General features: G+C 43.9%; 2 protein-coding genes across 5 annotated transcripts; both read left to right on the top strand.

The window, feature by feature from the left end:
* The first annotated feature begins 24913 nt into the window (after positions 1 to 24913).
* Positions 24914 to 73076, top strand: FRS2 (fibroblast growth factor receptor substrate 2). Of its 4 annotated transcripts, XM_056574161.1 has the most exons (8): positions 24925 to 25066; positions 44995 to 45114; positions 56601 to 56701; positions 60387 to 60478; positions 61247 to 61433; positions 63698 to 63853; positions 69013 to 69176; positions 70359 to 73076. In XM_056574161.1, the coding sequence occupies exons 4-8, from the start codon at positions 60413 to 60415 to the stop codon at positions 71313 to 71315; spliced, it is 1530 nt and encodes a 509-aa protein (XP_056430136.1). In that variant the 5' UTR covers positions 24925 to 25066; positions 44995 to 45114; positions 56601 to 56701; positions 60387 to 60412; the 3' UTR covers positions 71316 to 73076. The 4 variants fall into 4 exon arrangements, with proteins under 4 accessions (XP_056430135.1, XP_056430136.1, XP_056430137.1 ...); XM_056574160.1 differs by lacking the exon at positions 44995 to 45114 and having other exon boundaries at positions 24914 to 25066; XM_056574162.1 differs by lacking the exons at positions 24925 to 25066; positions 44995 to 45114 and adding an exon at positions 25263 to 25281.
* A 10165-nt stretch (positions 73077 to 83241) lies between these two features.
* On the top strand, positions 83242 to 108756 carry CCT2 (chaperonin containing TCP1 subunit 2). Its single transcript, XM_056574159.1, has 16 exons — positions 83242 to 83368; positions 85893 to 85967; positions 88715 to 88780; positions 89990 to 90101; positions 90956 to 91032; positions 91126 to 91238; positions 91453 to 91655; positions 96227 to 96327; positions 96407 to 96534; positions 97188 to 97291; positions 97384 to 97503; positions 98392 to 98520; positions 98602 to 98705; positions 100080 to 100179; positions 102347 to 102488; positions 108373 to 108756. Exons 1-16 carry the CDS (start codon positions 83366 to 83368, stop codon positions 108401 to 108403), a joined length of 1608 nt encoding a protein of 535 aa, XP_056430134.1. The 5' UTR covers positions 83242 to 83365; the 3' UTR covers positions 108404 to 108756.
* Positions 108757 to 109208: the final 452 nt, after the last annotated feature.

Genomic DNA, 109208 nt, shown 5'->3' with positions numbered 1-109208 from the left:
CCCTTCTGAGCATTGTAGTGCGCCGGCAGAGTACTTGACATACACATGAGGTATTTCCTTACTCGAGAGAAATTGGGTTACAAATTTTGGTGGGATTTCTCTACTTTTACCCCTTGTAAAAATTCAAAAAAATGGCTCTTCAAGAACATGCGAATGTAAAAAATAAAGATTTTGAATTTTCTCCTTCACTTTGCTGCTATTCCTGGGAAACACCTAAAGGGTTAAAAATCTTTCTGAATGTCATTTTGAATACTTTGAGGATGCAGTTTCTATAATGGGGTATTTCTCACAGAAAGGCCCCTCAAATCCACTTCAAACTTAACTGGTCCATGAAAAATTCTGATTTATCATTTTTTGTGAAAATTTAAAAAATTGCTTCTAGAATTTGAAGCCCTCTAATGTCTTCAAAAAGTAAAAACATGTTAACTTTATGATGCCAACATAAAGTAGACATATTGTATTTGTGAATCAATATATAATGTATATGAAATGTCCATTTTCCTTTACAAGCAGAAAGTTTCAAAGTTAGAAAAATGCAAAATTTTCTAAATTTTCATGATATTTTAGATTTTTCACCAAGTAAGGATGCAAGTAACAACAAAACTTTACAACAATGTTAAAGTAGAATATGTCACATAAAAACAATCTCGGAATCAGAATAAAAGATAAAAGCATCTCTGAGTAATCAATGCATAAAATGACAGTGGTCAGAATTGCAAAAAAGGGCTGAGTCCTTAAAGGGTAGTTCTCATTAAAATGAATTTTTGCTACTGCACTCCTTATGGTAAATATAAAATATTTCTAATACACTTTGTATTAAAAAAAAATGAAGTTTTCTATGTTTTATTTGTGCTTAAAAAAAGCTCAAGAGCACATTTTCCCCAATCTTATTCATAGACTGACTTAGGACCGAGGTCCAAACACAGAAAGTGCAGCCTGGAGTGCTGAGGTACTGCAAACAAACAAACAACACTATATACAATCCACATCTTATTGAATAAATCCACTTCCAGAGGTGACATGTTCTCGATGTGATTTTTCTCATTTAAGTCAAAAGGACTTTGACAATCTTCAAAAAAAAAAAAACCTCCACATAAAAAATGCATAATTTATAATGATCCTCTTCTAAAATCCACAAGTTTCCACATGGAATTTATATGTAGATTTATTTATTTATTTTTTCAAAAGGGATCTTAATTTAACTCTTTAAATAACTCTTCAAAAAAACTTGGTGTGAACATAACCCTAAGGTATTTTTTTTAGGAAAACTGCCACTGCAGTTTTTGAGACAAAGTGAATTTGAGACAAAGTGAATTCAAATGGAATGAAAAATATAAAGGAAGGACTCGTGGATCCACTTCTGCAGTGGCAGTTTAAAAATAAAATAAATAAATAAAAACACAAAAAAATCTGTGTGGAAATCTAGCCTAAGTATGTCTTTGTAGCAGGAAAGGAGAATGAAGCCCCCCCCCCCCCCCCCCCCAAAAAAAAAAAAAAAAAATATATATATATATAAATAAAAGATAAGATGGGATAAGATGCCTGCTCGCGGGGGTCCTGCCGCTGGGGACCCCCGTGATCTTTCACGCAGCACCCCTTTACCATCAGACCCCGGAGCATGTTCGCTCCGGGTCTGATGACTGCTGATCATGGGTCCGGAGTATTGTGATGTCCCTGCTCCGCCCCCTCAATGCAAGCCTATGGGAGGGGGCGTGAAAGCTGAATGGAGCCTCCAGCTGTTGCAAAATAACAACTCCCAGTATTGCCAGACAGCCATTGACTGTCCAGGCATGTTGGGAGTTTTGCAACAGCTGGAGGCATCCTGTTTGGGGAAAACAGATGTACAGTATTTTTGGTGGAGGAGGCAAGTGTAATGCTTGTATCCGGGTCCGTCCCTATGAAAATCCCTAATTTAGGCCTCAAATGCACATGGTGCTCTCTCACTTCAGAGCCCGGTCGTATTTCAAGGCAACAGTTTAGGACCACACATGGGATATCGCCGTACTTGAGAGAAATTGCGCTACAAATTTTGGGAGGGCTTTTTCTCCTTTTACCCTTTATGAAAAGGTAAAGTTGAGGGCCTACACCAGCATGTAAGTGTAAAATAAAATGTTTTACTCTAACATGCTGCTGTTTCCCCATACGTTAAATTTTCTTAAGAGGTAAAAGGAAATAAAGACTTCCAAAATATGTAACACAATTTCTCCCAAGTACGGAAACACCCCATATGTGGACGTAAAATGCTCTGCGGGTGTACAACAAGGCTCAGGAGTGAGAGCGCACTATGTACATTTGAGGCCTAAACTGGTGATTTGCACAGGGGTGGCTGCTGGTTACAGCGGTTCTGACATAAACGCAAAATAAATAAATACCCACATGTGACCCCATTTTGGAAACTATACCCCTCACGGAACATAACAAGCGGTATAGTGAGCCTTAACACCCAACAGGTGACTGAGAGATTTTTGAAACAGTGGTCCGTGAAAATGAAGAATGTATTTTATCATTTGCACAGCCTACTGTTACAAAGATCTGTCAAACGCCAGTAGAGTGTAAATGCTCACTGCACCCCTTGTTACGCTCCTTGAGGGGTAGTTTCCCAAATAGTGTGCCATGTGGGGTGTTTTTTGCTGTTCTGGCACCATGGGGACTTCCTAAATGTGACATGCCCCCCAAAAACCATTTCACCCAAATTCGCTTTCCAAAAGCCCAATGGTGCTCCTTCCCTTTTGAGCCCTCTAGTGCACCCACAGAGCACTTTACGTTCACATATGCGGTATTTCCTTACTCGAGAGAAATGGGGACATTTTCACCAATTACTCCTTGTGAAAATGAAAAATTTGGGGTAACATCAGCATTTTAGTTTAAAAAAAAAATATACAATTCTTCATTTTCACATCCAACTTCAACGCAAAGTCGTCAAACACCTGTGGGGTGTTACGGCTCATTGTACCCCTTGTTATGTTCCCTGAGGGGTGTAGTTTCCCAAATAGCATACCATGTGGGGTGTTTTTCGCAGATCACTTTACATCCACATATGATATATTTCCTTACTCGAGAGAAATGGGGTTTCACATTTTGGGGGACATTTTCACCTATTATCCCTTGTGAAAATGAAAAATTTGGGGGTAACATCAGCATTTTAGTGAACAAAAATAAAAATTTTCATTTTCACGTCCAACTTTATTGAAAATTGGTCAAACACCTGTGGGGTGTTAAGGCTCATTGTACCACTTGTTACATTCCTTGAGGGGTGTAGTTTCCCAAATAGTGTACCATGTGGGGTGTTTTTCGCTGTTCTTGGACCATAGGGGCTTCCAAAATGCGACATACCCCCCAAAAACCATTTCAGCAAAATTCGCTCTCCAAAATCCCATTGTCGCTCCTTCTCTTCTGAGCCCTCTAATGCACCCACAAAGCAATTTACATCCACATATGAGATATTTCCTTACTTGAGAGAAATTGGGTTACATATTTTGGGGGGCTTTTTCTCCTTTTAACCCTTGTAAAAATAAAAAAATATGGGTCTACATGAATGATGAATGAATGTTAATGTAAAAAAATGAAGATTTTGAATTTTCGCCTCCACTTTGCTGCTATTCTTGTGAAACACCTAAAGGGTTAACAAACTTTCCGAATGTCATTTTGAATACATTGAGTGGTGCAGTTTTCATAATGGGGTCCATTATGGGGTATTTCTAACATAAAGACCCTCAAATTCACTTCAAAACTGAACTGGTCCATGAAAAATTCAGATTTTGAAATTTTATTTTCTCTGAGCCCTCTGATGTCTTCAAAAAGTAATAACATGTAAACTATATGATGTAAACATAAAGTAGACATATTGTATATGTGAATCAATATATAATGTATTTGGTATGTCTATTTTCCTTACAAGCAGAGAGCTTCAAAGTTATAAAAATGCAAAATTTTTCACCAAGAAAAGATCGACGAAAATTTACCACTAACATAAAGTAGAACATTTCACGAAAAAACAATCTCTGAATCAAAATCACAAGTACAAGCATCCCAGAGTTATTAATGCTTGAAGTGACAGTGGTAAGAATTGCAAAAAATGCTCTAGTCCTTAGGGTCAAAATGGGCTCGGTCCCCAAGGGGTTAAAAAGCTGTGTATCATATCTTTATTCTTGCTCACATAGTGCAATCTCTCAGCAGAAGTGAACATTTTCCAGCAAGCATGACATCACTGAAGCCTGCTGGGGGACCACTTCCTCCCTTACATCGTTGCAGTGCTGTGATGAATAGAAGACCCCAAGCTCTGTGCATCTTTCAGTCTGTGCTTTTTTCAGTGAGGCTTTGCTCAGCTTTTAGTCTGTGCAGCAGCTTTCAGTATGTGCAGCAGCTTTCAGTGAGGCTCTTTGCTGCTGTCAATCAATCTCAGTGAAGAGAAATACTTCCTCAGTTTGGTCTCCTGCCATTCCAAGCAGGAGACCAAAATCTAAGATTTTGACCAGACGGAATGTGTTCTGGCAAAGAAGGGAGACCCCTGGTGGCCAAAAGTATACAGCAGGAAAACTAACATAATTTACTAATTTACTGCCCATTTACTGTACAAAGAATCTCTATTTTATGTCCATTTAGAACACACAGCATATCCAGTTAATTATCACCACCAGTGCCAACACTGAACTTGTGTCTGGTGACAACTTGAACTTTTATGACACGCCTAGGAATCAAATTTAAATCTGTTCTAGTGTAACTTGGAGCAATAGGATTACAGAAACTTTGCTTACCAACCAGTATTCCCAGTTCTTTTGTGCTGCTGAAACGGACCGGTATTTTATCACAATGGTTTAGAAAAACTGCCATCCACATTATTTATTCAATACAACAATTATTTTGTATCCACAGACTATAATGCAATAAACATCAGATGTACTGTACAGAAAAATGATCAATCTTGCCGTGCATTTCATCATTTCATGCCTGTAGGCTACTTAGCAAAAACTATTTGCCAACAAGTGTAAACAGAACTCAGACGACAGAGTGGTAAAAACCTGCCAAGACATACATATTCCTGACAGGATCAGACCATAAAAGGTGCATCCTATTGCACCAGAATTGCTCCAGCAGTCCCAGACAGAGACAGCATCATTTTGCAAATTAATTATACCATAGACTGTCTGCAGCATATGAACACCCCCTCAATAACCATACAACAACGGTGAGAAGATTCTGCATGGTGATCAAGTATTATATTGTACCAATACTCGAAACTTGATATTCCTGAAATATCAAAACATTTTATAATATTCCAGATTTTCTGTAGGACAAGTTATATTGTTTAGACTGCATTCAATTAATTTATAGGTGATCTTGACAAGGCCAGCAACAGTACAGTACTTACTACTGCTTCTTTTTCACTGTTTATTGGAATCACTATCTCTTTAGCATCATTAGACATAGCATAACAGTTAATAGGAGTGAGCCACAAAATATTACTCTAATTAAAAACCTAAATAAATTAATTAATCAATTAAGAAATTAAATTGAATGAAACTTTCTATGTTTGAATATAATGATGTATATGTAAGTGATTGCAATTTTATATTGAAAAGAGTTTATAATCGAAGTAGACTGTAGAAACCTGTCGGGCTGCCTCTGGCCTGGAAATAAAATGAGATACAGTTGGGCATGGAGGCATACAGGTTCCGCATGGCCATACTTCCCAACTTTTGCTGAGACAAAAGAGGGATAAGCCATGCCTCTAACCACACCCTCAGCCATGCCCTGACCACACTCGCACATGTGGAATGGGAATACCTCTTTAACAGCAACAATGTTGTCAGTTTGTCACTTAAGTTTAGGTGGACCTCCTATATGCAGTTGATAGACTGACAACCACCATCATTACAGACAGACTATTTAAGTGATTACAGTGGTGACTCACGGATGACTTTCACTTTTCTTCTCCATACAGCTCAGACTGTCATGATGATTTCTTCCAGCTAAAATTCATCACTGCAGAATCTACCTTAGCAAAAGGTTTTAGGTTTCCCACTTTCCCAAGACCTATAGTACCCCAAACAATAATAATGCCCCCCTGGATGGGTAGATAAGTGGGTTGGGGAAAAGTAGGTAGGTCTCCCCAATAGGTAGTAAAGTTGCTCTAGTAGGTAGACAGGTACCTTAAGGTCAGGAGCGGACACAGACAGCAGAGGGCCCCTGTGCAAAGAATGTGTCTTATATCTGCTTATAGGCATACAGTCTGGACCGTAAATATTGGCACCCCTGAAATTTGTCAAGAAAATGAAGTATTTCTCACAGAAAAGGATTGAAGTAACACATGTTTTGCTATACACATGTTTATTCCCTTTGTGTGTATTTAAACTAAACCAAAAAAGGGAGTAAAAAAGGCTAATTAAAAAGTATAGTGGGGCAAAAAAGTATTTAGTCAGCCACCAATTGTGCATGTTCTCCCACTTAAAAAGATGAGAGAGGCCTGTAATTGTCAATCATAGGTATACCTCAACTATGAGAGACCTAATGAGAAAAAAAATCCATAAAATCACATTGTCTGATTTTTAAAAGAATTTATTTGCAAATTATGGTGGAAAAAAAATATTTGGTCACCTACAAACAAGCAAGATTTCTGGCTCTCAAAGACCTGTAACTTCTTCTTTAAGGGTACGTTCAGACGTGGGGTTTTTTACAGCGTATTTCGCTGCGGATCCGCCACTGAAGGACCTCCTATATGCTGCCTTTATAGGTGCCTGCTCGGAGCGGCAATACGCCACTATGAGCAGACACACTGCTATGTGCGAGTCACCGCACGCATGCGCAGTATACTCGCACATGGCGGCAGCTCTCGGCCTAGCTCATTGAGCAGGGGAAGCGGCTGCGATGTGTGCGAGTACACCGTGCATGCGCGGCGACTCGCACATCGCTGTGTGTCTGCTCGGAGCGGCGTATTGCCGCTCCGAGCAGGCACATTTAAGGGCACCATACAAAGGTCCTTCAGCGGCGGATCTGCAGCGTAAAATACGCTGTAAATCCGCACGTGTGAACGAACCCTCAGGGTCTCCTCTGTCCTCCACTCATTAGCTGTATTAATGCCACCTGTTTGGGGTTAAAGACAGGTGTCCTTTATACTGATAACAAGTTCAAACCATCACACTCCACTCTGACCAACCAAAGAGCTGTCGAAGGACACCAGAGACAAAATTGTAGACCTGCACCAGGCTGGGAAGACTGAATCTGCAACAGGTAAGCAGCTTGGTGTGAAAAAAAAAATCAACTGTGGGAGCAATTATTAGAAAATGTAAGACATACAAGACCACTTATAATCTCCCTCGATCTTGGGCTCCACACAAGATCTCACCCCATGGTGTTAAAATGATCACAAGAGCGGAGAGCAAAAATCCAAGTACCACACGGAGGACCAAGTGAATGACCTGCAGAGAGCGGGGACCAAAGTAACAAAAGGCTACCATCAGTAACACACTACGCCGCCAGGGACTCAAATCATGCATTGCCAGACGTGTCCCCCTGCTTAAGCCAGTACATGTCCGGGCCTGTCTGAAGTTTGCTAGAGAGCATTTGGATGATCCAGAAGAGTATTGGGGGGATATGTCATATGGTCAGATGAAACCAAAGTAGAACTTTTTGGTAAAAACTCAACTCGTCGTGTTTGGAGGAGAAAGAATGCTGAGTTGCATCCAAAGACACTATACCTACTGTGAAGCATGGGGGTGGAAACATCCTGCTTCGGGGCTGTTTTGACCAGGAAGACTGATCCATGTAAAGGAAAGAATGAATGGGGCCATGTATCGGGAGATTTAAAAATCAGGCAATGTGATTTTATGGATGTTTTTTTCTCAGTATGTCTCTCATAGTTCAGGTATACCTCTGATGAAAATTACAGTCTTCTCATCTTTTTAAGTTGGAGAACTTGCAAAATTGGTGGCTGACTAAATACTTTTTTGCCCCACTGTAGGTATGTTTTATATTTTAGAGCAGTCCCAGCAACATTTAAAAACTCTATACAGAATACCCCTTTAACCGCTTCCAGCTCCAGGATGTACCAGTATATCCTGACAGGAAGGTAATAACCATACTGGGATGTACAGAAGCTGAGCCCATGCAATCAGCAGTGCAAGCCACCTGTCAACTGCCAAGACCGTAGCCTGCGCCAGTTTCAGGAGTTAAACTTAATTGATGCCTTGGTTAATAGCAACTGCTGCTTCTCTAGGGTTGACAGGGTTTAGTGGGTTCCCCCTGTAGCCCACTGCCAACCCCAAGATACAATTGCAGGGTTACAATAGTTGCCATGGCAGTCAGAGGCCAAATCATAGCCTGTGGGCCTTCAGGCTAAGGAAGTCTGTGAGACCCAACCACAGTTATGGTGACAGGTATAACACCAAACAGTACAGATGTACTGCAGGGTGCTGTACAAGTGAACAGACAATGGGTAAAATTTACTTACTGAAATGTTTTCTTTCCACAATTCCCAAGGCGGCACACAAAGGGTTAACATGTTTTTTTTTTTTTTTTTCCTACTGGACAGAAGATATGATCACAATAGGATTAATTAAACAATTAATTAATCCAGAACATCTGGCCCGGAAACCAGGGAGGATATCTGTGCCGTCTCGGGAATCATGGAAAGAAAAAATTTAGGTAAGTAAATTTTAACCTTCCATTTTGTCCCTCGGAGACAAACAAAGATATTAAATAAAAGGGGCAAAGAAGATGCTACTTCCAGCACATGTTTGCCAAAGGACGCCTCCCTGCTAGCTGGGAGGTTCAACTTGTAATGGTTGATGAAGGTGTCCAGAGAGGCCCATGTAGTTGTCCGACATAGCTGATCAAGAGAGACTTTAGCTAGGTTCGCCCAGGAAGTAGACATGGCTCTGGTGGAATGAGCATGGACACCAATTGAACTTTAGATGGAATAGCAGAAACCAATGACATCCTTAATTCATCGGGCTAGAGAAGCCTTGGAGGCTGGCTTACCCTTGTTTGGACCAAAGAATTGAAAAAAAAGAGCTTCTGACAATCTGTAGTCTTTGGTTCTGCTGTTGATATACAGGGTGGGCCATTTATATGGATACACCTTAATAAAATGGGAATGGTTGGTGATATTAACTTCCTGTTTGTGGCACATTAGTACATGTGAGGGGGGAAACTTTTCGAGATGGGTGGTGACCACGGCGGCCATTTTGAATACAACTTTTGTTTTTTTCAATAGGAAGAGGGTCATGTGACACATCAAACTTATTGGGAATTTCACAAGAAAAACAATGATGTGCTTGGTTTTAACATAACTTTATTCTTTCATGAGTTATTGACAAGTTTCTGACCACTTATAAAATGTGTTCAATGTTCTGCCCATTGTGTTGGATTGTCAATTCTCCCACTCTTCACACACGGATAGAAATACCACAGGAGAAATGCTAGCACAGGCTTCCAGTATCTGTAGTTTCAGGTACTGCACATCTCGCATCTTCACAGCATAGACAATTGCCTTCAGATGACCCCAAAGATAAGTCTAAGGGGGTCAGATCGGGAGACCTTGGGGGACATTCAACTGGCCCACGACGACCAATCCACTTTCCAGGAAACTGTTCATCTAGGAATGATCGGACCTGACACCCATAATGTGGTGGTGCACCATCCTGCTGGAAAAAGTCACGGAACGTGCCAGCTTCAGTGCATAAAGAGGGAAACACATCATCATGTAGCATATCCAGTGGCCTTGAGGTTTCCAGTGATGAAGAATGGCCCCACTATCTTTTTACCCCATTTACCACACCATACCATCAATTTTTGTGTTCCAACAGTCTTGGAGGGATCTATCCAATGTGGGTTAGTGTCAGACCAATAGCGATGGTTTTGTTTGTTAACTTCAGCATTCACATAAAAGTTTGCCTCATCACTGAACAAAATCTTCCGTGTAAACTGAGGGTCCTGTTCCAATTTTTGTTTTGCCCATTCTGCAGCACCTGAAACTACGGATACTGGAAGCCTGTGCTAGCATTTCTCCTGCGGTGTTGCTATCAGTGTGTGAAGGGTGGGGGAAGAGCATTGCATTGACAGTCCAACACAATGGGCAGCACAATGAACACATTTTATAAGTGGTCAGGAACTTGTAAATAACTCATGAAAGAATAAAGTTAAGTTAAAACCAAGCACATCATTGTTTTTCTTGCGAAATTCCCAATAAGTTTGATGTGTCACATGACCCTCTTCCTATTGAAAAAACAAAAGTTGGATTTAAAATGGCCGACTTCAAAATGGCCACCATGGTCACCACCCATCTTGAAAAGTTTCCCCCCTCACATATACTAATGTGCCACAAACAGTTAATATCAACAATCATTCCCATTTTATTAAGGTGTATCCATATAAACGGCCCACCCTGTAGTACAGAACTGCTCTTTTAACATCCAGAATATGAAAGAAGAATGTAGGTCATCCTGAGGATCCGGGCAGAAATCAGGTAAGAAAATTTCTTGGTTAAGGTCGGAAACTGAACAAACTTTAGGTCTGAAGAAAGGATTGAAACGTAGAATTAAGCAATCCTGCTGAATCTTCAGATAGGGAGGCTGAATCTTCAGATAGGGAGGAGTGGTAATTCCCAAAGACAGCCTTTTGAAAGCTTAAATGCGAGCTGGAACCATGCCTTCCTGGGCCAGAACGGTAGAATTGCTAGAACTTTGGCATGATGCTCCTTGATTTTGGACAGCAGTAGTGGAATGGGAGGAAATGGAGGAGGAAAAGCATAAAGGAACCTGTTGCTCCATGAAAAAGAAAGGCCATCCAGATGATCGGGGTGGTCCCTGCCATAAAAGGAACAAAATGAAGGAGTCCTCTGTTTTGCTCTTGTTGCCATGACATCCATCTCTGGTTGTCCAAACTTCATGACTATCTGAAGTAAAATCTTGGTGTTTAGACTAGTGCTGGGCGGTATACCGGCATGAACCGGATATCGTTTTTTTTTCTCCCACGGTATGGATTTTTACCCATACCGCTATACCGGTCAGGCCCCTTCCCCACCCTCCGAGTCAATAAAAAAATTAAACTTACCCATAATGGGGGTGGTCCGGGCCATCCATCCTTCCTGTAGTGTCCGGCGGCATTCCGGGTGGAGGGTGAACCGGTCCAGGCTGTCCTTCTTCTCCGGGGGTCCTCTTCTCCACTCAGTGCAGGCTCCAGCCTAGTACGCTGCATAGACGCCGCTACGTCCGTGACGTCAGGTGTGTCGCTGCGCACGGACTTCACTGCTCAGCGGCATCTATGCAGCGTTATTAGGCCGGAGCCTGCCTGGAGTGGAGAAGAGGACCCCTGGAGAAGAAGGACCGGTTCACCCTCCACCCGGAATGCCGCCGGACAATACAGGAAGGATGGATGGCCCGGCTCACCCTCCCCGGACGGTCCCTGCAGCAACTGGGAAGGTGAGTCAGGGTTCTGGGATGGACAGGGGACTGGGATGGACAGGGGTCAGTATAATATACTATACCTACAGTAGGCCCTCCAGCTTTTGCAAAACTACAACTCCCAGCATGCCCGGACAGTCCAACATGCTGGGAGTTGTAGTTTTGCAACAGCTGGAGGCACCCTGGTTGGGAAACACTGACCTATACTATATACTACTATATAGTCCAACATGCTGGTAGTGGTAGTTTTGCGACAGCTGGAGGCACCCCTAGTTGGGAAACACTGACCTATACCATACACTACTATATAGTCCAACATGCTGGGAGTTGTAGTTTTGCAACAGCTGGAGGCTGTAGGGTTGTTTGTTACATCTATTTAAAAGGGTACTCCACTGCAACAGTGTTGAGATCATTTAGTTCAAAAAGCCCATTTAGTTCCGCTATGCCACCTCAATGCAAGTCTCAATGTAAAAAAAAAATACAGTGAAATACCGTGATACTTTAGAAAAATACCGTGATACTCATTTTTGGTCATATCACCCAGCACTAGTTTAGACTCCACTCTGCCGGATTGAGCTTCTTCCTGCTCAGAAATGGAGATCCACAAGATGATCTTCTGCCCAAGCCATGAGTGAATGACATTCCTCCATCATCTGAGATGACCTTGTCCCACCCTGCTTGTTCAGATAAAAACCAGATATGAGGTTGTCTGATTGAACAAGAACTCCGCAGCCCAGCGACAGAAAAGAAAAATTAGATAAGGCAAGACGTACCGCTCTAAGCTCTTTACGGTTGGAACACAGAGACGCCTCTGACTTGCTCCATGTACCTTGCACCCATTCGAACCCTAGATACGCTCCCCAACCGCTGGCAGAGGCATCTGTAGTAAGGAGAACCTGAGAGAAAACTCGCAATGATCTGCCTGCACCCACCTTGCCTGGACGCAACCACCAAGCTAGATCCTGTTTCATGGACCTCGATAGGGACATGAGTTTGTCCAAACCCCAGGGTCTCCTGTTCCACTGGTTCAGAATGTCGAGCTGTAGGGGTCTAATATGCGCTCTTCCCCACGGAACTACATCAAGAGCAGATGTCATTAAGCCTAAGACACTCATGGTGGACCGGATTGACAACTCTGTGCAATTCAACATACTGTTTACCTCCGTGTTAATCTTGATGAGCCTGTCTTCTGATAGGAACAATCTCATGGCAACGAGTCGATCCTGAAACTGGGAAACCTCCTTTGCGAGGTTGGGGACAGATGTGATTTCTGAAAGTTGAGAAGAAAGCCGTGATCTTGCAGAACTGAAATGGTGAGATAAAGACGATAGAGAGACTCCTCAGAGTGGGCTAGGATTAGCCAGTCATCCAAATAGGGAATTTGATTCACTCCTTGTAGACGCAGATGGGCGGCCAGCACTACCACTACTTTCATGAAAACTTGTGGCACTGAAGACAGACCGAAGGGAAGACATGTGAATTGAAGGTGTAATACCTTTTGGTCCATGACTACCGCCAACCAGAGAAATCTCCTGTGAGACTTCAGGATTGGGACATGAAGGTAGGCATCCTTCATGTCGATAGTCGCCATTAGATCGCCTTCCTTGAGTAGCGCTAGCACTGACCTGATGGTTTCCATCTTAAAATGCTTCTTGATGATGTATTTGTTCAAGAAGGTGAGGTCTATGACGAGTCTCAAAGATCCTCCTTTCTTGAGGACTGCGAAGACCCTGGAGTACACTCCAAAACCTGGAACAGGCTCCAAAGCTCCTTTTTGCAGGAACTCAGAGATCAATGGAAAACGTGAGTATCTTGCCTAGTGACAAACAATTTGTTTGGAGGAATTTTCGTCAATTCCGGTGCGTAGCCCCTAGAGATAACAGAATATACCCACGAATCTGAGGATGTTTGATACCATACTGAGGCAAAATGGGAAAGCCTGGCGCCGACTCGGGGAAACAGGGAGCTGGCGTCAAAAAGCCTTTAGACTTTTCCCCACCCTGGGGCGACTTCTTCTAATAAGAAGATTGTGGGCGAGACTGACGCCTCTGTCTGTTCTTCTGCGCCACAAATCTCCTATGTTGCAGGGAAAATCGGAACTGTTACCTTCCAGAACAGAATCTGTTTTTTAAATTTTTTTATGGAAGATGGAAAAAACACACCCTTCTTGTTGCTCATACCTTCCAGGATTGAATTTATCTGGGGAACCAAAGAGGTCACGACCCTCAAAGGGCAGAGAGCAAAAACGATTTTTTGCTGAAATATCTCCAGACCATTCCTTTAGCCAGAGTGCTCTTCTTGCCGCAGTGGAACTGGCGAGAATTTTAGAATTAAGCCGCAGAACATCCAGAGGAAAATTTGCAAGGAAATCAGCTGCCAGCTTCATCTCAGGAAGATCTCGTAGAATCTCTTCCCTCGGTACCCCATCGTGGAGATTTCTGGTTAGTTGAGAGAGCCAGACAAGGAAAGCATGCCCCACAGAGACCGAAGCAACAGAAGCCTTACAGGCTGAGGCAGCAGAGGCATAAATTCTATCCATCTGATCACAGAGTAGAGAGGAGTCATCAGATGGAAACATTCATTTCTAAGAAAGTCTCGCCACTGCTAAATCCACTATGGGAAGGGCATCCCAAGCCTCTGTGCTCCCCGGATCCATCTTATAAGCAATCTTAAATCTGGATACAAGGTCAGATTCCTTTTCAGACTTTTGCCACTCTGAGTTAATAAGAGGCTCCTACATGGGCTGGCCAGAGAAAGAGTAAAAACTGGATTGTTGAAAATAAAAATGAGCTTCTTTAAGGCTAAGTTTCCACTTTTTTTTTTTTCTGGCAGTTTTTGGTAATCTGCCACTGCAGTTTTTGAGCCAAAGCCAGAAATGTATTGAAATTACTTCTCCTCCTTTATGGATTCACTTCTGGCTTTGGCTCAAAAACTGCAGTGGCAGTTTTTCAAAAACTGGCTTTTTTTTTTGGTACCCAAAATTTGCTGGGTACCAAAAAACAGACAGTTTCATGCTGGGAGTAGTAGTACCTGTAGTAATAGACAGATCGCCCCGGGTCTCAGTCCTGACACCCGATGCGATCGTCCATTATATAGCACAGATGCCGCTGTATACATCGCTCACATCTCTGCTCTGTACTCCGGCCAGTGATGTAAATAGAGCATAATTCATTCATAATTTCTGCCCAGAGCTGTGATTGTCCGGATGGTTGCAGCCAATCACAGCTCTGAGGGAAACATCAATGAGTGAGTGGCCGGCCAGGAGTATAGTACAGAGCAGGGATGCGATCGATGTATACAGCCGCTCTACATCTCTGCTATAGACAGGACTATCACAGCGGGTGTCAATAGTGACATCCACTGTGATGTGTCCTTAACTCCAGGCACTACTACTCCCAACATGGAGCACACTCTGCTCCAAGCTGGGAGCTGTAGTACCTGCATTAATAGACAGATCGCAGCGAGTGTAACTTCTGATACCCACTGCGATCTGTCTATTAATGCAGGTACTACAGCTCCCAGCATGGAGCAGAGTGTGCTCCATGTTGGGAGTAGTAGTACCTGCAGTTATGGAAAGATCACAGCGGGTTTCACTCCTGAAACCCGCTGTGATCCTCCTGTATAATGTATGGATGCAGTGGCCGCTCTTCATGGAACAGTGTGTTCCATGCTGGGAGTAGTAGTACTAACTAAAAAATTTTTACTAAATTAAGAAAAAAAGTAAAAAACACACAAACACAATACATATTTATAATTGTTGGCTAAATTTTAATTCCCCCGCTCACATAAATTGATCCCTGTTTAAAAAGTAATCTAAATTTTGTTACCATATATACTCGAGTATAAGCCGAGTTTTTCAGCACGATTTTTTGTGCTGAAAACACCCCCCTCGGCTTATACTCGAGTGAACTCTCCACCCGCAGTGGTCTTCAACCTGCGGACCTCCAGAGGTTTCAAAACTACAACTCCCAGCAAGTCCGGGCAGCCATCGGCTGTCCGGGCTTGCTGGGAGTTGTAGTTTTGAAACCTCTGGAGGTCTGCAGGTTGAAGACCACTGCGGCCTTCGACATCATCCAGCCCCCTCTCACCCCCTTTAGTTCTGTACAGTACTCGCCTCCGCTCGGCGCTGGTCCGGTGCTGCAGGACTGTCCGGTGAGGAGGTCGTCCGGTGGGATAGTGGTTCCGGGCTGCTATCTTCACCGGGGAGGCCTCTTCTAAGCGCTTCGGGCTCGGCCCCAGAATAGTCACGTTGCCTTGACAATTACGCAGAGGTACGTTCATTACCAATGTCCTTCTGCGTCATTGTCAAGGCAACGCCTCTATTCTGGGCCCGAAGCGCGGAGAAGAGGCGCTCCCGGTGAAGATGGCAGCCCGGAACCACTATCCCACCGGACGACCTCCCCACCGGACAGTCCTGCAGCACCGGACCAGCGCCGAGCAGAGGCGAGTACTGTACAGAACTAAAGGGGGTGAGAGGGGGCTGGATGATGTCGAAGATCGCAGTGGTCTTCAACCTGCGGACCTCCAGAGGTTTCAAAACTACAACTCCCAGCAAGCCCGGACAGCCGATGGCTGCCCGGGCTTGCTGGGAGTTGTAGTTTTGAAACCTCTGGAGGTCCGCAGGTTGAAGACCACTGAGGGCGGATAGTTCACAAGAGGATGATGACAAGAGGATGATGAAGGGGGGGTGTGGGATGATGACAAGGGGATGATGAAGGGGGGTGGGGATGATGACAAGGGGATGATGACAAGGGCATGATGAAGGGGGTGGGGATGATGACAAGGGGATGATGAAGGGGGGGTATGGGATGATGACAAGGGGATGATGAAGGGGGTGGGGATGATTACAAGGGGATGATGACAAGGGGATGATGACAGGTGATGATGATCTGGATGATGACAGGGTGATAATGATGAGGATGTTAATGACGGGGGTCTGAATGATGACAGGGGGGGGGATGATGTATTTCCCACCCTAGGCTTATACTCGAGTCAATACCTTTTCCTGGGATTTTGGGGTGAAATTAGGGGCCTCGGCTTATACTCGGGTCGGCTTATACTCGAGTATATACGGTAGATACAATTTTTTCCTTCACTACTGTATCTTTTTTTTTAAATGTTAATGGTACCCTACCAAATTTTCTTCAAAACAGGTATCTCCATCACTTTTTTTTGGATCACTAAAGTCCAAAAAATATTAAAAACCGCCTGCAAAAACGCAGTTTTCTCACTCCCATAGACTTCTATTGGAGCAAAATGCCACGATTTTGACTAAAAATGCCGGTTTGAGCGACATAAGGCATTTTTTTCAAAACGCCAAGGAGCTGAAAAACCTGCAAAAAAAGTGAAAAAACACCAAAAGGATTAAAAAAACGCCAAAGTGAAAAAACGCCAAGTGGAATTAGAAATTTGCGATTTCCCATTGATTTACAGCTAACATCTGGCCGCAGCGTTTTTTGGCCGAAAAAACGCCATGCGGCAGAATTGGCGTTTTTCTTGGCATTTTGGCAAAAAAATTAAAATAAATAAAAACACGTGGAATCCTAGCCTAATAGGTACGTTTTCTTCACTGAGTTCTCCTTCCACGGTCTTTTTCACAGCTTTAATTAAGGCATTAGGGGGAGATTTATCAAAACCTGTGCAAAGGAAAAGTTGCCCAGTTGCCCATAGCAACCAATCAGATAGTTTATTTCATTTTGCAGAGGCCTTGTTAAAAATTAAAGAAGCGAGCTGATTGGTAGCTATGGGCAACTTTTCCTCTGGACAGGTTTTGATAAATCTCCCCGTTAATCTTTTCTTTCTTTACGAGGTAATAATCCTCTGGAGTAGGGATGTCCCGATACCATTTTTTTTTTTTTAAGACCGAGTACTGATACCGATACATTAATTCTAGCACTCGCCGATATGAAGTACGAGTACTTTTATTTTAAAGGGAATCTGACACCAAGGTGACCCGGTCTCTGGTGCTGCTTACCGTGCTGATATGTGGGTTCCTTGTTGTGCACAATGGAGGCCGCTGCTGTAATATGAGCCAAGATTTCTCTTCTCCACTGGGCAGAACAAAAAATTTGCATTATGGGCAAGACCGATTACCACATGGTGAGCAGCGGTAGAAACCGGGTTACCTGCACTATCTACCTATAAATTCAAGTTAGTGCAGGTGACTCTGCTGTAAGATTGCTTTTAATTTTAGGTAGTATCCCCTTGTAGACATTAGCAGCAGCCCCCTGTAGACATTAGTAGCAGTCCCCCTGTAGACCGCAGCACCCCTTGCAGACAGCCAGCCCCCCTGCAGATGTTAGTAGCAGCCCTCCTGTAGACCGCAGCCCCCCCTTGTAAACAGCAGGGCCCCCCTTTAGACATTAGTAGCAGGCCCTCTGTAGACCGCAGCCCCCACTCTTGAAAACAGCTTACCAGCGGCTATCCACATAATGGCATTCTATGGAGGAGCATGTGACATATACGTCACTCTGCTTCCTCCGTAGCGTTATGCTGGGCGCAGTGGAGGAGGTGGAGTGACGTGTGTCTCACATGCTCTTCCATGGAATGCCATGATGCAGACGGGAGGATAGGATAACAGGGCAACAGAGCGGCAGCAGGTATCGGATTTGGTATCAGGAACATTGAACGAGTCCCCGATACCAAGGAAATGGCTAGTACCGGTATCGGGACATCCCTACTCTGGAGCACCGATTTCTGCAAACTCCAGGGTAGAGGAAGATGAGACAACTTCTCCTTCAGATTCTGATGAAGAATCAGAGGATGAAACTGGAGGAATCAGAGGTTTAGAAGTTTTGGAGGATTTAGATGTCTTGTGATGGCTTGACACATCAGATAAAACTGAGTGAAGGCTGGATCTCAGCCATACGAAAAGCTGCTTCACCTTGGACACTAGATTCAGGAGCATAAGAAGCACAAACAGAGCATAAATCCTGATTAAACTCATCTAGTAAGGGTTGAGCGCACTGAAGGCATGATTTATGATGCTCCATTTCCTGGAAACATGGGCATCATCAGATCTATCCATTCTGGAAAATAAATAAAACAAAGAAGGGATAAATCCCATGCAGAGAAGCAAAGCATCACTAGGAATAGACTAGCTATTAAGTATAATAGCCTAATAGTAATGGTAAAAATAAAAAATACTGCAAGGAATGGGCTAACCCATTACAGAACAAGTGGAGTAATATAACACTACATTATTAAGGAATGGGCTGACCCATTACATAATAGCAAGACCAGAAGAAAATAACAGAAAGTACAAGATTTACTAATAGTAGAACATAGTACTGGCACCATGGGAATGGGCTATCCCATCACATAAAACTGGCAGGAGTATACCTGAAAACTAGCAGGGTAGCGTGCCTGGCAGAGGCTGGCCCAGCCACAAGGAACAGCCTGACTTAAATAGCTCAACGTAATGGATACCGGAAGTGGCGTCACCTTGAGCTCTAGAGCTCTACAGTCCCAAGGATAACACTATACAACTGACCTGGTGTAGCGCATATAGGGCTGGACTCCGGAAATACGTCACCGCCGACGGTCCCCGGTGTGCGCCGCGCCTGAACTCCAGAAGTTAGTCTGTATACTAAAAGTCTGTAAGCTGAAGCAGAGGCATGGGCAAAGTCCATAAGTGAGGGTGGACTAGCAGTCCTCTGTCTGACATAACAGGAGAGAGCACAGAGGAGGCGTCCTACCAGACAGGAGAGAGCACAGAGGAGTGCTATCAGACAGGAGAGAGCACAGAGGAGGCGTCCTACCAGACAGGAGAGAGCACAGAGGAGGCGTCCTACCAGACAGGAGAGAGCACAGAGGAGGCGTCCTACCAGACAGGAGAGAGCACAGAGGAGGCGTCCTACCAGACAGGAGAGAGCACAGAGGAGGCGTCCTACCAGACAGGAGAGAGCACAGAGGAGGCGTCCTACCAGACAGGAGAGAGCACAGAGGAGGCGTCCTACCAGACAGGAGAGAGCACAGAGGAGGCGTCCTACCAGACAGGAGAGAGCACAGAGGAGGCGTCCTACCAGACAGGAGAGAGCACAGAGGAGGCGTCCTACCAGACAGGAGAGAGCACAGAGGAGGCGTCCTACCAGACAGGAGAGAGCACAGAGGAGGCGTCCTACCAGACAGGAGAGAGCACAGAGGAGGCGTCCTACCAGACAGGAGAGAGCACAGAGGAGGCGTCCTACCAGACAGGAGAGAGCACAGAGGAGGCGTCCTACCAGACAGGAGAGAGCACAGAGGAGGCGTCCTACCAGACAGGAGAGAGCACAGAGGAGGCGTCCTACCAGACAGGAGAGAGCACAGAGGAGGCGTCCTACCAGACAGGAGAGAGCACAGAGGAGGCGTCCTACCAGACAGGAGAGAGCACAGAGGAGGCGTCCTACCAGACAGGAGAGAGCACAGAGGAGGCGTCCTACCAGACAGGAGAGAGCACAGAGGAGGCGTCCTACCAGACAGGAGAGAGCACAGAGGAGGCGTCCTACCAGACAGGAGAGAGCACAGAGGAGGCGTCCTACCAGACAGGAGAGAGCACAGAGGAGGCGTCCTACCAGACAGGAGAGAGCACAGAGGAGGCGTCCTACCAGACAGGAGAGAGCACAGAGGAGGCGTCCTACCAGACAGGAGAGAGCACAGAGGAGGCGTCCTACCAGACAGGAGAGAGCACAGAGGAGGCGTCCTACCAGACAGGAGAGAGCACAGAGGAGGCGTCCTACCAGACAGGAGAGAGCACAGAGGAGGCGTCCTACCAGACAGGAGAGAGCACAGAGGAGGCGTCCTACCAGACAGGAGAGAGCACAGAGGAGGCGTCCTACCAGACAGGAGAGAGCACAGAGGAGGCGTCCTACCAGACAGGAGAGAGCACAGAGGAGGCGTCCTACCAGACAGGAGAGAGCACAGAGGAGGCGTCCTACCAGACAGGAGAGAGCACAGAGGAGGCGTCCTACCAGACAGGAGAGAGCACAGAGGAGGCGTCCTACCAGACAGGAGAGAGCACAGAGGAGGCGTCCTACCAGACAGGAGAGAGCACAGAGGAGGCGTCCTACCAGACAGGAGAGAGCACAGAGGAGGCGTCCTACCAGACAGGAGAGAGCACAGAGGAGGCGTCCTACCAGACAGGAGAGAGCACAGAGGAGGCGTCCTACCAGACAGGAGAGAGCACAGAGGAGGCGTCCTACCAGACAGGAGAGAGCACAGAGGAGGCGTCCTACCAGACAGGAGAGAGCACAGAGGAGGCGTCCTACCAGACAGGAGAGAGCACAGAGGAGGCGTCCTACCAGACAGGAGAGAGCACAGAGGAGGCGTCCTACCAGACAGGAGAGAGCACAGAGGAGGCGTCCTACCAGACAGGAGAGAGCACAGAGGAGGCGTCCTACCAGACAGGAGAGAGCACAGAGGAGGCGTCCTACCAGACAGGAGAGAGCACAGAGGAGGCGTCCTACCAGACAGGAGAGAGCACAGAGGAGGCGTCCTACCAGACAGGAGAGAGCACAGAGGAGGCGTCCTACCAGACAGGAGAGAGCACAGAGGAGGCGTCCTACCAGACAGGAGAGAGCACAGAGGAGGCGTCCTACCAGACAGGAGAGAGCACAGAGGAGGCGTCCTACCAGACAGGAGAGAGCACAGAGGAGGCGTCCTACCAGACAGGAGAGAGCACAGAGGAGGCGTCCTACCAGACAGGAGAGAGCACAGAGGAGGCGTCCTACCAGACAGGAGAGAGCACAGAGGAGGCGTCCTACCAGACAGGAGAGAGCACAGAGGAGGCGTCCTACCAGACAGGAGAGAGCACAGAGGAGGCGTCCTACCAGACAGGAGAGAGCACAGAGGAGGCGTCCTACCAGACAGGAGAGAGCACAGAGGAGGCGTCCTACCAGACAGGAGAGAGCACAGAGGAGGCGTCCTACCAGACAGGAGAGAGCACAGAGGAGGCGTCCTACCAGACAGGAGAGAGCACAGAGGAGGCGTCCTACCAGACAGGAGAGAGCACAGAGGAGGCGTCCTACCAGACAGGAGAGAGCACAGAGGAGGCGTCCTACCAGACAGGAGAGAGCACAGAGGAGGCGTCCTACCAGACAGGAGAGAGCACAGAGGAGGCGTCCTACCAGACAGGAGAGAGCACAGAGGAGGCGTCCTACCAGACAGGAGAGAGCACAGAGGAGTCGTCCTACCAGACAGGAGAGAGCACAGAGGAGTCGTCCTACCAGACAGGAGAGAGCACAGAGAAGTCGTCCTACCAGACAGGAGAGAGCACAGAGGAGTCGTCCTACCAGACAGGAGAGAGCACAGAGGAGTCGTCCTACCAGACAGGAGAGAGCACAGAGGAGTCGTCCTACCAGACAGGAGAGAGCACAGAGGAGTCGTCCTACCAGACAGGAGAGAGCACAGAGGAGTGCTATCAGACAGGAGAGAGCACAGAGGAGTGCTATCAGACAGGAGAGTGCACAGAGGAGTGCTATCAGACAGGAGAGAGCACAGAGGAGTGCTATCAGACAGGAGAGAGCACAGAGGAGTGCTATCAGACAGGAGAGAGCACAGAGGAGTGCTATCAGACAGGAGAGAGCACAGAGGAGTCCTATCCGACAGGAGAGAGCACAGAGGAGTCCTATCCGACAGGAGAGAGCACAGAGGAGTACTATCCGACAGGAGAGAGCACAGAGGAGTACTATCCGACAGGTAGAAGCACAGAGGAGTACTACCAGACAGGAGAGAGCACAGAGGAGTACTACCAGACAGGAGAGAGCACAGAGGAGTACTACCAGACAGGAGAGAGCACAGAAGAGTACTACCAGACAGGAGAGAGCACAGAGGAGTACTACCAGACAGGAGAGAGCACAGAGGAGTACTATCAGACAGGAGAGAGCACAGAGGAGTACTATCAGACAGGAGAGAGCACAGAGGAGTACTATCCGACAGGAGAGAGCACAGAGGAGTACTATCCGACAGGAGAGAGCACAGAGGAGTACTACCAGACAGGAGAAAGCACAGAGGAGTACTATCCGACAGGAGAGAGCACAGAGGAGTACTATCCGACAGGAGAGAGCACAGAGGAGTACTATCCGACAGGAGAGAGCACAGAGGAGTACTACCAGACAGGAGAGAGCACAGAGGAGTACTATCCGACAGGAGAGAGCACAGAGGAGTACTATCCGACAGGAGAGAGCACAGAGGAGTACTATCCGACAGGAGAGAGCACAGAGGAGTACTATCCGACAGGAGAGAGCACAGAGGAGTACTATCCGACAGGAGAGAGCACAGAGGAGTACTATCCGACAGGAGAGAGCACAGAGGAGTACTATCCGACAGGAGAGAGCACAGAGGAGTACTACCAGACAGGAGAGAGCACAGAGGAGTACTATCAGACAGGAGAGAGCACAGAGGAGTACTATCAGACAGGAGAGAGCACAGAGGAGTACTATCAGACAGGAGAGAACACAGAGGAGTACCATCAGACAGGAGAGAGCACAGAGGAGTATTATCAGACAGGAGAGTAGAGAGGAGTACTATCAGACAGGAGAGAGCACAGAGGAGTACTACCAGACAGGAGAGAGCACAGAGGAGTACTACCAGACAGGAGAGAGCACAGAGGAGTACTACCAGACAGGAGAGAGCACAGAGGAGTACTACCAGACAGGAGAGAGCACAGAGGAGTACTATCAGACAGGAGAGAGCACAGAGGAGTACTATCAGACAGGAGAGAGCACAGAGGAGTACTATCCGACAGGAGAGAGCACAGAGGAGTACTATCCGACAGGAGAGAGCACAGAGGAGTACTACCAGACAGGAGAAAGCACAGAGGAGTACTATCCGACAGGAGAGAGCACAGAGGAGTACTATCCGACAGGAGAGAGCACAGAGGAGTACTATCCGACAGGAGAGAGCACAGAGGAGTACTACCAGACAGGAGAGAGCACAGAGGAGTACTATCCGACAGGAGAGAGCACAGAGGAGTACTATCCGACAGGAGAGAGCACAGAGGAGTACTATCCGACAGGAGAGAGCACAGAGGAGTACTATCCGACAGGAGAGAGCACAGAGGAGTACTATCCGACAGGAGAGAGCACAGAGGAGTACTATCCGACAGGAGAGAGCACAGAGGAGTACTACCAGACAGGAGAGAGCACAGAGGAGTACTATCAGACAGGAGAGAGCACAGAGGAGTACTATCAGACAGGAGAGAGCACAGAGGAGTACTATCAGACAGGAGAGAACACAGAGGAGTACCATCAGACAGGAGAGAGCACAGAGGAGTATTATCAGACAGGAGAGTAGAGAGGAGTACTATCAGACAGGAGAGAGCACAGAGGAGTACTATCAGACAGGAGAGAGCACAGAGGAGTACTATCAGACAGGAGAGAGCACAGAGGAGTACTATCAGACAGGAGAGAGCACAGAGGAATACTATCAGACAGGAGAGAGCACAGAGGAGTGCTATCAGACAGGAGAGAGCACAGAGGAATACTATCAGACAGGAGAGAGCACAGAGGAGTACTATCAGACAGGAGAGAGCACAGAGGAATACTATCAGACAGGAGAGAGCACAGAGGAGTACTCTCACTTACTGGACTTTGTCCATAGCTGTGCTTCAGCTTAGACAAGACATGATTTCTATAAATTTTCTTATAAAGTATATTAGAAAGGTTAATATTTTGCCAAGATGTACAACATATAAAAGTTTTTGAATCTGACAGTGCTCATTTAAGCGTTATGGCTCATGAAGTGCCCTGCTACGTGCTAAAAGAAAAATGTTAGGGTGAGATTTATCAAAGCCTGGAGCAGTTGCCCAAAGCAACCAATCTCATTTATTGCTATGGGCAATTGGTCCACTCCCCCCCCCCCATAAATCTTCCCCTTAGAGAAAGATCAGATGGCAGAATTCCAGATGGACATATGCACAACAAGTTCTGACTCCATTAATCGGCGCAAGGACAACTCAGCTTCTGCGGAAAGAATAAAGTTATTCCGTTATTTATACCACATAGGTGAACACTTTAAGGCAGTTGTAGATTTGCTGTGGATTTCAGGTAAAAAAAACAAACCCTTGTGAGATTAGTTTTTAATGTTTGAGCCCCTATGAAGTTATATATTGCATATATCCCCCTAAATAAGTCTGCTTAGATGGAAACATATTGAAGTAATGGCTCTTGGTAAACACGAAAAAAAGTTATAAAAAATAAAAAATGGACGGTTACTGAGGGGTTAATGGCTCTCTCCAGAAATAAACCCTAGTTCAGTGGTCTCCAACCTGCGGACTTCCAGATGTTGCAAAACTACAACTCCTAGCATGCCCGGACAGCCAACGGCTGTCCGGGCATGCTGGGAGTTGTAGTTTTGCAACATCTGGAGGTCCGCAGGTTGGAGACCACTGAACTAGTTCATACTCACACACACACTCCTAGTACTAGAGGGCGTGATACTGTCCCTTTAAGAATGTTGGGGCGGGCGGTCCCCGTGGCGGTTTCCCTCAGCCTTGTCCGGTGACGTCACAATGCAGGTGCGCGTTCCCAGCTGGCCTGTGCGCGTCCCCGCGGTCGCTGTTCGTGTGACCCGGAAGCAGTAGTGCTCGGAATCTGCGCACAGCGAGCAGCGTCGGTCCAGCTGGAGGCCTGGAGCCCGGGGAGAGAGTCCCGGCTGTGAACGGAGCCTCCCCCGGTTCCCGATGGAAAGCCGTGAGTAGCTGAGGGAGGAAGAAGGAGCGGGGCGGGATTGCTGCTAATGTTGTGCAGCCCAGGCTGTGTAGACCCCGCGGGGAGGGGAATATGGCTGCTGTGTGCTGTGCTGCCAGCCTGGAGAGCCCTGCCACTTGTGCATACGCTGTGCTGCCCTCCTTACTGCTGGTCACCGCCAGGCTTATATCTGCTGCTCTGCCATGACGTCATCTCTGGTACTCATACGTCACTGTTGATAGAAGTTTTCTGCTTTCTTCTTTCACTAGGAGTCTCTGCTGTGTTTCATCTATTTGTATGAGCTGGCATGATGTCATTGAAGCCAACTGTGCTGTATGGTAGCCCATCCCCTACACTTGCTTATGTGGGCTTTTTATTGGTCTTGTGTTATTATTGTGCAGTGTATAGGTGCCTCTTCATGACCACCCATAAGACCCAGTTCACATGGGGACAATAGTATGCCAGGAAGAGCTGCTGCAGGCTTTGGTGTACAGCATGTATTTGGGGCATAGTCTTCTGGCATTTAGTGCCACATGTAACTTCACTTTTGACTGTTCTGCTGGAAACTGGATAGAGCCATCAGCATGTTGTGGTTGAGTGCAAACTGCTGGAGGGGGTCTGCATCTTTATATAGCACCATGCCATTGGCAATTTCTGACTATCCAGTACAGTGGGCCCTCAAGTTACAATGGTCGTCCTGGAACCAATTAATATTGTATGTTGAAGCCATTATATGTTGAGACCAGAACTCTGGAAACCTGGTAATTGGTTCTGATGCCACCAAAATGTCATCCAAAAATAGGAAAAATAAGTAGATAACTAATATAGATAAAGCAAATCCTTACATATAAAAGTAAGAAAGATCTGCTGGGTGCTGTAAATCACTGTCTATGTCAGTGTTTCCCAACCGGGGTGCCTCCAGCTGTTGCAAAACTACAACTTCCAGCATGCCCGGACAGCCGTTGGCTGTCCGGGCATGCTGGAAGTTGTAGTTTTGCAACAGCTGGAGGCACCCTGGTTGGGAAACAATGGTTTAAGTAGAGGACAGGAGCTTCTTTAGGGTCCTCTACAGTACACAGTGTCCCAAATGAAGCCACCCTTACTTGGTGTCCAAAGGAGCAGCTAACCCTGGCACAGGTAAGTAGTAGTACAGAACTTGTAGTTCCTCCCTGTACTGTAGGGGGGGCGCTATCAGGCAGCCAGTCAGTGCATGCACTTCAGTAATACAGGTGATTTACCAGTAAAATGTCCATTCTGATTGGTCAGTTCCTCCAGTTGTGACCTGTCTCACAGATCTGGACTGTCTGTACATTGTATGTTGAGTCTGGTTTCAAGTTACAATGGTCCAGAAAAAAACATTGTATGTTGATGCCATTGTAAATTGAGGGATCACTGTAATCCCTTGCTAGTCTGATGTTTCATATGTAAAATACCAGGACCTTCGGCTGTAGGACGTGCAGGGAGTTGTAGTTTTGCAACAGCTGGAGGCACTATGGTTGGAAAACCCCAGACCTGTTTCAACTGCTATGAGCAAGAATTGGTACTGTATCCTAAATAAGCATTTTTAGGATTTGTTACCTATTCCATACAGCTGATGTTTAGTGTTGTGGTGTAGGATGGCACTATATAAGCCATTTTTACTCCAACAAACCTTTCTGTAGATGCAGAGCTCATCTAGATCAGTCATTTCCAATCAGTGTGCCTCCAGCTGTTGCAAAACTACAGCTCATAGCATGCCCAGACAGCCTTCAGCAACAGGGGTGTGGAAATTTAATTTAAAAAAACTTCTTGTCCTCGGGACTAAAATGGAGCAAAATCTACTTGTCCCTCATGACGTTCCACTTGTCCAGGCCAATTTTTGCTTTTACATATATATAATCGGTGAAATTGAAATGGTAAAAGATAATTTAGCAAATATGGTGGTTTTCTTTTCTACACTATTTACCTTGTAGTTGAGATAACATATTATTTTGATACATTAGGCCGGCCTGATTACAGCAATACCAGACTTGTAAAGTTTCCGTCATGTTCTACAAATGTAAAAAAAATTCTCAACTTTTCAAAAAAAAATAATTGCCATTTTTTGACCCCTGTAGCTTTTTATTTAAATTTATTTTTCGCATACCAGGCTGTACAACAGGGCTAATTTTTTGCATCATTATCAGTTTTTTGTATCTGCACCATTTTGGTATTGATCTGACTTTTTTAAGATCTCTTTATCTCTTCTTCCTTTTTTTTTATTTTTTTTTTAATTCTGGGATTTTATAAAGATTGCAATTCTGTGTTTTGGTATCTTTTTTACATTTACGTCATTTACCGTATGGGATACATAATGTTATTTTAATAGTACGTACAATTACGCACACATAAATACTAAATATGTTTATTTTTATTATGTTTACATGTTTTTATATAGGAAAAGGGGGTGATTTGAACTTTTAACATGGAAGGGGTTAATGTGTGTCTTTTTAAACTTTTAATAAAACTTAATTTTTTTTTTTTTTACACTTTATTAGACTTTAAGGAGGAATCATTAGGCCATGTTCACACTACGGAATTCCGTGAGCGGAATTCCGCGGTGTGAACTTAACATTAGTGTGAATGGGTCTCCGCGAGACCCGTTCACACTGCGGAATTTCCGCAGCAGACAATTCCGCCTCTGAAATAGTTCCGCGCAAAGAAAGAACATGTTCATTCCTTGCGCGGATTTCGCGAGCACTGGATAGCCATCAATGGTGACGGCTCAGTGCCCCGCGACCCTAGTGCCGAAGTATCGGCGGCGGCTGCCACCAGGCGGAATCTGCGCTTGCGGAATTCAGTGAGCGGAGATTCCGTAGTGTGAACGCGCCCTTAGATTCCTCCTACAGATCAATAGAGTTCTATTGAACTCCATTGATCTGTGTGCTCTGTGATCCATTGATAGAGCCTGGTCCAGCCAGGCTCTATCAATGACAGAGCCACAGACAGCAGGGAACAGAGGTAAGCCCTCCGGCTACCTCTAGTGTATCGCCCCCTCGCAATCACGCTGCGGGCGAGGCGATCCACCCCACTGGACCACCAGGGAGCATTCACGTGTCCCTTTAGACACCGCAGTCAGCTTTGACAGCGGCGATCTAAAGGGTTAATAGCCAGCCGCAGCGATTGCCGCATGCTGGCTATTAGCGACAGCCCTGGCTACTGAAAACAGCTGAGGGCTGCAGAGTATGGAGCGGGCAGGAGTCGGGAGCCCGCTCCATACAGACTGTTGAGCGCCGCTGTGCTTGTCAGGTCTGAACCTGCTTGCCTGAAGCCGGGCTAAGGGCCGGAAATATTCACCTGCCCGGAACTGCATGTCCCTGGTGTTGGGCGATAGGAATTCCACATCCTTGAGCAATACAGCCAATGTTTAGAATTGTGGAGTATGGTGGCACTATATAAGCTATTTTTACTCCAGCAAACCTTTCTGTAAGTGCAGAACTCAAGTAGATCAGTGTTTCCCAATCAGTGTGCCTCCAGCTGTTGCAAAACTACAACTCACAGCATGCTGTGAGTTGTAGTTTTGCAAACAGCTGGAGGCACACGGATTGGGGCACACTTAACTAAAGCATTGCTGCTGTAGTGATGCATTTATATTATGTTGCTGAAATGCGGAGTTAAAAACAGTACAGATTGCACATGTGAAGTAAACAGGAATATATAAGGTGCTCATTGGCTGAGATTTATTTGGAGACAAAAACTGGAGTGATTTGCCCATAGTAACTAATCACAGCTCTGCATTAACTTTACCAGAGCACAAGATAAGAGAGCTGAGCAGTGATTGGTTGTTATGGAGAAAACAGACAATTTTTGTCTCAGATCAATAAAACTGGGAGATTGATCAAAACCTGTACAGAGGAAAAGTTGCCCATAGCAACCAATCAGATTGCTTCTATTTTTTTTAAGAGGCCTTTTTGAAAATTAAAGCAGCACTCTGGTTGCTATGGACAACTGGTCAGCTTTTCTGGTTTTGATAAATATCCTCAATTGACAATGGCGATCACCCAGAAACTGCAGTAAAGTGCATTGGTTACAGAACAAAGACACGGGTGGGGGGAAGCTATCAAGGCTTGTATGCATATTTTCGGGTGCAAAAAAAAAAAAAAAACCTGCAAAACTTTTTACACCAGAAAACTGGCATGCAAGCTTTGATAAATTACCCCATTGTCATGAGTAGAAAATTATAAAAAAAAACAAAGGGTGCAACGGCTGTCTAGGCATGTTGGGAGTTGTAGTTTTGCAACATCTGGAGGTCCGCAGGTTGAAGACCACTGGTCTAGAGTATAGGAATTTATGATGGTGGTGGTATTATCGGAGTTGGCTCAGGAATGCCCTCATTGCTCAGAAAAGCAGATTAAAAAGGAATAGCGCAACAACTCAGGCAAAAATAAATGCAAAAGTTGCTGACGGTTCTCATAACTTGGCTGAAGTACAGTCCTAGGGACTGACATGTCTCTTCTGTCGGTGATGACATTAAAGCGCTGTCAGTGTCTCTCAAGCCTGAAATGGCAGCTTACAGGGAACAATAACAGGATTCTAGGGCACAGCAATTGAGATAGAAAATAGCCTTAGATTTGATGTTCCTTTAAGCCAACCTATAATCAGATCCACCATAGATGATTATAGGCTGCTTTACTATGAAGCCTGTAATCCGTGAGATAAGGGGCCGCTGTGGAAATCTGGAAACTTCTGCTCATAGTACTTTTAAAGGGAATCTAACATTATAGTTAATTAACTTTATTAGGAAAGTAATATTTTGGGTAAAGTGGTCTTATTAAAAGAGCCCCTGTCTATGAATATGATGGTGGGGTGTTCTTCTCTATGCCTCCCGCTAGAGTTGAGTGAACTTACAGTAAATTGGCCCGTAGCGAACCTCGCAGCTCGGCTGTTGGTTACTTTAGTCTGGATAAATTAGTTCAGCTTTCCAAGTGCTCTGGTTGCCTGGAAAAATCTGAGATGACAGTCTTAGGACTCCTAGGTCTGTATCCACCTTTTCCAGGAAACTGGAGCCCTTGGAAAGCTGAACTAATGAATGCAGACTAAACTTATCAACAGCCGAGCTGTGAGGTTCGCTACGGGCCAATTTACTGTAAGTTCACTCAACTCTACCTCCCGCCTTCACCAGCCAGAAGAAAGGGCCTCCTGTTATGGCTGGTTTGTACCACCCTTGTATGACATGGACAGGTACTCATAGCTGCCAATATGTCTGGCTGGCCACTGCTTCCCTCCTCCAAATCAGCAATTTGCTTAGGTTATGGGGAGCAGGACCTGTGGCGATCAGTTGCCCATAACACAAGAATGTTTTCTAGCCATATGGCAATAACCCCAGTACAACACCACATGATGCCAAAATCAAAGTCAGAAGTGACTCCAGCAGGAAGGTGTACAGTACGACAAAAACATTATTTGTGGGGTGGGGGAATTGAAAAGATAACCGCAATTCTGCAACTTTAGAGGGTTTCATTTTTAGAGCAATTTACAGTAAAAAAGTAAAAATAGCATATTTCTATTTTGTGGGTTAATACAATAAAAGGGGTATTCCCTATCTAAAGGATAGATGATAAGATGTCTTATATCCCGGGGGGAGGGTCATTCTGAGTGACCACAGCCGTGGACATAAATGGAGGGGGCATAACATGACGACCACAGCTGCCCGAACCCAGTGTTCTGTACAAAAATGTTCAGATTGCTGGGGTGCCGCCTGGATATTGTGGCCGGGCCCCTGCATTCAGTCATCTTATCCCTATCCTTTGGAGTACCCCTTTATTGCATTTCTTTAACTACAGCTGTGCTGGATTATAGCATGGGCAAAAAGAGCCTGTTCCCTCAGCTACCACCACTTTATTTCCATTAGTGTTTCCTTGCTCTAAATCAATGTTTCCCAACCAAGGTGCCTCCAGCTTTTGAAAAACTACAATTCTGGCTGACTGGGCATGCTGGGAGTTGTAGTAGCTGGAGGCACCCTGGTTGGGTAACACTTCTCTAAATGTGTCAAGCTTAGGTCATTGCCACAGTATTATTTGGGAACTGTTACATGTTTACTGTTTTGTCATTGTTATTTATGGTGATCTCTCTCTTTATTTTGAGGCCACACTTAATTTTGCACTATTTTGTAGTTTCTCTTATTAATATTTTATATTGTGGTGTAATTTGGTAAAACATAGCATTATACGTAGAACTGCTACATATTCTCATAGACCTTGATCTGACCCACAGTGGAAGTATAAAATAGAGCCACGTATGAAAGAATAGGTTTGTATAAGGAATGCTTATGCTGTATAAAGTGCAGGTTACTATTTATGGTAGTCTGTAGTCTGTCAATGGTCCACAAGTACCAGCTGTTGACTGAAGTTTATTTTTTGCTCAAGAATAGCATCTTATACAGTATTATAATATAAGGTAGAGGATTAGGCAACTCAAGGATAAACTAAAATGTTCAATAGCATGACCTGTTTACATATGAATAGTTAAAATACACAAAAATGACATAAGGATAAACTGGTAATTTAGTGCCCTTATAAAGTGTATATTTTAATAACTAGTGAAGTTTGGAGTGTATACCACTGACAATTATCCTCTAAGTAATCGCTGTGGGTCCAAGTGCTAGGATCCCCAGGATCCCCTAGATTCTCTGCCGAGATAATGTATACCTATAATAGTCCCTCCTGCTAACTCTTAGAATCTGGTCATGCCCACCCAATGAAGCCAGTGTGCAGTCTGTAATTGACAGCGGCCAGCTCATCTTAGTGGTGTATTCATTCTACAGAAGCAGCAGGAAGAAGATGTATTCGGCTCTTTCTGGTTGACAGAGAAAGTGGATCGTGCACAGAAGTAGGGCTGGGCGGTATGACCAAATGTGTGTATTATGGTATTTTTTTTTTTTTACTTTTGGCGGTTCCACAGTATATAACGGTATTTCCTAGAGCCCCCCCCCCCATATTAATAATCAGCCCACATCCCCATCGGGGTAAATACTCACATGTCACCCACATGCGCTGCCCTCCTCGTCCTGTATGTTGCGGCCGCCAGCGCTGACACTCTATACTGTATCCCTATGCCCGGGCTGCAAAAGGTAAACAAAATAAACTTTAACGCCCCTATGTCGGCCTTACGCTGGGGACTGGAACTGGGGAACATCGCTGCGGACGGTGATAGGCTGACGACTGTCCAACATTCCCGTCCCCAGGAAACAAGTGAGGCCGGTACCGGACTAACGGGAGGTGAGTTAAAGTTTATTTTGTTTATTTTTTTGCAGCCCGGGCATAGGGATTCCGCACAGTATAAAGCAGTGTTCTCCAAACAGGACGAGGAGGGCAGCGCATGCGGGTGACATGTGAGTAGTACCTTGATGGGGACAGCGCTGAGCTGATAATTAATTGGGGGGCAGAACATCGCTCGTGGGGGACATCTGATTAGTTTCCCGATGTGGGGACAGCGCAGTGCTGGGCTGATAATACATTCCCGAGGGGGAGGGGCCAAACCGGTATTGCGGTATGGGTTAAAATTGATATCGTGCAGTACAAAAATTTCGGTATTCAGTATGAACTGTTATACCGCCCAGCCCTACACAGAAGCTCACAATAATTGATATCTGAAGAGAAAGCTTGTATAGTGCAATTGATGTATCCTCTCCTCCTCTCAATGAGTGTCTTCAATATAGAAGTAATGGTTACCAGTGAAGATGTCATAGCAAGACTGGTTTTACACCAAATTTAGGCTGTTTGCCTGAGTTATGTCAGTATGCAGGAAAAAAAAGACATTTCATTGTTAACTACAAAGGCCCGTTCACATTGATGGATCGAATTTAGTTTACAAGTGACTGATTCATTTCCAGAATGTATAATTTCATTTTGTATGACTTAAGTGTGATCTATGCTTTTAAATCCTGCAAAATAAAAATGTTTAGGGTGCACGTAGTCACTAGTAGTCTGTACAGTCCATCAATGAGCCCACTATGAGGACTCTGTATATATCAGTGTTTACTTTTGCCATATCCTTTAGGCTGGTGTTCTCCAACCAGTGTGCCTCCAGTTGAAAAACTACAGCTTCCATCATGTGTGGACAGCCAAAGCTGTCTGGGAATGTTGGGAGTTGTCATTTTACAACAGCTGGAGGCACGCTTGTTAGGGACCACTGCTTTCAGGTGCACAGCCCAAATGTCAGGTGAACATAGCCTTACATTGTTGGGTTAGGTTCACATCATATTTGTCCTGTACGTTCTGGATATATATCAGCAGTCTGTCAAAAAAGATGTTGATGTAAAATGCGGTGTGCATTGAGGCGTGTTTTTGCAGGAGTGAAAAGTGCAGGAAGCCATGCATTTCAATCCCCCAAGATAAATGCACGTGTTCAGGAAATGGGCTAAATATGTCCCTAGTTTTCTTAGGCTGCATTCACACCATGTTTTGTACATACGGGTGCTGGATCCAGTGGGGGGAGGGGCACACCGGGCGCTCCCGTACCCCAGCCGGATCAGCCCGTGACTCCATTTACTTTAATGAGCCGACCGGAGTCAAACGGTGACTCCGGTCAGCTGTTTTGACCCATATGCGGTTTTGGACCGGACCTAAAACCGTAGTATACTAAGGTTTTAGGTCTGGTCCAAAACCGCATACGGGTGAAAACTGAGCCAACCGGAGTCACCGCTTGACTCCGGTCAGCTCTTTAAAGTAAATGGAGTCACGGGGCTGATTCGGTTGGAGTACGGGAGTACATGGTTTGCCCCTCCCCTGCTGTATCCGGCACCCGTATGTACAAAACGTGGTGTGAATGCAGCCTTATTTGGACAGTTAAAGCTAATGAACATACAGGGAAAATGTGATATAAACCCTGCCCAAGTAATAAGATTTTTCTACTTCCACCTATTAACCTGCAGTGTTGATCCAGAAGTAAAAACAAACTAGTACTAATGTGTTCAGACTTCTTTTGAGTTTGAAAACTTGTCTGAATCCCTATAAAATAAACTTTCTTCCTCATTCCCTTCTATTTTTCTGTATATTTCCAGCTATTATTACACCCAGGGAAGAAGACTGTCATTTATCAGCTGAGGCATCACTCCTATTGGGTTAGGCTCATACTGTACTACGGAATTTCCCTCCAGAATTTCAGAAGGAAATTCTGATGCACCAGAATTCCATTGCTGTCAATGGAATTCCGCGGCACTTTGGACACTCCGGAATTTCGGCAGTGCTCTTTCTTTAAGCAGAATCAGCACTGCAGACATTGCTGTTTATGGGGAGGGCAATGTTCATGTGGACCCAACACAGACTGATTGAGTAGTCTCCAGCTGGAAATTCCATAGTGTGAACATAGCCTTACAAGTTCAGGTGGCTCTTAAAGGGTTACTCCACTCCCCAGCGTCCGGAACATTGAGTTCTGAATGCTGTGTGCGGGCTTCCGTTTTCATGCCCGACCCCTCGTGATGTCACGGCCTGCCCCCTCAATCAAAGTCTATGTCCATGATGTCACATGACAGGGCGGGCGTTAACACGGAAGCTGGGTGTAGCGGAGTAACTCTTTAAGCGTTTTGAGACACCCCCTATAGTAATTTAACATATCTGCTATTTACTTGACAAATAGAAACGTTAGTTATCTTCAGTTACATGGTGACCTGGTTTATAGCCATTTGAAATTTTTAGCAATATGCTACAGCTATCCATTCAAGGTTCTAAAAGGGTGAACGTTACTCTGTGGACTACTCTGATCTTTCAGAAAAACTGTGCATACAGCCTCTGCCTTCATTTCTTCCGTAGCTATTCAAACACTGATGCCTAGCGCAGACCTTGAAGCACTGATATATAATGACTTTGTTCTCTGAATCACCTTCCCAGGCCCTGCACTAGGCATAACAGAGTATATCCGCTACCTGAACATTTCTTACCACCAGTTTAGAAACCACATGAGTGTTTAAACTAGCTTCTGTAAGATGTCTCATATATCTTGTGGCATTTACCTTTGGGTAAGAAGTAACTTGTGTAGGCTCAGTTCCCAATACATGTAAAAGGTGTATTCAGGCTATGTATGCTTTCATAGGGTACTAGGGTGCATAGCCATTTGTGCTTATCACCATGTCTTTGTTATGCATAGCCTTTGATCTTAGTCTTACTGGAGCTTGCATTAATCCCCTGATTTACATTACAGTAGTGTTGCCATTGCCTATGCTCGTGACGGTTTCTGTTAGTCTACATTCCAGCATAAATGTCAGGAGTAAATAATCGTTTATTGGACCTATACAAATAGTAGAGATGAGCGAACTTACAGTAAATTCAATTCGTCACGAACTTCTCGGCTCGACAGTTGATGACTTTTCCTGCATAAATTAGTTCAGCTTTCAGATGCTCCCGTGGGCTGGAAAAGGTGGATACAGTCCTAGGAGACTTTCCTAGGACTGTATCCACCTTTTCCAGCCCACCGGAGCACCGGAAAGCTGAATTAATTTATGCAGGAAAAGTCAGCAACTGCCGAGCTGAGAAGTTCGTGACTAATCAAATTTACTGTAAGTTCGCTCATCTCTAACAAATAGCCTTCAATTTAGGACCATTTCTTCTTTACGCAGTTTGTCAAGATTTGATCCATCAAACATAAAGCCCTGAAAAACGAATTTTTGGTTTTCTGTTTTTTTTCCCCATTTATGAGGCTACCAGCTATGTGACAGGGAGGAGGATTGCAGAAGCTTGTACACACGTGAGGCTATTGCATTATACAATGTGTAGCTGTTAATCCATTTCAAAGATGGATTGTGGACACTGCTGTGTTCTCCTCATATTCAGAGTGTCATTCACACTTTCCACTGAACAACCAGATGTCTAATATTGTAGACATATGGGGGGGGGGGGAGAGGAAAAGTTAGAGTTGCCCCTAGCAACCAATCTGATCGCTTCTTTCGTTTTACAGAAGCCTTATCAAAAATGAAAGAAGCAATCTGGTTGCCATAGGCAACTGGTCCACTTTTCCACTGGACAGGTTTTGATAAATCTCCTCCATGAAGTCTATATACGAAATCCACTCATGTTTACAAGAATATCTGAACTGTCTGATCTGTCTAACAGGAGATAATACACCAAATTGTTTAAAGGGGTACTCCAGAGAGGAAAACTATTTTCAAATCAACTGCTGCCAGAAAGTTATACATTTCTGTATTGTGTTATCCTTCTAGTACTTATCAGCTGCTGTATACTACAGTAGTAGTTCTCTTCAGTCTGACCACAGTGCTCTCTGCTGACACCTCTGAGTAGAAGCAAAATGCCCATAGCAAACCTATCCTGTCATTTTAATTTAAGAAAAACAAAAATAGTTTTAATCAGTTGGGGTCCAAGTGCGTAGACCCCAATCAATGTGTAGATATAGCCGGGGAAAGCATCTGGCAGCACTCTTCCTTCCCTGCATCATTGCAGGAGACGGGCTCCATGGTTGTAGTGACAAAGCATCCCCTACTAGTTGTGGTAAACGCCTGTTTTAATACGAACATGTAAAAATCTGCAAACTATGACATGTTGGTTATATGAAAGTCTTCTCATCTCTGGTAGTGCCTATTTAGAGGTTTATCCTGTACTGAGCTGCAGTATGAAGAGGGCTTGTAGATCTCTCTATTAGTACCCTCCATATAGGCAGAGCCAGGCTTGTAGTTGGCCACACTGACTTTGGGTTTTCTTGGTGTGATGAATGGAAGCTAGCCAGGCGGCCCCCTGACAATGGGCTCCCCTGCCGAGTGCCATAGTGCTTTTTTTGTAAAGATGTGGAATGCACCACTGAGCATGAGTTTCAAGAGGAGTTTATCAAAAGTGATTCAGGCTTTAAGTTTCCTAGCTGTTACCGTGAACTTTCATCAGGCGCTCCAATATTCAGCCTGGCAAAATTTTTAGTAAAGCGCCACTTTTTTTTTATTAACACTGCAACCCTGCCAAACCCTCAGCAGTGTACAGTCCTCTTGTTATGGGTTTGCACTGTTTTTAGCTTTTCTAAAAAATCATCAATAAGCAAGTACAGATTGGCAGCAGTTCCTTTATATGTATAAAGTTGTGCTTATTTTCTAATCCTCATTCTAATGGAAAAAATGGAATTCGAATTCTCTCAGAGTTTGAGTTAGGGAGCTTTACACATGCAATTATTCTAGGGGGAAAAAACTGCATAAAGGATGCATTGTTTTTTTTGTTTTTAAGTGAAAAAACATCAACTCTGCAGCCTGATGTTAGCTTGGAGTCAATTGGGAAATGTAAAACTATATATAGTGACTAAGCTTGAAAATGGTCTTATAGTAGGACAGACACATTGCTGCTTTACATGTGAGCAAATAAATCCACTTTTTTTCCACTTACCGTGTTTTTCGCCCTATAGGACGCACCGGCATATAAGACGCACCCAATTTTAAAGGTGCAAAATCTAGAAAAAAAAAGATTCTGCACCCAACAGTGGTCTTCAACCTGCGGACCACCAGATGTTGCAAAACTACAACTCCCAGCATGCCCGGACAGCCGTTGGCTGTCCGGGCATGCTGGGAGTTGTAGTTTTTCAACATCTGGTGGTCCGCAGGTTGAAGACCACTGGTATAGGAGGTAATATTCATGTGTCACCGCTGCCCTGGATGTCGCTTCATCGCTGTTGCTGCGTCCCCGTGGTGTCCCCGACACTCCAGACGTAGTCTTCCCCGGGATCCACGCTCTAAGACGCCATCATCACGTCGCTACGCACGGCGCTCCTATTGGATGACGGGACGGCGTGCGCGACGACGTGATGACGTTGAAGGAGAGTGCCGGCCATGCAGGGGATCCCGGCACGGCGCAGACACCGAGGAGGCAGGTAAGGTCCCTCCCGGTGTCCTGTGAGCTGTTCGGGACGCCGCGATTTCACCGCGGTGGTCCCGAACAGCCCGACTGAGCAGCCGGGTTACTGTCACTTTCGCTTCAGATGTGGCGGTCAGCTTTGATCGGCGCATCTGAAGGGTTAATACAGGGCATCACCGCAATCGGTGATGCCCTGTATTAGCCGCGGGTCCAGGCCATTGATGGCCGCAGGGACCGACCCGATAGGTGTGTATTCGCCGTATAAGACGCACCAACTCGAACCCCCCCACCCCCCATTTTGGAGAAGAAAAAGTGCGTCTTATACGGCGAAAAATACGGTACTGGAGGAGTGCTGCGCTTTTCTACTTCTATACTACGAGGACTTTGATCAAGTTTGGGCGTTGGCACCCCATATGGATTGGGATAAGTAGTGCTGCAATACCATTTTGTGTAAAATATATATGTGTGTGTATAAATTATTTTTTTTCTTTGCCGTTTTCCAAATGCATATCTCGTGTCCAAATCTCTACAATTGATTAGTGATATACAGGTATTATTGTGTATTTTGAGGCTTTTTCTAAATTTTTTTCCAGCTTTTTCTGTGCAGTTAATTTTAAACCCCATATAAAAAAATTCTTATGCATAATTCAAAAATCATATAGGCCCAGATTTATCAAACTGTGTGAGGAAAAATAGTGATTTACCCACAGCAACCAATCACAGCTGGGGTAAAGTGTAACCTGAGCTGTGATTGGCTGCTGTGGGAAAATAAATCTGTGTCATAGCTTTTGAATCTCGGTATGTACAGTATTCTAAAAAAAAAACAATCATTCATGGTTTTTCCCCTTCACACCTCTGTGTCTGGTCATTGAATACCAGTAAGGACCAGTGCACACTGAGAAAATTATTTGCTGAATTTCTTCTACGATCTTTTCACAGTGAGGAAAGGACAAGGAAAATGAGAGGAGCTGAAATCCAGAAACCAGGGTACATTTAGTTATTTAAGGGAGATTATAACAGAATTTCCCCATGGATTGTGCCTGGAATTATCGAGCAGTCAAAGCCCCATTGGTGACAAGGGAAGGTCCTGAGGAGTAATCCTGGTGCACCAGCACTTCTACATCCCAAATACTTGGTTGTGGTTTAAAAAAATACTATGACCATTGGATTTACATTTATAACCTACCCAGTAAAGAAGTGACCTGTTATGTAGTTAGTGGTCTGAGCACTAAGACCCCTGCAGGGAACTAGAATAGGGGACCCTGATTCTTTGTGACTGCAGTAAGGATATGTTTGTAGCGGGCAGCATACACATTGCCTCTTCTCACCATTGAGAATTACAGGCACAGCTAAGCCATAATGCCTCTAACTCAGCGGTCTTCAAACGGTGGCCCTCCAGCTGTTGCAAAACTACAACTCCCAGCATGCCCGGACAGCCTTCGGCTGTCCGGGCATGCTGGGAATTGTAGTTTTGCAACAGCTGGAGGGCCACCGTTTGAAGACCACTGCTCTAACTCTTATGTTTGTCACTGTCCCTTATTATTTGGGCTTCTGTAGTCCACGTTTCCAATGCAGTTGGCTCATGGTAAATGTTGTGGTTAGAATCTGCATAATATAATAATACAGCTCGATCTCCTGGAATGTTTAATGTGTTTTAGAGTAATGTCTGGCACATATTTAACATACCTCTGCTATTATTTCACATTAGCAAAGTAAATATAATTTTGGGTTTTACACAAACATGTTTTGCCTGGACCTGTCCCTACTTTCACAATGATTTATTTATTAAATAAGTGAATCACCTGGTGCAGACCTTACAGATGAATCTATAGCAACATGATTGTATTAGTATTATATCAGCCTGTATACGGTATAGAAAAGAGCACTGTAAGAACCTAAGATGGCAACCAAGGGTGCAGAGTATTCTAAAACAGCCTCTTAGATACGCCATCGTGGTATAATAGGTGGGGTTCTGACCTCTCAGTAAAGTGCCTTGTTTTAACAATTTTAAAATATTTGATCAAAATCTCATTTTGGCTCAATTTGTTTCCAAAAACTGTCCTGCATTAGCTGCGCCACATTTATTATGAGTGTTTGGTTTATTGCTTTAGACTTCAGAACACATAGTTATAAACCAAAATAATCAGTGTTTGTGCTGTTTGTATATCGGTCTATGACTGTTGCAGATTTTGAATTCTTAATTCAAGTCAGGGCTCGACAAATCCCTACCACCAGGTTGCCATGGCGACTAAGTGTATTTGGCAGCCCTGTGACCTGTGTGCATTCACATTTAACCTCAAATATATTGAACGAGCAGCATGCCCGACAGCCAGGATGACAGTGTGCACTCCTGCAGCTTCCAACATGGACGATTTGTACCTTTCTTCTCTTCCACCCTCCTGGATTCATCCGCAAGCAAGGGCAGAATGATGCGGAGGGAGCTGCTGTTTCTATGGCTAGGTGATCTGTGAGGGCCTTGTACAGGAGCCTTTCCCATTGTCGAGATGATGGGCCTGAGCTCGCTGAATTGCCCATACTGCTCGGGTGATCCCCTTCCCTGACCCATACTGTACATTTGTCAGTTTGAGTGAGGGAGTATGATGCGTACCTGGGAGCGGAGCCGGTGTCATACCTGGCAGATACCGGCTGCTGTTTTCAGCTGTTACCTGCCGGTAATGACGAAGATTGGAGATCACTCCGGTGTGTCATTTAACAGCATTTAAACAGTCATACCTAGTGGTGAAGTGGTCTGATCACCCCTGCCTGTACTAGGCCTTGGTGCAGCCTGTGAGTGGCAATTGATTCTGCCTGCAAAAAGAGTGCCAATCTCATGGATCAATGAAAAAGCAATTCAGTTGAACAATTGCTTATATAAGGTATTGAACAAAAATGTAATTGGGACTACTCCTTTTTAAGGTGGTCTTAAACAGCTCTATAGCTGCAGTCAGCAGTCTATAAGCTTTATTTGCTTTGATTGCCTTTTTACGTCTGCCTTTGGTGTTTTACACCATTAGTATTGTAGTTTGCATTGTTTTTTTTATTTTTTCCCATCAAGTCCTGTGTCTTTTAGTTTTCCTCCAAGTAAAATACTCTTTTTGATTTGAAGTCTTGTGCCCTGGTGCATTCTATTAGTTTGCTTTATACCCACTGCTTCTGGAATCCCAACCAATGTTAGCATTTATTTATGTCGCAGTTAACCTAAAAAGGAGCCATTTGACAAAAGTTTTTTGCACATGATATCTTGGATGTCGGTTAGATGTAATAAGCTACACAGAGGAAAGCTATGTTTTGTCAAGCCTTTATTTATTCACATTACCTCATAGGCTTTCAGTTCTGTATATTTATCTTGAGCACAGCCACGCAGGTCAGCATTTATCTGGGAGGCTGATAGGTGAAAATGGGCCTTATACCTGCCCCTTCCATCTGTAACACGCACAGCTCCTTCAAAATGTCAGGGTTTGGACATATCCCAGGAGCAGTAAAGAATGCAAGCTTTTCATATGGCATGTGATGTGAAACCTTCCCATCGGCTGGGGGATAAGTGAGACTCTGTATTTTCTGGGCTTATTTAAACACTCGGCCCTTAGACTTGCTCGGTGCCAAATGTGTTTCTCAAGTGCCGCAGAGCTGGAACAATTCACAAATTGTAGCTGCCAGAAGCCGCTGGCTTGACCTCTTTGGTGTGAGTTCTAGGAATAAACATAAACGTGAGTTACAGAAGCCTTGGGGGTGACGGAGGAATAAACGGTGACAGAAACTGTTCAGATGGACTGGTCGCTAGGACTCTGGGGCTTTTTTTGTTCCAGTTTAAAAAGTTTATTTACCTTTTATTAAAAAGTACTTCTAATTTTTTTTTAAGACTGGATAAAATTTTAGGGAACATTTTTCAAAACCCGTGTAGAGGAAGAGTGCAGTTGTTTGTAGCAACCAATCAAATCACTTATTTCATTTATCACAGGCCAATCTGAGAGGAGCAATCTGATTGGTTAATATGGGCCACTACACCACTCTTCCTCTGGACAGGTTTTGGTGCAGATAATTAGCTTTTTGTACACTACAATTTTTTTTTTACTCCAAGTTTATGACAAGCAGAATCAGCTTGTCATTGAACTGAATGGGATTCTGCTGCTAAGTGCTTACTACTTATTGTTACAACTGTCTGCTTCCTGGTTATTTCACTGCGCTGCGTACATGACCATGCTAGAGATGAGGACACTATCATGACATGTTGCAGGCACGAGCCAACCACTAGGGTGTGATATGGAGAATCATCACAACTATTGGTTGTATCCACTGATTTCCCCTCCAGTGTTCTGCTCCCGACCTCTGCAGCGATCCTCTTTACATTTTGTGGCCAAATAGTCACACTGTGAGGCTATGTTCACATGGCAGAATTCCAACGGAAAATTCAGACGGAATTCCTCTAAAATTCTGCAAAAATTCTTCAGTCTTCTGTTCGGAATATCATTAATTCCACCGTGTGAGCAAGGGTTGACTCGGCTAATTGCCAGCCGCAGCACCTCGGCCGGTGATTGTCGGAGTGGCAGTCTGATTGTACCCTGACCTGGTCCTGTTCCTGGTGTGGGGTACATATACCTCACAGTACCCCTCAGTCTATCACTGGCCGAGGTGGAACATCACTGCTGCTGGCATTTAGCTAAGTCGCAGTGTGATGAGTTGATAACAAGAAGCAGGAAGAGTGTTAAGCAGGTTAAGAGGCAACAGGGGTGTGGCAGGGGTAAGTCCAGTTTTGGCAGTCTCGTAGTCCCCCTTCTAAAGGGGTACTCGCTCAAGCGTTTGCAAACTTTAGATAGGGGATAAGTTTAATTGTGGGGGGACTATTGGAATTGCTGCAATCTTTAAAACTGTGCGTGAAACATGTGGTCGACGCGCCCCCCCTTAGCAATGAGCAGCAGGGGCCATATTCGAATTTGCGATATTCCGCGAATATATTGACGATTATTTGTCCTATGTTCGCGAAATTCTCATTTGCTAGGTTTGTTCACTTTTTTCACATAAAAATTTGTATTCGTTATTACAAATATATAGCACTATATTCAAAATATATGCCGATATTTGTGATAAAAATTCGCATTACAAGTATTCGTTCTCCACACTAGTGATGATTATGGCTTACAGCCCATGAAAACGGCCAAAGCCCCTGCCAGGTGATCTGCTGGTGTTGGTCCATTGTGCTTCATTAGGTCCAGGGTCTATGCATCCGTCTACCAGGAGATTTTGGAGCACTTAATGCTTCCTTTCCTTTTAAGTTGCATTACTGAAATACAATGGACTTTTGCATGATATTCACATTTTTTTGTTTCACCTGTACCACTCCATGGTAAGAGAATATGTCCTGCTACACAAGTTCAGGAAAATCTCCTGAGGACTAGATTGGGGAAGATCACAGAGATAAAGGTGTTGACTAGGCCTCCAAGTTCCCCAGATCTCAGTCCAATACAGCACCTCTGGAACGCTGTAGATAATGTCCATTCCATGAGAGCCCCACTTTCTCTCTCTACTAAAAGTACAGACCTGTAGGTTAACTGCTCAGACCAGGTTATGGCAGATATTAAAAGCTTCCCTACCATGTATTTAAAGGAGATGTCCGGTGATCACTTTTCTTAAATTTTTCAGCCCGGAACGGATAAAATAAGAAAACAACTTTTCTCTTACCTGCCTAGGCTCCCCCGGTGCTTCAGTACAGGTGTTCGGTCCCCGGGCTGTATTCTTCTTACTTCCTGTTAGCCCGGCACGTCACACGGAGCTTCAACCTATCACCGGCCGCAGCGATCTCCCGCCTCGGCCAGTGATAGGCTGAAGCTCCGTGTGACGTGCCGGGCTAACAGGAAGTAAGAAGAATGCAGCGAGGGGACTGAACGCCTGGACCGGGGGAGCGTAGGCAGGTAAGAGAAAGCTTCTTTTCTTTTTTTTTTTTTTGCAGCCCGGAACGGATACAATATGAAAAGTGAGCACCGGACATATCCTTTAACTCTGTAGCCCTTTATTGCACTTTTACAGAAATAATACTTTTCTTCAGCCTCATCCTATAGGTAAAATGATTCCTAAGTAAGCATCAGGACAGGAATAACGCCGCAACTAACCAACCAGTTTCATGGCGTCACTGACAGGCTAAGAGGCTTCTAGAATTCTTGCTGCTGAGACATAGAAACCTCTTTCCTGTCAGTCATCCTCGGAGAGGTGGGATTCTAGGTAAAGCACCGTGACTAGTTGTGGCAGTGTCTGCTGTGGACTGGGAGTTACTTTCTCTAATAAACAGACTGACATCAAGCGTATTGTAGAAATGAAAGGGATTTCTGCCCATTGAGATCACAAGCGTTGTCAGCCAAACCATGCATGCTTATGTACTGGGGCAGGGAAGCAATAGCTGGAGAAGGTGTATTGCAACCTTTTATCCCTCTGGATGATATTCATTACTCTTGGCCCATTTCTGATCATACATTCTTTTAGTTTTTATACAGAGCAAAGCTGGGGCTAGACCTGGTTTGCGAATAGGTGTTTGTGTGTATATTTATTTTTGCTTTAATAACAAGGATTTTTCCACAAGTTTAAAAAAACATTGATATTTACAAAGTCTTCAATAGGGCAACATAAAAATGTTACAAAGCTGTAAGGGCATATTCTCATGGGTGAATACGCTGCATGTGAGTGTGGAAACTACAACGTATCTGCGGACACAGAAATTTACCTGCACTGTGCATTCTTCCCAAAGATTTCCCCAAATTAATTCAATAGGCAAATCAAGATCCACATTTGTTGCAAATTTCTGAATGTGTTGGGTTTTTACTAGGGATCGACCGATATAGATTTTTTTTTTGATCTGAAACCGATAACCTGTGAACTTTTAGGCCGATAGCCTACTGGGGGGGGGGGGGGGGGGGCGGCTGTCATGTGCCCCCACATATAATGCCCCCACTGTCATGTGCCCCTCAAATATAATATATATATATATATATATATATATATATATATATCTATATAATGTGTGTGTGTGTGTGTGTGTGTGTGTGTGTATAATATATATTTTATAGTGTAGGATGAGGTGTATGACATATATAAGGAGCAGTATGACCTCGCGTCCCTTCACCTCACCTCTCCTGCCGGTTTCTCTCTCAGCTCCGTGCTCCTGCTCTTCAGCTACTGCTTCCTGTATCACATGACGCGCAGCGCGCCTGCGGATTGGCTGTCGCGACCCTCACTTGTTGCTGTACAGTCAGGACGGGATGCTGTACTGAGGTAAATGTTACCGGCTCGCCTCCCTGGCCCCAGGGTGTACGGGGACACAGGCTGCGACTCCACCGCCTGATCCGGGTAAAGTAAGATGGCCGCTCTTTGTTTGGGTTTAGGCTCTGTCCTCCAATAAGCTGTGAGCACAGAGCCCTGACCCTGCCCACACCGTGACCAGAGCTGTGGCCCCTACAGGAAGTGATAGCTACAGGGCCCTCTGGGATCAATCTGTTGTCTCGCTGCTCCGCACGGCAAAGGATTTCAAGACAGATTGGGGGCGCACGCGCTGGACGCATTATCGGCATGGTTAGATAACTTATAAAATCATGAATATCGGCCAATCCGATAATTGGTTGATCCCTAGTTTTTACTGTGCATTTTTCCCTGCTGAAAAATGTAAGTTTTTAACAATTTGCTTGACATTTACATCACAGGGATCCTTTTAACATGGATGCACAATCGTAGCTAGGCAAGTTCTCAGCCAGATCGCCTGTTCAATGATATTATTGTGAGGATAGCATCTCTTCATGCAAAAGCTGCCATATTGCATAAAAAAAGCAATATTTTTGGCTCAAAAGACATGCTAAGATTTTTGCAAGCTACACATACACTGTGTAAAAACGATATATATTGCACAGATTATAACCAATCACCAGTCTTTGATACCCAGTCAATCCATAGGGGTGGGCATTATATACACATGACCATTATAGTTTGTCTACCTATACCACATTTTCCTATCCTTGAAATGTCTACACTATGCGGTGAATGTTTCTTGGCAGAAATCTGACATTGGCACGGTAAAAACAATTATATTGGGTGTGGGCGTGTGAAAGCTTTGATTAGTGTCAGAAGGTGCTGTATACTTTTGTGGGGAATATAGCTTTGAGCTGGGTGTTGTACAATGGGTGCTGCTCTGTACTATGGAGCCACAGAGACTCAATGTGGGATTATAGGTTTGATACACTGCTCTGTTGCGTGCACAGTTTCTGGGGGAGAAAAGCTCAGAATGTCTGATTTTATTTAATTTTTTATCTTTTTCTGTTGGATTCATATGGAATCTTACAAAAACTTAATGGGGGAGACTTGTCAAAACGTGTGCAGTTGCCCATAGCAACCAATCAGATCACTGCTTTCATTTTTCAGAGGCCTTTTTGAAAAGTAAAGAAGCGATCCGACTGGTTGCTTTGGGCAACGGCACCACTTTCCCTCTACACAGGTTTTTATAAATCTCCACCATATGCTTATTTTGTGGTGAGTCCCTAGATCAGTGTTTCCCAACCTTTTTCGGGTCAGGGCACACCCCGAGGTTGACGAGCAAAACAAAAGGGGGGAAAAAAGCTGTCAAAAATGCAATGCACTATATCTATTTATCAGTGGGTATGTAGTTTAAAGTGCTGCTTTATACAGCAACTCGCCAATGACGTCTTTAACTTGCATCGTTGCCTTCTCTTCTCCATATGGTCCAGGGGGTGGACATGGGTGAAGGAGGGGGGGGGGCGTCGGACATGGGTGAAGGGGGGGGGGTGGACAAGTGGACATGGGTGACGGGGGGGGGTGGACATGGGTGACGGGGGGGGGGGGGGGGTCATGGGTGACGGGGGGTAGAGGGTGGACCTGGATGGCGGTGGGGTTTGAACAGGGTTGAGAAGGGGTAACAGAGGGGTGGAAAGGATACGGTACCTTAAGCAAGCCGGCCCTCGCAGCTTGCAGTTCCACGGCAGGCATGGGAGTCAGGCGCAGACGCAGCTTGTTCCGTCCCAGGGCACCATTTTTGTCTCACTGCGCCGCTAGGGAGAGGGGGATGCTGGGGGGGGGGGGAGTCGGATGCAGAGGGATGCAGGAGGACGCTGTGTGCGCAGTGCGCACGCAGACTTCCCTTTCCCGCCCCCCCTGCGCTGTCAGTCATAAGCGGGCAGGCCGGGGCGGGATATTTAAAAAATAAAAATAAATAAATCATGGCAAAATACTGCGGCGCCACAGCCAGTGCAAAACGGCACCGCGGTACCGCGGCACCACAGTTGGGAATCACTGCCCTAGATGTTGGGCTGTAGAGGCAATTATAGTTATCCCTAACAAATTACTAATCTTTAGCGAATCTACAGAGGAGGAAATCTGTAAAGGGGTACTCCAGTGGGAATTATTATTATTTTTTTTTTAAATCAACTCATTCCAGAAAGTTAAACAGATTTGTAAATTACTTCTATTGAAAAATCTTAAACTTTCCAGTACTTAACAGCTGCTGTATGCTCCACAGGAAGTTCTTTACTTTGTTTTTTTCTTTTCTGTCTGACCACAGTGCTCTCTGCTGACACCTCTGTCTGTGTTTGTTTGTTATGGGGATTTGTTCCTTCTCTGGACAGTTCCTGACATGGACAGAGGTGTCAGCAGAGAGCACTGTGGGGTCAGACAGAAAAGGGGGAAAAAAAGTAAAGAACTTCCTGTATAGTATACAGCAGCTGATGAAAACTTTCACTGGAGTACCCCTTTAAGGCAGTGTTTCCCAACCAGGGTCACTCCAGCTGTTGCAAAACTACAACTCCCAGCATGCCCAGACAGCCGTTGGCTGTCTGGGCATGCTGGGAGTTGTAGTTTTGCAACAGCTGGAGGCACCCTGGTTGGGAAACACTGTCTTAAGGACTCTAGTATGTTCTGATGTCTTTTACGTTACTGTGGTAATGCTTCTGGACTGAGCTAGTAAAACTTGGTGTTTGTCTTGAGGCTTCTGCTGTTTAGTAAATGTAAATAAATGAAATCTGCTTGAAAAGTGTTTGGTAAATGAGCTTGCTTCTCGCTGTGACTTCACTCTTCACTGTGCAGTGTCTTGGTGGCTCTTAAGACATTGTACAGAGAAGCTTTGCTGCACTGAATGAGGCAGAATAGCTCCCAGTTCTCTTTTCTTGTGCTTGCAGTAGCAGCTCCTTTCCCTCCTGCACAAGAGCTGTGTGGTCTTCTCTTTGTGCGGTGGGTGGTCAGAGAACACGGTTTCTAAATGCATGAATTGGCCCAATCATTGTGGGAGGGTGCACAGAGTGAATGAAATGTGCAGCTCAGGACCTTTTCAGTGTGATCTTATAGAGAGGACATACCATATTCTGCCATCAGAAAATAGGAGTAGTAGTCAGGAGACTACTGAGCTCAAAAACTAGGTTTATTTAAATGAGATAGCTTTACATAGCGTGCCACCATATTGTCCCACAAGTAAAATGTACACGGGCATGAAGCAGACCAAACAAATCCTAAGAGCCCATCTGTCGGAAATTCTGAACAGAATTTGCTTGCAGCAGCCTCCCATTGTTTTCAATAGGATTCCGCTGCGCTGTGCACACTGCAGAGTTTGATTTCTGACTCACTAAATTTCCTTTAAGAATTTCCTCTGTGTACCTGGGCCCTAAGGGCCGGTTCATATGAGTATTTCCATCCAGAATTGTATCTTGGAAACTTAGGGCGGTATCTGCTTTGCAGCCTCCCATTGCTGTAAATGATATTGGAATATATAACATATAGCATATAGTATTCTAGTTTGAAGAAATATGTATTTTTATGTTTAGATCCCCTTTTTGTAGACTTAAAAGGGTACTCCACCCCTAGACATCTTAACCCCTATTCAAAGGATAGGGGATAAGATATGTGATCATGGGGGTCCCGCCGCTGGGGACCCCCGCAATATAGCATGCGGCACCCACCTGTTTCTGCTCTGGAAGCGCTGGAGGGTCTGGGTCCCGACCACGGGAATGGAAGTTCATGACGTCACGACTCCGCCCCCGTGTGACTTCACGCCCCGTCCCCTCAATGCAAGTCTATGGGAGGGGGCGTGACCCCCGCGATCAGATATCTTATCCACTATCCTTTGGATAGGGGATAAGATGTCTAGGGGTGGGGTACCCCTTTAACCCAAGATATGTTTACACCCTTCAATGAGGGTCCTCTATATTGTGGGGTTAGACCAGGTCTTAAATAATACATGTAATGTGTGAATAGATCCTTCATCTTGGTGTAACCCATCATGTTACTGGAACATTTGAGTATTAGGAAGAATCTGTCATGAGAAGTAGTTGACCAAAATCTGTTCCAGTTTTAGCTTTTTTGCACCATAGGGGTTTTACATTGAGGAATGAATGATACACTTGCATTTGCTTCCTATTTGTAATGTTCCTCCTCTCTTTTGGAAGAACCGGTTCTTATAAATGTACAGTGCATTTGCTATTACTTTCAGCATTGTGCTCTTGTATCGGGCTAGTTCTAAGCATCCTTTTCCTTTATGCCAAGGCTGGCTTCTTCATTCTTTCTAGAAGGGGGATCTCTCTTTGATGTGAGCCTTCTGTCCCTCTCACTCCACCCTGCACAAATGTTGCTTGAAGTTTGACATAAGTAGTGTGGGAGTAAAAGAGAAAGACCTTTCCCACTTTAAAAAGAGAGGGAGAAATTTCAGTTGCCAAGGAACCTCTTAAACAGACTTGCTGCCCATATAAAAAGCCACACGTTGTCAGGGTTACTTGGGCTGTTGGGGGAAGAATGTAGGGTGGTCTTTTAGAATATAAGGCATAGAAGATGTAATCTATTGCAACTCTTCTTACCAAGTTTTAAATATATAGATATTTTTCCTTCCAATAAGTATTACTTTTATTGTCGAGCTCAGGGGAAAGTATTTGACGTGTAGTTGATGACTTTAAATCTTGTTGCTTGCTTGTGTATCTTCACAGCCCGGCATATCCTACATATTTGTAATCAGTGATTATTATTATATATATATATATATATATATATATATATATATATATATATATATATATATATTTTTTTTTTTTTTTTTATCAGATAGTTTTTATTAAAGATTTTGCAAACATTTTAAAACATCATACAGACAATAAACCCACCCACCCCACAAAGAAACCTTCCGTCTTTACCCCTTTACAGCACAAAATGCACTTGTAGTAAACCAAAGGTTTAGGAATCTTCTGTCCCGAAGGCCAGTCTCCCTCGCATCACGCACTCAGATCTACCAAAAGCGGTACCTACAGGCGCTCCAACACAACCACCAAAAGAGGGTATGAAGAAAGACGTGAGTACAAGAAAGAATAGAGCCACATCCACAAATCACCTGCATGCATGCCATTCATAATACGTCAAAGACATACTGAGGATGAACAGTCATCTAGGAATCATCCGACGGGGGGGTCAAAGTGGTTTACCCAGGGTCCCCAGATACCATCTGGGGCGGCATACTACATTATTAGGTACGGGGTGGGGAGTGAGGATGAGAGGGCTTGTGAGCCGTTGGAATGCAGCAAGGCCTGATGGGTTACACGTACAGGACCCAGAAGTACTGGGATGGATTGAACAAGGAGCACCTCGATTGACCGGTAGGAACACAACCTGTGTCTTATGGTGCGATTTTTGTTGGCATTACAATACTCCTTTTAAAGAGATGGATAAACCCTTTGATTGGACACAATTCAACTTTATATAATTTTGGAAAGGTTGTACCATTTGAAGGGCTGAATATGCTTCCTTAACATGAGCTGTCAGCTATTGTATAAAACATAACATTTTAATAAGTGTGTCCTATTTAACAACTGGGAATATTTATACTGGGTTCACTACAGTTACAATATTCCATGATGCGTATTAATGAAAATAGGCATCACCGAATGACGCTCCTCATAAGTGTGTATTTTTCTATTATACAAGAGAGTAATAGTTCGAGATAAGCGAATCGAATCTGATGAAGTCGAATTCGTTTCAAATTTCATGAAAAATTAGATGTGGACCGAATCTGAACTTAGACTAGATTCGAAATAACGAGATTCTTCATTAGTGACACCCCTGTGATAGTTCTGTATAATTGCATAGATGCGAGCAGCTTTCTCCTACGCTCACGATAGGATGATCGCAGCGGGTGTCAGGAGTTACACCTGCTGTGATTGGTCCTTAACTGCAGGTACTACTGCTCCCAACATGGAGCACACTCTGCTGGGAGCTGTAGTACCTGCATTAATAGATAGAACGCAGTGGGTGTTACTTCTGACCTCCGAAGCGAACGTCCTGTATAATGTATAGATGCGGGTGGCCAGCCGCTCTTCTCTGGTCCCACTGTAGTATAATTATATGCCGTATATATACTAGGGATCGATCGATTTTTGATTTTGTAGAGCCGATACCGATAACCTGTGAACTTTCAGGCCTATAGCCGATAACTTATATCGATATTCCATGCATTTTAAATTTTGGGCATTTTAAAGCAGGGCTCTGTACACTGAGGACAAGCAGGGCCCTGTTCGAGAGAGCAGGGTGGCGGGAGCACTGATCGGTGGCACATTGAACTCTGACGTGGCGCTGCTCCGCTTAGACGTGGGGTCACATCACCCCACGTCTAAGCGCAGCAGCGCCACGCCGGAGTTCAAAGCGCCTCTCCCAGGCAGCCACTGCGGTTCTCTTACAGGGCTGACATGGCTATGTGGGAGATGCAAAACAGCAGCCAGCAGCACCGTTCTCCGGGCCCGGGTGTCGCGGGCAAGGTTAGATGCCGATACAGATAACTAACAAAATCGTGAATATCGGCCAATCCGATAGTCGGACGATCCCTAATATATACCTATCATTCATATTTCCTGCTGAGAGTGGCTGGAGCCATTTGGCCAATCACAGCTCTCTGCAGGAAATATGAAGGAGTGATGTGAATTCTAGTATAGTGCAGTGATGCGAGCGTAGGAGAAAGCCGCTCCATCTCTGCAATAGAAAGGACAATCGCATCGGGTGTCAGGAGTGATGCCTGCTGTGATCTGTCTATTAGTACAGGTACTACAGCTCCCATCATGGAACAGTAGTAGTACTACCTAAAAAATTTAAAAAAATAGAGGGGGAAAAAAAGTGAAACACACACTTTATTAAACACAATATTAAAATACATTACTAATAAAAAAAAATTATTATAAAAAATATTAGGGATGTCCCGATACAATTTTTTTAAGGCAGAGTAAGAGTACCAATACTTTAATTCTAGTACTCGCCGATACCATGTACGAGTACTTTTATTTTAAAGGGAATCTGACAGCATGGTGATGCGGTTTCTGGCGCTGCTTACGGTATGAAATGTGGGGCCTTGTTGTGTACAGTGGAGGCGGCTGCTGTAGTATGAGCCAAGATTTCGCTCTTCTCAATTGGACGGAACAGGGAATTTGTATTGGGGCGAGACTGATGACCACATGGTGAGCAGCGGTAGAGACTGGGTCACCTGCACTATCTACCTATAAATTCAAGTTAGTGCAGGTGACTCTGCTGTAAGATTGCCTTTAGTAGTAGGTAGTATCCCCTTGTAAGTAGTATAGATAGTTGCAGACATTTGTATCAGCCCCCCTTGTGGCCAGCAGGACCCCCCCCCCCTTGTGGCCAGCAGGACCCCCCCTTTTTGCCAGGAGGACCCCATTTGTAGTTGCTTACTTGCCTGTCGCCGCTCCGCAGCCCTGTTCTGCTGTTCCCTTTACTGCTGCTGCTCCGTTCTGCTGTCTGCATCATGTGATCTTATGGAGGAGCATGTGACATACACGTCACTCTGCTTCCTCCGTAGCGTTACACTGGGCACAGGGGAGGAGGTGGAGTGACGTGGGCATCACATGCTGCTCCATAAGACCACATTATGCAGACGGCAGAACAGAGCAGCGGCAGTAAAGGGGACGGCAGAACAGGGCTGCGGCATGATGCGGGTCAGAGAAGCAGCGGAGCACTCCACCAGGTATCGGCTTTGGTATCGGGGACATTAGACGAGTCCCCGATACCATGCAAATACCGGGTATCGGCCCTGATACTAGTATCGGTATTGGGACATCCCTAAAAAATATTTTTTTTTTACATTTAAATGGCCCCTTTCTATATTTTTATTGTCTGTTACATTTATGGTCCCTGACGCCCACATAAATTTATCTGTTTAAAAATTAACATTAACTTTTTTTTCTTGGTGGCTTAATAATTTTTTATACACCCAAGAATGGAGTCTACATAAGGGTTTTCTTAATGGGTCTTTGAAACGGATGAATTTATAGTGTGAAAGGGGCCTAACACCTCTGCCTCCTGCAGCTGGGGACTACTACCCCCATCATGGAACAGACTGTTCCATGATGGGGGTTGTAGTACATGGGTTGAGGGATTGATCGCACCAGGTCTCACTTCTGAGACCCGAAGCAAACAGAAGTTATTAAACAGGGGAGCGGGCAGCATGCTCCGTTCCCCTGCGATGTACAGTGTATTTTTACTTTTAAATACCCCATCGTGGAGCCATTCAGGACTCCTGGCGGGGTTTTGAAACTACTTATTTAACCCCCAAATGTATGCCCCCCCCCCCATGCATATTTATAATAATTCATTGGTCCCAGTGTGCTTATAATAATTCATTGGCCCTTATCCTTATTCCCCTCCCACTGCCTGCACCTCATCTTCTTGGAGCAGGGCAGCAGCAGAACATGTCTGGAAATGAGCAACAGAGAATTGCTGGTGCGCTAGGAGCAGGGCAGCAATGGGACATGTCGGGCGGTGGCGGTGAATGAATGAAGCCTACATGCGGGACATGTCAGCTTCATTCATTCACCACTGCAGGTTTCCCACATGTCCCGCTGCTGCCCTGCTCCAAGAAGATGAGGAGCAGGCAGTGGGAAGGGAAAGAAGGATAAGCACACTAGGGCCAATAAATTATTATAAAAACACTGGGGCCGATGAATTATTAGAAACACTGGGGCCAATGAATTATTATAAATATGCATGGTGGGTATACATTTGGGGGTCAAATTAGTAGTTTAAAAACCCTGAAGCCCTGAATGGCCAGCACCGAGGAGCCATTCGGGGCTCCCGGCGGGGAATTTAAAAGTGAAAGTAAAAATACACCGTACATCGCGGGGGAGCGGCGCATCGGGTACCAGAAGTGAGACCCGATGCGATCAATCCCTCAGCCCATGTACTACAACCCCCATCAGGGAACAGTCTGTTCCATGATGGGGGTAGTAGTACAACCACAAATGTAGCATCCGCAGCCAGCGGCAGACTCCCGAAGCCGGGGAACTACTACTCCATCATGGAAAGTGTTCCATGATGGCAGTAGTAGTAGTCCCGGCTGCGGGAGTCTGTAGGCAGAGGTGTAGGTGTTAAGCCCCTTTTACACTATAAATTCATCCGTTTTAAAGACCCGTTATAATGTTCCGTTATGAAAACCCTTATATAGATTCCATTCTTCGGTGTATAAAAAAAAAATTTTATAAAGCTACCAAGGAAAAAAAAAATGTTAGTTAATTTTTAAACAGGGATCAATTTATGTGGGCGGCAGGGACCATAAATGTAGCGAACAATAATAAAAATATAGAAAGGGGCCATTTAAATGTAAAAATGAAATATTTTTTATAATTCTTTAAAAAAAATAAATTAGTAATGTATTTTAATAGTGCTTAATAAAGTGTGTGTGTATGTGTTAACTTTTTTTCTCATACATTTTTTAGGTAGTAGTACTACTCTTTGCATGGAACAGACTGTTCCATGATGGGAGCTGTAGTACCTGTACTAATAGACAGATCACAGAAGGTATCCAATGTGATTGTCCTTTCTATTGCAGAGATGGAGCGGCTTTCTCCTGTGCCCGTATCTCTGCACTATACTCCGGCCGGGCAGTGATGTAAATAGAATTCACATCACTGATTCATATTTCCTGCAGAGAGCTGTGATTGGCCAGATGGCTGGAACCAATCACAGCCCTCTGTGGGAAATATGAATAATGGGTATATATGGCATATACTCATACTACAGTGGGACCAGAGAAGAGCGTCCGGTCTCACGCATCTATACATTATACAGGACGATCGCATCAGGTGTCAGAAGTAACATCCGCTGCGATCTGTCTATTAATGCAGGTACTACAGCTCCCAGCAGAGTGTGCTCCATGTTGGGAGCAGTAGTACCTGCGGTTAAGGACAGATCACAGCAGGTGTCACTCCGGACACCCGATGCTATCGTCCTATCTAGAATGCAGAAAAGCCGCCCGCATCTATACATTATAAAAGATTATCGCAGCGGATGTCAGGAGAGATATTCGGAGTGATCTGTCTATTAGCACAGGTACTACAAGTCCCATCATGGAACAGTCTGTTCTATGCTGGGAGTAGTAGTACTACCAAAAAAAATGTAAAAAAAAAATTTGAGGAAAAAAAAGTGAAATACACACAGACTTTATTAAACACATCATTATAATACATTACTAATAAAAATTTGCCGAGAATTTATTCGGATCGAATAGTTTATTATTTTTTATTTGTCGTATCGGCCGAATCGAATTTTTCAAAAATTCGCTCATCTCTAGTAATAGAAATGCCACACGTCTATTGCACAATAATAATCAGAATATATTATTGCATGAGTGCTAATAAAAATGGCAATATATCGGACTCATATGACGTACGTAATAGTAAAGCCAAGTGGCTGTAAAATACCCACAGACCGTTCTAGGCAACAATACCTGGTAAATATATTAATATATATATATATTAATTTATTTAATCTTGGGTGTCCATAGGTTCAAAGTGCATCTTATTTTACATGTGTGTATATATATATATATATATATATATATATATATATATATATATATATTATATTTATATTGTGTCATCTATATTCCTGTGCTGCAGAATTTTGTGTTTTATTTGTACATATACACAGCCGTGCATAATCTACAAGAAACCTAAACCCAAATAAAATTTTGGCGATTTCAGTGTGTGACATGTATGTTTAGATTTGTGTGTATGTATATAATATATGTCTGTAAAAAATATATAAATTATATATATATATATATATATATATATATATATATATATATATATATATATATATATATATATAATATAGAGAGAGAGAGAGAGACACTATATGCACACTAACGTCTAGTGTTGTGCAATATCTCTTTAAGCGGAGTGAACAGACACACCAGTGTGTGTCTCTAGGCTGTGTCCCAGGGAATGTTTACTCATGTGTAGGTGGATGAATATTTTCTTGCTGAGTGATTTCATGCATAGTTTTACAAAGTTTCGTTTTGATTTAGTTGATTTATTGTAAATCTATACTTTATACTTTATTTTTTATTATTTTTTTTAACATCTCAATCTCCCCATTCATAAAGATTCAGCTTATTTATTTTTGTGAGTACCATATTTTTTCTGTATTGCATTGTAACCAAATATCTTACACCTGTACAAGAGATGCTACTACAGGAGAAAAAAAGAATCCTGTTAAATGATTATTTGGGAGGCCTGTGGGCCTCATACTCATAGGGTTTATGGGAACTTGAAGAGCCTGGGAATTTATGTGTGGGTTGGCAGGGAGATGGCGGGGAAGTGACATGCAGAGGATATTTGGAACATGCCACTAAAATGCTTCCTTGGATCATGTTTAATGTGAAGCATGTTGCCAGCAAGCAGTCTGCAAGGCTCTGATTTCCTTGTGTTTTCGCTTTATTTTTGTAGGTTATAAAGCTGCTTAAGAAGTCAAACGGTATGCTAACATGGTACGAGATTGACGTCCTAATGCTGCAGCAAAGGCTAAGGAGATTAATGGCCAGATCTATGTAAGTTGCTCGTGATCGGTTATACTTGATGCTTAGTACTAATTTGGTTTTTGGATATAAATCTTGCGATCATCTTTCCAATGTTTTCTGATGTTTTTTTTTATATGGTCATTAGGCATGTTTATTCATAGTGTTAAAGTGTACCTGTCACTTGCAAAACTTTTTATATAATGTAGATACAAAACCTTATATGTATATTTATAATATACATTGGTTAAAAAATGTGTATATTTTTTTGGGGGAAAAAATGCTGTCTTGTCCCTGCAGCAATTACCTGTGTGTGTGTCTGTGCAGAGTGGAGGGCTCTGTGCACTGGGGACAAGCGGGGCTCTGTGCACTAGCGGGCTCTGGGGACATGCTCGGGGGCTCACACAGGAGGATGATTGACAAGCCAGAAGCATGCACAGAGCCCTGCTTGTCAGACCCACATTTCCTGTACCGTATATGCCGGCGTATAAGACTGGGCATGTAAGACGACCCCCAACTTTTACAGTTAAAATAGAGAGTTTGGGATATACTCACCATATAAGACTACCACTCCTACCGCGATGTACGGTACCTTGTATTTCCCCCCACATTAGGTAGGCAGTATAGCTCCCACCACATTAGGTTGCCAGCTCCCCCCACATTAGGTTGCCAGCTCCCCCCAACAGACATACAGCTTCCAGCCATATACAGTGTATGGCTGGAGGCTGTATGTCTGTACTGCCCCCACAGTGTTCCGATCACCGCTCCTCCAGCCCGGGTCACCATCTACTGCTATGGCCTATGGACCATAGCAGTAGGTGCCGGGACCCGGGAGGGTGACCGGATCACTTAAGATAGCACAGCCGGTCACTCACCAGGCCCCGGCCAGCGCGTCCTCCTGCGGTCCTCCTGGTCCTACACCTCTATGGTTGTACGCACAGGAAGTCACTGACGTCCCGTGCGTACAACCATAGAGATGGAGGACCGAAGGAGGGATCGCAGGAGGACACGCGCAGCCGGAGAATGGTAAGAGACCGGCGGACATCCTTATGTCCCGAAAAGATTTTTCGGGACACAGGGATGTCCGGCATAGGAATACCTATGATTATCTGCCCGCCCGGCTCCCGTGTGTGGCTGCAGGCGGGGGCCGGCCAGAGCAGGTAAAAACTAATACTGTATACTAAAAACCAGGGGGCCTCCAGCTGTTGTAAAACTACACCTCCCAGCATGCCCGGACAGCCTTTGCCGTGCTGGGAGTTGTAGTTTCACAACAGCTGGAGGCACCCTGGTTTTTAGTATACAGTATTAGTTTTTACTTGCTCTGGCCGGCCCCCGCCTGCAGCCACACACGGGATCCGGGGCGGGCAGATAATCATAGGTATTCCTATGCCGGACCTCAATACCCGGCGTATAAGACGACCCCCGACTTTTCAGAAGAAAATGTGGGGTTAAAAAGTCGTCTTATACGCCGGGATATACGGTACTTTGTCTCCACACAGACAATAGCTGCAGGTACAGCATTTTTTTTTCACCCAAAAAGTATACTTTTATTTTTTTTTTAACCAATGTATATTATAAATATAACTTAATTTACATCATACAAGAAGTTTTTGCAAAGGACAGGTAAACTTTAAGCTGAGAAGACTAATCAAGCTGATCACCCAGTCCCAGCAAAAAAATTTTTTTTTTTTAAATAAATTAAAACAAAAATACCAAGCCAGGCTTCTCACCTTTATCAGCCAAAAATTTAGTATAAGGCTATGTTCTCACACTGGAATTTCTGTGAAGAATATCGCACGGACTTTACGCAGCAGCTGAATCGCATTGATTTCAATAGGATTATACTGCACTGTTCCCATGGCAGAATTTTTGCACAGAGATTCTTATTCCGGCGTCTGCAGAAAGAAGTCATGTCTATTCTTTATGTGGGCTCCGCATTGAAATGCATTGCAGTCAATGAAACGGCGCATTTCTAAGCGCTGGCATGTTCTTCAGTGGAATGTCCGCACAGAAAATTTCCACATTCCACCATGAGAACCTAGCTTTACACGGCAGCCATATAGATATTTACTGGCGCAGATTAGCTCTTTGTTTGTAGAGGGGGGTTGTGAGCAGGGAGCCGCCCTCTATACTGTCCTCTTCCTAATAGGAAATATGGACACTGCGGGAGATTAATCAAAACCTGTGCAGGGGATAAATTGCTGAGTTGCCCATAGCAACCAATCAGATCGCTTTTTTCATTTTTGAAAAGGCCTATGAAAAATGAATAAAGTGATCTGGACAGGTTCTGATAATCTCCCCAACTGCCTTCGTTAACCAGCCCTTTTAGAGCAAAAATACTGCAAATTTGCTGCAGCAGGATTTCCACACTGAAATCGTGCATTTTACAGTGGCAGCAAAGCAAATGAGATTTCAAAAATCTTATCCATATGCGGCAGAAAAAAATCTACACAAGATTTGTGATGTGGTTTACAAATCTGCAGCATATTCGTTTGTCTGAAACACTGCAGATTTATGGAGGATTTTTCTACTTTACCGGGAAAGTCAAGATCAGCGGTCAATCCCGAGCATTTTCGATTTAGTTTCAGATCCACATTGAAACATGATGATTTTTATTCTAAGTTTATTTTGTGGAATCTGCAGCGCAAAATCTAAAACAAGTATGAACCAAAATCCAATTTGGATTAGATATGCTGCAGAAAATCCATAGTATTTCTGCTACGTTTGGTCTTATTCTTAAAGGGGTTATCCACCATAAGGTGATTTCAGCACCTACCTGCCAGACAGTAATGGACATGCTTAGGAAGGATCTGCACTTGTCTGTGGGATAAATGTCTGTGAGATTACTATAAAGTTGTGGCTTTCTTTTTGTGAACCTCAGTATTTCCTGTTGAAGTTTTTTTTTTTACTACAAATCCCAAAATTCCACTTTCCTACTTCCCACACATCCGCCACCCCACCCATTGAACAACAAACAAGCTAGATTCAATGAAAAAGGTCAGTGCTTTCTAATCAGGGTGCCTCCAGCTCTTCCACCCATTGAAGCAGACATCACCTGACTAGTGATGTCAGGTCTTGGCCGCACTGCATCCTGGGAAATATCCGAGACAGGAGTCATTTCATATGCTGTTTAAAAATGAGCATTCAGAGCAAAGATCACATAAGAATCTGAGACCGACCAGTCGATAGAGACAGATACAGACACTATATTGTGAACTACACTAACTTTGCAGCCCCTGTAGCATATTAAAATCAAAAAATTCCTGGAATTCCCCTTTAATAATATAGTTATGTTGGAGACTAATATATATGGAACAAAGCAGCAGAGGGAAAACAGGTGATGACCATTGTACAGCACCAATTCCTTTTGCAGTAGCTGTTTAAGCAGGTTATTACCCTATTAAAAGATAGCTATCTGGTGTCTCATACATAGAAATTGATGGCTAGATAGATACAGCTGATACACAGCAGCACTCTAATCTGTGATTAAATGGTGGCTTTATGCAATCACAAGTGCAGCAACATTTCGCCCACCTCTCGTGACCTCAGCTTGCACCCACTCTCCAAATACTAATATGCTGATCCTCTACGATAGACAGATATGCAGAGTGAGAAACTGAATTTTCGTAGTGTTTTTATTTTTATTTTTTAATCTAATATATAAATGCAAAAGCTAAGCGCATAATCTATAATAATCATATTCTTTTTTCCTCTCTAGTGATCCCATGGTCTTCTAAAGAAGCAATGGGAAGCTGTTGTAGCTGTCCAGATAAAGAAACTTTCCCAGATAACCACCAAAACAAGTTTAAGGTAATGGTACTTTTTACAAGTTGCAATCTTCTCCCATCACTAGCTGGAGCTTGCGGACTCGTGAAATTTGGATGTACTGTACATAAAATGGTTGTTTTCACCATAACAACTATAGCATGTACCAGGTGACCATCAACCAAGACTTTATAAATGTTTGCATGTCAGATACATAAATGTTCACTGTCGGATACGAAAACTTTTCATATGTTCATATGTACTTCTTGGCAAAACATTAACCTTTCTAATTTACTTCATAAGAACATTTTATTTCCTTTTTATAGAAATCATGACTTTATAAAATCAGGGCTTTGTCCAAGCTGAAGCACAGATAAAAACTCCAAAATGTTAAAAATCCGCAAAATTTCTGGAATTTTTTATTTTTTTTTATTATTGCATTCACTGTGCAGTTAAAATGTCTCTTTATTCTTTAGGTTGGTACGATTAGGGCAATACCAAATTTATATTGCTTTTTGTGTTTTTTCCTTTTCACAACAAAATCCTTTTTTCTCTCTTGTGTTGCCATGTTCCGACAGCCATAACTTTTTGAACTATTTTTGTCTTATTGCATTGTGTGAGGGCTTTTTGTTGGACGAGCTGTACTTTTTATTGGTACCATTTTTGCGATGCATGCTACCTTTTTGAATTTTTTTTTATCACATCTTGGACCAAAATGAATAATTGGCCCTGTCAGATGACTTTAGGCAGTGCTTGACATGTAGTGAATGGAGTCAGGACTAATGCTGCTTTGTTCCTCCTTATTCCCGTCAGGTTATTAATGTGGATGATGATGGTAATGAGCTGGGCACTGGAGTAATGGAGCTAACAGAAAATGAGCTCATTTTGTATACACGGAAGCGAGACTCTGTTAAATGGCCTTACCTTTGCCTGCGCCGATATGGATACGACTCTAATCTTTTCTCTTTTGAAAGTGGGAGACGCTGTCAGACTGGACAAGGTAAGTAATGGTTTGAATTCTTTAGAATTTTTTATTATTTGCTGTATTATTTCATTTATTATGGTTCCAGAGTTCTGTTAGAATTTAAACGGTTACTCGGCTCCCCAGCGTCTGGAACACGGATTTACTGAACGCTGTGTGCGAGTTTCAGTGTTCACGCCCGCCCCCTCGTGACGTCACGTCCTGCCCCCTCAATGAAAGTCTATGGGAAGACTTGCATTTAGGGGGCGGGACGTGACATCACATGAGGGGGCGGGCATGAACACGAAAGTTCGCAAACAGAGTTCAGTAACTCAGTGTTCCAGACACTGGGGAGCGGACTAACCCTTTAAGTAGAAATTAATAAATTAAATCAAGTGTCCAAAGACTGAAGTATTTTCTCCCTAGATTATATATAGCATTGGCAGAGAAAAAAAAAACCTCACACCTGAATGTTTGAACACACCCAGAAAGGCGCAGTGATTAGCCGGCATGCAGTTGTCCATTGGATGATGGCATTTATTAAAATCACTGTTTTTTAATTAAAATTAAAGGCCCAGTAAATATGATCTCAGTAAACATGGAAAACAACCCAAAAAGTTAGGCACCATATGAAGACAATGTAGAAGAAACTGATTGTCCAGCACAGTGACTCTTCATAAGGGTGTAAACTTTATTCACAATAAAACCACACAACAGAAACCACAAAGTGGCTTTACTCATACGAGTAAGGCAATTTTGTGTGGCCGAAACGCATCACTGCTCCAATGATGTCCTACTGTTCTGTGTAGTTTTATTGTGAATAAAGTTTACACCGTTATGAAGAGTCACTGCGCTGGACAATCAGTTTCTTCTACATTCAAGCATTGGCGGCATCCAGACCAGCACGAGGGTGAGCTTAGGCTGCATTCACATCTCATTTTTGCAATACGGTTCCCGTATCAGGTTTTTTGTGAAAAAAAGTTGTTGTTTTTTAAACTTATGTCTATAACCGGACCGAACCATATACGGTTTGAAAACAGATGTCCACTTGCATACTGTTTAATTTTTTGGAAAAAAAATATTTGATACGGTTTTATGTTTATCCTTTAAAGTTCTTCTTGTTCTATTTGTGGGAGGAACTTTCGGCGTGCACTGCGCATGTGCAAACTGCAAAACCGTATTGTGCAAACCGGATGGAACTGTATGCACATACGGTTCTGTACGGTTTCCATTGACCGCCATCTAAAAAAACAAACTTATACGGATTGTATGCGGTTTTTCACCCGGACATAAAACCGTAGTAGACTACGGTTTTGTGTACGGGAAAAAAACAGATAAAAGCCGTAAATGGTGCAAAACGTACACAACCGGATGCTACATATGCATATGTCTATGCATACAGTTCCATACGGTTTCTACACTGAAACCGGATACGGGAACAGTATTGCAAAAACGAGATGTGAATGCAGCCTTACACCTACCTGTCTTCTATATATGCAAGCAATGTATACTGTTCAGTTGCTCTTGGTGTCTGTCAAGAACCTATAGCTCTCTGTGTGACCACCTTTAGTTGAATCTGCTTACGGGCTGAGTCTTAAAATGAATGAATTAAGGAACATCTATTGATCTGAAATCATTGAGCTGTTATGTAATAACTAAATCACTGCTTAAAAAGCAAATACATTTAATGTTAATTTTTTTTTTATCACTGGTCCACATGTAAGTCACAGCCACTACTACCCCCACAAAACACCATCAGTAACATGAATGTCAATTTTAACTTAATGCTTGCAAAAGGACGAGCAGTCCAGTGCTGGGACCTCTCTTGGTTGACTTTGCTGGTACTGGTAAGTTGGGCTCCCTCTGCTGTCCAAAGAGGCAATGTACATCAATATCAATGCCTCCTTTGTACTGTCTGTCTTTTCCTCTCCCATTGTTCCTAGAGGCCTGTGCAAAGGGGGTAGCTGCTTTTTAACACTTTACTGGAGTATTAAAAGATACACAAAATCAATAAATAGAATATATATATATATATATATATATATATATATATATATATATATATACACACACACACATTTGACACAATTGGTACTGCTCTTTAGTCCTTAAAAGCCCCAGTTCCATTAGTTTTTGCATCCTTTTGTATTGTACAATCTGCACCTTGTGTTAGTGCCTTCCTGATGCAGAAAAGTGTGTTTGTTCTCATTTTTCCTTTTGTGACATTAGATTGACAGTATTGCTATGGATAATCTATCATATTTTGCTTTTTTAATGAGTGGGGTTTATTTATTGCCTTAAAGGAATATTTGCGTTTAAATGTGCTCGTGCCGAGGAGCTTTTCAACATGTTGCAAGAAATCATGCAGAATAATAGTATAAGCGTTGTGGAAGAACCAGTGATTGAAAGAAATCCTCAAACAGAGCTGGACGTGCCAAGAACCCCACGTACTCCAACAAGTAGGTTTTCTTAGTCCAATAATGGACAAGTTTACTTAACTTTCATTTTCTAACACAGTTTAAGTCACTACTTTAATCCCTTAAGGACTCAGTCCATTTTCACCTTAACCCCTTAAGGACCACGGGTCTTTCCGATTTTGCACTTTTGTTTTTTCCTCCTCACCTTTTAAAAATCATAACCCTTTCAATTTTTCACCTAAAAATCCATATGATTGCTTATTTTTTGCGCCACCAATTCTACTTTTAAGTGATGTCAGTCATTTTACCCAACAATCTATGGCGAAACGGAAAAAAAAATTATTGTGATACAGAATTGAAAAAAAAAAAAAAACGCCATTTTGTAACTTTTGGGGGCTTCCGTTTCTACGCAGTACATTTTTCGGTAAAAATCACACCTTAATATTCTGTAGGTACATACGATTAAAATGATACCCTACTTATATAGGTTTGATTTTGTCGTACTTCTGGAAAAAATCATAACTTCATGCAGGAAAATTCATACGTTTAAAATTGTCATCTTCTGACCCCTATAACTTTTTTATTTTTCCACATATGGGGCGGAATGAGGGCTCATTTTTTGCGCTGTGATCTGACATTTTTAGCAGTACCATTTTTGTATTGAACGGACTTTTTGATCGCTTTTTATTAATTTTTTCATGATATAAAAAGCGGCCAAAAATAAGTTATTTTGGACTTTGGAATTTTTTTTTGCGCGTACACCATTGACCATGCGGTTTAATTAATGATATGCAATCCACGAGAGACAGAGATAGAAAATCCTGCACTACTCACAGCTGTTACAGGGAAAACAGTTCAGGCTCCGAGGCTGTAATCCAGACACCCGTGCTCAGTGGAAAGGACAGAGAAGACGCTGTAATCCAGTAAAGAAAGGATTCCACGGCACTCGGTGTTGTAAATGCGATAAAGGAAGCTTTATTGCGGCATAGCAGGACACATCAGGATAGGAACAGAACACCGACCAGCACTTAGTTTCGCGTCAGGTGACGCTTTGTCAAGGCATCCTTGACAAAGTGTCACCTGACGCGAAACTAAGCGCTGGTCGGCGTTCTGTTTCTATCCTGATGTGTCCTGCTATGCCGCAATAAAGCTTCCTTTATCGCATTTACAACACCGAGTGTCGTGGAATCCTTTCTTTACTGGATTAATTAATGATGTATTTTTATAGTTCGGACATTTACGTACGCGGCGATACCACATATGTTTATTTTTTTAATTTTTAAAAAAAAAATTTTAATGGGAAAAGGGGGGTGATTTGAACTTTTATTAAGGAAAGGGTTAAATCACATTTTTTTACTTATTTTTTTATTTTTATTTTTTTTGCAGTGTTATAGCTCCCATAGGGACCTATAACACTGCACACACTGATTTTATACCATGTTTACTGCAAAGCCATAGCTTTGCAGTGATCAGGGTTATCGGCGGTCGATTGCTCAAGCCTGAATCTCAGGCTTGGAGCAATCAATCGCCGAGGGGACATGCCGGAGGCAGGTAAGAGGACCTCCGCTTGTGTCCCAGCTAATCGGGACACCGCATTTTTACTGCGGTGGTCCCGATCAGCCCCGCTGAGCAGCCGGGCAGCTTTCACTTTTGGTTTAGACGCAGCGTTCAACTTTGAACGCCGCGTCTAAAGGGTTAATAGCGCGCGGCACCACGATTGCTGCCGCACGCTATTAGCCCGGGTCCCGGCATCAGATACATGCCGGGACCGACCCCGATATGACGCGGGGTCACCACATGACCCCGCGTTATATCGCGGGAGCCGGCCAAGGACGTAAATATACGTCCTTGATCGTTAAGGGGTTAAGGACGCAGCCCTTTTTTGCAATTCTGACCACTGTCACTTAATGCATTAATTACTCTGGGATGCTTTACCGTTTATTCTGAGATTTTTTTTTTGTGTGACATATTCTTCTTTAACATAGTGGTAAATTTTCCTTGTTACTTGCATCCTTTCTTGGTGAAAAATCCCCAAATTTCCTGAAAATTTAGCATTTTTCTAACTTTGAAACTCTCTGCTTGTAAGGAAAATGGATATTCCAAATAAATTTTATATATATATATATATATATATATATATATATATATATATATATATATATATATATATATAAAATATATTCACAAATACAATATGTCTACTTCATGTTGGCATCAGAAAGTTGACATGTTCTTACTTTTTAAAGACATTAGAGGGCTTCAAAGTATAGCAGCGATGTTCAAAATTTTCACGAAAATTTCAAAATCTGAATTTTTCAGGGACAAGTTAAGTTTGGAGCAAATTTGAGGGGCCTTTCTGTGAGAAATAGCCCATAAATTACCCCAGTATAGAAACTACACCCCTCAAAGTATTCAAAATGACATTCAGAAATGACATAAAAAATCTGTCCACTGTTCTTGCACCAGAGGGGCTTTGTAAACACACATGGCCTTCAATTCCAGACACCACCTCTCTCCAAAAGCTTAATGGCGCTCCTTCTTTTTTGAGCATTGTAGTTCGCCCGCAGAGCACTTTACAGCCACACATGGGGCATTTCCATACTCAGAAGAGATGGGGTTACAAATTTTGAGGGGCTTTTTTTTCCTATTACCCCTTGTGAAAATAAAAAATTTGGGCGAACACCAGCATTTCTGTGGAAAAAAAATACAAATGTTTCATTATCACGTCCAACTTTTAACAAAACTTCTCCAGACACCTGTGGGGTGTTAAGGCTCACTGTACCCCTTGTTGTGTTCCGTGATGGGTGTAATTTCCAAAACGGGGTCACATGTGGGTGTTTTTTTTTTTTTTTTTTTTTTTGCGTTTATGTCAGAACCGCTGTAGCAATCAGCCACCCATGTGCAAAGCACCTCAAATGTACATGGCGCTCTCACTCATGAGCCTTGTTGTGCAAAGCATTTTACATCCACATAATGGGTACTTGCCTTGTCTTTACTTCCTTTTACTACTTGTGAAAATGAAAAGTATGGGGCAACACTTGCTTGTTAGTGTAATTTTGTTTTTATCTTTTTACAATAACATGCTGGAGTAGACCCAAAATTTACCTTTTCATAAGGGTAAAAGGAGAAAAAGACCCCAAAAATTTGTTAGGCAATTTATACGGAAATACCCCATATGTGGCCCTAAACTGTTGCTTTGAAATAAGACAGGGCTCCGAAGTGAGAGAGCGCCATGCGCATTTGAGGACTAAATTAGGGATCTGCATAGGGACAGACCCGGAGGCAAGTGTAATACCAAAATTACCCTACAGCAGTGTTACCCAAACAGGGTGCTTCCAGCTGTTGCAAAACTCTCAGCATGCCTGGACAGTCAATGGCTGTCCAGCAACTCTGGGAGTTGTTGTTTTGCAACAGCTGGAGGCTCCGTTTTAGAAACTGTGCCGTATCAAACGTTTCTCATTTTATTGGGGGGGAGGGGGGTTAATGTGTAGGGGTACATGTAGTGTTTTACTTTTTTATTTTGTGTAGTGTTTTTAGAGTACATTCACATGGGCGGTGGTCCACAGAGTTTCCCACTGGGCGTTTGAGCTGCAGCGGAAAATTAGCTGCATCTCAAACTTGCAGCAAGAAACTCACTGTAAACCCCCGCTTGTGTGAATGTACCCTGTACATTCACATGGGGGGGGGGGGGGGGGGGGGAATCACCAGCTATTGCAAAACTACAATCCCAGCATGCCCTTTGGCTGTCCGTGCATGCTGGGGGGTTTTAGTTATGCAACAGCTGGAGGCACACTGGTTGCAAAACAGTTACTTAGTGTTTCCCAACCTGTGTGCCTCCAGCTGTTGCAAAACAACTCCTCCCAGCATGCATGGTCTGTCAGTGCATGCTGGGAGTTAGTTTTGCAACAGCTGGAGGCACACGGGTTGGGAAACACTGATATAGGAAACAATGTTTCCCAACCAGTGTGCCTCCAGTTGTTGCTAAATTTACTCCCAGCATGCCCAGACAGCAGAAGCCAAAGGGCATGTTGGGAGTTGTAGTTATACAACAACTGGAGAACAGTTTGGAGACCACTGTGTAGTGGTGTCCAAACTGTAGCCCTCCAGATGTTGCAAAACGTCAACTCCAAGCAAGGGCCAGATGTTGCTGAACTAAAACTACTAGCATATCTGGGCATGCTTGGAGTTGTAGTTTTATAACCTCTGGAGGGCTACAGCTTGGGCACCACTGTATAGTGGTCTCCAAACTGTGGCCCTCCAGATGTTGCAAAACTACAACTCCCAGCATGACCAGACGGCCTTTGGCTGGGAGTTGTAGTTTGGCAACTCCTAGAAGGCAGCAGTGAAGATAACTTACCACTGATCTTCACTGCTGCCTCCACCGCTGCCGCCAATCCCGCCGCTGCCTACTGCGATCACCATTCCCGCTTCCTCCTCCTGCACTCCGGTACCGCCGCCATCTTCTCCCCGCTTTGCCCCGACATCCAGGGGCAGGCAGAGCGGGGATTTCAACTTAAACCCTCCCGCCCCCCTACTGCCATTGGTCGGTTAGTCCTAACCGACCAATGGCATAGGAGGAGGTGGAATCACTGCCACCTCGCTCCGATCATCCCTATTTTCCGTCACCAGAGACGATCGGTGACCAGCGACTATCGGGTCACCAGAGATTTGTAGCGAACGCTGACATGGGGGTCGGGCCCCCCAGGCATTGTCACAGGATGCCCGCTGAATGATTTCAGCAGGCATCCCTCTCCGGTCCCCGCCCTGCGAGCAGCAGGGAGGTGAGAAACGCAGGGCGTACCTGTACGCCCTGAGTCCTTAAGAACTCGGAAATGGGGGCGTATAGGTACACCCTGCGTCCTTAAGGATTTAAAATATTTGGTCTGTCAAGACAATGCATAATTTTTTTGTCCTATTACAGTAAATGTATATTTGCAGCCACCTGAGGTAGTTTGGAAAGCTAAAAGCAGCGGAAGCAATGAAAGTTAAATAATTTCCATTGACATTAGTGAGAGTTGTTCAAACTTTTTTTTTTTTTTTTTCTATTAGATTATGGGTCACATTTGTTGCAGAATTATCAACAACAAATCTGACCTTTGGGAAGTTTCCCATATAACTTCACAGAAAAAAAATTATATTGTAAAACATTCATGGATTCTGATTTACTCTTTATTAATTCAAAAACATATCCTTCTCTTCAGCTCCTGGCTTTACTGCTTCAAATTTACCCAATGGATATCCCCGTTACCCATCCTTTGGTGATGCATCTTCCCACCCTTCTAGTAGACATCCATCAGTGGGTAGCACACGCCTACCTTCTGTAGGAGAGGAGTCCACCCATCCACTGCTTGTTCCTGATGAACATGTAAGTAGATTCACAATCTGCCTATATTTTTGTATATTTAAGGAACTTATACTTGTCACTGCTAAAAGGTTTACAAGGTCATTCATATGAATCGGCACATGCTTGCATTCACTAGTAGTCCTGTTTTCAAAGTCTCAAAGTCTTTTTTCTGAGGGGGGGGGGCACGCAAACATAGTTAGCAGAGAGTCCGTAAGGGAGTAGGAAATATGAAATGCCATGCCCACGCTACAGTTTTTGTTTTGGTATTTCTCTCTTTAGTGGCATTTTTTGGATCACTTGCAATTTTTTTTATTATTGCAGTATGCTCTGGAGTTTTATCACCCAGTTTGGAGTTTTTTCTCATATAGACTCCTCCTGTAGGCTTAAAAAAACAAACCTGCATGTGTAAATGTGAGGGGGCCTTTTTTCCCCTTCCTTGTGTGTATATCTCTCTGAATAACCTAATAAAATAATGGAACAGACAAAACCAGCTCACCCTGGCCTGGACAGATGGAGCACGGATCCAGGTGCTGGACAACACCGTTGAACAGAAAAATGAAGAAATGTAGAATCCAGCTCTTATGCAAATAAAATCCAAGGTTTATTCCAATAAGACAACACAGGAACACTAGGATAAGAGCTGGATTCTACATTTCTTCATAATAAAATAATCACACAAATTGTCATGAGAAAAACTTCATACATGGCATTACAGTCCACTGGGACTAGGACAAGTAGACAAGCTTGCCCTGAAAGTTAGGCTGCATTGTTGAAGGTTTTTTTTTTTTTTTCTAACTTTCACTGCAGTTTTTGATCCATACCCAGACGTGCATGCAAAAGAAATAGTACATCTAAAGAAAAGACTTAAACTTAGACCTTAACTTCTGTCTTGCCGTGGCAATTTTAGGCTAAGTTTTCCACTTGTCCGTTTTTATTTGTTTATTTATTATTTATTTATTTTTTTTTTTATACTTTTTGAAAATTGCCAGTTTTGAGGCAAAATTAACATTGGAGCCAAAGGTAATGGGAAATATAAAGGAAGGACTTGTTGTTCTCCCTACTGGATCTATTGGCTCAAAAACTGCTGTGGCATTTTTCCGATAAACTGCTAAGTGTGAAACACAGCTGTACAAAAACTGCCATGCGTGTTGGCAAAAGAGAGCTCAAGGACATAATTTTTATATGATTTTGTTTTATTTCTAGGTGCACACATATGTTAACACGACTGGTGTACAGGAGGATGCAAGGCCCAGCGTACCCGCACCACTTGAGCAAAGTCTTTCAAATCCAGAAGGAAGTGTTAGCCGAGCAGATCCTATTCCTATTCCTGACAGAGACCCCCATGTTATACTAGAACCAGAAGGTGTGAAGTTTGTTTTAGGACCAACTCCGGTTCAGAGACAATTAATGGAAAAAAAGAAACTGGAGAAACTTGAGGAGGAACAAAGCAGTGGAAAGGTTGAAAGCAATAGCTGTCCAAATAGCACAGAGGGGGACACTGGTTATGACAGTGATGAACGCAGAGATACACCTTCTGGCAACAAAATGGTATATGAAAACGTTAATGGTTTGTCAATTCCTCCATCTGTGGCAAGAAGAGGACGTATCCCACCGCCTATCTCCACAGATGTGCAAAACATCAACAACTCTGCCCAGAGGAGGACTGCATTAATAAACTATGAAAACCTACCATCTCTCCCTCCTGTTTGGGAAGCCCGAAAATCCAGTAAGGAGGATGATGACCCTTTAGGACCAAAGACACCATCTCTAAATGGTTTTCACAATAACCTAGACCCAATGCATAACTATGTGAACACAGAGAATGTGACTGTTCCACTAAGTGCTCACAAAATTGAGTTTTCTAGGCGTCGAGACTGCACACCAACTGTTTTTAATTTTGATATAAGGCGCCCAAGTTTAGAGCACAGGCAGCTTAACTATATACAGGTTGACTTAGAAGGTGGTAGTGACTCTGACAACCCTCAGACACCTAAGACCCCAACCACTCCACTCCCTCAAACTCCTACCAGACGCACGGAACTGTATGCTGTAATAGACATTGAAAGGACTGCTGCTATGTCCAACCTGCAGAAAGCACTGCCACGCGACGATGGTACTTCTAGAAAGACTAGGCACAACAGTACTGATCTACCCATGTGAGCCTCAAGTCATTTGCACCTTTTTTTTGCATATTTCTCAAAAAAACACAGAAGAAAAATGTAGAAAAAAAACTCACTTCTTAAACACTAACACGTTTTCATAGATTTAATTTTTTTTCCATGTGCTTTTGTCTAAAGGGAATTTATGTAGAGCAGGTACTCCTAAAATATTGTTCACTTTACAGTAGCAGTAGGTACTGTATAGTTGCAGAGCTGTATTACCTCTTATATCTATTTCATTGGTTTGCAGTGACATGCCAGTTTTCTTTTTACCAACATACTAAACCTTTGCATCTAGACTGTTGCCATTTGAAGCTACAGTAAAAAGTTTTATTTTTGGGATGTAATTTACAGTACGAATGTGTGAAGTTATATACGAGTATTTTTATACTAACTTTTTATGATTCCAGAAATTTGCCAAATTTTTTTGTCGCACCAGCATTTTGAATTGGGGGACATTGGTACGACTGTTTTAACTGTGTTAAATTGTGCTGGATTACAGCCTTACAACATGCTACACCCACACTGGCATGTTGCATTTTGCACATTAAGCACTATTCGGGCTATTCTTCCAAAGTGGCCACCTGCGTTTTACTTTCCACTGCAGGGGATGGGTTGCAAGAGGAAAATGGCTCTGTGCGTGGGATTTCGGTATTTTAAAGGGTACTCTGGTGGAAAACATTTTTTAAATGAACTGGTTAAATCAACTGGTGCCAGAAAGATAAACAGATTTGTAAATTACTTCTATAAAAAATTATTTTAGTACTTATTAGCAGCTGTATGCTACAGGGGAAATTATTTTCTTTTTGAATTTCTTTTTTGTCTTGTCTCCAGTGCTCTCTGCTGTCAAGACAAAAAAAAAATTTCCTCTGTAGCATACAGCTGCTAATAAGTACTGAAAGGATTAAGATTTTTGAATAGAAGTAATTTACAAATCTGTTTAACTTTCTGGCACCAGTTCATTTAAAAAAAAAAGTTTTCCACCGGAGTACCCCTTTTAAGTTACAATATGTCAGGGTTGCATTTATTTAATGCAGACATATACATTTGTATAAAGGCCAAAAAGTTTCCCCTTTTTATCACATTGTATGATATTGTAAGATTATTGTATGTTCCTAATTCGCATTATAAATTTAATTTTTCATACTTTAAAAATATATAAATAGTAAGTTTGTATAAAGGTAGTATAGACAATTTGGAATTATTTCCTTTTTTTATTTTTAAAGATGTTATGTAGATGTGCATTGCCAAAATTTTTTTTTTTTTAAATGATACCTTAGATTTATATCTGCACTAAACATTCCATGATACTGTCTTGAACTGTGACCCTTCTAATGCTCAGAAGTGTGTAGCATGGTAATGGCCAGCCTGTGTTTATAGCGGCTCTTGCAGACGTTGCACCTGTCCCATGACTCTAAGCCATCCGATTGCTGAAGGTTGGCCACCCTCTAGCATAATGCAGTGCAGAGCCACATGCTGCTGTTCTGTTTTTTTTATTTTTTCCTTTTTTTTTTTTTTTTGCACTGAAGGGTTCGAGCAAAGTGATACTATGCAGAAAACATCATTTTTACGTAAAAAAAAAAACTGTGCTCCATTCTGAATAATAGTGTTTAATTTAAATCTTGGTGTGCACCAGGTACTGTGTAAAGTACTGATATTGCTTATCAGATGTTCATTAAAATATATATTTTTTGATATTGACAGCATTGTCATTTCATTGGTGCCAACATCATTTTGTAGCATGGCAATAAAATACTGATTACACACAGATGGTCTCTTTTATTTTTCAGAAATAATATAAAATGTTTACTTTATAAGAATTACTTATTGTATTTTAGTAAAAGCATAGTTTAGTTGTGCTGAGTTTATGAACTGGCAAGGCTTTTTATAGTAAGTGATTTTATCAAAATATGAATGTTCTTGAAAATATAAGTGAATTGATGTCTTTCACATCAGGGGTACTGTCTAGGGGATTGAAGGGCTTTCCTGGGGCTTGATTTGCAAGTGAACACAAATACACATGGGCAAAGCCATACTGTTCTACACTTAAAAGGGTACTCTGTCCCTAGACCTCTTATCCCCTATCCAAAATATAGGGCAGTGTTTCCCAACCTTTTTCGGGTCGGGGCACACCTCGAGAAAAAAAAATTACGCGGGGCACCGCTACCGAGGTTGACGAGCAAAGAAAAAAGGGTAAATGGTAAAAAATGCAATGCACTATATCTATTTATCAGTGGGTATGTAGTTTAAAGTGCTGCTTTATACAGCAACTCACCAATGTCGTCTTCTCTAATTTGCAATGTTGCTTTCTCTTCTCCATCTGGTCCGGGCCATCATCACGATTTCTTCCACACACAATTGTTCACCGTTAAACCTGCAAAACAAATCTATTAGGCGCCAAACTTTTTTTTACATGGGTGACAGAGGGGTTTAGAAGAGTGTATATGGGTGACAGAGGGATGTAGAGGGGTGGACATGGGTGACAAAGGGGTTTAGAGGGGTGTAGAGGAGTGTACATGGGTCAAAGGGGTGTAGAGGAGCGTACATGGGTGACAGGGGTGTTGAGGAGTGGACAGAGGTGACAGGGGTGTAGAGGAGTGGACAGAGGTGTGTAGAGGAGTGGACAGAGGGGTGTAGAGGAGCGTACATGGGTGACGGGTGTAGAGGAGCGGACAGAGGGGTGTTGAGGAGTGTACATGGGTGACGGGTGTAGAGGAGCGTACATGGGTGACGGGTGTAGAGGAGTACATGGGTGACAGGGGTGTAGAGGAGTGTACAGAGGGGTGTACATGGGTGACAGGGGTGTAGAGGAGTGGACAGAGGGGTGTAGAGGAGTGTACATGGGTGACAGGGGTGTAGAGGAGTGTACAGAGGGGTGTAGAGGAGTGTACATGGGTGTAGAGGAGTGGACAGAGGGGTGTAGAGGAGTGGACAGAGGGGTGTAGAGGAGTGGACAGAGGGGTGCAGAGGAGCGTACATGGGTGACAGGGGTGTAGAGGAGCGTACATGGGTGACGGGTGTAGAGGAGTGGACAGAGGTGACGGGTGTAGAGGAGCGGACAGGGGTGTAGAGGAGCGTACATGGGTGACGGGTGTAGAGGATCGGACAGGGGTGTAGAGGATCGGACAGAGGGGTGTAGAGGAGCGGACAGGGGTGTAGAAGAGCGTACATGGGTGACGGGTGTAGAGGAGTGGACAGAGGGGTGTAGAGGAGCGTACATGGGTGACGGGTGTAGAGGAGTGGACATGGGTGACAAGGGGGGGGGGTGAACATGGGTGACAAGGGGGGGTGGACATGGGTGACAGGGGTCACCCATGTAGAGGAAAGTACATGGGTGAAAGGGGTGTAGAGGAGTGGACATGGGTGACGGGGGGGGCAGACTGGGTGACGGGGGGGGGGGGCGGACTGGGTGACGGGGGGGGGGGGGGGGGTTGGACAGGGTTGAGAAGGGGTAACGGGTGGAAAGGGTACAGTACCTTAACCCCTTAAGGACCGAGCCATTTTTCACCTTAAGGACCGGAGCGTTTTTTGCAATTCTGACCACTGTCACTTTAAACATTAACTCTGGGATGCTTTTAGTTATCATTCTGATTCCGAGATTGTTTTTTCGTGACATATTCTACTTTAACTTAGTGGTAAAATTTTATGGTAACTTGCATCCTTTCTTGGTGAAAAATCCCCAAATTTGATGAAAAAAATTTAGCATTTTTCTAACTTTGAAGCTCTCTGCTTGTATGGAAAATGGATATTCAAAATAATTTTTTGGGGGGTTCACATATACAATATGTCTACTTTATGGTTGCATCATTAAATTTATGAGTTTTTACTTCTGGAAGACACCAGAGGGCTTCAAAGTTCAGCAGCAATTTTTAAATTTTTCACAAAATTTTCAAACTCGCTATTTTTCATGGACCAGTTCAGGTTTGAAGAGGATTTGAAGGGTCTTCATATTAGAAATACCCCATAAAAGACCGCATTATAAAAACTACACCCCCCAAAGTATTCAAAATGACATTCAGTAAGTGTATTAACCCTTTAGGTGTTTCACAGGAATAGCAGCAAAGTGAAGAAGAAAATTCAAAATCTTCATTTTTTACACTCGCATGTTCTTGTAGACCCAATTTTTTAATTTTTGCAAGGGGTAAAAAGGAGAAAATTTTTAATTGTATTTGAAACCCAATTCCTCTCGAGTAAGCACATACCTCATATGTCTATGTTAATTGTTCAGCGGGCGCGGTAGAAGGCTCAGAAGGGAAGGAGCGACAAATGGTTTTTGGGGGGCATGTCACTTTCAGGAAGCCCCTATGGTGCCAGGACAGCAAAAAAACACACATGGCATATCATTTTGGAAACTAGACCCCTCAGGGAACGTAACAAGGGGTAAAGTGAACCTTAATACCCCACAGGTGTTTCACGACTTTTGCATATGTAAAAAAAAAATGCTTGGTTTCCCAAAAATTTTACATTTTTAAAAAGGGTAATAGCAGAAAATACCCCCCAAAATTTGAAACCCAATTTCTCCCGATTCAGAAAACACCCCATATGGGGGTGAAAATTGCTCTGCTGGCGCACTACAGGTCTCAGAAGAGAAGGAGTCACGTTTGGCTTTTTGAAAGCAAATTTTGCTATGGGGGCATGCCGCATTTAGCGGGCGCAGTAGAAGGCTCAGAAGGGAAGGAGCGACAAATGGTTTTTGGGGGGCATGTCACTTTCAGGAAGCCCCTATGGTGCCAGGACAGCAAAAAAAAACACATGGCATACCATTTTGGAAACTAGACCCCTCGGGGAACGTAACAAGGGGTTAAGTGAACCTTTATACCCCACAGGTGTTTCATGACTTTGGTATATGTAAAAAAAAAAAAAAAAATTTTTTTTACCTAAAATGCTTGTTTTCCCAAAAATTTTACATTTTTAAAAAGGGTAATAGCAGAAAATACCCCTTAAAATTTGAAGCCCAATTTCTCCTGAGTACGGCGATACCCCATATGTGGCCCTAAACTGTTGCCTTGAAATACGACAGGGCTCCAAAGTGAGAGCGCCATGCGCATTTGAGGCCTAAATTAGGGACTTGCATAGGGGTGGACATAGGGGTATTCTACGCCAGTTATTCCGAAACAGGGGGCCTCCAGCTGTTGTAAAACTCCCAGCATGCCTAGACAGTCAGTGGCTATCTGGCAATACTGGGAGTAGTTGTTTTGCAACAGCTGGAGGCTCCGTTCTGGAAACAGTGGCGTACCAGACATTTTTCATTTTTATTGGGGAGGGGAGGGGGGCTGTTTAGGGGTATGTGTATATGTAGTGTTTTTTACTTTTTATTTTATTTTTTGTTAGTGTAGTATTTTTAGGGTACAGTCGCATGGGCGGGGGTTCACAGTAGTTTCTCGCTGGCAGCTTGAGCTGCTGCAGAAAATTTGCCGCACCTCAAACTTGCAGCCGGATACTTACTGTAATCCTCCGCCCATGTGAGTGTACTCTGTACGTTCACATTGGGGGGGGGGGGGGGGGGGGACATCCAGCTGTTGCAAAACTACAACTCCCAGCATGTACGGTCTATCAGTGCATGCTGGGAGTTGTAGTTTTGCAACCGCTGGAGGCTCCGTTTTGGAAACAGTGGTGTACCAGACGTTTTTTCATTTTTATTGGGGAGGGGGGCTGTGTAGGGGTATGTGTATATGTAGTGTTTTTTACTTTTTATTTTTTGTTAGTGTAGTGTTTTTAGGGTACAGTCGCACAGGCGGGGGTTCACAGTAGTTTCTCGCTGGCAGCTTGAGCTGCAGCAGAAAATTTGCCGCAGCTCAAACTTGCAGCCGGATACTTACTGTAATCCTCCGCCCATGTGAGTGTACCCTGTACGTTCACATTGGGGGGGGGGGGAACATCCAGCTGTTGCAAAACTACAACTCCCAGCATGTACGGTCTATCAGTGCATGCTGGGAGTTGTAGTTTTGCAACAGCTGGAGACACACAGGTTGTGAAACACCGAGTTTGGTAACAAACTCAGTGTTTTGCAACCAGTGTGCCTTCAGCTGTTGCAAAAGCTACAACCCCCAGCATGTACGGACAGCGGAAGGGCATGCTGGGTCTTGTAGTTATGCAACAGCCGGAGGCATACTACATTGGCTGGGGATGCTGGGGATTGTAGTTATGCAACAGCTGGAGACACACTGGTTTGCTACTTAACTCAGTGTGCCTTCAGCTGTTGCAAAACTACAACTCTCAGCAGTCACCGACAGCCAACGGGCATGCTGGGAGTTGTAGTTATGCAACCACCAGATGCACCACTACAACTCCCAGCATGCACTTTAGCTGTTTGTGCAAGCTGGGAGTTGTAGTTATACAACAGCTGAAGGTACACTTTTCCATAGAAAGAATGTGCCTCCAGCTGTTGCAAAACTACAAGTCCCAGCATGCCCATAAGGGCATGCTGGGAGTTGTGGTGGTCTGCCTCCTGCTGTTGCATAACTACAGCTCCCAGCATGCCCATTTTGCATGCTGGGAGCTGTTGCTAAGCAACAGCAGGAGGCTGTCACTCACCTCCTGCTGCTGCTCCACGATGCCGCCGCCGTCGCTCCTGGGGCCCCGATCCCAACATTAACGCCGGGGATCGGGGTCCCCAGCACCCGGGATGCACGTCCCTCTCACGTCCTCCGGAAGAGGGGCGGAGCGGGTTGCGGGAGTGACACCCGCAGCAGGCGCCCTGATTGGTCGGCCGGGAATCCGGCCGACGAATCGGGGCGATCGTGAGGTGGCACCAGTGCCACCTCACCCCTGCTGGCTCTGGCTGTTCGGGGCCGTCTCTGACTGCCCCAATCAGCCAGTAATTCCGGGTCATCGGGTCACTGGAGACCCGATTGACCCGGAATCTGCCGCAGATCGCTGGACTGAATTGTCGCTGGACATAATGACCCCCCTGGGCGATATGCCGGGATGCCTGCTGAACGATTTCAGCAGGCATCCGGCCCCCCCCCCCCACCGGCTAGCGGCGAAATGCTCATGGCGTATCCATACGCCCTCGGTCCTTAAGGACTTGGAAACGGGGGCGTATGGATACGCCCTATGTCCTTTAAGGGGTTAAGCAAGCCGGTCCGCGCAGCTTGCAGGTCCACGGCAGGCACGGGAGTCCAGCGCAGGTGAAGATCGTCCCGCCCCAGGGACCCATTTTCGGCTCACTGCGTTGCAAGGTAGAAGGGGGAGGGGGACGCTGTGTGCGCAATGCGCACGCAGGCTTCCCTTCCCCCTTGCGCCGCCAGTCATAAGCGCGCAGGCCGGGGCAGGATATTTTAAAAAAATAAAAATAAATCACAGCAAAATCCCGCGGCACCACGGCCAGTGGCGAACGGCACACACGTGTGCCGCGGCACTGCGGTTGGGAATCACTGGTATAGGGGATAAGATGTCTGATTGCAGGGGTCCCGCCACTGGGAACCCCCGCAATCTCTGCTGCGGCACTGCAGACATCTGGTGCACGGAGCAAACGTCACTCCGTCCTGGATGACTGGTGATGTGGGGAAGAGGCTCATGACATCACTGTCACACCATGCTTGTGATGTCACGGCTGTGCCCCCTCAATGCAAGTCTATGGGAGGGGGCATGACAACAGTGCACAGTGCACTTTTCAGTAAAAATGACACCTAATCTTTATTTTGATTTTGTTTTACTTCTGGTGAAAATTATAACTGCACGAAAATTAGTACGTTTAAAAATGTTGCCTTCTGGCCCATATAACTTACATTTTTCCCGCATATGGGGATGTATGTGGCTCACTTTTTGCGCCGTGATCTGAAGTTTTTATCGGTACCATTTTTGTTTTGATGGGACTTTTTGATCACTTTTTATACATAACGTTATATTTTTATAGTCATGACATTTTCGCATGTGGCGATACCACATGTTTATATTTCTTGTTTACATTTATTTTTTTAAAGGGAAAGGGGGGGTGATTCAAACTTTTTAGGGAAGGGGTTAAATCACATTTACTAATATAATATATATATTTTTTTTACTTTACACATTTCTAGCCCCCATAGGGGACATTAACATGCGATTTTCTGATAGCAGACACTAATCATTGCTATACCATAGCATAGCAGTGATCAGTGTTACCTGCACTCTATTTCTCCAGCCTGCATCTCAGGCATAGAGCAATCGCCGATTGGACGTTGAGGAGGAAGGTTGGGACCCTCCTCGTGTGTCCTCAGCTGATCGGGACACCGCGGTTTTACCGCATTGATCCCGATTAGCCCGATTGAGCTGCCTGGAAGCATTTGAATTTTTTTTTTTTACATTTTAGACACAGCGATCAAAGTCTAAGGGGTTAATACCGGACATCACCGCGATCAGTGTCTGGTACTAACCACGGGTCCTGGCTGTTGCTCGGTGTCGGGACCGACCCGTTATGACGCAGGGTCAGTGCGCCACCCCGCGATATATCACTGGAGTGGGCACAGGGCATACAGGTACACCCTGTGTCTTTAAGAGGTTAAAGGCCCCACACCATACACACCCCCAGTGCTTTCTAAATTATTAGGATGTGAGATATAATAAACCCAACATGAATATTAAAAGGTGGGAGTTATAGTGATTCTGTTATGAAGAATTAGTTGAATCTAAATAACCCCCTTGCCCCCCCCCCCCAATACTGAACTAAAAGATTTGCAATCAATTTCACATGCTGTTTGGCAAATGGAACAGACAACAGCTGGAAATTATAGGCAATTAGCAAGACACCCCCAATAAAGGAGTGCTTCTGCAGGTGGTGACCACAGACCACTTCCCAGTTCCTATGCTTCCTGGCTGATGTTTTGGTCACTTTTGAATGCTGGCGGTGCTTTCACTCTAGTGGTAGCATGAGACGGAGTCTACAACCCACACAAGTAGATCAGGTAGTGCAGCTCATCCAGGATGGCACATCAAAGGTTTGCTGTGTCTGTCAGTGTAGTGGCAAGAGCATGGAGGTGCTACCAGGAGATAGCCCAGTACATCAGGAGATGTGGAGGAGGCCGTCATAGGGCAACAACTGACCTCGAGCAGGCCACAAATGTGCATGAGTCCACTCAAATGGTCAGAAACAGACTCCATGTGGGTGGTGTGCTTACAGCCCAACACCATGCAGGACGTTTGGCATTTGCCAGAAAGACCAAGATTGGCAAATTCGCCACTGGCGCCCTGGGCTTTTCACAGATGAAAGCAGGTTCACACGGAGTACATGACAGACGGGACAGTCTGGAGACGCCATGGAGAATGTTCTGCTGCCTACAACATCCTCCATCATGACCGGTTTTGCGGTGGGTCAGTAATGGTGAGGGTGGCATTTCTTTGGGGGGGGGGGGGCAGCGCAGTCCTTCATATGCTTGCATGAGGTAACCTGACTGACATTGGGTACCGAGATGAGATCCTCAGACCCCTTTTGAGACCATATGCTGGTGCAGTTAGCCCTGGGTTCCTCCTAATGCAAGACAATGCTAGACCTCATGTGTCTGGAGTGTGTCAGCAGTTCCTGCAAGGGGAAGGCATTAATGCTATGGACTGGCCCACCCGTTCCCCAGAACTGAATCTAATTGAGCACATCTGGGCATCATGTCTCGCTCCAGACTGTCCAGGAGTTGGTGGATACTTTAGTCCAGGTCTGGGAGGACATCCCTCAGGAGTCCATCCGCCACCTCATCAGGAGCATGTCCAGGCATTGTAGGGAGGTCATACGGGCACGTGGAGGCCACACACACTACTGAGCCTCATTTTGACTTGTTTTAAGGTTCAAAGTTGGATCAGCCTGTAGTGTGGTTTTCCACTTTGATTTTGAGTGTGACTCCATATCCAGACCTCCATGGGTTGATAAATTTGATTTCCATTGATAATTTGTGTGATTTTGTGGTCAGCACATTCAACTAAGTAAAGACGAAAGTATTTAATACGATTAGTTCATTCACTCACATCTAGGATGTGTTATATTAGCGTTTCCTTTATGTTTTTTGAGCAGTGTATTTCTCCATTCAGTGACACAGCAAGCTGAAGGTGACGCTGGTACCAAGAGTGGATAGGGAAGTGATCGTATGCATCCTTCAAGTCCACCAAACACATCTGGGCATTCTTAGGAATCAATGTAACAATGGTACCTAATGACTATCGACCAGTTAAGATGTTTTAAATGTATGATTGTCCGTTAGAACTTGTTCGGCTTCCTCACCAGAAAAAAGTAATGACCAAAACCATCCTGAGCTTTGGGAACCGGAATGATGGTCCCCAGAAACAACATGTCTAAGACCCCCTTTTCTAGAGGAGCCGACTCTGCTGAGGATGAAAGGAGAGGTACCTGAAACTTGTTGAAGGGGAAGGCTTAAAAATGCTGAGGGGTTTAAATCGTTGTTGTCTTTTGAAAATATGTTTTGAAGTCACTTATTTTTGCTTTGGTTTAGCATATGTGCGACATGTTAATCATACTATCACAAGGGGTTAGATAAATTTGGCAAACATAAATAACAAAAAAAGGTTGTATGTACAGAAATGGACAGAGGTATCAGCAGAGAGAACTGTGGTTAGACAGAAAAAAAATTCACAAAGAAAAGAACTTTCTGTAGAGCATACAGCTGCTGATAAGTACTGGAAGGATTAAGATATTTTAATAGAAGTAATTTACAAATCTGTCTAACTTTCTGGCACCAGTTGATTTAAAAAAAATAAAAATTCCGCCAGAGTACTCCTTTAATAGCAATAACATTGTCAGTGTGTCACCTATGTTTAGAAGGACCTCCGATGCAAGGAAAAGACCAACAACCACCATCATTACTATTATAGAACATATAAGGGATTGCATACAGCTACATTAGATGACATCTTTTCTGATTGGAGATGGTCACTTTCCTTTTTCTTCTCCATCTGGCCTAGACTGTCATGATGATTTCTTCCAGCTGCGACTCATCTCTGCAGAACCTGCTGGGAAAAAAACCAAAAAACATTTCTGGCCCAGCACCGATAACGCTCCAAACCGTAATAATGCCCCCCTTTGTGTCCCACATAGTAAAGTGGGCAGATAGGTGGGTTGGGGGAAGAGTCAGTAAGTCCCACCCAACAGAAAGTTAGGTAATTCCTGTAGGTAGACATGGTCCTTGAAGTAGTTTTTCCCATCACATAGGTGCCCAGAGTAGGTAGGACCCAACCAGAGTTGCCCCAGTATGATAATTCTCATATAGGATATGTAGGTGGATCCGGGACAGTTGGGATGTATGGCAGGCGCTGCCAAAACAAGATGGCGTTAGGAACTCTTGGAAATGCGCTGTTTCCATAGAAGGTAATGCATTTCCGTGCAGATTATGCAGAAAGGGCCCATTCATGCTACGAAATATCCACATGGAGAAATTCCAGGCAGAGACTCTGTGAGCAGCAGGCCCGGCAGCAACAATGCTCAGAAATGCTCCATTTCCAAAGACAACAATGCATTTCAATGCAGAAGAATGTTCATTAGCACTACTTCTCCTTATGTCCATACACAGTGTTTCCCAAAGAAGGTGCCTCCAGCTGTTGCAAAGCTACGACACCCAGCATGCCCGGAGAGCCCTGGCTGTCTGTGCATGCTGGGAGTCATAGTTTTGCATCAGCTGGGGGCACAAACACTGCCATACACGGTTATTACATTCTGGGACTTGTCTCTGGTTTCCTAGCTACTAAATCCTTCTCCCGCCCACACCCTAGAAGGAAATAGTTACTAGACCCGTAATTACAAAGCTCTTTGGGCCGCCATCTTTGAAACTGGCAATAGCACGAACATTTGAGAAACACGGGATCATTTTGCTCCATCACTATCACCTCCTTATATGATCAGCAAGTGGTATTCTATTTTCACGTACAGAAATGTCTTAAGTACGTAAATCAGGTTCACTTCTGGTATCCCCGTCCCATATCAAATATGGCCGCCAGGCATCTGCGTGAATAGCCCCAGCCCACACTCTAGTGTTTTCTGCACCCTCCTCCTTGTCGTTAGCTGCGTCACTTCCTGTCTGTAACCGGTGTGTGGAGAGGCAGCGTGTTCTCGTTCATTGTGCTCCCCGCGGTCTCAAGATGGTGAGTTATGAGGCACACCCGCTGCCGGGCACCTGGGGTGACACCTGGAGAGTAGACTGTGTGTCTGAGGGCGAGTCCTGCCCATCACAGCACATGGCGCCCGAGCCTGCTGCTCCCCGGCCTGCTGCACTGCGCCCACCCTAGGGTGTCCTGATCCTCAGATATGTCCGGATGCTCAGCACTGCACACACGTCACGTGGTCATCTGTAAAGGGGTTCTCCAGAATGGGGAAAATAAAGCCGTTTCCCCCAGAGATCTCGCCAATTTTGTCCGCAGTTTGCTTGGTATTGTAGTTCAATCCTATTAAAGTGGATGGAGCAGACTATTAATACCGCATGCAAACTCAGGACAAATGTGGTGCTGTTTCTGGAAAATAAAAGCAGCAGCTATGTTTATCTAATCTGGAGTAACCCCTTTAATGGGGCTGTGGCCGATAGGAAAGGGGTTAATGTCTGATTGTAGGTGGGCTGCCCGCTGGGATCCCCTGTGATCTTTACAATGGGCCCCAGCAGATGATGCGCTTCATTCGTTTTTATGGGAGGGTCAAAGATAACTTGGGCATCTCCAGCTCTCCCATAGAAATGAAGTGCATCTTATCAGACAGTCAGGGGTCCCTGCACCTAGACCCTGTCATGTGAACAGGGGGTAAAGTTGTTTTTCATTGGACAACTACTTAAACAATCCTGTAAAGAGCCCAACCTGATGTGGCTGATACCAGGGAACAGTAGCTCTAGAATACACCATATGCAGAGTCACTGCTCTGGATTGATGCTGCGCAGGATGGAAAGAACATGGTATTGATCTGGTACCAATACTCTGTTACAAACCACCTCTGAATAAAAACCATGGGGGAGATTTATCAAAACCTGTGTAGAGAAGAGTAGTGCAGTTCCCCATAGCAACCAGATTGCTGCTTTTTTTTCAGGCTTTTTAAAAAGCAATCTGGTTGCTATGGGCAACTGCACTACTCTACTCAGGTTTTGATAAATCTCCCCGCATGCCCTTGAAGAATGGAAGGTATCATTTACCTGTTCATTGTACTGTGCTGCTTAGGAGAAATTTGCACCTAGAATAGACTTGTCAGGCTGCGCGCATAGGGAAAAATTATCAGGACTCTGTATAGAGGAAAATTGGTGCCACTTCTGATAGCAACCAATCAGATCGCTTCTTTCATGTTTAAAAAGACCTCTGAAAAATGACAGGAGCAATCTGATTGCAATGGGCAACAGCACTATTCTTCTTCAACACAAGTCTTGATAAGTCTCCCCCATAGAGCACTAGGGCTTCACAAGCCTATTCTATACATACCTGTATTAATATATACAGTGACCCCCCGACCTACGATGGCCCCGAAAATAATTTCAACAGTGACCCCCTGACCTACGATGGCCCTGACAATAATTTCAACATGCGATGGCCTCTCAGAGGCCATCACATGTTGAAGGCAGCATCAACACACAATGCTTTTGTATGTCGGGGCCATTGCTTTAACGGCTATTCCGGCAGCGCAGACTGCTTCAGCTGCCACCGGGTAGCCGTTTATGGTGCTCCGGTGATGGTCTCCTACCTGTCCTCGGGGCTCCGGAGTGTCATCTTCAGGATTCCCTCCATCGCCAGCGCTCTCCATCATCATCACGTTGCGCGCACGCCATCCCGTCATCCAATAGGAGTGGTGTGTGTGTGTGCGTAGTGATGTGATGATGGCGACAGAGATCTAGGATCCTGGGGAAGCAGAGACGTCTGGAGCGTCAGGGACACCACAGGGAAGCGGTGACAGCGATGGAGGGCGACATCCAGGGCAGCGGTGACGGGTCCGGAGCGGCGGGGACAAGGTGAGTATAACTTCCTATACTTTACATTGCACGGATCCCTCAACAAATGTTGGTTCATTTGGAACAGATTACCATCGTATGTTGAGGGACCACGGTAGAGATAGATAGATAATAAATATATATATCTATCAGGCTGCTTTATCCTTACAATAACACTTTTTGTAAGTCATTCAAGAGAGGGGCCAACAGTCAGAGAGGCAGAGCCTGGGGTATTGCCATGCTTTGGGGATGCTCACTCTCTCCCAATATTGCACTGGTATCTGACACAGAGGGCTCACTTGCCCTTGGTGACCCTGTACTTACCCCCATGCTATGCTGTTCTGCTCCCCCCTCCCAAATAAGAAAGGTGGGAGTCCCAGCAGCTGGACCAACAACAATCAGGAGAACAGAGGTCCAAGTCCTATTTGAGTAGAGCATTTGAGTGTGTGTTGCTACTGCGTCCAGTCGACTTTGAACATCTTGCCTTAGGAGAAATGCTAGGTACTAGTCTCCAGTACTCTAAAACAGGGTATGTTGGTACGTCTAGTAACTATGTGCGTTAACAGTAAAGCCGGCTTTGGCACTGTAAACGTATTTCAACAATGTTACGCGTTAGTTTAAGGCTACATAATGCAGAATTATGCCTCAACCATAGAGGTTGGCAAATGATGTACAGGTGCAATATTAACCATTGAACTTGATATCACCCACAGGCTTCCCTCTCACTGGCACCGATGAACATCTTCAAAGCAGGAGCTGATGAAGAGAGAGCAGAGACTGCCCGCTTGGTAAGGTTTATGTTTCTCTTAACAGTCTTATGTTAAAGGGGTACTCCGCTGCTCAGCGTTTGGAACAAACAGTTCCGAACGCTGGAGCCGGCAGCTAGTGATGTCATAGCCCCTGTTCCGAACACTGAGCAGTGGAGTACCCCTTTAAGCAATGTGTATGTGATGAATACATAGGTATTGTGCTCCCTGCACATAGGGAATGTGTGTCTCTCATATCTGTTCAGTCTCTTGCACTACAAGCCTGTGACACTGACAGTTTTACTTTAAAAGAAAGAGTACAGATAATAGTGGTTATAAAAGACCCATGTCCATAAAACTCAGCTCTTCTCTATCAATTATAAATCATTAATAACCAGATTTAATATAACCCTTTCAGGGTTAGGATGGGGGATAAATATATGATCGCAAGGGGTCCAACGTTAGAAGAATTGTTCTCCATTCCTGGCCTATGGACTTGCTGAATATAGCCATGTTCTATACTCTGACACTGCCATGTACAATAGATGAACTGGCAGTGCACTTTCCTGCTCATTTAGACTCTTATTTACCATCTCAAAGGAAATGAGCGTGTTGGTTAGACACCCCCTGTTCTCCTGGTTATTACTTTATTCTCCAGATGTATGTACTTTTGCAGTTCATCTGTTGGAGTCTCTTTTTAACCTTTTAATTTCGTCCTGGCTTCGGCATAAGGAATGGAGTCTGTTTCCCATGTGTAGATTTGCTATGTGTTTGTTTTGTGAGAAACATTATTTGGATGGCTAAAAAGCAGGATATACCCACAAAAGTGGAGTTCTCTACATACTAATGTATACTAGCAGCGGGAAACGTTCAGCAGTCTCTAAACTGACTATCAAAACCGGTGTAGCTGAAGAGTGTTGCAGTTGCAAAGTGCTTCCTTCATTTTTAAAGAGGCCTGTGGAAATTGGAAGTGATCTGATTGGTTGCTATGGGCAACTGCACCACTCTTATCTACACAGGGTTTTATAAATCTCCTAAGAGTCTATGTTCTCCACCTGTGGGGTAGATTTATAACCATATTGCTTTCTTCATTTTTAAAAAGGCATCTAAAGAATGAAAGCAATCTGGTTAGTATTCATCTGCACCGGTTTGGATAAATCTCCCCATTGTCCTTATGCTGTCCTAAACAATGTCATCTTTGTTGCCCATAGCAACCAATCACAGCTCAGCTCTCATTTTACCAAAGCAGTGTTAAGTAAAGCCCTGGTTGCTATGGGGAACTAAGACATTTATTTTTTCTTATAGACAATTTTTATTTATTTATTCACTTCATTGTGTTGGCATGTTCTTTCTGTGGGAGATTTTTCAAGTTGTTATAGTAAGATTCTTTGTTGCCTATAGGAACCAATAGCAGCTTTTATTTTGCAATATGAGATGGGCAACACAGAGAATCTTACTTTAAGACAGATAGATAAATCTCCCTTTAAAGTGAGACAACTTATCCCCTATCATTAATTTGTATGGTTGCAGTGTAGATAGAGTACTCAAAAATGAATGGAATGTGTGCCGCCTGCAACATGTGAACTCTTAGATCAGGGAACATTTGGATAGCGGATAAGTTGTTTTTCACTGTATAACCCTTTTAAAGGGGTACTCCGCCCCTAGACATCTTATCCACTATCCAAAGGATAGGGGATAAGATGTCAGATCGCCGCAGTGCCGCTGCTGGGGAGCCCCGGGATCGCTCTGCACGTAATGACGTGCAATACAGGGGCCGGAGCATCTCTACATCATGGCACCGCCCCTCGTGATGTCACGGTCCGCCCCTTTCAATACAAGTCTATGGGAGGGGGCACGGCGGTCATCACGCCCCCCTGCCATAGACTTGCATTAAGGGGACGGGCAGTGATGTCACGAGGGGCGGAGCCATGATGTCACGCGGCTCCGTCCCCTGTATCGCTCTGAACTCGCTCTGTGCTGTAATGATAGTGCAGTGCCGTAGCGGGGATCCCGGGGTCCCCAGCAGCGGCACTGCGGCGATCTGACATCTTATCCCCTATCCTTTGGATAGGGGATAAGATGTCTAGGGGCCGAGTACCCTTTTAAGTGTTTTACCAGTTGTGCTTTATAAATAGTTTATAGGACAGAATTATAATGAAAAGGAATCTGTCCCCATCATCACCCTCCTCATCCTATTTGTGAAAGCTTGTAGGGCAGGTGACACTGATGACAATAGTACTTACCTTGTGAAGATCTGTTGCTTTTCTCATGCACATGAGGTAGCTTGGTGCACTCGGGGTGTTCTCAAGTCCCGAGTGCACCATGATGTCCGGCCTTGGTCTTCAAAGTAAGCACCCTTCTCCCCTATGAAATCTTGCGCGCAGAGATTTCACTTCATATCGCCTGTGGCTGCGCATGCTCAATTGTTGCTGACAGAAGATGTAAGGAAAAGGAGGAGGATCAGCCCTGGGGCAGAAGGCGTTTACTATAAACATCCAGGTCAGACATCAGCGTGCACTTGGAGCTGGTGGACCCCAACCACCTTCTCCCTCCCCTTTGTGTGCACTAAGCTACCTCATTTGCCGAAGAAAAGGAATAGCAAAGGAAAGAAACGGATCAGCAAACCATAAGCATTAGTTTCACCCGCACTACAAGTCTATTCCAATAGGTTAGTGCCGGTAATGCAGAGTCCCTTTAAACCACAAGCATCATTACTTAGCTTGCTAAAATGTCATGCAGAAACGTAACTGATAAATGTGATGAAAGTTTTTAAATGTTTGTTCTTCTAGTCCTCCTTTGTTGGGGCCATTGCAATTGGAGACTTGGTGAAAAGCACCCTGGGACCAAAAGGCATGGTAAGTGTTTACCTCTTGCATATACTTAAATGATAAACTTTTCATCAGATCAAACTATTAAAGTTTGGCCCATTGTGACTTTGACAGTTTTGTTTTTCTGCCACTGTTATTTGGCAACAAAGTAAGGCTTCTTTCACACTGCTGCTGCGCCCCATCAAGAACGGGCGTCAAACTTTTTTTTTTACGAGTTTGACGGCCGTCATTTTGATGGGGCGCAACAGTGGGTCCCGATGGACCACACTATAGTCAATGGGATCCATTGGGTGCTGCTGTTTTTCAGTGGGTGTAGGGGGAGGAAGAATCGTAGCATGATGTATTTTTTTTGTCCCGCAATTCTCCCTGACTACCATGTGACAATGGTAGTGTGAAAGGGGCCTAAGAAAGCAACATTTTGAGAAAAGAGGGGTTTCTGTAGTACTTGATATTGATAGTATCTAAGCTGCCTGAATGAGGTTTATGAGCAGCTTTGGTCAATAAGTCTCTGTAGATTAATCTCAGTGCCATTCATGCAATTTTATTTTTGTTATATTTCAGATATGCACAATTTAGAAGCACACAGACAGTAGGGATAAAAATCAGAATATTAGATACCCCACATTTGTGGTGTATAAATTTTGTAGGCCCAAAAATCCTTAACCCGCTAAGAAAGTTAGACTTAAATGTCCTGGTACATAATGCAGTAACACGTACATTTACGTCTTGAGCACCATTCTCGGGCATTAACCCCTTAAGTGCTGCAATCACTGTCCCCATAAATTGATTGACCTCACCTGGCATCTCCCCCCCCCCCCCCCCCATGTTTATAATCCCCTATGTTTATAATGGCGTAAAAGTAAAAAATACCAAAATTGAGAAATTTTGTTGTCACATCACAGAAAAAAATTGAATAAAAAGTGCTCAAATGTCACATATGCAAAATTTTTATTTTATTTAAAAAGCAGTACAATAACAGAAAACCTGTGTGAACATAGGTATCATTTTTATTCATATTGATCCACAGAATAGAGATAACAACATATCATTTTTACCTTAAATGGCACTCTGTAAAAACACGCCAGCCCTCCTATGGGTTTGTGGATGGAAATATAGCAGTTATCTCAAAAAAACGCAGGAGAGGAAATTTCTGTGTCCTTATGGGGTTAAGAATGAAATGGTAGTTAGAGAAACTGTTGATGTCTTGTTGATAAAGTGTGATTACTCCTACAACAGGACAAGATCCTCTTAAGTGGGGGCAGAGACACCATTGTTACTGTAACCAACGATGGAGCAACCATTCTAAAGTCTATTGGAATTGACAATCCTGCTGCCCAAGTGTTAGTAGGTAAGTGAGAAAGTGTTAGCCTTCTTTCAGGAATCTGAATTTTTGCCTCAAAACCTAAACCCCTTACATTTTAAGAGGTTAAGACAACCCCTTTTAGAATGTGATGTGCTCCCAGCACCCCTGGCAAAAAGTACATTTTACTGGAGACAGCTGGGGTGTTTCACTGACTTACGTTTGCCATAATGGGCGTGCTTGCACTGAGCCGCTCTTTGTTCTTGCTCAGAGATGAAAATACCTCCATGATGTCCATATGCCCTAACAGAAGATATGAAATGGATTTTTTCATTAAAGCGTTAGTATCTTTAGAATAACTTTTGATATGTTTCTCAGACATGTCAAAAGTTGAGATAACAGTGGGTCTCCGTCCTGAGTGGTGAGTTATAAGCTGGAGAATTGCATGGCAGCTGCTGTTTTTCGAAGAAATCTGTTTTGTTTTGGTATTCCTAGATAACAAAAAGAAAAATAGCCAGCACACCAACCTAATACACAGGTGCCCGCTGCTGTGGCAAATTCAAAATGTACAAAAAAGAAAGTGCAACAGCACTCTTGGTCAAAAAATGGAGGCTCTTAGCGCACTTTTTGATCAAAATGTGTCGTTCCCCCCCCCCCCCCATCCACCACGCGGAGGTGGCCTCATATCGGATGGGACCCTAACATGATAACTCACCTCTGCTGTGCATATAGCCTCTGACTCTGTGACATGTTGGATCAGCCATTGACTAAACCACCTCCAGTCTGAGATAACCCCTTGCTGGGTTCTGTGTCAACTGCTGTAGCTGTAAGAAACAGACTTTATAGGCTTTTCATAATACTATTCCTAAGGTGTGTTTTAATTTTTCCTGTTTTCCCTCTAGACATATCAAAAGTTCAGGATGATGAAGTAGGTGATGGAACAACATCAGTGACCGTGCTGGCAGCGGAGTTGCTTAGAGTAAGATATATAAATATATGTGTGTGTATATAAATATATATAGAGAATACAAACAGGCGAATAATAAATGAAATGTTTTTCTACCTATTCCAGGAAGCTGAACTTCTGATCGCCAAGAAGATTCATCCACAGACTATCATTTCTGGTTGGAGACAAGCTACTCAGGTTGGCAGGGAAGCACTTCTTAAGGCAGCACTCGATCACGGGTGAGTTATCTAATTTATCTTAACATCTGTGTACACTGAATACTTAGGGGGCACAGCTGCACCATGGGTATAGTGCCTGACACTAGGAATATAGGCAGGTAGAAAGATGTGTAGATGGTTTTTCTTCTATATAAAAGTTGGAATGTCTTCAGGTCTATTTTTTTTTTTATCATGATCTTGTTTGATGCCAGTGTAAAAATATTTATTTCCACAGAAATGACAAAGAGAAGTTTGAGGCCGATCTTCTGAATATTGCCAGAACCACATTGTCTTCTAAACTCCTAACTCACCATAAAGATCATTTTGCAAAACTTGCTGTGGAAGCTGTACTGAGGCTAAAGGGGTCTGGAAATCTGGAAGCTATTCATGTTATTAAGAAGTTAGGAGGAAGCTTAACAGAGTCATATTTGGATGAAGGTAATATGTCTAAGCATGCCTGTAAATGTAGCATATGAGGGGTTTAATTTGAGTATAGCGTGCCTCTAATGGTTGGTTCAATTTTATTTGAAAAAACAAAACCCTGCACGACTTCAAAATGACATTGACCTGAACTGGCCGTCCTTCTCCCCACCGTATATATTTATGTGCCTGAACTTTCTATTCTGTCTACACTGGGTCTCCAGAGTGAGAATCAGTGCCTTAGAATCCTATTACATTAGGTCTCCTGCTGGTGACGTATGCTGTGGAAACTGAGCGGGAAGCTCTATCTCATAGCGCTCAGAAATATTTGTGTGTGCTGGGGAAAATTGTGCTCCATTCAGGGATTTAGTAATTTGAAATGAAAGTGATTTAGGCAAATGATTGCGTATGTGTTGTCTCGTCACTTATTCGTGAAAATCTCGGCTCCTACATAGGTGTCGGCGGATAAGAACCATTTGGCCCATCTAGTCTGCCCAATAATTGATTGACAGCTCTCTTTATGTGCACTCAAATGCACCAATAGCTATCAATCACTCAGTAGGACCACCCACTTGACTACTTAGCTCAAGATATGTAGAGCTTTACAGGAATAGATGACAAGTTACCTTGGAAATGTTGCAAATAAAATATCACTCTGCTCAGCTCCTTCTGTGCTGCAGGATTCCTGCGGATTGAGCTGCATATTCAATGTGATGGGATTCTGTTTTAGGGTCTGTTCACGAGTACAGTTTCCTGCAAAAATTTGATGCACAGGATTTAAAGCTACAGCTGTGTTGAGTCATTTAGTTTGCATTGAAATCTGCAGCTTCAAATCCTGTACGTGTGAATAGATTCTAAAGGAACATTGCAACATCACCTTCATGATTCCCATTGCTTTACTATTAATTTAAATCTGTTTCTATGAGATTTTAGTATCTGACTGCATGTTAAAGTTCTGATAACAGCAATAATAAAATTCAAAGTTTCTCTATCGGCTCCATTGGGGGACACAGACCGTGGGTGTATGCTGCTGTCTCTACACCGTGGGTGTATGCGCTGTTAACCCCCTCTCGCCAACGGTCAGCGCCTGGGGTTGTACCTCATGGGTCCTGGTCCCCTTATTTCCCTGCTCGCCTCGCTCGCACATGGTAGCATGATGCAGGTAACAGAAGGCTGATTGAAGACTTCACAGAAGACTCCATTAGGTAAGTTCTTCTGATCAGGTGAGTATATATTTTTCTCCCTTTAGGTGCTGACTTGAAACCTCTGGAGACGCTCATTTTTTGGGCCACCTTTCAGGATCTAAGAGTCTGGCCTGTATTGGGGCTCTATCCTTAAGCAGGGGCGAGCAATGGCATTTTGGGCAGGAATGGGTTACCTGGCTACTTTATTTTAAGTACGTGTGTGTGTGTTTTTATACTATGCGGCTGTCAGCCGCAGCGCTTACTATGCGGCTGAGAGCCGCTGCGTTTGTACTATTCAGCGCACGGAGCGCTGACTTACTTTCAGTTTCGGCAGCAGAGCTGTCGGCGGACTTGTGTATCGCACGCTCACTTCCCAGCGGGAGCAGACGCGAAGGACGTGCGCCCGCGGCAAGGAGCGGGCGCCATTACTGTTCTTCTTCACGGCGGCCGGGGCGCTATAGCTCCGCCCACAGGGCTGCTGGAGCTTACTGGGGGCGCAAATCGCCCTCCAATCAGCACCGTGCGTGCGATTTTCAGGGGCAGAGGCCAATTAGACAGTGCCTCTGCTCCAGGCACTCCCCTCTATGGCTATTGCCTGGCCTGTTTCTCCCTCTTTCACTCAGAGCGGAGTTCTCCTCACAGCAGCTGCCACAGGGGACACAGACTTGGGTGAGAGTTTTTTTTTTTTTTTTTTTTTTTTTCATTATGTCCGTACCCAGAACTGTTCCTCCCTCTAAACAGACAACTGGAGCATTAGTTTCCTATTTTGTCTGTAAGAGCTGTAATGCCAAAATGCCTGGTTCTGCTGAATCCACTTGCTCTGCCTGCTCCTCTGCTGCCCCAGACCCCATGGTACCCCCGGATGCTCTTTCAGTTCCGGTGGATTTGGCCGCCCCTCCAGCCTGGGTTTCTTCCTATCCCAGTATATGCCTGACTTGACTCAAGTCTCCCGTTTGGTGGCTGAGGCCTCCCGTAACGTGGTGTCTGCCTTGAAGAAGTCTGCCCTGCGCCGGCCCTCTAAAGGGACCCGCTCCCCTTCTCCACATACCTCACGCTCTCAAAAGCGTACTAGGGGTGCATCATCTGACTCTTCCATTGAGTCTTCAGGTAGATGTGGGCGCTCCCCTCCGGGTCTGGTCACAACAAACATCGCTCCTCCAGAGGACGTTCCCGCAGTCGCCACTCTGCCTCGCCAGAGCCACGTACCCGGTCAGGGTCGCCCCCCCCCCCCTCCAGGGCTGCCTCCACTCGTTCACATTCTCCTGGTGAACTGGCGGATGAGGCTTTCGAATTGGCATCTGACTCGGAGGACCGCTTGGATTCAATTGAAACGGTGAACTCATTGGTTGCAGCCATAAGAGGCACCTTTCACTTAGAGGACCCAGTATCTTCGAAAGTGACTCCAGAAGTATCCTTTCATCGTGCTAAACCAGCACCTCAAAGGTTCAGCTCTCATGCTGAATTTGACACCCTTCTGGAATCTGCATGGATACATCCAGGCAAGAGGTTTTTCCCTCCAAGGGAACATTTTCAGGGTTTCTATTCCAATCTTTTTGTGGTTCCCAAGAAGGGCGGTTCGGTGCGGCCAATCCTGGACCTCAAGCGTCTCAACCGTCCTCTTCTCATCCGCCACTTTCAAATGGAATCCCTCCGTTTGGTAGTGGCATCCATGGGACAAGGGGCACGCTGCCCCTCCTTATCGGTCACCTTCTCCCCCCTTGGGACTTGAATCTGGTTCTGGGGGTCCTCCCAAGGTGAACCTTTTGAACCCCTTAGGGAGGTGTCCCTGCGCTTCCTTTCTTGTTGCTATCACCTCCATTCGGAGAGTGTCTGAATTGGCAGCTCTCTCCTGCCATTCTCCGTTTCTGGTGATTCATCAGGACAAGGTTGTCTTCCAGTCTGATCCTTCCTTTTTGCCTAAGGTGGTTTCGGCCTTTCATCTCAATGAGTACATTGTTCTTCCGTCCTTCTGTCCCGCTCCTTCTCATCCTAAGGAGCATTTACTCCACAAACTGGATGTGGTTCGGGCTGTTAGGTCTTACCTCTCTCTCACTTCTTTGTTTCGTCAGTGTGATTCCTTTTTCGTCCTTACGGAAGGTCGTCGCAAGGGACAACCTGCTTCCAAGGCCACCATTTCTCGGTCTGCCATTTCGGAAGCCTATTGCTGTAGGGGGAAGGTTCCTCCCTTCAGGGTTGTTGTGGCTCATTCTACCTGTTCTGTTGGGGTGTCCTGGGCTCTCCAGAACAAGGCCTCAGCCTCGCAGATTTTCAAGGCGGCTACTTGGTCGTCTTTGCACACTTTCTCGAGGTTCTACCGAGTTCATACCTTCGCATCGGCTGATGCTAGACTGGGCCGTAAAGTGCTGCAGGCGGCAGTGGATCAGCCGTCTGCCTAACTGGTTATCTGCCCACCCAAGGTACGGCTTTGGCAATTGGGGGACACAGCTCCCACCCTTTTGGGTTTCTCTTTGGTTTTCTGTCCGAGGGTGTGTTCAGTTATATTTTTTTCTTCTGGTTCTCGAAGAGTTCGTGTATTTTCCTTGACCTGTCGGTCCTCTCCTATTGCTCTGGTACTCAAACTGATTAGCTCAGGGCCTGGGGGTGGGTATATCCTGCTGGGAGGAGCCAACTTTTTTTTTTGTTGCCATAGTGTCATGCCTCCTAGAGACAGCAGCATACACCCACAGTCTGTGTCCCCCAATGGATCCTTCGAGAAAGATTTTACGGTAAGTGTTAAAAAATCTCCTTTTTTAGATGCATCCTCATTGTGGTGTTTTACTGTAATGTGTAAAGAATACTTTCATCCTTAAAGGGGTTATCCAGGAAAAACTTTTTTATAATATATATATATATCTCAACTGGCTCCAGAAAGTTACAGATTTGTAAATTACTTCTATTAAAAAAATCTTAATCCTTTCTGTACTTATGAGCTTCTGAAGTTAAGGTTGTTGTTTTCTGTCTAAGTGCTCTCTGATGACACGTGTCTCGGGAACCGCCCAGTTTAGAAGAGGTTTGCTATGGGGATTTGCTTCTAAACTGGGCGGTTCCCGAGACACGTGTCATCAGAGAGCACTTAGACAGAAAAGAACAACTTTAACTTCAGAAGCTCATAATTACTGAAAGGATTAAGGTATTTTAATAGAAGTAATTTTACACATCTGTTGAACTTTCTGGAACCAGTTGATATAAGATTTTTTTTTTTTTTTTTTTTCCTGGATAACCCCTTTAAGTTTTTTCAGGGTCTAAATCACCTCCTTTTCCAGTGATATGGGATTGGACTACCATGGCAGTACCTGCACCTTCAACTGTACTTCATTCATTTCCAAATGGAGTCATTAACCTGAAGGATAATGTTTATGGATAAACAATTACTCGGAATATGTAATATGAGCTGTTGTCTTTCAGGTTTCTTGTTGGACAAGAAAATTGGAGTAAACCAACCAAAACGTATTGAAAATGCAAAAATTCTTATTGCAAATACAGGGATGGACACTGACAAAATTAAGGTATTTATGTTATATCCTGTATTTATCCCACTTATCCTTTCTTGATGTGCTTTCTCATAACAAATCCTCTATTATTTAGGTGTTTGGCTCAAGGGTACGTGTGGACTCTACTGCAAAAGTGGCTGAAATAGAGTTAGCAGAGAAAGAGAAAATGAAGGAGAAAGTAGAGCGCATTCTGAAACACGGGATCAACTGTTTCATTAACAGGTAGGAACTTATACATGGCTTATGTGACTGTATTCGTGTTGCTTCTTACAGGTTACCTGAATATTAAATGGAGATCGAAAAGCAAAATTATATAGTCCGAAAGTCTTTTTTTTTTTTTCCCAAGGGTACCAACCAGGATAGTTTCACTTTCGCTTCAGACGCGGTGGTCAGCTTTGATCACCACGTCTGAAGGGTGCTATCGATGATGTCCTTTGATCACCACGTCTGCGATCGGTGATGTCCTGTAGCCGCGGGTCCTGGCATTTGATGGCCGCCGGGACCGCCGCTATATGACGTGGGGTCACCGCGTGACCCCATGGCATATCGCGGGAGCCGGTGGAGGACATAAATATACGTCCTTCGTCATTAAGGAGTTAAATGACCCTTCAGTGTTACCACTTATTTTGACATAGGGGTGAACAACTTTTGCTGCATATGTTATGGTTGCCTTAGTATTTATGATATGACACAATATGACATAAATGTCTAGTGGGATCTGGTTAATGGCGACACAGAGCTATTGCCAAAACATTTTTACTTTTCTACAGGCTGCATTTTGCTTTAGTTAGGAGACAGACTTAAAGCTGCAGCAGCCAGGCAGATCTACTCAATAAAATACATCTTTCAATGTTTTTTTCTGATTCCCATTTCAGACAGCTGATTTATAACTACCCAGAGCAGCTGTTTGGGGCTGCTGGTGTCATGGCAATAGAACATGCAGATTTTGCTGGAGTCGAGCGTTTGGCCCTTGTTACAGGTATTGTTCCCTTCTACTTATTGTAGCCGACATAAAGAAGTTTAAAAAAAAAAAAAAAAAAAAAAAATCTATAAATTCTTCCTTTTCTACAGGTGGAGAGATAGCATCTACTTTTGATCATCCTGAGCTGGTAAAGCTTGGAAGCTGTAAACTTATTGAAGAAGTAATGATTGGGGAAGATAAGATGATTCACTTCTCAGGTGTTGCCATGGGTAAGCAACATTGCTTTTCCTTTTATCCTCTAGGTCAGTGGTCTCCAACCTGCGGACCTCCAGATGTTGCAAAACTAAAACTCCCAGCATGCCCGGACAGCCGTTGGCTGTCCGGGCATGCTGGGAGTTGTAGTTGTGCAACATCTGGAGGTCCGCAGGTTGGAGACCACTGCTCTAGGTCCTTTTGGTTGCGCATTTATTTCCTAGTTCTCATTGTAATGATGTTTATGGAAGCACTCAGGGATTTTTTTTTCTTTCTTATATAGTGCAACATAGACTATTACAAAGATAATGTAGAGGTTCCTGTGTATTCATTTGATGTACTTTAGTTTTTGCTTTACTTATTTTAGTTGATGCAGCAAGCTTGGGTGGTCTATTTTGATTCCTATTTTACCCTCTGATATGATTTTCCACGATGCCTCTGGCTTTGCAGAGACAGGGTGAAGTCTCATCAATGCATTTGCTCTCTGTGTTATCTAGGTACAGTACGTTATAGATCAATGACATAACTTCTGCGTTCCCGAACTCGCACACTACAGCAGGCATAGGCAACCTTCAGCACTGCAGATGTTTTGGTCTACATTTCCCATGATGCTCTTACAGCCAAAATGCTACAAAAGTATCATGGGAGATGTAGTCCAAAACATCTGCAGTGCCAAAGGTTGCCAATGCCTGCACTACAGTATCCTATGAGATACAGCTGTGATTTATTTCCTTGTTCGGGTTTTAACTCTTATACACAGGAGAGCAGTGTCAGTCTGCATCACACAGAAGACAAGCAGTTTGACATTAATGTAGGTGTAGGGGCACCTTTTTTAAATATTTTTTTTTTCTTTTTATACCTCATCTGTGTGTACTACATTTGGTTTCTATTATGTGACTTTCCAGGAGAAGCATGCACAATTGTTCTTCGTGGTGCAACACAGCAGATTTTGGATGAAGCTGAGAGATCCCTTCATGATGCACTCTGTGTATTAGCTCAGACTGTGAAAGATACCAGAACAGTTTATGGAGGAGGTATTTCAATGTTTTGCTCCCTTCTTTTTGTTCACTGTTAATTTTTTATTCTTTAAATAACTGTTGTAAATGTCACCGTAGGTTGCTCTGAGATGTTGATGGCCAATGCTGTGTCAGATCTAGCTAAAAGAACACCAGGGAAAGAGTCTGTGGCAATTGAATCTTTTGGCAAAGCTCTACAAATGGTAAGTAAGGAGCACTATAGTGTGTGTGTGTGTGTGTGTGTGTGTGTGTGTGTTTTTGTTTTTGTTTTTTTTAAATCAAATTTTTATTAGATTTTCAATCTTTATGAAAGAGAAAAAAAAGACATTGAACAACTTGACACAACAAGCCTTCCACCCGCCCTCCATCCAGGACAACTCCAACGAAATTAGAGGAAACTCAAGATCACATACTGTTGAGGAAAAAGATAGAACAGCCAACCTAGAACAAATCTGGCAGGGTTGAGAGGGACATCAAAAACATTAGGAAACCACACACAGCATATGCATCCAACAGTCATTTCGCACTAAAGGACTATAGGAAGAGAAATCAGACCCAAATGCTTGGAGGGTCTCTCCAAGATTTCCCAGGGAACAATGTATTAGTCGCACAGGGGCAAGATGACATTACCTCCCTCCAGAGACAGAGGTTGGGAGTACAATTTCTGTCAATACACTAACCACTCTAGCTGTACAGCCTAGTGGTATTGAGAATAAATAATGCCTCTTATGGGAGATAATCTTGTGAATGTACTGCCGGAAAAACACAAGGGGAAAATACACTCGGCCGTGGTTTGTCACCAACAGTGGAGTGCCAGCAGAACATGCCAGAGCTAGGTCTGCTCGGAACTGCACTCTCAGACTGCAATGTATTTCCATGTGTACTCCACAGAATGACTAGACATGTCTATTCTTTCCACGGTCTTCAGAATCTGTATTTCTGCTGCAGTAACATCTGCCACAGAAATTCATTAGTGTGCACAGTGTAGCAGAATTCCATTAAAATCAATGGGACTCTGCATGTACGTGTAACATTGGCTCTGTGCTGGGACAGTCAGTGCTCCTCCTGCTCTGGTCAAGAGCGCGCAGGGGGATCTTCCATTATAGTGATCTAATGCACTCAGGAAGCTCCTGTATGTGACCCAGAGGTACAGTGCTTTAGATCAAAGGTGCAGTGTACATAGTGGGGGTTGTGGTGCTCTGACAGTCACCACACCTCCCTATAGTCTCACTGTAGAGAGGAAGCCAGAGCCTAGGACCAGGAATGCCCATGGAAATACTCTAAAGCTTAATAAAACTAAAACCACATTTCAAAGAAGGAAAAAAAATTCCCATCACATAAGGCTTGCTCATATGTGAGTATCTCTTTAAATACTTATGCACTTCAAAGGTATTTTTCTCACCATAAAAAGAACTAAAGTGTAATCTTGCCACAGTATGCGAATATGGCCATCATGTCTGTTTGATGTTTCATCTCATCAGCAGCAAAATTTGATTTCAGGATTTCTTGAATTGTTTTTGCACATTAGTTATGAAGGTAGTGTTGTCTTATTTTAATATTTATTTGTATATATTTAGCTTCCTACCATTATAGCGGACAATGCTGGCTATGACAGTGCTGACCTGGTGTCCCAGCTAAGAGCAGCTCACATTGAAGGAAAGTCAACCTATGGGCTTGGTATGTACCTACCTATTAAAGCACAATGCATTATTAAAGTGTAATAGCCTTATGAAGTGTTAGTACACTGCTCAAAAAAATAAAGGGAACACAAGATAACACATCCTAGATCTGAATGAATGAACTAATCGTATGAAATACTTTAGTGTTTACATAGTTGAATGTGCTGACAACAAAATCACACACAAATTATTAATGGAAATTAAATCTATCAACCCATGGAGGTCTGGATATGGAGTCACACTCAAAATAAAAGTGGAAAACCACACAATCTCCTTAGTGATGTCCTCCCAGGCCTGGACTAAAGAATCCGCCAACTCCTGGACAGTCTGTGGTGCAACGTGGTGTTGGTGGATGGAGCGAGACATGATGTCCCAGATGTGATCAATCGGATTCAGGTCTGGGGAACGGGTGGGCCAGTCCATAGCATCAATGCCTTCCTCTTGCAAGAACTGCTGACACACTCCAGCCACATGAGGTCTAGCATTGTTTTGCTTTAAGAGGAATCCAGGGCCAACTGCACCAGAATATGGTCTCATGGGTCTGAGGACCTAATGGCAGTCAGGCTACCTCTGGCAAGCACATGGAGGGCTGTGCGGCCCCCAAAGAAATGCCACCCCTCACCATTACTGACCCACCGTCAAACAGGTCATGCTGGAGGATGTTGCAGGCAGCGGAACGTTCTCCAGGGTGTCTCCAGACTCTGTCACATGCTCAGTGTGAACCTGCTTTCATCTGTGAAGAGTACAGGGCACCACAAGCGAATTTGCCAATCTTGGTGATCTCTGGCAATTGCCAAATGTCCTGCACGGTGTTGGGCTCTAAGCACAACCCCCACCTGTGGATATCGGCCCCTCATACCACCCTCATGGAGTCTTTCTGACCATTTGATTGGACACATGCACATTTGTAGCCTGCTGGAGGTCATTTTGCAGGGCTCTGGCAGTGCTTCTCCTGCTCCTCCTTGCACAAAGGCGGAGGTAGCGGTCCTGCTGCTGGGTTGTTGCCCTCCTATGGCCTCCTCCACGTCTCCTGATGTACTGGCCTTTCTCCTGGTAGCGCCTCCATGCTCTGGACACTACGCTGACAGACACAGAAAACCTTCTTGCCACCGCTCGCATTGATGTGCCATCCAGGATGAGCTGCACTACCTGAGCCACTTGTGTTGGTTGTAGACTCCGTCTCATGCTACCACTAGAGTGAAAGCACCGCCAGCATTCAAAAGTGACCAAAACATCAGCCAGTAATCATAGGAAATAAGTGGTCTGTGGTCACCACCTGCAGAACCATTCCTTTATTGGGGGTGTCTTGCTAATTGCCTATAAATTCCACCTGTTGTCAGTTCCATTTGCACAACAGCATGTGAAATTGTCAATCAGTGTTGCCTCCTGAGTGGACAGTGTGATGTCACAGAAGTGTGATTGACTTGGAGTTACATTGTGTTTGTGTTCCCTTCTTACTGCTTGTTTGTTCTTGATGAATACTGCCATAATTTTGAATGAAAGTGTAATGATAGAAAAGCCTGTGACATGCCACAAGGACATGTAAAACATTTTGATCTGTCGGAGTCTCTGTGCCAAGACCCCCACTGATGACCAGAACTAGCTAGGAGAAGCACTTGCTTAAGCAGTTAACTCCCTGGCTCTCTGCGATCTCCGTCCGGCTTCGCTAGATGGCCCCATAGACTTAGGTGATGGAGATAGCTGTGAGCCAGTGAATGAAGCGCTCTACTGCATGCTTCTCCCTGCCTCTTCTGGTGATCTGTGGGGGCCTCAGCACTATCTGTTTTTGGCGTATCTCTGTGATATGTAGTAAAACCAACGAATCCAACAGTACAGAAAAAAAGTAAGGGATCCGTATATATAAATCCAGTAGTTACATAAACTGCCTGGGCTCACTTTATTATGTGTGTGACATGTCAACAATGTTTCTCTGAATGACAAGGACACTTTAAATCGTTTTTTGTTTTTTTTTAAGGGGGGCTTTGTATTTACTAACATTTTGGGTGTAAGAATAAAGCTGGGTTATTGGCTAATCTTTTAGGATACATTTAGGATTGTTTTATATATATTTTTTATTTGATTTAAATAGGATCAGAGTAAAGGATATTAGTGGACGAATTGTTTAGTTTTTTCCTTATTAATGGCCTGTTCTTTCTGCATATCAGATATGAAAAACGGCATCATAGGAGATATGGCTGAGCTGGGCATCACTGAAAGCTTCCAGGTGAAGAGACAAGTCTTGCTGAGTGCAGCTGAAGCTGCTGAAGTCATTCTGCGTGTGGACAACATTATTAAAGCAGCACCACGGTAACTTATGTTTAACCGATCTACTGATGTAGTAGAATACTGTAACCCTAATTATACAGTCTTAGGGCATTCATATATAATTCTGTATATAATATGTAGGCTTTCTGGTCATGGTTCTTCAGAATATCTATGAAAAGTAGGCTAATGTTTAGATTTTTTCTTTCACAAGGCAGTATTTTGGGCAGTTTTTTGCATCAGTAGTTGTAAGCTAAAACTAGGAGTTAAAGGGTTATTCCTATCACAGGGTTTACCTCTCTTCGCTTGCTTCCCTGCGGTGTTCCAAATGAGGGGTGCAAGTTCAGTCTTGAAGGCCGCACTGCGGGAGGATATATGGGAGGGAAACGATAATGTGGAGTCATTATGGGTAGAAATATATGGAGATAAAAACAAAAAAATTCTGATATGGGTTTGCTATAAGCCACCAAACATAATGGAAGAGGCAGAAGATCAATTATTGAGGCAAATAAACAAGTCAGCAAATCAGAATGATGTGATAATAATGGGGAACTTTAACTATCCTGATATAAACTGGGAGACTGAGTCCTGTGAATCTCATAAAGGAAACAGGTTTCTGACTATAAAGACAATTCTGTCCCAAATGGTACAGGGCCGACCAGAGGGGGCTCCCTACCGGACTTAAGAAACCTTAGACCTAGGAAATAGTGATCGTAATGCATTTCTGGAGAGTAATATTACAGGTTATGGATAATGGATTAATATGGACAGAAGGTTGATCCAGCGATTTATTCTGATGCCATATTTGGAGTCGGGAAGGAATTTTTACCTCTAGTATGAGGGTTTTTTGCCTTCCTCTGGATCAACTCAGTAGGGACTCATTAGGGTTATAGGTTGAACTTGATGGACTCTGGTCTTTTTTTCAACCTTATGAACTTTGTTACTGCAATATCACATTGGTGGCAACTATGAAGAGAAGTTCGCTGAAACAACTAAACAGAGAATTTCATTTAAGTGCATATTGGTAAAGTCAGCTGTCAAACTGTGGGGTTCAGAGTTGGCACTGTTTATACCAGTGTTTCCCAACCAGGGTGCCTCCAGATGTTGCAAAACTACAACTCCCAGCATTCTGGACAGCCAAACTTAATTAAAATTACAACTGGGTACTATTTGGGTACAATTTTATTATTCTATTGTGTTATTTCATTTTATGTTATTTTTATATCAATCCGAGAGGATAAACTTCAAGTGCCCTGCGGTCTCGTGGTCAGTATGATATATCTTTTAAGTGTGTATTACATTATATTTTATTCTCCACTTATAAATAAAACAATAATTATTCCGACAACCTAGAGACCTGCCTTTTTTGCATATTCTAGAACCATTAGAGGGCATTTGTGCTCTCATTCTGGACATGCACACTTTCAGTTTTAAATGAGGAAAGCTTTATATCTATTATGTTATTTATATGTGCTAGTGAAGTATTTGTTTGTTTTTGTTAACAATGCACACTACTTTAATTACATTATGCTGGTTTTGGACCAGTACATTTTGATGTTTTGATCGGTTTAAAAGTGATCCCCCTCCCCATCCCCATCAGTCAGTAAAACGAATGGACAGAAGTAGTCAGCTGAGCACTGTGCTGTTCATTTCCATCTTGCTCTCCATGGACCGAGTGGTGTAACGATTAGTAGAAAGTTTAGTAATAGCAGATTTCTGGTGTATTGGATGTCTTGACTTTGACAGGAATTACATTGCTGCCCCTCACCACTTGCTCATCCAGAGAAGTATGCAGTTCTTTATGTAGAAGAATGGAGTTCCATTAAGCAATATACATGATCTGCTATATTTATATGAGGGCATAGCATCCACATCAATTCCTTTAATATATATACGGATTGCATTGTGTATTACTTCATGGAACCCCAATTCTTTTACACCAAATGCAGCATGCATTACTCTCCTGTCACCAATAGATGGCATGTCTGCTCCAGGCAAGGTTTAGTGCTTGACATCGTCTGACATGTTTGGCGTGGTCTCCTGCTACCAGCTATGAAGTCATTTTATTCACTATAGTTAATCATAACTGGGTGGCCTGAAAATACAACCTGCATGAAATATATCAGATGTTCCTTCCTGGACCAGCCAACTGTTGCCACACGTGCGTTTTGATGTTTTAAGCCCTTTATTTTTTATTTTTAAGGAATTTAATTCTGATAAATCCACTCCCAACTTTTGACAGCAAAAGCTATATCAAAACTGCTTGTTTGAAACCTTCAAAGATGGTGGCACAGCAGTTTTTGATGTGTTTCTTTTTAGGCAAAGCCAGAAGTGGATTTTTTTTTTCCTGATCCGTTCTAAATTCGCTCCTTGCTTCGGATAAAAAAAAGTTACAACCTACAGCATTCAACACCAATAACCTTGAGAAATAAGTTAAGATTTTAATTTTCAGGCCATTCCACCAAGCTGGAGGCTATTAATTCTTCAGTCACATGACTTCTTTAACCCCTTAATGACCACGGACGTAAACGTACGTCCTGGTTTGGCGGGACTTCCCGCACCAGGACGTACATTTGCGTCCTGTGTATGACCGCGAGCATCGGAACGGTGCTCGCGTAATACACGGCAGGTTCCGGCTGCTAGTAGCAGCCGGGGACCTGCCCGTAATGGCGGACATCCGCAATTGTGCGAATGTCCGCCATTAACCTCTAAGATGCCGTGATCAATACAGATCACGGCATCTGCGGCAGTGCAGTACTTTGAATGGACCATCGGATCGCCTGCGGCGATCCGACCATCCAGCATGGCGGCCGGAGGTCCCCTTACCTAGCTCCGGCCGTCTCCCGGGGTCTTCTGCTCTGGTCTGCGATCGAGCAGACCAGAGCAGATGATGACCGATAATACTGATCAGTGCTCTGTCCTATACATAGCACTGAACAGTATTAGCAATCAAAGGATTGCTATAGATAGTCCTCTATGGGGACGTAAAAAGTATAAAATAAAAGTTGAAAAGTGAAAAATCCCCTCCCCCAATAAAAATGAAAATTGTCAGTTTTTCCCATTTTACCCCCAAAAAGCTTAATTTTTTTAAAATCAACATATTTGGTATCACCGCGTTCGTACAATCAAAATATGTTAATTATACCGTATGGTGAATGGCGTAAACGTAAAAAATTTAAGTCCAAAAATGCCTTTTTTTGGCACATTTTATTAAAAAAAATTAATAAAAAATGATCTAAAAGTTTTATATATGCAGATGTAGTATCGATAAAAAGTACAGATGACGGCGCCAAAAATGAGCCCTCATCCTGCCCTATATACGGAAAAATTAAAAAAGGGCGATTTTAGATTACCGATTTTGTACAAAAAGTTTAACATTTTTTTTTTTTAACCCCTTAAGGACTCAGGGTTTTTGCACTTTCGTTTTTCCTCCTTACATTTTAAAAATCATAACCCTTTCAATTTTCCACCTAAAAATCCATATTATGGCTTATTTTTTGCGTCGCCAATTCTACTTTGCAGTGACATTAGTCATTTTACCCAAAAATGCACGGCAAAACGGAAAAAAAAATCATTGTGCGACATAATTGAAAAACACCATTTTGTAACTTTTGGGGGCTTCCGTTTCTACGCAGTGCATATTTCGGTAAAAATGACACCTTATCATTATTCATTCTGTAGGTCCATACGGTTAAAATGATCCCCTACTTATATAGGTTTGATTTTGTCGCACTTCTGGAAAAAATCATAACTACATGCAGGAAAATTTATACGTTTAAAAATGTCATCTTCTGACCCCTATAACTTTTTTATTTTTCCACGTACGGGGCGGTATGAGGACTAATTTTTTGCGCCGTGATCTTAAGTTTTTATCGGTATGATTTTTGTTTTGATTGGACTTTTTGATCACTTTTTATTAATTTTTTTAATGTTATAAAAAGTTACCAAAATACGCTTTTTTGGACTTTTGAATTTTTTTGCGCGTACGCCATTGACCGTACGGCTTAATTAATTATATATTTTTATAGTTCGGACATTTACGCACGCGGCGATACCACATATGTTTTTTTTTTTTATTTATTTTTATTTTTTTTACACTGTTTTATTTTTTTTATGGCCAAAGGGGGGTGATTCAAACTTTTATTAGGGAAGGGGTTAAATGACCTTTATTAACACTTTTTTTTTTTTTTACTTTTTTTTTTGCAGTGTTATAGGTCCATAGGGACCTATAACACTGCACACAATGATCTCTCATCCTGATCACAGGCGTGTATTAACACGCCTGTGATCAGCATTATCGGTGCTTGACTGCTCCTGCCTGGATCTCAGGCACGGAGCAGTCATTCGTCGATCGGACACAGAGGAGGCAGGTAAGAGCCCTCCCGGTGTCCGATCAGCTGTTCGGGACGCCGCGATTTCACCGCGGCGGTCCCGAACAGCCCGACTGAGCAGCCGGGATACTTTCAGTTTCACTTTAGAAGCGGCGGTCAGCTTTGACCGCCGCTTCTAAAGGGTTAATACCGCACATCGCCGCGATCGGCAGTGTGTGGTATTAGCCGCGGGTCCCGGCCGTTGATTAGCGCCGGGACCGACGCGATATGATGCGGGATCGCGGCGCGATCCCGCTTCATATCGCGGGAGCCGGCGCAGGACGTAAATATACGTCCTGCGTCGTTAAGGGGTTAAGCGGTACAAAAATATAGAAGTTTCTAGCCATAGGTATCATTTTAATCGTATTGACCCACAGAATAAAGAACACATGTCATTTTTACCGTAAAGTGTGTAGTGTGAAAACAAAACCCTCCAAAATGCGCAAAATTGTGGTTTTCAGTTAAATTTCCTCCCTAAATATTTTTTTTGGGTTCGCTGTACATTTTATGGTAAAATGAGAGGTTTAATAACAGAGTAAAATTGTTCATGCAAAAAACAAGCCCTTATATGGGTCTGTAGATGGAAATATAAAGGAGTTATGGATTTTTAGAAAGCGAGGAGGAAAAACGAAAATTCAAAAATAAAATTGGCCTGGTCCTTAAGGTGAAAATGGGCTTGGTCCTTAAGGGGTTAAACACAAAGATTTAGCATGATTTTTGGCTGGATATTTAGTTAAATTTTTTACTACCTGCATTGATGGTTGCATGTTAAGTGTACAATGACTTCATTCTGCCTCGGTGGTGAACTATTAGCAGGTGAAGTTGTGTTTTTTCAGAAGCCATATTAGAGACCTAGAACATTACATTTGAGCTTTTTTTTTATTTTTTTATTTGAAACATGATAGAGCAATAGAGCATCTTTATATGGATACATCAGCACGGAGGAGTCTTCTATTGGAGCTAACAAGCAATCAATTCCTTTTGTATTCCGTAACTGGAAAATTCCTTTGGTTTAAATGTTAAATATCATTGGTGGTTTATGAAAACTGTCTTTTAATAGCAGGTTCCAATAGAACAATCTGCTCTTGAGTAGTATTAATGTGGAGCTCGCTTTGTTACAGTTTTACAGTGGACATGCCCTTTAAAGGGAATGTGGATGCAGTTGTCATTGGAATGGGTTTGCTGCAAAGATACCACAACCTCTTAATGCAGTGTAATCTATGCTGCTTGTCTGACATTCATGGTAACATACTGGTCCTGACTTTTCAGTCTTGGGCTTTGTTCCCACACAGTTTTTTCAGTCATTTTAGGAGCCTCAAAAGTCCTTCATAGTATAGAAAATGTATGACCTAATCTACCTAATTAAATAAAATACAGTAGACGTTTAAGTGGCATCTGTTTTAAGTTACCCTTCCTCTACCTACTCTGTGTATAAATTGTCCTTTTTAGTCTCACTTGTGCGACATTGTCTTTTAAACTTCTTTGGTTAATTTTACTGTCTTCTTAGCTATTATACCTGTATTGATGTTTGTTTTGTGTTTTTTGCTCTCTTTATATAGCAAACGTGTTCCTGATCATCACCCCTGTTAAACCTTTCATCTGACAGCAGATTGTGACACAGACTGCACTTGGATGCTCACTTTTTGGTGACCAGGCAGAAGGCTGTATGATTGACATCTTGGCACTTGAGAGTAACACCAACGCTGGTGGCTTATTTATTGTTATACAGAAACTTTTCTTTTTCTTACCTAACATTTGTTAAGTCATACATGTACTCTTTGAATATAGAGCACTGAAAAATAAAAACATTCACGGGAAACTTTTGCAGTTAAGGTACAATCATTTAGCAAAATTTACACCACTCCTTCTTTCAGTGTGTAAATTTGTCAAAACTCTGTTTATTATGATGAAAATAAATTGACAGCACTTTAGTTGGAATACAATTTCAACGCTTGGTTTTGTCTCTTCACATAGTTGAGCCAGTCTCTAATATAAACAAGAACAAAATGGATTTATTCCACACAGAGCACGGATATTGTATATTAGAGCCCTGCACAGGACTGTTTTGTTAAAGAGATCTGTAGTGCTCTGAACTTTATCGCCTATCCTTCAGATAGCGGATACGTTTTTTAGATCGCGGGGGTTCCGAGCGCTCGGGCCCCCCGTGATCACCTGTACGGGGCGGCGGCAATGTACAGGAAAGGGGGCGTTCCATCTCCGCATGATGCGGCACCCGGCACGCCCCTCCATGTATCTCTATGGGATTTGTGGAGGAGCGTGCCGGCTTTCCTGTACATTTCCTGTACATTGCTGCAGCCCCGTATAGGAGATCGCGGGGGATCCCAGGACTCGGACCCCCCAAGATCTCCTTTAAGCCCGTTCCTGGTGAGTTTCT

Source organism: Hyla sarda, chromosome 4, assembly GCF_029499605.1.
Source record: "Hyla sarda isolate aHylSar1 chromosome 4, aHylSar1.hap1, whole genome shotgun sequence".
Taxonomy (NCBI): domain Eukaryota; kingdom Metazoa; phylum Chordata; class Amphibia; order Anura; family Hylidae; genus Hyla; species Hyla sarda.
This window is presented reverse-complemented; position numbering and strand designations above follow the sequence as displayed.

Bases quoted from the DNA above. Each gene is read 5' to 3' on its own strand.
- FRS2 (XM_056574160.1), top strand. From the start codon at position 60,413: ATGGGAAGCTGTTGTAGCTGTCCAGATAAAGAAACTTTCCCAGATAAC. The intron at 60,479-61,246 runs GTAATGGTACTT...TATTCCCGTCAG, and splicing joins ACCACCAAAACAAGTTTAAG to GTTATTAATGTGGATGATGA. The intron at 63,854-69,012 runs GTAGGTTTTCTT...CCTTCTCTTCAG, and splicing joins AACCCCACGTACTCCAACAA to CTCCTGGCTTTACTGCTTCA.
- CCT2 (XM_056574159.1), top strand. The intron at 85,968-88,714 runs GTAAGGTTTATG...TTGTTCTTCTAG, and splicing joins GAGCAGAGACTGCCCGCTTG to TCCTCCTTTGTTGGGGCCAT. The intron at 96,535-97,187 runs GTAGGAACTTAT...TTCCCATTTCAG, and splicing joins ATCAACTGTTTCATTAACAG to ACAGCTGATTTATAACTACC.